The 144179-nt window shown below is 46.2% G+C and overlaps 2 protein-coding genes across 2 annotated transcripts; one reads left to right on the forward strand and one right to left on the reverse strand.

Moving 5' to 3' along the window:
• The first annotated feature begins 36755 nt into the window (after nt 1-36755).
• Nucleotides 36756-93290, forward strand: LOC142591748 (protein disulfide-isomerase TMX3-like). Its single transcript, XM_075703953.1, has 13 exons — nt 36756-36856; nt 36949-37006; nt 37247-37286; nt 37376-37539; nt 41874-41954; nt 44130-44247; nt 47519-47672; nt 54979-55156; nt 61115-61168; nt 70355-70553; nt 73945-74013; nt 89439-89568; nt 92226-93290. Exons 1-13 carry the CDS (start codon nt 36796-36798, stop codon nt 92252-92254), a joined length of 1335 nt encoding a protein of 444 aa, XP_075560068.1. The 5' UTR covers nt 36756-36795; the 3' UTR covers nt 92255-93290.
• Nucleotides 93291-93297: 7 nt separating this feature from the next.
• LOC142559524 (uncharacterized) lies at nt 93298-104646 on the reverse strand. The gene is made up of 3 exons (XM_075671132.1): nt 104598-104646; nt 98522-98740; nt 93298-93540 (listed from the first exon to the last, which is right to left on the reverse strand). The coding sequence occupies exons 1-3, from the start codon at nt 104644-104646 to the stop codon at nt 93335-93337; spliced, it is 474 nt and encodes a 157-aa protein (XP_075527247.1). The 3' UTR covers nt 93298-93334.
• Nucleotides 104647-144179: the final 39533 nt, after the last annotated feature.

Here is a 144179-nt window from a genome sequence, read left to right on the forward strand (position 1 = left end):
CTCCATAGCGCGGGCACGAACTGCCAACTTGAAGAAGTTACGGCTCTGCACTGCTCGAAGGCACGCAGGGGCGAGCCAGGTACCTTATGTAACCTACCTTGACAACAGTTGGCGTTCGGCCTCGGCTCGCAGCCGCGGTCCATTAATGACAGCCACGTGCTCGGTTTTCTGCGGTGAGGTTTGCATGCCATTCTCCTTAATGTAGTCGTGGACGGCGTTGAGGCCTGCCTGCAGGGCAGGTTCTTACTCCCCAGGGGACCCCGAGTTAGTCCACAGGGTCATATCGTCCGCGTCCCCCTTCCCCATAGAGCACCCCTTTTCTGCCGCAAGGCTTCGCCTATTCAATGCAAAAATAAAGACGTTTAAAAAAAGAAGCAACAGTTGGCAGGTTGTAATTTTGACTACGGAGAGCAAAAGTTCATAGAGTCGTTATCGATAATGACGGTAACAACGTTGCAATGTTGAACTTGCGTAACGTACCAAGTATTCCAACCGCTTTGAGGGTATCCATGGTGGACTGTGTGGACACACACATATTGGTAGTGTTACGAGTGTTGAATTGCACTCCTTTAACTTGCCCGGTGCATGTTTTCCAAGGGCATAGAGTAAGGATGTGCCTGCTGAGAGAGTTAAGTTTGTGCGTTACACTGGTTGACAGGTATGCTATTGTGAATTTCCTTAGGGGCAATTTGGTGGTGCATTGCTCACTTGCATTTGTGCTTATGCGGATGCGGAGCGCTCGTTTCAGTCAGCAGTCGAAAAATTGCTAATAACGGAATTTTCATACCCAATCAAATACAAATATTCGAGAAAAACGACATCCACATGCGTAATTAAATACCACATATTTTTTTGTATTTTGCAATAAAATTAAACATAAAGCCATTTTTGAGTGGGTTCGGTAAAAAGGAAAATAAAGTGCTTATTGACATCATTTGAAACACGTAATGCCGTTCTGAGGAGCTCGTAAAGGAGAAACAACTGAAATGTGATCGTACATGACACACCGTCCCTGTGACAGTAATGAAAAGCAGGAAGAGTACGTCATTAAATATATATATAGAATGCTGTGGCTGTCGAATAAGCAAAGTGTAATACTTAAGCACCGCGCATCATCTTGAAGGGATGAACACGATGAGATTGTCTACATAATAAATTGATTTGCCTTATTTGAGAAAACAGGACTTCGTAAGCTGCCTAAAGGCGAGGCATCCTTACTTGAATGACCAGAAATTATTGAACAGAACTTAGCTACTCCATGCATTTGTTGAGAAACTGGGAGTCTCTGCTCAGCAACCGCTGCTCCCGCACGGCCGAAACGTTCGGAACGCTTCGATAAGTGTTGTTATTCCTTATAACTGAACCGAACCGAATGTTCGGCAACTTGGAATAGTAAATTCTCGAATCAAAGAATTGAATAACAAATGCTATTCGATTCTTATTCAATGTTTCGGGGGCCTTTCCCACCCTTAAAATTACCCCGGAAACGGGTCCTTCCTGATGGATGCCGCTTGGCTCTAAATTCATGCATAGACAAATAAAATGAACATTCTATACAGCTGAACAATAACTATATTGGACAGTCACTCCGATCATTTCCATGCGAAAGACAGTATTCCAGGTGGATATTTTTTAAAAGAAAAATCTAAAAACAACTTGGCAGTTTGGCTGAAGCGCAAGCAAATCTGCTACTGCCGGCACTTCATTCCGGCATTTCAGCTCACGTGCAACACCTAATGTTTCGGGAAGGGCCGCTCACAGTGTGAAATGAGGTGTCACGTCGTCTCTAGTTTTTGTTTGACTGCGAACTCATGGACGAGTGGTAGCGCGCTTTTTGTGAGAGCGACGCTCAGGCGGAGCAATTGCCGGCACAGACTGCCAGGCTAGCACCAACACTAGCACAGCCGCCACCGAAGCGCAAAGCATTTGCGCAGTGCATCACGTAGAGGTGAGCCGTGAACAAGGGAGACGAAAGTTTTGCGGAAAGAAAAAAAGAAATTGCGAAATGAGGAAGAAACCAATCTCTACGAGTAACACACCGGATAAATGTATTTCACAGGGCGCAAACACACACACACACACACACACACGCACGCAAGCACGCACGCACGCACACACACACACGCAAGCACGCACGCACGCACACACACGCACGCAAGCACGCACGCACACACACGCACGCACGCAAGCACGCACACGCACATGATAGGCAAACAGGCCAACTAAACCCGATGTACGAAACTCCTGGACATGCGGACGGTCTAGGCACCTTCGCGACGCCGTCGCGTCCAGTTGCACTCTGCAGAATTTGGGCTTAACCTTGCGGGCATATACCGGAAATAAGAAGAGGCCTGACTTCCGCCATCGCTTCGAACGGCGACTCTTCGGCCGAAAAGCCTAATAAGGCGTCTTTTATAAGTAAAACAGTGGTGCTAAGCGTAATTCTTGCTTGCTGGCTCCTCAAATAACTCACAACAGGGAGTTGGCCAGGAAGCCGACAGTAAGTGCGAACAAGAAGCTAAAATCCATAAAAATGTGTAAAAGTGAAAGTCGCCCAAATAATGAAGAAATGCACCAATTACATAAAGAAGAAGAAAAAAAACTACCGATAGTGAAGTGCAACGTATGGATTTCACGAGGAAAACATAACTGTAGACATTAAAATAACTTTCATAACAATAATGAATTTTGAAAAGAATCAAATTATTAATTTCAGAAAGTTAACTCGGCAATATTCTTGCGTCACAAAAATGCCTATACAAATGATCCCGTGGCTGAAGCTTAGCGCAGTGGCTCCGAAAGAGAGCACATCTGGTAAACTTAAGAGAAAAAACAACCACTTGACGGTACGGAATGTTTATCTTTTTGTCGTGGTGTTAAACCAACGGCAGCTTCGACAAGGAACTTTTAACGGACTAATGTTTAGTGCATATGTGATATTTAGGGAAAGGCGCTAGACAGAACCTATGTAAATGAAAATTTGTCGGTAGCATATGGTAGGCGCAATTTTGTGAGAGAAACTTCACATTGACATGTGGAGCGCCATTTACCGGAGCAAGGAAAAAGCAGACGGAGAAAGTTTGACGATGGTAAAACATACGACGCTGCAGTCTTGGAAAGGAGAATATTTTATAACTGACCACTGTGATCTAAAAAGAAGTCGGCAGGACAGGGATGACAGAGCCAAAATAATCGCTGCGGCGAGCGGCCAGCTTCCCAAGACTGCATGCAAGTGAAGCTTAAAGCAGCAGCTAATTATCATCTTAGAAGAAACAACGCTTTGATTCACTCAAAGCAAAAGTTATCAAGTAGAATAAAAACAGCCTGCTAGTTGCCAACATGTGGCTTAAAAAGTGCAGTGCCGGCGTTCCAAATGCCCACTTTGTCAACGGTCGCTTTCTGCTGGCCAAGCGAGTGCCGAAAGCACGAAAAGCGCCTGCGTCTCTCTCTCTCTCTCTCTCTCTCACTCACTCACTCACTCTCTGCATTTTTTCTAAACAGCACCGCGCTTTACATTTTTCCGCACCAGTCATCAGTCTGCTTTTTTTTTTTTCCTTTTTTTCTTATTTCAGGCGGCAATACTTGTATAAGCGCTGATTTCCTTGTACACGTCTGTGCCAGCTAGCTGTCGCTAGCCGTACAAGTTTATATATTTGGTCGAGGCCTAGCCAACATCAGCCGAACTCCGCACATTACCAGGCGTTCGTGCTCTTCTTTCATTCTCGTGGGTACACCGGAAGCTCGCCAAATAAGCTGTTGCACATCGTTGCAACTGGAGCAGTAGCATAAAATGGTCGTTTCCCCGAGGTGCGCAGGCTGGCGCAGTCTTTGGTATCCCCCCCCCCCCTTTTCTTTCCTTCGCTCGGTTGCCCCAGTTCAACGCCGGACTCACTTCTTCCGTGCTTCGTGATAAGAGTCATTGGCGTTCCGTTTCGCGATAGCTGGCCGAAAACGGCTCTCTAACACTCGAGAGTAACGAGACTTTTTTTTTCCTGCTTCGCGTTCAGTCCGCGCCTTGCTTGCCCCTAACAGCAACGCTCAACCCCCCCCCCCCCACACACACACACACTTTGCCCCCCGAGCGGCGCCGTGTAGCGCTTCAGATGACGCGGCAGGAAACGCAAGAAGCATGGAAAATGCGCGGGTGGAGTAGTGTGCTGGTTCGCTTCCCTTTTATCTTTATTGACATTGTCGTCAGTTAGAAGGCCAGAAAATCGGAAGCAGTCGTTTACGGTTTGCGCGAAATTGGCAGCGGTGGTGGTGCCCCAGGCGTTCTGAGGAAGCTTGCGCGTATACCTCCTAATGGAGACGCTTCGACAAAAAGCGTTGCACCCTGCGTCGACTACGCAAGAAAACAAGAGAGGGCTACTAGGATGGCCAGCGCAGCTAGCACGGGAGTAATGAGCGAACAGAGAAGTGAGCAGTGGAAGCTGTGGAACCTTCAGCAATAGAGTCGACGCGGGCTGGCCGAAAGATAAGGCGCGCCGTTGCCCGTCGCCAGATATGCGCATGGTTCAAGGGCCTGAAGTCTGGTTAAGTGCAACGTTAGTCAGCGGTGAACGCTCGGTCGAGCAAAGAGTTCAGATTTCAAAACAGCACCTACGTGCCAAGGCACAGAGCAAGAACGGAGAGCGAATCGCGCTGTTTTGACTCTGCAGGGTAACTGCCGTTGCCCTTGTTACTTCAAGCGCAGTAAATACCTTTGAGAATAGCTTCGGTGTTCCTTCGATGTTGTTTTGGAATACCGGAGTAAGGCGCCCCGTAAAGCATATGCGCACTTCGCTTGTCTCTCTATTTGGTGGCTGTGGTGCAACGCACTAGACTATCGTGAAATATGTGCAAATGAGAACCAGTAGGAAATGTCTTGCACGTACTGACCCGCAATGATCGGGCCTTTTTTGCCTGGCACTCGAGGTAACAGTGGGACGCAAGCCATTCACCAACCTCATCGCTAAAACACCTGAAACTCACGTCCTCGTCGCCTACACAGCGAGTTCGTCCCCGCACTCTGATGAGGGTGGAATGCGACAATGTACGCGTGTGCTCACTACTATCTCACTTCACTCTGACGAAGCCCAGGCTGTCAAAAATAATACGCAGCCCTCAAATACAGCGCCATCTGTGGCTCAGGTGCTCAGCTTCCAGGCATAAGCATGGGCGAATCGATATTCGAGTGTAGGATGTGGATGAACGGCGAGATGTGAATTGTTGCTGCATTTTGGGAGCCCCACGAAAGCGGTTGGCTGCTGAAAGGGTTCAAGCTGGACATTATTTATCTCACCGCTGTCATTACGATATTTGGACACGAAAACAAGTGTGAGAGAAAGTTGGGAATAAACGCACATCGCAAAAGGATGGAACAGGTGGACGAACTGGTGTATACGGGGTGATCATATTTATGTTTTACGGAATTTTTAAGAATCACTTGTGGAAGATAGCATAATTCTTGTGGTTGAGTTGGATTATTCGAAGAGGCGGACATTACTAGCACGAGAAATTGAAACACATATTGAATTAACGAAAATTCACTAATCTTCTTAATTAATGACTTTACGGTCCATACTGGAATTTACGAATTGTAGCGGGTGTGTTTGCAAGACGTATCCACTTGAAATGAATTTCCAGGATGACACCAGTTTCGAGATATTACTTCCCAAATTTGTGGGACGATATACACGGGCGTTCCAGTTACTTTCGTGCTTTAATGTATAAAAGACCGTTTTGTTAAAGAAAGTAATGGGACCAACAGTGCATTATTTTCATGGGGAGTTTGATGGCGCATATCTCCAGACCCCAGTTAACTGAAGCTGTGGTTTCAGTTAACTCAAATACCTTGCTTGCGAATGCGACACAGCCGTTGTGGTCAAAAGCGGTCGAAAACAAAGTATCGGCTTCATTTCGTTGATCTAACGCGCTGGCAAAGCAGTTAATGGTAAAAAAAAATTATTTTTTTCGGAACACAGCTGAACGACGAACGTGATCATCATCATCATCATCATCATCATCGTCGTCGTCGTTGTCGTCGTTATTGTTGTTATTATTATTATTATTATTATTATTATTATTATTATTATTATTATTATTATTATTATTATTATTCGATATGAAAACACACATTTACTATGGACAGAGAAGGAAAAAGGGTGGGAGCAGGCTGGTTGCTACCGAGAGGGGCACAATGCCTGCCTATATTCTTCGGAAAGGAGGGGATAGAAACAGCTAAGCTGAAGATAGGAAGTAGGGTAGTTAAGAGGAAAGAAAGAATAATATGACAGGTCGCAAACACTGAAGGAACGGCAAAGAACAGAGTGCATTTAAAAATGATTTTAGGCGCAAAAAATAAGACACGGACAGGCTTATTCTGTTGTCTGCTGTCGAATAAGCCTGTAAGTGTCTTTTATTATGTTGTCCGTGTCTTATTTCTTGCGCCTAAAACAATTTCTAAAGGCCATGTGCCAACTAGCCCGACAGCAGCCGTTACTAAACAGCGTGCAACAGTATAGGAACAGAAAAATAAACACGCAGGGCACACTGATCACAAAGGAATGTTAAATAATACAAAACTACAAAAACATACAAATAAAGTTTTGTCTTTCGTAAAGAAAAAGTGTTGTACAAACGTGAAGTCAAGCTACTTTCTTGTAGAAAAGTAAGAAGGGAGCGATGAGCTTGGTCGTGTCGAGAAGCACAACTACTCAAATACAGTCAATCATCTAGGGTCGTATACACTTATTTTCGTGTCCAAACACCGTGATGATAGTGGTGAAATAAAATCCGGCTCAAACATTGGCCTCACCACTTTCGTGGGGCTCGCAGAAAGGTGAATCACAAGGCTTTAGTACACTAGATACGCAAGTGCACAATTAAGTATAAAAATAGAAAACTGAGCGAGTTGGCAGTCGTAAGCCTGGGGGGGGGGGGGGGGGGGGGGGCATGGATAAGCCATGGGGGGCATGGGGGCACAGTGCGCATGGATTTCGATAGGGTGCTTTCGAATTTTCAAATGATTTTTTTCACGTGTTTTTGTGACGTGTTTTAGCTATGTGCTGTTAGTTTTCTTTCTTCATGTATTTCCTAATAAAAGCCAGTTGAAAGTTTGCGCATGTCCTGTGTACTTGTCTTTAGTCCAACTGTGGGCGACGCACTAACTTCGGCATGAACGATTATGTACGCACCCTATAGTACGAGTGCTTATTATTACTGGAGGTTCTCTAAAAGAAGCATAGTAATATCAGTCATGCTTGACGCGTACCCATCTGTTTGTTCTCTAAATCACAACTTTGTGTTCGATCACATCCAGTGAAGCTACGGATTCAGACATAACATAACTAAAAAAAAAATGTAATCGCGATGCAGTTTTAATTGCTGCGAGCCTACTATAATGTGGCTAGATGTGCAAGTGCTTTCACTATCCGGTCGCGTAAGAAAGACGGCCCTGGTAAGCGCAGAGCGTTCTCGGAAGGGACTCCTCGCGTGCTTACAGAGGAAGCGCAGCCACGCGAGCGCGACAGCCCAACAAACGGGGAGCTCTTGGACGCTAATGATCTTCGTGCTTGGGCACACGCAGCGAAGCAATTGCGGTCTACCAACGACGACTAATGTGCACCCTTCTAAATGCGCACCCTCGCGCGCACTTGGGAAGTCGCTATGCTGACCATTCAACCGAAAAAGTGGTGAGCTATCGTCACCGAAGCGGCAAATCGAAGAAAAACGCTTCAAACGCGGAGAGCCGCGCGCATCGATTGTCTCGCCACGATAAGGCCACACTTGCTTCCCAACGCGGCTCTCAGTTTCAGCCCGTTGTGTTCACAGACTCAATTCGAAGAGTGCCGCGGAATGAGCGCTAAGAATGAGACGCGGGCTCTTCGTTACGCTCCGGATCCTGAACCCGCTCGTGAAGGCGCGGGTATGCGTGGGGAATGACTCGAATGGCGGCATGCGTTTCCCGGCTCCCGTGTGCATGCTGATAGCCTCGCTGGAACAAGAACATGGTGCATACTGAGTATGGCGTAATGCGCTCTCCCGTTTTCATTTCGCCTATGCTGCATATTCCCGCGTATAAGAGACACGATCATTCGTCTGCATAATTATTTAAACTTGTCCATATTTTTTATCGATCCTCCAGTTCGTGAATGTAGCGCATGATGCGCCGTAGCAGATGCGACAGTTTCGACACTGCGTACTATAGATACGTGTCCACTATACGTTATTTTTCGCAATTATTTTATAACTGCAGCATCGCCAGCAGATGGGATCCGTTCGACATGTATGAGCAAATGCACGTTCGATCCAACCGTTGAGGCGGATCTGCGCCTACAAACGCTGATGATGTTTCCGCGCCAGCTGCAGCCAACTGCCGCTTTGTTATTGCGAACGTTTACTTTCTGCCGCCGCGACGTATGCAAGACGACAGTGTGCCAGCGAACGTCGTAGTTAGAGATTTACGCCCATCCATCCGGATCTTGCACACGCAGCATGCACTCGCAATGGTCGTGGTGGATGCGCAGCTATTGCACTATATTTCGTGTAATGGGCACGGAAGGAAGCGACATTAAATGACACGCCGCGGAGGAGTTGTGTGTTTACGCGCCATGGAGGTTACTGTATATATAGCCCCTAGAACGGCGTCCTCTCTATTCTTTAATGAGATCGCAGAACTTGCTCGCAGTAACGCATTGTCCTTCTCACGATATACCAGCTCCGGTATGGCATCTCCATGTGCGCCGCCGCTCAAGTACAGGGCCGCATCAGTGGTGCTTCACGCGTTCGATGGGGACACCAGACGGCTGCCGATGGCTCCCCGAGCCCATACTCAAGCGGCGCGTCTCCAGCCAGCGGGCGCCACATCGAAAGTGGGCGGAGGGAGGCCACTGTCTGCTCCGCTCAATCAGCTGCTGGCCGTTCGCGATTCTCCCCCACCGCCTTTTTTTTTTCTTCTTCTTTTCCTTAGATTGTATTATTTTGTCCACGCAGTTTGCACTGAAGCGAAGCCAGTGCATTTGATGTATCCGTGGCGCCAGAAAGATTCGCTGATCTTCGACCTTCCATAAGTTCCGTTTCAGAGGCGGGCTCATTCGTGAATGCGTTCTGTATATTATTCGGTTATCCACACAGCGCACGCGCGCACACACACACACACACACACACACGCACGCACATGCGAATGGCCGCAAAGAAAATCTAAAAAAACACGAAGAGACGCCAACGCCTTGCGGCGCTGCAAAACGTCACCTCGCGGTGACAATGCGATTTGTCCGTTACTTTTCCTTTTCCACGAACGCGCGCGCACGTTCCCCAACTAGAACGGCGGGGAACCCAGCGAGCAAGTCCCGACGAAAGACCGTCGTGGCGGCGCCATGAGCATTGCGCACCGTAACGACCGAAACGCTGCCCAGTGGCTGCTGTTGCTGCGGCACGCGTGCGCTCCGGAAAACGCGTTCGTGTCCCGCCGCTGCGCTTGTCGGCGGCCGCTCCCCTGAGGATGCCGGTGGCACGCCACCGTGGACGAGGCTGTGTGCTGCGTAGGGGTCCGTGGTGTTTTGCTGGCAACCATTGGAGACCGTGGCGCGTAGTAGCGCGAGTGCGCGGTCTGCGCAGCTCGCTGTAGAGCAGGTGTTCTGTGAGCGGGCGGCCAGCCAGTTCATTTGAGTTAGCAACCGTTATAGCACAGGAGTCCGACGTATCAGCGTCTAACTCCATCGCCGGTCTTTTCCGCATACATCTCTTGTTTCCCACGACGGCCGCATTTCGATGGGGGCGAAATGCGAAAACACCCGTGCGCTTAGATTTAGGCGCACGTTAAAGAACCCCAGGTGGTCAAAATTTCCGGAGTCCTCCACTACGGCGTGCCTCATAATCAGAAAGTGGTTTTGGCACGTAAAACCCCAAATATTATTATTATTATTCTCTTGTTTCCCCCGCCATGTTGATTCATTTGACTAGGTGTCCTTTCTCCCTTTTGCTCGCCCGATATGTACGAGTATGCGGCACAACGCTAGTCCAGCGAATCGCCCTTGCCCGGCCGTTTAGAAACGCTGTATTCCACAGCCAGACGCCAAAGAAATCGCCAAAGGACAAAGAAATGTGGACAGCCCGTGTTTTATCTCTGCGCCGTCAGGAACGTGCCACGCGCTGAAAAGGTCCATTTCAGATTTTTTTTCCCTTTCTTTTTGTTTTCTGCTCACGCATTCACGAACGCTATTGCGACAGGCGCGCCGACGCTGTGCGTGCGCGCTCTTGTCTAAACGAGATGGTGGTCGATCAATGCCGAGAGAAACGCGTTTTTGGCCGCCTCGACGGGAGTCGCGTTTGTTTAGGCGCCCCATTACTGTCATCTCGACGGGTCGGTTGACGTGAATGTTTAGCGACTAAATCGCAGGGAGCGGTCCCGTCGCGTCACATAAATCGTCGCAACCGTGCAGCTACGTGGTGGCGTTGGCGATGCGCTGGAAGACGTCCTTCCCCGTCCTGAGCCACTGTTGGCGCGACGTGCATGCAGGCGACACGTGACGTGCGCGTGTCGCAAGGCTCTCGGCGGAGGCGCGACCGCGGGGGCGCAACTCTGCAACACTCTTGCGGCGCGCAGTGGCGAGTGAAGACGACCTTCGAGAAGGAATTGTCGTTCCTATAGCGAACGACAGTTTTCAATCCATGTCTCTTCTAATGAAGTGCGGCGCTGCCACTGGTCCTTTTGCGCTACGGAAGATGTAGCTGCTTGAAATGCTTGCGGTTCTTTAGGCTAGGACGGCTAAATCGCCTCGGAGCACGGGAGCGACGTGGATATAAATATACGTGTGCGTCGGGCACTGTGTCTTCGTTTCGTATTTAAATGGTTGCGATTTTGAGCGAGAGACTACTGAAAATTAGGGTCACTTACTCGTTAACAGAGCGGCTGGGGTCCTCGTCCTTGACTGGTTTGCCTAAGATAAACCGAATCCAAAGCAAGTGAAGGACACATGAACTGTAAGGCGATATTAGGCAAGTAGAAAAAAGACAAAAACTTAGTTACGTGGGTTTTTTTGCGTCTCTACATCTTCCAGCCATTCGTAGACCTGCTGTATGCCACGAACGACGTTTCGCGTATTAATATCGCCTTACGGGTCACGTGTTCTTAACTTTCTTTGAGTTCGCTTTATTTTGGGCCACCCTATAGGTATAACGCCTGCGATTTGAAGTGAGCGATCAGCTTTTAGAACGGCCAGAGCGATGGCGGATTTCAAGTTGGTGCCGCGACTTTCTGCGCGCTTCATGTCCAATATACAGGGGTGTGCGGATATTGAACAATGAGGTACAAATCGAACAGACTTTTTTTTTCTTACATAATATTAAATTACATAGGTTCGCGTTTTTTTTTTTTTTAGGTGGCACCGAATGCTCCTTTTTGCATGGGTAAACAAAATGCATTCACAAAATGCATTCACAAAATGTGCCGGAAAAAAACACTGAAGACAGTCAGAGTGCATGAATACATTCAAAGTTTTGCACACGAGTTCAAGAAGCCTGAGGTGATGCAACACGAACACGCGCAAAAATGCATAAACACATCCAGTTACATAAATCACATGGTTATTTGTACAACGTTATTACCGAGCTTTTTATGATGCAAAGTGGGTATAGTACGCTCCCTGGGCGGCTGACTACAATCGCCGCGGTAGTCCAGTGGCGCTGGCGTTCCGCTGCTGAGCTCGAGGTCACGGGTTCGATCCTGATCGCGGCGGCCGCATCTCGATGGATGTATAAGGCAAAAACGCTCGTGCACTTAGATGTAGGTGCATGTTAAGGAGCCATCTCCTCTAAATGGTCAAAATTACGCCGCAGTAGCCCCCCCCCCCCCCGAACGGCGTGCCGCATAATCAGATAGTGCTTTTTCGCGCGTGAAACCACGGAGTTTATCATATATATATATATATATATATATATATATATATATATATATATATATATATATATATATATATATATATATATATATATATTCAATGCTGAAAGCTCCTAAACAATAATAATAAGGAAATAATAAGTAGGAAAGACATGCTCACGAAAGGCGCGCAACAACTGCCACTGTACCAGATTTAGTCCTTATCCTCAATTTATTTATTTATTTATTTATTTATTTAATACCCACAGCGCCACAAAGGCATTAAAGTGGGGGAGGGGGGTTACAAACCACAAAATGAAGATAAAGATAAAGCAGGTTTCAGTTCACAGCAATTCACAGAATGCAATTCTCATTGCATTCTTGATCGTATTTGATTCGACAATTCACTATTCTAAATGGTCAACTATAAGAGGGGAAAACATTTATTGGAGTCTAGAAGGATAAACACTGATGAAAGCGGCGACTGTTCTGAACGATCTTGCTGCAGGAAAGCCGTGGTTGTTGTGCAGAACGCCAGTTCCTGAGCGATGTCGTGGAGCAGAAAACCTTTGCTTAATACTTTACATTAATTCAACATGTATGCCTCGGCCTTTGACATCCCCACGAATTTGTTGTCTCGATTCAGCAAGACAACTTATTATTTGGTCAATATTACACCACATGTTTCACCTCTTTTAACCCTGTGTGCGATGCTAGTAGTATTACACTTAGTTCCTCCTATGAACAAAACAGTCTATGCAGTTCTTTTGCTTCAATAACGCCATTGTCGTGGTGCGCCAGATAAGATCCCCTTTCATTTTTTCTCATTTATACGAGGCTTTCAGCTGACCGGACTTATGGTTGCGAATGGCAATACATGTAATAAATTATGTATATAAGCCTTCTTTTACCAAATGGGCTGCAGGAAACCTTTGTATTTCATTTTGTTCAGAAATTAGAAACATTCGCTATTCGATTCGATGTTCTAAAGACGTTCTCTTCGAATCTTCGCCTTTGATTAGAAAATTTACCTATCGAACGTTCCTAACAATTTACGATATTCAGTGATGAATGGACGTTGGTTACCTCTGATTTGATGACGCTGTCAGTAGAAATAACGGGGACAAAGAGAATTATTTGTATCGTCTTGCCTTTCTCTCATTTGCATATCTCTCTCTCTCTGTATCGCACTTCCACAGATGATAAAGCTACGAAATTCTAGGTGAAAATGCTAGTTCATTCTAATGCGATATAACAGTAGGTAAAACGAAAAACTGAAACTACTGGAAAAGGTAAGCCTGAATAAATGTTGTATATGATACGTAAGACATGTAGTTGTGAGTCTTAAAGTCGACAGAAATTCGTCTTAACATAAGAACTTAATTGACAGGTTTCTGGAGGTGGTGCAGTGCTAATGCTTCTTTTGTTGTTGTAAATCTTCTGAAAGAAAAGAAAATTATTAAAATGGACATCGATTAACCCAAACACTAACGCATTGTTGCGTTTCGCCTGCGACACGCGGTTTTGCCGGCGCGACTGCGGCGGGGCGGCAGACATTTTGGCCCGTCCGGCGTCGCCGCAACGCTCCCCGCCAGGCGTTTCCAGGCGTTTCCAGGCATGTTCCGATGCCACGTGTCTTCATGTGCGTGTGTGAGTGTATGTGCCATTGTGCCCGAACCAGGCGATGCGACAGCAGGGGTCACCCTCTCCTTCCAGTCATTGTGCCCGAACCAGGCGATGCGACAGCAGGGGTCACCCTCTCCTCCCAGTCTTTGTGCCCGACCGGCGGCGCTACGACAGTGTGCGTCACCATTAGCCCATTGTACAATCACGTGCTCGTCTATTGAGGGGTTCCTTCTTGCCCTCAACTGCGAGAGTATAAAAACAGCTGCCCCCGGACGCCAAAAGGAGGGCTCCGATTTCTTCTGTTGAGTAAAGTGCTCTCCCGTCTCTCTTCTTCGGTCAACCTGACCGCCAACTCTTTGCGATGTTAAAATAAACAAGTTGTTTTGTTGTTACCAGTCGACTCATGCTTTGCCGGGACCTTCGGATGCTTCCAGTTGTACCCCAGGCCGCCAGGCCAACGCTACCCTTGGGGCTTGCGACCCAGGTACAACCACGGGCGTCAGCGCCGAGTTCCCAACAACCGATGCCATCGGTGGGATCCAAACAACTGTCTGCCAGCGGGGAGATCGCGACAACGGAGGCCAGCAGCGAAGAGATGCAGTTGACTGTATGCTGAGCAGCTCATCGACGATCCGGGAGCAGTGCAACGAGCCCTGTGTGATGACTGGTTGCCTGCAGCGGAACGACTGCGCGGAACTCTTGGCTGCGAGGTTTGGTGAGTGCGGGACTTTCTTCTTCTGAGTTTTGCCAGGCTTTTGTTAGCGTCAGAAACAGAGCTGGTAATTGTGGTTGTCGTTGCTGCCGGGTTAGTTTGCGGCAAGACAATAATAGGCAGTAGAGAAAGCAGCATTCAGAGCAGCCATGGATTTGAAGTCGTTGCGCAAACCGAAATTGTTGGAGCTTGCAAGAGAGTTGGGTCTGGATGTCTCAGACAAACTAAGAAAACCTGAACTGCTAAAGGCTATTCTTGAGTTAGAGGCTGAGGATGACGAGCTGTCGGAATGCCTTGAGACCATTGAGGAGAGGGAGACTGCAAAAAGACAGGAGCGCGAACTTAAAGAGCAAAAAGAAAAAGAAGAGCGCGAACTTAAAGAACAGAAAGAAAAAGAAGAGCGTGAACGTAAAGAACAGAAAGAGCGAGAGCAACAAGAGCGTGACCGTCAACACGCTTTGGAAATGAAGCGTCTTGAGGTAGAGATGGAACGCGCTCGTAATGGAAGTCAGGCACACGGTGCAGGAGAACGCGTATTGTTCAAAATGACTGACCTGATGCGGCCGTTTAAGCTTGGAGAGGACATTGGTTTGTTCCTGGTTAACTTTGAGCGAACGTGCGAGAAGCAGGGGTTCTCTCGGGAAACGTGGCCACAGCGCTTGCTCACTTTGTTACCCGGCGAGGCGGCCGACGTAGTCGCTCGCTTGGATAGAGAGGAGGCAGAGGATTTCGACAAAGTAAAATCGAGTCTGCTAAAAAAGTACCGGCTGTCTGCGGAGGCGTTCCGTCGGAAGTTTCGGGAAAATGAGAAAGGCAGAAGTGAGTCATATACAGAGTTTGCGTATAGGCTTATGTCAAACATGCAGGAGTGGCTCAAAGAAGAGAAAGCGTTTGGTGACCACGAGAAAGTTCTGCAGTGCTTCGGGCTAGAACAGTTTTATAGTCGGTTACCGGAGAACGTGCGATACTGGGTCTTGGATAGGCCAGACGTTTGTACGGTGGCTAAAGCCGCTGAGCTAGCCGAGGAGTTTGTGACGCGTCGGGCTCGCGGAGCTAAGGACGGTCAAAAGGGTGAATTTGGCTTGAAGTTTGAGAGGCCGAAGTTCACACCCATGAGAGCAAAGGGGAACACGCGTAGTGCGGATGCGAGTGGAAGCAGTGCGACCGAACCTAAGGAGACGGCGGCAGCCGAAGCCGAACGCAGAAAGCGGTTCGAGATGAGGCAAGCGCGCGTTTGTTATACGTGCCAGAAGCCGGGTCACTTTTCGGCGCAGTGTCCGGAAACAACACCAAAAGTTGTGTTTTTTTCAATAGGCAGCACTGACGAGAACATGAAGCTTCTCGAGCCTTACATGCGAGACCTCCTCGTGAACGGGAAAGAGTGCCGAGTGCTTCGCGATTCCGCAGCTACGATGGATGTAGTTCACCCGTCTTACGTAGAACCCCATATGTTCACGGGCGAGTGCGCATGGATCAAGCAAGCCGTGGAAGCTCATAGCGTGTGTCTGCCAGTAGCAAAGGTGCTTATTGAAGGACCTTTCGGAGCGCTTGAGACGGAGGCGGCAGTGTCATCTATGCTGCCACCCCAGTACCCGTACCTATTTTCAAACAGGTCCGATCACCTCCTGCGCGAGAAGGGGCTTTTGTTTGGTGAAGCTAGTGTTCAGGCCTTAACCAGATCGAAGGTTCGGGAGCTCGCTGCAAAGGCGGTAGTTGCGGGGCCGACGTTATCAAACAACGAAAAAGGGTCAGAGGCGCAGCAAGCTGATATTCAGAGCACGCCCGAACTGAATAAACTTGAGTCTGTAACGTTAAAGGCGCCAGATACTGGAGAGGAAACGCCCGACACGGGAAAGTTAGAAGAGCTATCTACTGATTTGCTCATCGCGCCTACGTCAGACGGACTTAATAGGTTGCTAAAAGTCAGCCGGTCGGCTTTGATAGCCGAGCAAAAAAAGGATGGCAGCCTGGAAAACGTGCGCTGCAATGTCAAAGAAGGTATCGCCAGGAAAACTGCGCGTTTTGTGGAAAGAGGTGGAGTCCTGTACCGGAAGTATCTAGACCGCCGAGGAGTGGAGTTCGATCAGCTGATCGTGCCTCAATGCTATCGTCAGGATCTGTTGCGCTTGTCACACGGGGGTTCGTGGTCCGGACACCTAGGAGTTAAGAAAACTAAGGACCGTCTCTTGCAAGAGTACTATTGGCCAGGGTGTTTTCGGGACGCAGACCATTTCGTGAGGACATGTGACACTTGTCAGCGGGTGGGCAAACCAGGGGACAAATCAAGGGCGCCGTTGAAATTGGTACCTATCATAACGGAGCCTTTTAGACGGCTCGTTATTGATACAGTGGGACCTCTGCCGGTAACAGCCACGGGGTACAGACACATTTTGACTGTGATCTGCCCAGCGACAAAGTTCCCTGAAGCAGTGCCGCTTAAAGAACTCAGCTCAGTTGAGATAGTTAATGCACTACTGTCCATATTTGCGCGAGTTGGTTTCCCTGCGGAAATCCAATCAGATCAGGGCACAGTGTTTACTAGCGCTTTGACGACAACTTTTCTCGAAAGGTGTGGGGTAAAGCTGTTACACAGCTCAGTGTACCACCCACAGTCGAATTCCGTTGAGAAGCTCCACTCCGTCATGAAGCGCGTGTTGAGAGCGTTGTGTTTTGAACATCGAACTGACTGGGAGCTGTGTCTGCCTGGGGTGATGTTTGCTTTAAGGACCGCGCCGCATGCGGCTACGGGGTTTTCGCCAGCTGAACTGGTGTACGGTCGTTCGCTTCGATCTCCGCTTCGCATGCTTCGAGAATCGTGGGAAGGTAGGGGCGACGACCCAGTCGTGGTGGAGTACGTACTTAAGCTCCTCGAACGCTTAAGAAGGGCACAGGAGTTGTCAGGTGAAGCAATGACAAAGGCCCAGCAGAGGGCCAAGGTTTATTATGATCGGACAGCCAGGGCCCGTCGTTTTGAGGTGGGCGATGAGGTCATGATATTGCGCACATCGCTAAACAACAAACTAGACGTGCAGTGGGAGGGCCCAGCACGAATTGTTCAGAAACTGTCGGACGTTAACTACGTGGTAAGTCTGCCAGGAAAGCGGAAAGCACAGCAAGTTTACCACTGTAATCTGCTCAAACCTTATAGACAAAGGGAAGCAGTGGTGTGCATGATGGTAAACGTTCCTGAAGAGCTTCCGGTCGAGCTTCCGGGACTAGGCTCAGTGACGAACAGGGAAGACACCGGTCAAGTCATTAGTGACCTTATCAGTAAAGCACCGCTGTCGCCCGAGCAGAAAACCGAACTACACCAGCTATTACAAGAGTTTCAAGGTCTGTTCTCTGAGAGGCCTGGTAGGACTTCTGTACTTACTCATGATATAGAACTTACCTCCCCAGAGCCAGTACGATCCAAGGCGTATCGGGTGTCACCCCGCCAGAGCGATATTATGGAGGCTGAGGTAAAGAAAATGCTACAGCTCGGTGTTATTGAGGCAGGTGAGAGTGATTATACCTCCCCTTTGATTTTAGTTGAGGTACCGGGCAAGGAACCTCGTCCTTGCGTCGACTACCGCAGGCTTAATTCCATCACTAAGGATCAAATTTATCCGATCCCTAACATCGAGGAGCGCCTTGAGAAAGTTAGTAGCGCTCAGTTTATTTCCACCCTAGATCTTGTCAGGGGTTATTGGCAGGTTCCACTTACAGAAGAGGCTAGTAGGTATGCGGCGTTCATTTCACCAATGGGAACATTCCGTCCTAAAGTGTTGAGTTTTGGTTTGAAGAACGCGCCATACTGTTTTTCAAGCCTCATGGATAAAGTGTTGCGGGGACAGCAAGAATTCGCTTTACCGTATCTAGACGACGTAGCGATATTCTCCGCATCCTGGTCTGAGCATATGGCACACTTGCGGGCAGTGCTAACCCGCCTGCGCGAAGCGGGCTTGACAGTCAAGGCTCCTAAGTGCCAGTTAGCACAGGCCGAGGTTGTCTACCTCGGTCACGTGATTGGTCAGGGTCGTCGCCGCCCCTCTGAAATAAAAGTGGCCGCTGTGCGAGACTTTCCGCAACCGCGCACCAAGACCGATATTCGGTCGTTCTTGGGTGTCGCCGGCTACTATCAGAGGTACATCCCTAGGTACTCTGATATCGCGGCTCCCCTGACGGATGCTCTAAGAAAGACAGAGCCTCAAACAGTCGTCTGGGACGAGACAAAGGAAAGAGCTTTTAGCGCCCTAAAGAGTGCCCTAACAAACCAGCCTGTGCTACGATCGCCAGACTATACAAAAGGGTTCGTTGTTCAGTGCGATGCTAGTGAGCGAGGCATGGGCGTTGTACTGTGCCAACGGGAAAATGGAGAAGTAGAACACCCCGTCCTGTATGCTAGTCGTAAGCTGACCAGTCGTGAGCAGGCGTATAGCGCCACCGAGAAAGAGTGTGCGTGTCTCGTGTGGGCCGTTCAGAAATTGTCATGCTATCTAGCCGGCTCGAGGTTTATCATTGAGACGGATCACTGCCCTCTCCAATGGCTGCAGACCATCTCTCCCAAAAATGGCCGCCTCCTGCGCTGGAGCCTCGCTTTACAACAATATTCCTTTGAGGTGCGTTACAAAAAGGGGAGTCTCAACGGTAACGCCGATGGCTTAAGTCGAAGCCCCTAACGTTGGAATCAGCCTCAAAATTGTTGGTTACTGATGTTTTTCTTCCTGAGGCAGGATTTTTTTAAACATATTGCTTTTGTTTAGTGTTTCAAAGTGATGATATGCTTTCTAGTGCAATTTTCCAATTTGTGGACGCGTTCTGAGTGATGCTAGACTACTGTAGGGAACTAGGCAGTGGTATAAAAAGGGGAAAGAGCCTGGCAGGGCTTAGTGAGGGTTGTGCCGTGCTTGCTGACTGAGCGGTTGAGTTTCAGCGTAGTTCTAACGCTTGCCGGGAACGAGAACAACAATGTGAACTCTCCCGAAGTCACTTTGCAGTGTCCCGTGCGAACCTGAACGAGAGAACGAGGCCTTCTCTGTGCGCTGCGCTCAAGAAACGTCGAGGGACGCCCGACTTCGGTTATGAGCATCATCGAGCGACATCCCTCCGGACAGCGGATGCAGTCCCCTGTCCATCGGGATCTCCTTCCCCCGGCGGGGCGGTCTGTTGCGTTTCGCCTGCGACACGCGGTTTTGCCGGCGCGACTGCGGCGGGGCGGCAGACATTTTGGCCCGTTCGGCGTCGCCGCAACGCTCCCCGCCAGGCGTTTCCAGGCGTTTCCAGGCATGTTCCGATGCCACGTGTCTTCATGTGCGTGTGTGAGTGTATGTGCCATTGTGCCCGAACCAGGCGATGCGACAGCAGGGGTCACCCTCTCCTTCCAGTCATTGTGCCCGAACCAGGCGATGCGACAGCAGGGGTCACCCTCTCCTCCCAGTCTTTGTGCCCGACCGGCGGCGCTACGACAGTGTGCGTCACCATTAGCCCATTGTACAATCACGTGCTCGTCTATTGAGGGGTTCCTTCTTGCCCTCAACTGCGAGAGTATAAAAACAGCTGCCCCCGGACGCCAAAAGGAGGGCTCCGATTTCTTCTGTTGAGTAAAGTGCTCTCCCGTCTCTCTTCTTCGGTCAACCTGACCGCCAACTCTTTGCGATGTTAAAATAAACAAGTTGTTTTGTTGTTACCAGTCGACTCATGCTTTGCCGGGACCTTCGGATGCTTCCAGTTGTACCCCAGGCCGCCAGGCCAACGCTACCCTTGGGGCTTGCGACCCAGGTACAACCACGGGCGTCAGCGCCGAGTTCCCAACAACCGATGCCATCGGTGGGATCCAAACAACTGTCTGCCAGCGGGGAGATCGCGACAACGGAGGCCAGCAGCGAAGAGATGCAGTTGACTGTATGCTGAGCAGCTCATCGACGATCCGGGAGCAGTGCAACGAGCCCTGTGTGATGACTGGTTGCCTGCAGCGGAACGACTGCGCGGAACTCTTGGCTGCGAGGTTTGGTGAGTGCGGGACTTTCTTCTTCTGAGTTTTGCCAGGCTTTTGTTAGCGTCAGAAACAGAGCTGGTAATTGTGGTTGTCGTTGCTGCCGGGTTAGTTTGCGGCAAGACAATAATGGGCAGTAGAGAAAGCAGCATTCAGAGCAGCCATGGATTTGAAGTCGTTGCGCAAACCGAAATTGTTGGAGCTTGCAAGAGAGTTGGGTCTGGATGTCTCAGACAAACTAAGAAAACCTGAACTGCTAAAGGCTATTCTTGAGTTAGAGGCTGAGGATGACGAGCTGTCGGAATGCCTTGAGACCATTGAGGAGAGGGAGACTGCAAAAAGACAGGAGCGCGAACTTAAAGAGCAAAAAGAAAAAGAAGAGCGCGAACTTAAAGAACAGAAAGAAAAAGAAGAGCGTGAACGTAAAGAACAGAAAGAGCGAGAGCAACAAGAGCGTGACCGTCAACACGCTTTGGAAATGAAGCGTCTTGAGGTAGAGATGGAACGCGCTCGTAATGGAAGTCAGGCACACGGTGCAGGAGAACGCGTATTGTTCAAAATGACTGACCTGATGCGGCCGTTTAAGCTTGGAGAGGACATTGGTTTGTTCCTGGTTAACTTTGAGCGAACGTGCGAGAAGCAGGGGTTCTCTCGGGAAACGTGGCCACAGCGCTTGCTCACTTTGTTACCCGGCGAGGCGGCCGACGTAGTCGCTCGCTTGGATAGAGAGGAGGCAGAGGATTTCGACAAAGTAAAATCGAGTCTGCTAAAAAAGTACCGGCTGTCTGCGGAGGCGTTCCGTCGGAAGTTTCGGGAAAATGAGAAAGGCAGAAGTGAGTCATATACAGAGTTTGCGTATAGGCTTATGTCAAACATGCAGGAGTGGCTCAAAGAAGAGAAAGCGTTTGGTGACCACGAGAAAGTTCTGCAGTGCTTCGGGCTAGAACAGTTTTATAGTCGGTTACCGGAGAACGTGCGATACTGGGTCTTGGATAGGCCAGACGTTTGTACGGTGGCTAAAGCCGCTGAGCTAGCCGAGGAGTTTGTGACGCGTCGGGCTCGCGGAGCTAAGGACGGTCAAAAGGGTGAATTTGGCTTGAAGTTTGAGAGGCCGAAGTTCACACCCATGAGAGCAAAGGGGAACACGCGTAGTGTGGATGCGAGTGGAAGCAGTGCGACCGAACCTAAGGAGACGGCGGCAGCCGAAGCCGAACGCAGAAAGCGGTTCGAGATGAGGCAAGCGCGCGTTTGTTATACGTGCCAGAAGCCGGGTCACTTTTCGGCGCAGTGTCCGGAAACAACACCAAAAGTTGTGTTTTTTTCAATAGGCAGCACTGACGAGAACATGAAGCTTCTCGAGCCTTACATGCGAGACCTCCTCGTGAACGGGAAAGAGTGCCGAGTGCTTCGCGATTCCGCAGCTACGATGGATGTAGTTCACCCGTCTTACGTAGAACCCCATATGTTCACGGGCGAGTGCGCATGGATCAAGCAAGCCGTGGAAGCTCATAGCGTGTGTCTGCCAGTAGCAAAGGTGCTTATTGAAGGACCTTTCGGAGCGCTTGAGACGGAGGCGGCAGTGTCATCTATGCTGCCACCCCAGTACCCGTACCTATTTTCAAACAGGTCCGATCACCTCCTGCGCGAGAAGGGGCTTTTGTTTGGTGAAGCTAGTGTTCAGGCCTTAACCAGATCGAAGGTTCGGGAGCTCGCTGCAAAGGCGGTAGTTGCGGGGCCGACGTTATCAAACAACGAAAAAGGGTCAGAGGCGCAGCAAGCTGATATTCAGAGCACGCCCGAACTGAATAAACTTGAGTCTGTAACGTTAAAGGCGCCAGATACTGGAGAGGAAACGCCCGACACGGGAAAGTTAGAAGAGCTATCTACTGATTTGCTCATCGCGCCTACGTCAGACGGACTTAATAGGTTGCTAAAAGTCAGCCGGTCGGCTTTGATAGCCGAGCAAAAAAAGGATGGCAGCCTGGAAAACGTGCGCTGCAATGTCAAAGAAGGTATCGCCAGGAAAACTGCGCGTTTTGTGGAAAGAGGTGGAGTCCTGTACCGGAAGTATCTAGACCGCCGAGGAGTGGAGTTCGATCAGCTGATCGTGCCTCAATGCTATCGTCAGGATCTGTTGCGCTTGTCACACGGGGGTTCGTGGTCCGGACACCTAGGAGTTAAGAAAACTAAGGACCGTCTCTTGCAAGAGTACTATTGGCCAGGGTGTTTTCGGGACGCAGACCATTTCGTGAGGACATGTGACACTTGTCAGCGGGTGGGCAAACCAGGGGACAAATCAAGGGCGCCGTTGAAATTGGTACCTATCATAACGGAGCCTTTTAGACGGCTCGTTATTGATACAGTGGGACCTCTGCCGGTAACAGCCACGGGGTACAGACACATTTTGACTGTGATCTGCCCAGCGACAAAGTTCCCTGAAGCAGTGCCGCTTAAAGAACTCAGCTCAGTTGAGATAGTTAATGCACTACTGTCCATATTTGCGCGAGTTGGTTTCCCTGCGGAAATCCAATCAGATCAGGGCACAGTGTTTACTAGCGCTTTGACGACAACTTTTCTCGAAAGGTGTGGGGTAAAGCTGTTACACAGCTCAGTGTACCACCCACAGTCGAATTCCGTTGAGAAGCTCCACTCCGTCATGAAGCGCGTGTTGAGAGCGTTGTGTTTTGAACATCGAACTGACTGGGAGCTGTGTCTGCCTGGGGTGATGTTTGCTTTAAGGACCGCGCCGCATGCGGCTACGGGGTTTTCGCCAGCTGAACTGGTGTACGGTCGTTCGCTTCGATCTCCGCTTCGCATGCTTCGAGAATCGTGGGAAGGTAGGGGCGACGACCCAGTCGTGGTGGAGTACGTACTTAAGCTCCTCGAACGCTTAAGAAGGGCACAGGAGTTGTCAGGTGAAGCAATGACAAAGGCCCAGCAGAGGGCCAAGGTTTATTATGATCGGACAGCCAGGGCCCGTCGTTTTGAGGTGGGCGATGAGGTCATGATATTGCGCACATCGCTAAACAACAAACTAGACGTGCAGTGGGAGGGCCCAGCACGAATTGTTCAGAAACTGTCGGACGTTAACTACGTGGTAAGTCTGCCAGGAAAGCGGAAAGCACAGCAAGTTTACCACTGTAATCTGCTCAAACCTTATAGACAAAGGGAAGCAGTGGTGTGCATGATGGTAAACGTTCCTGAAGAGCTTCCGGTCGAGCTTCCGGGACTAGGCTCAGTGACGAACAGGGAAGACACCGGTCAAGTCATTAGTGACCTTATCAGTAAAGCACCGCTGTCGCCCGAGCAGAAAACCGAACTACACCAGCTATTACAAGAGTTTCAAGGTCTGTTCTCTGAGAGGCCTGGTAGGACTTCTGTACTTACTCATGATATAGAACTTACCTCCCCAGAGCCAGTACGATCCAAGGCGTATCGGGTGTCACCCCGCCAGAGCGATATTATGGAGGCTGAGGTAAAGAAAATGCTACAGCTCGGTGTTATTGAGGCAGGTGAGAGTGATTATACCTCCCCTTTGATTTTAGTTGAGGTACCGGGCAAGGAACCTCGTCCTTGCGTCGACTACCGCAGGCTTAATTCCATCACTAAGGATCAAATTTATCCGATCCCTAACATCGAGGAGCGCCTTGAGAAAGTTAGTAGCGCTCAGTTTATTTCCACCCTAGATCTTGTCAGGGGTTATTGGCAGGTTCCACTTACAGAAGAGGCTAGTAGGTATGCGGCGTTCATTTCACCAATGGGAACATTCCGTCCTAAAGTGTTGAGTTTTGGTTTGAAGAACGCGCCATACTGTTTTTCAAGCCTCATGGATAAAGTGTTGCGGGGACAGCAAGAATTCGCTTTACCGTATCTAGACGACGTAGCGATATTCTCCGCATCCTGGTCTGAGCATATGGCACACTTGCGGGCAGTGCTAACCCGCCTGCGCGAAGCGGGCTTGACAGTCAAGGCTCCTAAGTGCCAGTTAGCACAGGCCGAGGTTGTCTACCTCGGTCACGTGATTGGTCAGGGTCGTCGCCGCCCCTCTGAAATAAAAGTGGCCGCTGTGCGAGACTTTCCGCAACCGCGCACCAAGACCGATATTCGGTCGTTCTTGGGTGTCGCCGGCTACTATCAGAGGTACATCCCTAGGTACTCTGATATCGCGGCTCCCCTGACGGATGCTCTAAGAAAGACAGAGCCTCAAACAGTCGTCTGGGACGAGACAAAGGAAAGAGCTTTTAGCGCCCTAAAGAGTGCCCTAACAAACCAGCCTGTGCTACGATCGCCAGACTATACAAAAGGGTTCGTTGTTCAGTGCGATGCTAGTGAGCGAGGCATGGGCGTTGTACTGTGCCAACGGGAAAATGGAGAAGTAGAACACCCCGTCCTGTATGCTAGTCGTAAGCTGACCAGTCGTGAGCAGGCGTATAGCGCCACCGAGAAAGAGTGTGCGTGTCTCGTGTGGGCCGTTCAGAAATTGTCATGCTATCTAGCCGGCTCGAGGTTTATCATTGAGACGGATCACTGCCCTCTCCAATGGCTGCAGACCATCTCTCCCAAAAATGGCCGCCTCCTGCGCTGGAGCCTCGCTTTACAACAATATTCCTTTGAGGTGCGTTACAAAAAGGGGAGTCTCAACGGTAACGCCGATGGCTTAAGTCGAAGCCCCTAACGTAGGAATCAGCCTCAAAATTGTTGGTTACTGATGTTTTTCTTCCTGAGGCAGGATTTTTTTAAACATATTGCTTTTGTTTAGTGTTTCAAAGTGATGATATGCTTTCTAGTGCAATTTTCCAATTTGTGGACGCGTTCTGAGTGATGCTAGACTACTGTAGGGAACTAGGCAGTGGTATAAAAAGGGGAAAGAGCCTGGCAGGGCTTAGTGAGGGTTGTGCCGTGCTTGCTGACTGAGCGGTTGAGTTTCAGCGTAGTTCTAACGCTTGCCGGGAACGAGAACAACAATGTGAACTCTCCCGAAGTCACTTTGCAGTGTCCCGTGCGAACCTGAACGAGAGAACGAGGCCTTCTCTGTGCGCTGCGCTCAAGAAACGTCGAGGGACGCCCGACTTCGGTTATGAGCATCATCGAGCGACATCCCTCCGGACAGCGGATGCAGTCCCCTGTCCATCGGGATCTCCTTCCCCCGGCGGGGCGGTCTGTTGCGTTTCGCCTGCGACACGCGGTTTTGCCGGCGCGACTGCGGCGGGGCGGCAGACATTTTGGCCCGTTCGGCGTCGCCGCAACGCTCCCCGCCAGGCGTTTCCAGGCGTTTCCAGGCATGTTCCGATGCCACGTGTCTTCATGTGCGTGTGTGAGTGTATGTGCCATTGTGCCCGAACCAGGCGATGCGACAGCAGGGGTCACCCTCTCCTCCCAGTCTTTGTGCCCGACCGGCGGCGCTACGACAGTGTGCGTCACCATTAGCCCATTGTACAATCACGTGCTCGTCTATTGAGGGGTTCCTTCTTGCCCTCAACTGCGAGAGTATAAAAACAGCTGCCCCCGGACGCCAAAAGGAGGGCTCCGATTTCTTCTGTTGAGTAAAGTGCTCTCCCGTCTCTCTTCTTCGGTCAACCTGACCGCCAACTCTTTGCGATGTTAAAATAAACAAGTTGTTTTGTTGTTACCAGTCGACTCATGCTTTGCCGGGACCTTCGGATGCTTCCAGTTGTACCCCAGGCCGCCAGGCCAACGCTACCCTTGGGGCTTGCGACCCAGGTACAACCACGGGCGTCAGCGCCGAGTTCCCAACAACCGATGCCATCGGTGGGATCCAAACAACTGTCTGCCAGCGGGGAGATCGCGACAACGGAGGCCAGCAGCGAAGAGATGCAGTTGACTGTATGCTGAGCAGCTCATCGACGATCCGGGAGCAGTGCAACGAGCCCTGTGTGATGACTGGTTGCCTGCAGCGGAACGACTGCGCGGAACTCTTGGCTGCGAGGTTTGGTGAGTGCGGGACTTTCTTCTTCTGAGTTTTGCCAGGCTTTTGTTAGCGTCAGAAACAGAGCTGGTAATTGTGGTTGTCGTTGCTGCCGGGTTAGTTTGCGGCAAGACAATAATGGGCAGTAGAGAAAGCAGCATTCAGAGCAGCCATGGATTTGAAGTCGTTGCGCAAACCGAAATTGTTGGAGCTTGCAAGAGAGTTGGGTCTGGATGTCTCAGACAAACTAAGAAAACCTGAACTGCTAAAGGCTATTCTTGAGTTAGAGGCTGAGGATGACGAGCTGTCGGAATGCCTTGAGACCATTGAGGAGAGGGAGACTGCAAAAAGACAGGAGCGCGAACTTAAAGAGCAAAAAGAAAAAGAAGAGCGCGAACTTAAAGAACAGAAAGAAAAAGAAGAGCGTGAACGTAAAGAACAGAAAGAGCGAGAGCAACAAGAGCGTGACCGTCAACACGCTTTGGAAATGAAGCGTCTTGAGGTAGAGATGGAACGCGCTCGTAATGGAAGTCAGGCACACAGTGCAGGAGAACGCGTATTGTTCAAAATGACTGACCTGATGCGGCCGTTTAAGCTTGGAGAGGACATTGGTTTGTTCCTGGTTAACTTTGAGCGAACGTGCGAGAAGCAGGGGTTCTCTCGGGAAACGTGGCCACAGCGCTTGCTCACTTTGTTACCCGGCGAGGCGGCCGACGTAGTCGCTCGCTTGGATAGAGAGGAGGCAGAGGATTTCGACAAAGTAAAATCGAGTCTGCTAAAAAAGTACCGGCTGTCTGCGGAGGCGTTCCGTCGGAAGTTTCGGGAAAATGAGAAAGGCAGAAGTGAGTCATATACAGAGTTTGCGTATAGGCTTATGTCAAACATGCAGGAGTGGCTCAAAGAAGAGAAAGCGTTTGGTGACCACGAGAAAGTTCTGCAGTGCTTCGGGCTAGAACAGTTTTATAGTCGGTTACCGGAGAACGTGCGATACTGGGTCTTGGATAGGCCAGACGTTTGTACGGTGGCTAAAGCCGCTGAGCTAGCCGAGGAGTTTGTGACGCGTCGGGCTCGCGGAGCTAAGGACGGTCAAAAGGGTGAATTTGGCTTGAAGTTTGAGAGGCCGAAGTTCACACCCATGAGAGCAAAGGGGAACACGCGTAGTGCGGATGCGAGTGGAAGCAGTGCGACCGAACCTAAGGAGACGGCGGCAGCCGAAGCCGAACGCAGAAAGCGGTTCGAGATGAGGCAAGCGCGCGTTTGTTATACGTGCCAGAAGCCGGGTCACTTTTCGGCGCAGTGTCCGGAAACAACACCAAAAGTTGTGTTTTTTTCAATAGGCAGCACTGACGAGAACATGAAGCTTCTCGAGCCTTACATGCGAGACCTCCTCGTGAACGGGAAAGAGTGCCGAGTGCTTCGCGATTCCGCAGCTACGATGGATGTAGTTCACCCGTCTTACGTAGAACCCCATATGTTCACGGGCGAGTGCGCATGGATCAAGCAAGCCGTGGAAGCTCATAGCGTGTGTCTGCCAGTAGCAAAGGTGCTTATTGAAGGACCTTTCGGAGCGCTTGAGACGGAGGCGGCAGTGTCATCTATGCTGCCACCCCAGTACCCGTACCTATTTTCAAACAGGTCCGATCACCTCCTGCGCGAGAAGGGGCTTTTGTTTGGTGAAGCTAGTGTTCAGGCCTTAACCAGATCGAAGGTTCGGGAGCTCGCTGCAAAGGCGGTAGTTGCGGGGCCGACGTTATCAAACAACGAAAAAGGGTCAGAGGCGCAGCAAGCTGATATTCAGAGCACGCCCGAACTGAATAAACTTGAGTCTGTAACGTTAAAGGCGCCAGATACTGGAGAGGAAACGCCCGACACGGGAAAGTTAGAAGAGCTATCTACTGATTTGCTCATCGCGCCTACGTCAGACGGACTTAATAGGTTGCTAAAAGTCAGCCGGTCGGCTTTGATAGCCGAGCAAAAAAAGGATGGCAGCCTGGAAAACGTGCGCTGCAATGTCAAAGAAGGTATCGCCAGGAAAACTGCGCGTTTTGTGGAAAGAGGTGGAGTCCTGTACCGGAAGTATCTAGACCGCCGAGGAGTGGAGTTCGATCAGCTGATCGTGCCTCAATGCTATCGTCAGGATCTGTTGCGCTTGTCACACGGGGGTTCGTGGTCCGGACACCTAGGAGTTAAGAAAACTAAGGACCGTCTCTTGCAAGAGTACTATTGGCCAGGGTGTTTTCGGGACGCAGACCATTTCGTGAGGACATGTGACACTTGTCAGCGGGTGGGCAAACCAGGGGACAAATCAAGGGCGCCGTTGAAATTGGTACCTATCATAACGGAGCCTTTTAGACGGCTCGTTATTGATACAGTGGGACCTCTGCCGGTAACAGCCACGGGGTACAGACACATTTTGACTGTGATCTGCCCAGCGACAAAGTTCCCTGAAGCAGTGCCGCTTAAAGAACTCAGCTCAGTTGAGATAGTTAATGCACTACTGTCCATATTTGCGCGAGTTGGTTTCCCTGCGGAAATCCAATCAGATCAGGGCACAGTGTTTACTAGCGCTTTGACGACAACTTTTCTCGAAAGGTGTGGGGTAAAGCTGTTACACAGCTCAGTGTACCACCCACAGTCGAATTCCGTTGAGAAGCTCCACTCCGTCATGAAGCGCGTGTTGAGAGCGTTGTGTTTTGAACATCGAACTGACTGGGAGCTGTGTCTGCCTGGGGTGATGTTTGCTTTAAGGACCGCGCCGCATGCGGCTACGGGGTTTTCGCCAGCTGAACTGGTGTACGGTCGTTCGCTTCGATCTCCGCTTCGCATGCTTCGAGAATCGTGGGAAGGTAGGGGCGACGACCCAGTCGTGGTGGAGTACGTACTTAAGCTCCTCGAACGCTTAAGAAGGGCACAGGAGTTGTCAGGTGAAGCAATGACAAAGGCCCAGCAGAGGGCCAAGGTTTATTATGATCGGACAGCCAGGGCCCGTCGTTTTGAGGTGGGCGATGAGGTCATGATATTGCGCACATCGCTAAACAACAAACTAGACGTGCAGTGGGAGGGCCCAGCACGAATTGTTCAGAAACTGTCGGACGTTAACTACGTGGTAAGTCTGCCAGGAAAGCGGAAAGCACAGCAAGTTTACCACTGTAATCTGCTCAAACCTTATAGACAAAGGGAAGCAGTGGTGTGCATGATGGTAAACGTTCCTGAAGAGCTTCCGGTCGAGCTTCCGGGACTAGGCTCAGTGACGAACAGGGAAGACACCGGTCAAGTCATTAGTGACCTTATCAGTAAAGCACCGCTGTCGCCCGAGCAGAAAACCGAACTACACCAGCTATTACAAGAGTTTCAAGGTCTGTTCTCTGAGAGGCCTGGTAGGACTTCTGTACTTACTCATGATATAGAACTTACCTCCCCAGAGCCAGTACGATCCAAGGCGTATCGGGTGTCACCCCGCCAGAGCGATATTATGGAGGCTGAGGTAAAGAAAATGCTACAGCTCGGTGTTATTGAGGCAGGTGAGAGTGATTATACCTCCCCTTTGATTTTAGTTGAGGTACCGGGCAAGGAACCTCGTCCTTGCGTCGACTACCGCAGGCTTAATTCCATCACTAAGGATCAAATTTATCCGATCCCTAACATCGAGGAGCGCCTTGAGAAAGTTAGTAGCGCTCAGTTTATTTCCACCCTAGATCTTGTCAGGGGTTATTGGCAGGTTCCACTTACAGAAGAGGCTAGTAGGTATGCGGCGTTCATTTCACCAATGGGAACATTCCGTCCTAAAGTGTTGAGTTTTGGTTTGAAGAACGCGCCATACTGTTTTTCAAGCCTCATGGATAAAGTGTTGCGGGGACAGCAAGAATTCGCTTTACCGTATCTAGACGACGTAGCGATATTCTCCGCATCCTGGTCTGAGCATATGGCACACTTGCGGGCAGTGCTAACCCGCCTGCGCGAAGCGGGCTTGACAGTCAAGGCTCCTAAGTGCCAGTTAGCACAGGCCGAGGTTGTCTACCTCGGTCACGTGATTGGTCAGGGTCGTCGCCGCCCCTCTGAAATAAAAGTGGCCGCTGTGCGAGACTTTCCGCAACCGCGCACCAAGACCGATATTCGGTCGTTCTTGGGTGTCGCCGGCTACTATCAGAGGTACATCCCTAGGTACTCTGATATCGCGGCTCCCCTGACGGATGCTCTAAGAAAGACAGAGCCTCAAACAGTCGTCTGGGACGAGACAAAGGAAAGAGCTTTTAGCGCCCTAAAGAGTGCCCTAACAAACCAGCCTGTGCTACGATCGCCAGACTATACAAAAGGGTTCGTTGTTCAGTGCGATGCTAGTGAGCGAGGCATGGGCGTTGTACTGTGCCAACGGGAAAATGGAGAAGTAGAACACCCCGTCCTGTATGCTAGTCGTAAGCTGACCAGTCGTGAGCAGGCGTATAGCGCCACCGAGAAAGAGTGTGCGTGTCTCGTGTGGGCCGTTCAGAAATTGTCATGCTATCTAGCCGGCTCGAGGTTTATCATTGAGACGGATCACTGCCCTCTCCAATGGCTGCAGACCATCTCTCCCAAAAATGGCCGCCTCCTGCGCTGGAGCCTCGCTTTACAACAATATTCCTTTGAGGTGCGTTACAAAAAGGGGAGTCTCAACGGTAACGCCGATGGCTTAAGTCGAAGCCCCTAACGTAGGAATCAGCCTCAAAATTGTTGGTTACTGATGTTTTTCTTCCTGAGGCAGGATTTTTTTAAACATATTGCTTTTGTTTAGTGTTTCAAAGTGATGATATGCTTTCTAGTGCAATTTTCCAATTTGTGGACGCGTTCTGAGTGATGCTAGACTACTGTAGGGAACTAGGCAGTGGTATAAAAAGGGGAAAGAGCCTGGCAGGGCTTAGTGAGGGTTGTGCCGTGCTTGCTGACTGAGCGGTTGAGTTTCAGCGTAGTTCTAACGCTTGCCGGGAACGAGAACAACAATGTGAACTCTCCCGAAGTCACTTTGCAGTGTCCCGTGCGAACCTGAACGAGAGAACGAGGCCTTCTCTGTGCGCTGCGCTCAAGAAACGTCGAGGGACGCCCGACTTCGGTTATGAGCATCATCGAGCGACATCCCTCCGGACAGCGGATGCAGTCCCCTGTCCATCGGGATCTCCTTCCCCCGGCGGGGCGGTCTGTTGCGTTTCGCCTGCGACACGCGGTTTTGCCGGCGCGACTGCGGCGGGGCGGCAGACATTTTGGCCCGTTCGGCGTCGCCGCAACGCTCCCCGCCAGGCGTTTCCAGGCGTTTCCAGGCATGTTCCGATGCCACGTGTCTTCATGTGCGTGTGTGAGTGTATGTGCCATTGTGCCCGAACCAGGCGATGCGACAGCAGGGGTCACCCTCTCCTTCCAGTCATTGTGCCCGAACCAGGCGATGCGACAGCAGGGGTCACCCTCTCCTCCCAGTCTTTGTGCCCGACCGGCGGCGCTACGACAGTGTGCGTCACCATTAGCCCATTGTACAATCACGTGCTCGTCTATTGAGGGGTTCCTTCTTGCCCTCAACTGCGAGAGTATAAAAACAGCTGCCCCCGGACGCCAAAAGGAGGGCTCCGATTTCTTCTGTTGAGTAAAGTGCTCTCCCGTCTCTCTTCTTCGGTCAACCTGACCGCCAACTCTTTGCGATGTTAAAATAAACAAGTTGTTTTGTTGTTACCAGTCGACTCATGCTTTGCCGGGACCTTCGGATGCTTCCAGTTGTACCCCAGGCCGCCAGGCCAACGCTACCCTTGGGGCTTGCGACCCAGGTACAACCACGGGCGTCAGCGCCGAGTTCCCAACAACCGATGCCATCGGTGGGATCCAAACAGCATGTAGGGTGGTGACAAAGAAAATATCACTGTGCCGCCGGTTTAAGCCTATAACCCATAACATTGGCATGCCGCGTGCGATGCTATATCAACTGAGTTACGGTGAAGGCTGCCTCTATCTCTCCATTTTCTTGAGCCCTATGCGAGCGCTTACTCGCGAACATGGCGGTGGATGTGGAACCTTCTTTCAACTGCAGTCGTCACGTAGTAGGTGAATTTAGGAGCTTCCTACGAAGTCCGTAAGGCTGCCAGAGTCGAGGTCCTCACTGTGCAATGAGCGAGAAGAAGCAGAGGAACCTAGGGGCTCGACGTCTTTACTAGCCAGCATAATAACCAATAGAAAACGAAGCCAAGGAAATCATAGGGAAAATTAGGCACTTTTTATTGAACTGTATCAATAATTACAGAATCTCGGTTACATTTACGATGAACTTCATATTGCTGCTAAAGGAAAAGGGAAATGAAGTAAAAGACAAATTTGCCACCGGTGGGAGCCGCACCCATGGCTTTCTAGGTCGCTTTTCAATGCATGCATAATTCCCAATAGAGAGCACGGAGGGACAGCCGTAACCCGTTGCAAAGTTGGTATGTCATGAGAAGGTCGTAGGTTTGACTCAAACCGGCGGTAAAGCTGTCTCATCTACCATATCCATTCTGCTTTACTAAGAATATAAAGTTTATCGTAAACATAACCCCCGTATTCAGTTAATCCGACTGTGCAATCAAAACAGTTAATTTCGCCTATCCTTTCCTTGGTTTCATTGTCATTTAGCTTGTGACAGTTGCTGATGCCGGGTCCCTCGGTTCCCCTTATTCATATACATATATTATGTGCAGTATACATAGCATATTATGTATAGTGCGCATATATATTTATGTATATACTATACTTCGTCCAGTTCCTAATTGTTCTGAGTCACAAGTTGCTAGCTGCGACAACATGGGAAATTCAGCTACGACAAGAACATACTACCTCAGAATCATAACTTACAAAACAAAACCAGACAAGGACGAAAAAATAAGCGCGCTTTCCATTTATAAACGCACAAGGTGCTCATTACGTCCGTTTCTTTTCTAAGTCCACCTTCATGCCCTTTATTCGTCACCATGCAGGGAAAGTTTGTTCCAGAACACATAAACGTATTACACGTGATGGAGTCTGCACTGCCAAGTAAAATTATAAGAACGCACGAAACAAGAAAAAAAGAAAGCTTTATTGCCTTCGCTAGAGGGATTCGAATCGTTTATGTGACACAAACCAGTCACAGCAGGCCTTGCGTTTCTTTTTAAAGCGAAGTTTTATTTGCCTACATCCCCGCGAGGTTTGGCGTGGCAGGGTTTCTCGAGTAAACTGGGCTGATCCCGGAGGCCGTGTAGTAGTAAACTGCGCAGATTCCAGAGACTGCGTAATCAAAGGTGGTGACTTCGCGGACCGATCCTGACACCACGGCACGATATGTGTCCTCGTAAAAATGTGGTTTTTAACGCGAGCCGATCCTGGTAATGTTATCGTCGCGCGGCAATTTTGCGTGCATTTGCGGGCTTCTTTCACGCTCGGAAAAACATTTTTATGTAGCACGCATTGAGCAACAGAAAGCTGTATCGGGAGTTTTTCATGTCGCTCTACAATTTTCTCATTGACACTTTTAATCTAATTATAATATTCCTGAAGGTGGTCAATTAATTAAGACTAATTATTTGATTAGGCGGAATGCAAAAACTAATCTGCATATCTCCAAGCGACAGCAAACAACATTTACCTTGGTTCTGTCCCGCTACGTGGCATTTGCGTATTCTTAAAGTCGTGGTGCATGATAGTTGGGACACCCTGTATTCGATACGTATACCGCTGGCCGGAAGCAAGCCGGAAGTGCCCGCGCAGTGCGGTGAACTCGCCGTTCAGAGACCAGCGCCAAATTAGTATTAGCAATAATCGAAGCGAGTTGGAAACGAGGCCGCATCGACCTGCCAGGTGGGCAGTAAAACCGCCGCACGCTGCGCTGTACTCCCCGCGGCCCGCCCGGTGTGTGTTCGCAGTCGCGCGGTGCTCGGTATCAGAGGGGGTGGCTCGATGGCTGCGACGAGCAAAGGGCCGTCCACGAACAAGCGCTGGGCGCGTGCAACGAATGCGGACTCGAGGTTGGGCAGTTTGGCCAGAACGGGTCGAATATCACTTTCTTGGCCATATAATGAGACACGTGCGTGACGAAGTTGCACGCGTCGCGATGCAGAGCAATCGGGAAGAAGAATTAAAGTGAACATGGAAAAAAATAAAGAAAAAAAAAGCAAACTAAAAAATGAAATATACTGTTTAAAGAGATCGTTGTTCAGCGTGATATTGACACTGATTCCGGCAGACTTGAAACGCAGAGGGACAGTTTCATACATCGTATCTCGTAGCCATTTTTTAAACAGGTTTGCCCGCGTTAGCTGGGACACGGAGCATTTGAATGCGTGGGAATTGCGACTCATTGCCAGGAAGTAGGACGGTGGCTAATGTATGTACCTGACACTTTGACTTTAATATTTTAGTGAACTCTGGTGGCAAGCCTCCTCAACCAATACACATCAGAGGACTCAGGTGTTCGTCAGATAGTTGAGCCCTGCAACTCGACTTTCCATTTTTCATTCTGGAGAAAGTTTTTTTAACAAAAGCAGGTAGTGCAACAATTGACATGTACCCGCGGGCAAATTGCTTTAAGTTTCAAAACTGTTTGGAACCTACTAATTTAAATAGATTGGTTAAAATGTATTCTTTGTACATGTACTACAAGGTGTCATTTGACTGCAGCCCAATTGCCTCTAATTGAAGGCAATCGGACAGTGTACCCACAAAGCACCTAAATGGATTTGGGAACATTTGTAGTTTCTCCTTCCTGGTATCAAGGTCCGACGATCGCTCACAATACTGTGTGCAGATCGCCGAGAATTTTTGTCGCAAATAAGGACCGAAGTGCCGTATTAGTAACCGCACTAATCCTTAAACAGCAGCGAAATGCTCCCATTTTGATTTTGCACCAGCTTCTAAGAAAACTGCAGTTTTGCCTTGAAGCCTTTCATGTACATGTACAGGTGTAGGTCACGAACGATGTGCGCCTGTCCTTGCAGCTTTCCATTGAGCTTATTAATGGGATCTGTGAAATCGACGCTAGATAGACTAGATCGCATCCGACAGGTGGACTCGCCAGACTGTAATTGGTGCAAAGCACCTGAGACAGTGAAGCCCATATATTTAACCCTTGTCCCCAGTATATGACTGTGAACGGCAGGCATTCATCTCATCGTTAGCGCCAATAACAACAGGCCGTTCAGTTAAGAAGTGTTACTAGGCCCTTGGCCTGACGTATTATAAACGAAACGAGCCAACAACGCTCTCTTGGAATATTTGGTCAACACAGGCCTCGATCCAAGCCTGTGAATGGTCCCTTCGAACACGAATATGTATATAATCGCGCCCTGCTGCCTTTCCGCATCATAATTTCTATTTACTCATCTTGCGCCATACTTGCAGGACGAGGTAAAATTCCAAAATTTATGCCCCAGGCATCACATTAAGGACTTTTTCTCAATTCTGATAATGAGGACAGCCTCCCCCGCTCTCGCCCCGTGTAAAGCACAGTGCTGACGGTGTACCTGGGTGAGTTTTGCAAATGGCGACCACTGCAGAGCACACGCCGGTGGCCAAGCACATAATTGACCCAGCAATCCCGAGAACTCGGTGTCCGTTGAGCCGCTTTGCAACAGTGATAGGCCAATCTCTTTAGCGATTTGCACATTTGGGTGCAATATGTGGCCACTTACTTCAGAGCACGCTCGCGTGTGTTACGTCACTGTAAACGCAATAAAAGCTTGGGCAAAACGAGACACAAAACAGCAGATGCCTTCATAAGCGCATTATCTGGCTGTAAAAATATAAACAGAAAATATTTTATGATTACGCGTATTTTGGATTTGCTTTGCAAATAGCAACGTGGAAACGCAATGTTGTCCTGATCTCCGATTTGTGGAAGGAATGAGAGAAGTGCGGCTATTTTTAGCGGGAAAGAATTTTTGGAAAAAAAGTAATGTTACGTGTGTTATGAGAATGCGCGTTTTCATGCTGAATTTGTCGAAGCCAAATCTTGGAATGCGGGCCGCATGACGCTCTCCGTATGAAGAAACGAATCTTTATGACATGCACATAAAAAGTAAACCAATAAAAAGAAAATAAATAAAGCAGCCGCAACTATATTTGTATTCGTTTTGTTCTTGCACACTTAAAATGTCTGCAGCAACATCCGGCTCTGAATTTCACTTCAGCTTTCACCATAGCTCTGCAAATAGTATTTTATATGATATCTGGCTTGAGCGAGAAAGTTATGGTGCCTGTGGCAAAATGCTCCTTAGCTCCCTTTGCTGGCGCGTGTAGCCGGAGCGCTGCTATGATACCGTATCCTGTTGAATGATATGGTGTTATACTGGTAATTGGTGTGATGAAGACCTTTCCAAAGCGCTTACACAGCACTCATCGTCGTTGGGATGAATGTGAAAAACTTATTTCACACACTTGCTCGTAATTATGACAATGACACCGATTTCAGAACAAATGAAGATTATATTTGACCTTTCTTCCAAAACTAACGATAATATTAATTCATATTTTACTTCTGGCTTTCACGAAGGCGTCGATATTAGTGGGAAATACATTTGCTTGTGCATACGGCTGAAAGAAAATTCAATTCTTGGCGCCTCTTTCTTTATACTCGTAGTGCCATCTGACGAGCACTTCCTGAACTCATAGGGAAGTAGCGAAATATAACGCACGGCATGCTGACGGTTTCAATGGCCGCTGTGCGGTGAAGGCGACGTTCGTTTATGGTGCTTAATGTAACGATAGTAATGTATCATTCTCAATTACTCGTGTCGCTAATAATTGGTAAGCGAGTTACGATTACATAGTACAATATTAGTGTGCTAATTTTGTACAACAGTGACAAGTAAATGTTTGTAAATCATCTATCCTCATAGGTGTGCTGCTATGTGTGCGGGTTGCCTATGCGAGCAAAGTTTTGGAATTGAGTGACAGGTAGTGCGCCTCTTTTTTCCTCTTGAATGTTGTTCTGGATGTTGGCGCGAAATGTAGCGGATGCATGAAATGCCGTTCGTGATACTCGCTCATCAGTTACTCTTACAAATCTGCTGTTCTCGCAAAGTGCTCGTATTTCTACATATTGAGTTCGTTTTTTCCTTGTTGGACGTTCGCCTTGAGGCGGCAAGGAAATAAAGAAACGCACTAATTACATTATGTTCGGTTTGTTTTTGTCAGGTTTCTCGACGTGCGGCACGAAGGGTCGTGGCTTGTCAAGGTAATTGTGTTTACGTTGGGGGAGTTGACCAATGTTTGTTTACTATTGACATGTGTGTTGTTAACGCCGACTTTCTTTTTACCGCGTAGTTTTATGCACCATGGTGTGGCCACTGCAAAATGCTGGAACCGATTTGGAGCCAGGTGGCTCAAAGCCTTGCAGATACGGACATTCGTGTCAGCCGCGTAGACTGTACGCGGTTTACCTCTGTGGCAATGGAGTACAGCGTCAAAGGTTTTCCCACAGTACTATTGTGAGTTCCTTACGTTATTGTCGCATTGTGGTAATAAAATCGTGTGACACGAGTTGAGGCCACCGTGAACCTGTCTGCATCTGATGTAAAACAAGCGGTCTTGGGGATCTGTATAGGATAGTTTTCGTTTGCTATTGGCATTTGCCTGGTATTTCAATCACGTATCTTGGAATTCGATCACAAGTAATTAGCATGCGCACGTGGTGTGAACTTGTCGTATTCGCCTATATTTAATGCCCTGACCCGTATGCATGTGTTTCTCACTTAGTGCTCTCGATATGGTCTCATGACTGAGACCATATTGTTATCCAGACCTCTTATCCAGACCAGTTATGACTGACTGACTGGCAGGAAGTACTGTTCACCTAATTGAAACTTTTAAAGCAGTCATGGCGTTGCCGGCTCTTCCCACGCGGGCGAGTGTTGCATGTACAGCGCGAGTACAGTGCACTGGACGTGATAGGCGTTTTCGTTTAGTTGTGAACCGAGTTTTATGGCTCGTTTTGCTCTTGCTTCTTTCCGGCAACATTGAGCTCAACCCTGGGCCTTTTGATAAAGGCGAAATGGATTTCTTGAAGAAACTACAGGATAGTATTATGAATAAGTTAGAAAACATTGATGCCAGGATAACTAGTCATGATGCCAAAATGGCTGAAATGGACAGCAAGCTTGACAAAACCCAAGACCAGATAGGAAACGTTATGAAGCTAGTACAACAACAAGCAACTGTAATTAGGGATCTAAGTCATCAAGCATAGAATTCTGCAAAAGAAAAATGTAGACCTCGAAAACAGAAGCCGTATATCGAACCTCGTGTTTTACGGGATAGATGACAATGATCGGTCCGAAACGTGGGAACAATCTGAAGCCTTGGTTAAGGGTATCTGCGCTACAAATTTGGGAATCGAACTGCAGTTGGTTCAAAGGGCACATCGGGTTGGTCGCTTTTATGAACGAAAAAAAAGACCTATAATTGTAAATTTTTCATCCGATAAAGAAAAAATGGCCGTTTTGAAGAATGCAAGCAAGTTCAAGGGCTCCTCTTACAGTGTAGAACAGGACTTTTCATTTGAAACTCGAGCAGTGCGAAAGAAACTATGGGAATACGGCAAAGTAAAGAAGGCGGATAAGAAAAACCACGTTAAGTTGAAGGACGATAAACTGATCATAAATGGCAGAGCGTTTACATGGGACGATGAGAAGGAAGAAGTTATTGCCCTGTCAAAACGGTGACACACAAATGATATTTGCTCTATTTATCGTGATTTAGTTATTGCGGTGGTAAATTGCCGTAGCATAGTCAGCAAGATAGATGAGTTTGCCGGATTGGTTGAGTCATTAAAGGCAGATATAGTGTTTGGTACTGAATCCTGGCTAAACCCATCCATTACTGATAGCGAGGTGTTCCCCTGCAACTATACTGCTTATCGCAACGACAGACTGGGTCATGGCGGTGGTGTTTTTATATTAGTTCATTCGTCCCTTTCGTCTTTGATGTTGAACATCGGTCATGACTCGGTCGAGTCGGTTTGGTGCACAGTTACACTGGCTAATAATCTTTCTTTTGTCACTGGAGCGTTTTATCGATCACCAAGCATGGATTTCAGTGTTTTGGAAATGCTGTACGTACAATATCGTTTCGGAGGTATCTGGCCAAATAATACTGCTTGCGGGTGATTTTAACTTGCCCGACCTAAATTGGGAAAACGGTATATGCGAGTTAATGAATGCAAACCGTACTAATCTAGAAATGAGGAACCTGGTTGATAGCTTTGGCTTTTTTCAGTATGTCCTCGAACCCACACGAATTAATAGTACCCTAGATCTTCTCCTTTGTAATTCGCCAAATTTAGTTGGTACTGTTGATATCATTCCAGGTATCAGTGATCATCGGGTTGTGGTTGCAGAGATCAAAACGAAAGTACAGCGCATAAAAAAGTGCATCAGCAGAAGAGTTTTCTTCTTTGAAAAGGGCGATTATTCATCAATTTCTGATAAACTTCTTGATTTTCTTCCTGTTTTTGAATGCTTTGCGGAGGAACATGAAGTAGAATTTTTATGGAGCACATTTAAACAAAAGCTGTTTGACCTTACAGAGAAGTTCGTACCAAGTATTGAATCGGCTAGACTCCAAAAGCGTAAAAAACCATGGATCACCTTTCGTGTATTGAGGTTAATTAAAAAACGAAGGCATGTGTTTCAAAGATATAAAAGAACAAAAACACACGCGTGTTTTAAAAGGTTGCAAGAATTAACACGCGAATACAAAGACCTGTCAAAAAGCAAAAGAACACTATCTTAAATGATTAAATGACAAAATAAAAACAAATCCTAAACCGTTCTGGCAATATTTGAAGGGATGTGGGTCTGATCCTGTTGGAATAAATGAAATTATTTACAATGAACGCATTCTTTCTGACGATGCAGAAAAAGTGACATGCCTAAACGGATATTTCCAATCAGTCTTTCTTTCTCAATGTGCATGCAGCCCAAAATCATCCAATAGCAACGTTCCTCTTATGAAACCAATCGAACTCAGTGTTAGCGGCATTGAATCTCTGCTAAAGAACCTTGATGAAAGTAAGGCTATCAGTCCTGACGGTATCTCTCAGAGAATTTTAAAACAGTGTTCTCACGCCATCTCGCTTTACCTTTATTTAATATTTCACAAGTACTGGTCAGATCCCACAGGACTGGAAAATTGCAAATGTAGTTCCTATTCACAAAGCGGGCTCTAAAAAAGAAGTTACTAATTATAGGCCTATCTTACTTACTTCGATTTCGTGCAAGATCATGGAACACATAATATATAAGGCTATCATGGAACATCTAACGGACAACACATTGCTTACAAACAGACAACACGGATTTCGCAAGGGGTTTTCATGTGCGACACAACTGATTGAATTTTATGATGACCTGGCGTCTGTAGTTGATATGGGTGGACAAATAGACTGCATATTTCTGGACTACTGCAAAGCATTTGATACTGTTTGCCATTCTTTACTACTTCATAAACTTCGAATGTTAAGTATAGATTCTAGTGTTTTTAGCTGGATAAAAAACTATTTGTCAAATCGCCGTCAACGTGTGGTCCTAAATGGTACTAATTCAGATTATCTTGAGGTAACATCAGGCGTCCCGCAAGGATCTGTTCTGGGGCCTCTTCTTTTTCTTATATATATTAATGGTATTAACTTAGGTATTGACTAACATGCGGCTCTTCGCAGATGACTGTATTGTGTATAGAAAAATCGATAATGAAGATGATGTTCTCAAACTGCAGGCCGACCTAGATCGTATTTGCGAATGGTGCTCAAAGTGGAAAATGAATTTGAATACCGGAAAGTGTGTCCATGTGCGGTTTACTAAGAAGAAAAAAGTAATCGATGCCAGCTATAGTCTAATGAATAATATATGAAGTAATAAATCCAAGACTAAATATTCGGGCGTGATGCTGTCGGGTGACTGCTCTTGGCGGGCACACGTGGGCTATGTAGTTGGCAAAGCGGCAGTTGCTTTGAATTACATTCAAATAAATTTAAAATGCGCAAATTCTAACCTTAGAAGCATGGCGTACCTAACTTGTATACGACCTATTTTGGAATATGCTTGTACCCTATGGGACCCGTCACAGATATGTCTTATAAACAAACTAGAAAAAATACAAAATAGAGCAGCCAGGTTTGTCTCGGGTAGGTACGGGAGGAAGTACAGTTGCACAGCAATGAAAAGAGAGCTCAACTGGGAGTCCCTGTCGTCTCGTCGAAAGAAGCTGCGGCTAAAGCTTCTGTATGAAATCTATCACAACGAAACTGGAATTGATAGGGAAATGTACATAAAACCACCAAACTATATATCGGCACGCACTGACCGCCAGTGCAAAATTAGAGAATACCGGGCTAGGATGGGCCTGTATGCCAATTTTTTTTGTAATAACTATCACGCAGTGGAATAGACTGTCATGTGAACAGGTGTGCAGTGAGAATCAAGATGTATTCTTTTCATGCTTGTAACCCCCCTGCTGTAACGCTTTCGGGCTAAGTGGGGATATGTCTGAATAAAGAATAAAGTATAAAGACATGCTGACGAGCTGATTCCTATGGTGACATTTTCTGCAGGCTAAAATGCGGCTTTCTTGATATTTGTTAAGGACATGTGATTTAAGAATGCAGCAGTTGTGTAATTACAGCAGTTCTTTTTGTTTGAATACCATATCTTTTGATAAGTATTTTGATTTCATGCATTTTACATTTAACTCTTCAAAATGGCCCAATTATTTTTATATATGTACTGGGCTTTGTGGTGCCTTTTTTCAATCGTATTCTTTTCAGTATCAAAGGGGACAAGACCGTTGAATACAAGGGAGATCGAAACAGGGAGGAACTTGCAGAGTTTGGACGTAGAATGGACGGGTCAGTGTTTTTTCTTCTCTTGGTTGTTTATTACTTGATGTCATATACTAATGACCAATTAGTGCTTAACTGTAGAAATTGTCATTTTCAATTCCTGTGCTACCATTCAGGATGTCATTTCTTTTCTAGTAGATTAGCTTAAGAGCTTTTGTTAGTTTACTGATCTAACGTGTTACAGATGATGAAGTGATGAATAAAACAACTTAGATATTTAATAAATTATGACATTTTCTGGCATTGACATTGTTCATGGCAGTGTGCCATGGTTTTACTAGAGCAGTGAAGTCAAATAGAATGGAGGCTCTTTTTTTCCTTCATTGGATCACATTTTCTGAAATAATTGAACTTTCAACTCAAGCTTGAAAGACTCACACCATGTGTGAAGCTTATTATGTGTAGCCATATTTTTAATGTGGCATGTATAAAGATGAGCGTCTCTTCTGTGAAAGATTTTCTGCTGCTTCTCTGCTGTGGCATCATTCTTTCAGTTCTAACGTAATCCCCCCTCCCCCCATTCCCCCATCAAAGTGTTTGTCTGCGCTATTTAAATAAATTACTGAGATGCTTAATCAGTGCTGTCACTGGCTCTAAGAAAAAGAGGAGGAAGAGCTGCAGTTACCTGCTTTGTATTAACATATTGTGTACAATACGTAAAAGTTTGACCACCATAGCATGTTTCTTCAGTGACTCTCTGATTATTAAAAATAGGGTATTCAAGGTGGCACGTTGTAGTTGCAGAATTGAAATTGCCTTCAAAACAGGACCTTTTGCTAGAAACTCTGATCCGTGCACCAGTTTAGAGAAATACACACTCAAAATGTGCAGCAAAATGCATTGCTGTTCCAGTTAATATATTTCTGCAGTATAGAAAAGTGTTCACTGGAACAGCATTACATTTCACGGCACATTTTGAGCTCATATTTCTGAAAGCTGATGCTAGGCACAAATGTATGCCTTGACTGCTGGCTGCCTTCAATTCTGGAATTAGAGCACGTCGCCTAAAGTCATTAAGATGTTATTGGTGAAATTTTGTTATAATCATAGTGGCAATTATTCTACTAATTTTGACGTCTGCCGCTACAGTGAAGCTTGGTCACTAAAGTTCTATCTTGAATCTTCAATGTTTAATATTAGACACGGCCACCACAGAAACCTGTGGTATAGCATACACTGAGAATTCCTGCTCATTTCAAGCTATCGCCTTGGTTTTCCAGTGCATACTTTAGGCATGTGATCCGATTGGAGGTTCAAATGGTTTCAAAGTAACAAAACTAAATTTTGTTAACACCGCTTCGAAAAATACACTTCCTAGAAAACTGTCACTGCCTTGAATTTGTAAATTATTGCTCTGGCATGACACTTGAATGTTACTTTGTAGGAACTTTAGTGTCACGCTTCTGGGTGGGCTACACAAAGTGGATGGACACGAGACAATACATACAAATAAACAGTCAAAACTTATATTGCAAAAAAATAATCCAAATAATGGCAAGAAATATGACAGAACAGCAAACAAACCGTTAACAGAAAACAAAACATCCAATGTCTAATATGACAGAACAGCAGGACAGAGCGTATTAAGAAACAGTGCGAGAATTGAGCGGTGGGCTCACAGTTTAAATGTCCATCTCCGATGCGATGTGGCTATGTCGGTTGGCCAGTGCAGTTTGGCGCTGTGGCTCCTGTGGACGGTAGAGGATTGGTTGATCATAATTATTGTTGGCAGTGGCAGCAGCGACCGGTGCCTGGCCTCACACAAAGTCGCGGGCAGGCTTCGCTCCTGCAGGTCTCTCAGTGCCCGTATGATTCGAAGTCGGACATGTCTCTCCTCCAACTGCCATCCTCGGACCCACCATCGTCCAACACCCGGATGGGGTGCAGTGTTTCCTTCTTTCGCATATTTCTCCACCAGACACCCTGTGCCAAAGCACCTGTATTTTGGTCTGTCTTTCGAGGTTTGGCTGCTGCTTTGCGAGGCAGTATTCGGTGTCCTGCAGGGAAGTAACCCAGTCACTTCACTCTACAAGATTTCATTGTGAAAGATGTGCAGCTTGCCAGCTTTGTACATATGATGCATAGGTGAAGCTTGTAACTTAGCATTAAGAGTATTATACTGGAAAATATTTCTCTTGTTCCACTACAAGTTAATTCTTGTTTGATTGCCTTGCTGATCAGACCACCAATTCATGACTTGACGGCATGCGATGACTTCAAGGTAATGCGGGACCGGCACAAAGTCTTCTTTATCTACACTGATGGAGAAAAAGGAAAAGGTGACTCCAACACGCTAAAGGTATGTCACTGTTTGTGAATACTATATAAATTGAACTTAGTCAGAGAAGCCTTTACTAAAGTTGAAAGCGAAATAATATCTGTTCCTCGTTGTATGTTTTTATGATAAGTAGTAACTGCCAGTTGTCTTGGACAAGCCTACAGGATTTGTGCTTATGTGTTTTCAATCTGTTCTTAAAATTAGTTGCAAATGTGAGGTTTAAAATTTAGGTGATAAGGTTGAGAAAAAAGAAACCTTGCATGTTTGAGTTACACAAGTGCATGTTTGAATTACCTAACTCTTTGAATGCTGGGGATTTCGGGCATTTCTGCCTGCTGTGGGCTTTTCTCAACTTGAATCAAATTCAATTTCTGTAGAAGTAACGCGTTAACAGGTGGTAAATTGAAATAGTATTTATTGAACATACATTGGTGAACATGTCATAAAATTTCTTTATCCTAATAATAAAAAACAATTTATGATTATGGTAATAACCTTAAGGAGCATAATTAGTTTATTAGGAAGGAAGCATTGAATGTGGATTATTTTATGAACAGAATCCTGCAACTCGGAGGGCACAAGGACTTCTTGAATTTAGACTTGAATTTAGACTCCACTAAAAAAAACGCACAGGCTTCATGTGTAGGTCTGCCTTGTTGGAATTTTAGAGAGTTGTGCCATTCGATAAGCAGCTACTCATGTTACTCATAAAGAATCATAGCTTTTTCATGGCACACAAAAAGTGTCACGAAATATTACTTTTAGTGAACTTCTCTACAGATGTTGTGACCATGTCATGATCGTGAATTATCTCTGGGAAAGGAAGGGAGTGTATGGAAATTGTTGCATGGCTAAACTTGGCCATGGCTAAGGCAGTGCACAAGCTGTGTCCTCAAGTGCCTCGTGCCCCCTATATCTGCAAGTTAATTGTGTAATTCTTGTATTTCATTTCATTCTGTGCTTGCCACATTTGTATTCACTACTCATTACCTGCACTTTGCTTACTCCTATATGTACCACTTTTTGTGAGCTTCATAAAGGAGATGCCCCTGGTTTTTAACCTTGGGACTTCCTAAAGCAATGAAATGCATGTCGCAGTTGTCTCGCGGAAATGTAATAAATTTAAATTCTATATGAAACAGTAAAATCATGGCACCTTTAATCGTGTTCTTGTTATTCTTATTTTTTGGCCCTTCAATTTAATTTTCAATTTTAGCATTCAGGCTTGATTCGATAGCTCAGTGGATCAGGTGTTCTGCGGTTGAGTGCGAGATTGTGTTAGATTCCCAGCTGTTTTAGCCTTAGTCAGATTTTTGTAGAACAACAATGCTAGAATGCTTGTGTACAACAATTTCCGGGCATATTAAAGAACCCCCAGGTAGTGACAATTAGTCTCGAGTCCTTTGTGTGGCATTCCTCAAAGCCCCAAGAGTAGATTTATTACATTGAAATAAATCAGTACCAGTATTCAGTATCGTTTATTTTACCGTTACCATTTATTCAAGTGTAGTTGGCAGATTGCAACAAGAAAAGCAAAGGGCAGGATAATATTTTGGAAACCTTTTTTTTTTTCATCACAGGATACTGTCATTATATTTTCTAGCAGTCTTCTTTTTTTCATGTTAAAATGGTTTTGCTCTAAATTGGCTTAGAGAGGAATGTGGATGTATGCACTTCAAATCTGGCAGTGAGGCTTGTTTATATCTTTGGCTATCTATATATTCACTTGCAATGTTTATACTTTTGCATCATGATAAGGAAATTTACAGAAGAATAAAAATGGGTTGGAGTGCACGTGGCAGACATTACCAGCTCCTGACTGGAAGCTTACCATTATTAAAAAGGAAGCTGTACAATCAGTGCGTTATACAAGTGCTAACATATGGGGCAGGAACTTGGAGATTGACAAAGAAGCTTGAGAGCAAGTTAAAGACTGTGCAAAGAGCTATGGAACAAACAATGTTAGGCATAACGTTAAGAGACAGAGAGTGGTGTCGATCAGAGAGCAAATGTGGATAGCCGACATTCTAATTGATATTAAGAGAAAAAAATGGAACTGGACAGGCATGTAATGCTTAGGTTAGATAACCGGTAGGCCATTAGGGTTTCAGAAGGGGTGGCAAGAGAAGGGAAGCGCAGTTGGGGACGGCAGATGAGTAAGGGGGGTGATGAAATTAAGAAATTTGCAGGTGCTAGGTGGAGTCTGTTGGCATACGACAGGGGTAATTGGAGATTGCAGGCAGAAGCCTTCGCCCTGCAGTCGACATAAAATAGGCTGATTGTGATGATATTGTACAACTTTACTTCGTGTTCCTTTGCAGGTGCTGTCAGGCTTTATCAATAGGAAGCATACAAACTTGCTTGGCCGTCAGTCACGAAATTTAGTGCTGTTTGACAAATTATTTCAAAATTTCAGCATTAAAGGAAATTGCAAGAAAGCGAGCTCACGAAAAACATTACATTTGCACTTAATTTGAACACTGTGTGGGAATTGAGCTGCCAAGACACACATGACATGTTGCTTATTGCACCATAAACGTCAACAGCCTAGCGATTGCTGTGTTGATGGCATAACATATTAATAAAATTTTGACAATGCCATTTTCTTTGTTGACGTATGTCGAGCAGCTGACATGCTTATGGTAGGTGCAGTGTTGTGCTTCATGTAGATCCTGAAGTACAGTGTTTCGAAAATGGATTTTGATAATATTTTTGTTATTCAAGCGATTTTGTACAGTGCAGAGAAAGGAAAATAAATACTGAAGTTGATTAAGATTACCAGAGCAAAATATTTTATTTCCAGAAATGTTATCAGTGAATTGCTCTGGGTTATTTCTGTAAAGTATTACGCATGAAGCTTGAAATCAAAGGTCTCTATATCCCAGAATGTCCTGTATTTCCCGAGTTTTGCCCTCACAATGCTAGGGAACTAGCATGATTGCTGCGACTTCCCAATTTTCTTTAATAGAATCCCTATTAATGATGACGGTAATGTGTGTGAGAAATGACACTGTCATCTTCACATTTTAGAGCATCCACTTTGCTGAATTTTCATGTTTAAATATAATTTAAAATATTGTGCTGGGATGCAATGACATGAATGTGGGTGGCAAGGTTCTGTGACTTGCCCTGCTCTTCATATTTTGCCAGTGTTGAATCTGAGGAATATTTTATGTTGAGAGTACATATCCAGTAGTATGGGGGCATATGTAGTATAGGCTTGATACAGCATTATTATGTGTGTTGTAGGGTTGAAGGGAACTTCTGAGTGAGTTTCTTCATTGCACTTCAGGAAAATTTTACAAAAATGGCAGAAGAGTTCCAGCCAGTGAACTACTTTTTCACAGTACCGTCTTCGTGTATTAGTCAGCTGGGGGAAAATATGACTCCACCAGCAACACCTGCTGTTTATGTGGTCAAGGACAACACTGGCTTTCTATATGATGGTGAGTGCAGAGCAACGGATTGTGTCAGCCGAATGTGCAATATTTGTCAGAAGCTTTGAAGCCATGCTGCAAAAAGTGGTGGTCCAACTGCGCTATTATTGCCATTTTGCTACAATTCTACTTTCTTGTGCCTGGTTGAACCCATTCAAGTGTCATTTACGCCAACTGCACCAAAGTGTAGTATTGTCGTCTGCTTACGCGGCAGTGGAATGTTTTCAGTAAAGGTGTGTAAATGTTCATATATATACAAGTTAAATGGTGAACATTTGAATAATTATGTTCGCGAAACAATTATCTGCTATATCATTTTTCAAATCAGTCGGCTCTCGTTACAACAGACCCTAATAATCCAACAAAAAAACGTCCGTTTTATCCGAAGTCTGTAATATCCAAAACGCCTCTTTCCGAAACTTTGGTCGCGATGTCTGACAACGTTATTGCAAAGAGTGAGTGATGAACATCCAAAGTAAAAAACAAACAACAAAAATGTCGCAGTTTCGCCCGAAAGACTAAGCATCGATTGCAATAGCAAATTAGTAGACATCTGTGCGAAGTAAGAATAGTAGTTTTACCTCGCTCAATGACCGCGAAAAGTCGCTGTCATAACGTTAGTGAGGAAGCATGGTAGCAGCAGTGAGTGAATTAACGTAGCTTTGTGCTATCTCTCGCTTCAACGCAAACTAAACGTTGATAACAGAGCGCATACGAAGCTACCGGTGCTGGGCGTACCTTGTCCACATCGCAGATCACCTTTAATATGCGGCCCCCGTGTGGGCGAGCAATTTGTCCACATCGCAGATCGCTTTCAAGATGCGGCGACCGCGCAACCGCTCCATAAACAGCAGCCGCTGGAGTAGAACCCCAGTCTCCCTTGCCTCCCCCAGTGCCTCGCACGCAAAAAAAGATGGCGCGTTTCTGCCCCGCCTCCCTCTCTCAGGCGTGTGGTATTGAACCACGATCTTGGCCGACCTTTGCAAGTCAGTTGTCAGCCCGTGTTTTCGCGGCAAAAGTATGTTCTATGCGACCAGTTTTTTTTTAAATTGCCTTTTGTTTCATCTGCTGTAGACGATAGTTCGTTGTAGTGCGGTCCGTTAAAAGCGAATTTCATTGCATTAATAAAGTAGGTCGAACAAACAAAGGTTGAAAAATGGTCCGCTACAGTATATCCAAAAGTCTTTTGTATGTGGGTCCGTTGTAATGAGCTTAGACTGTATTCATTGTAACTTCTTCAGTGAAACAATGTTCATCTAGATTGACAACAGAGATTTAAACAAAGCAAAGCAGTTTGTATATAAAACACGCGATAGCATGTCTGAAGATAGGGCCGATACGCCATCGGAAGGCACGTAGGTTGTATACAATATTCGTGTTCATGCATACAGTTTGGAACTTTGTGTCAACATGCAGTCTTAAGCATACAAACTTCTCTGTGTGGTTGCAATAGTTGCCGGCTGGTTGCCTGTGGACCTGAACGGCGCTTCAAGCGCTGTCAAAAACCTGTGTGCGGGATCTCGGAACTGATCACAAATTCACCACTTGTGCAACATATAAGCGGCACGCTGTCTGTGACGGCTTGTGGACCATTTCACATTGGCCTACAAAAAATTTTTGTCACTGGCACACTGCCTTGGCTGTTAGACCTAATTGGTACTGTTTCGTTGGGTCACTCGGGTGGCAGCGATCAAAGTTGCTGTTTGCGAATAGACTAGTCAATTCAGCATCAGAAGCCGCATGAAAATCGGAAAGCTGACAATCGCCTCGTAATGAAAGCGAGTTTACGGCATAGTATGAATGTTGTTCATAGCCATATTGCCATCTTTGCAATGCACCGTATAGCGGCATCTCGGTCTCTTGTAGCTTCGAGCATCTTTATTGGCTGCAATACACATTTTGTGTATTGTGGTAAGGCATATCAAAGCATCTGTCATTTGGAATGCACAGAAGACATTTGCTGTCACATTTTGTCTTATGCCTGATGGCTCAAATTTGTCTAACACAGTTCTAATTTTTATCTGTCTTATGCCTGGCCGCATAGCATTGTTCTTGCTAGCCTACAAAATTTTATGTAATTGCTTACAAAAGTTTCTTCTCTACGAAAATGGGCAAACTAGCTTAATTGGCAGCTGCCAACTGTTGGCCTTGCGTGTTACCTTACTGTTGAGCAGCATTTACTGAGTGTGCTGTAATAACAAGCTACGGCTAATGGCGACATTAATACTACTGTACTGCTCCACGTTTTTCAAAAAGTTCAATTTTTCTGCTCCAAAAGGCTATTGTGGCTGCTCCTAAACTGCTCCAGAGGTGTTTCTTTCGTGCCTCAAAAATTGCTCCAAATCCTAAACTGGCTGGACCACCACTGTGTAAATTACCATATCTTTCTCTGGCCTTTGTTGCAGTGCATCTGTAGCACTATAGCACACATGGTATTCTGGAGATTGAGAGTGAGCAGCTGTGCCCTTCTGTAGTGATACGTATAAGTTCTACAGGTGCCCTATCAAAGGCCCAGAAACATGCAGTGACTCCAAGTTCTTTAAAAATGCTGCATATGGGGTCCTAATCAAAAAAGCATTAAGGAATGCATCTCTATGTAGTGGACTGTTATGTGATTGCCGTTTATGTTGGTCCATGATACATATGGTTCTTTAAGGTGTGGTAACTAGGTGCACCACTGGAAGCGATGCTAGAAGATCTTTAACTGTTTTCGCTATTGATTGGTTGTAAAATGTATGACTGGTAGTTTCATTGTTTTGAAAGCAATGTGGGAATGGGACAAGGATGAAGCTCAAGCTTCAACACCTTGTGTGTGCTTACTTTTTATGCCTTGAGCTTCTTCCTCATTCTTTTCTTGCACTGATTTGATGATGTTTCTCAGTACTTCAGGGAAGAGAGATTTGTGGCTGAATTTTTAGTGCTCAGGAGAGAAGCTAGAGAGCAATAGGAATTGACATGTCTGTTACAAATTACATATTAATTGTGTGTGCATTTTATGCTGTTTTGGTCTGTCATTTATTCTTTAGGGCCATGAGTTTCATCTGTATACTGGTCTTAGTCTGTATGAAGTTCTGGCTCTGAAGTCCCAGGGGTTGTCACTCTTAAAGAGTGCAATCTGCAGGGTGAAACCAATGCATCTTAATTGCAGTATTATTGCAACTGTCAGACTAACATTTCTGTGTCCGTTAATAAAGGAATTCCTTATGATTAATTAAATGTTACTCCATTTTTAGTGCCATGTTGGTGCAAGCAAGCTTTAAACGGGTCCTGAACCACCCCTTGGGCTTTGTGAAAAAACATAGTCTGCAGATAGCCTACACTGTATGAACTTCTCTGCCAAGTTTTGCAGTTGTGTATGGCATGCGCAGCTAACAAGCGGAGTGCAAAGTCACCTTTTTCTCAAACGCTTTTTCGTCAGCAGAAGCCTGCTCCTCACCCTTTCTGGATGCTTTATTTCGTAATATAGCAGATTCCCATACATGGCTGCTATTGGCCAATAGCTGACGTCAATCAAGAAGGGTGTTTGCATCAGTGCGTTTCTTCCTACTGTAACTGTGTATAGCGATGAAATTTAATAAACAGGCTGAAGTAAGTGAAAATCTGCTTTCAAAGTTCGATAAGAATTACGTACTTCCATTAGAAGCCGACTATCGTCTTCTCACGCTCAGCCTCGACCGACTGTGTAGGAATTAAACTTGGGCCACCCAGTTTATTGATGTTGTAGCCATGGGGTCTCGCTAATCTTGACTGCTTTTGAATGCTCAACTAGCCTCGAACTATGGGAAACTTAAGGTCAGACCACATGCATATTGCCAGCGCGCACTGACTCCTGGCTATTCCTGGTTATACACTTTGGCAGGCTTATTGTTAGGACTTAAAAATGCGCCAGTTGGATGTGCCTACTATCTTTCGGTCAAGCTGGTGAAGGACAAAGCTGGTTCACACCACGTAGAATGGCCAGATCAGTATATGAGCGCCAGCACACACTCAGGCCCCGTTGTTCACAAAGCAAACACTGCTGCTACAGTTGGGTGTAGTTGCGATCTGCTACGTAGCGTAGATACTGTGATCGCCGCGGGGTGCCGCAACGAGTCCACTGGTTAAGCGCACTGTGGCTCGCTGAGGTCAACCATGCTTGGCTTATGTTTGGTGTGTCGTAGGCATCAAAATCAATTGGAAGTAGTGGCATCTACGTTAACATCCATAATCAAACTTGAACTGATCGCCATGGTGACCGTCATTAGGCGGAGCGTTGCGGGCATGCCCTGCTCCACCATAGCCTTTGCAGTGCAAAGCATTGAAGGAGGAGTAGAAGCACCGCGAAGGATTTGTCTGATTGCCAATTCAGCATAACTCCATTTATACTGAATGCGTTGAAGCACTTTTTTGTGGCAAAGTATTTCTGAAATTGCCTATTTCAACTTCAGATGCATTTCTCCAGTTCGATCAAAAGTGGTTCGGGCCCATTTAAGATCATCATTGAAAACATGACACCCAATTCTCAACTGTATCTTTGTTTTGGTTGTTCTTTTCTGCAAAGAATGCCTGGCGAGTTTTTAAAAATAGATTCAGACAGCAGGCTTGCTTGCTATATCAGCTCTGTTCTCAAAAGTGTGGTTAAAGAAGAAAGCCGGTTATTGATTTCTTCAAGCAGAACTACAGAAGTGGGAGTGTGTTAGTTATATTGGTGACTGCTGTAGTACTTGTATAAGCCATTGCTTTAATGTGAAGCTGTATATATCGCGAGATGGTTTTTAACAGCTTGTCTGTCATGGCGCCTTTGTCATTATTCTGAAGAATGCCATTTAAGGCTTAATGGGATTGAAACAGCCTCCACCGTCATCGGTGCCTTCTTGTTTTGGCAAGGATGCCTGGCTGCATAAAGAGTTTAAAACATTCATTTGGGCTTGTTTTGAGAGCAGTGCTATTGTGGCATGCAAGTTTGTTGTCTGGTGGTTTTTGTTGTTAGATTAAAAAAAGAAAGAGCTACATGAATGGTAGCATTATGTAAACTGTTAAAGTTAATTTGACGGTTTTAGTGATATACTTACTTTCCTGCACAATCATGTACTTCTAAATTTATATTTAAAAGTCAGGAAATTAATTTCTTGCTAGAAAATAATTGGGAAGGATGCAGAAAATGCCTTGCATAATGTGACTCAAAATCACTGCATTGGTTTAAGATGATGAGCAAAACGTGAACAAGGTGAATGCAGGAGCCGCGATGTACGCTTTCCTCGCCACAGTGTATATAGGTGGCATTCTTCTAAAGGGGAGAGGGTGTGAGGCGGGAGGGTGCGGAAACGAGGGAAGGTGTGTTAGCGTGTCGAATTGAGAGTAGCACAAGGTCAAAGCCAGGGCCACCCCTCACCCCCCACCCGGTCTTTCAACCCACATGTGTTAGCCGGCGTGTCAAGGGCGTCCGACACGCCGGCTGAAAAAGGGGGGGGGGGATGGAAAGGAAAAAAAAAAGAAAAGAAAAAAGAAGTCGGGGGGGGGGGATACGCCGAGCAATCCAACTAAGTGTTGTTGCCTATAGCTTGAAGTGTAGCATAGTGAATAGATTCTAAAGCTCCCTTTGAAACGTTTATGCCTATTGGTTGCAATGTCTTGAACTTATGGATAAGGTATGATTCTCTGTATTTTCTTTCTCGTTCAGAACGGAAATTTGACTGTAAGATGTAGAGTTTAAGTTCATCGAAGTTATGACCTGGTTGGTTGAAATGCTCGGCGACGGCTTTGGGAAGCTTTTTAGCTGTGCCGCGCGGTGTCCGTTTAATATGACGTTCATTGATTGCCCTGTTTCCCTGATATATTGTTTCTTACAGAAGGAACATTCAAACATACAAATCACATCCGAACTTGTACAAGTGAAGCTAGATTTGACTTCATGTGTATAACTATTGCGGTGCTTTTAATTTTAATGTCGCTTTGAAGGTGCCTGCAGGTTTTGCACCTAGGGCGACAACATGCTTTTATTACGGGGGAATGCTGTTGGCTGACTTTTGCGTGTACTAACATGTCTTTAAAGTTCCTGTTTCGGCGATAGGTAACCTGTTTACGTTTTTTTAAACCCGTTTATGATAGTAACCCGTAACACGTTTTGCTCATCGTCTTGAATTTCCATCTCCCGCATTCCCCGTCTTTGCATTGGTTTAATTAACTCTTTCCCTGCCATGGGGAAAATAGGTGTTTTTTGTAGGTTATGCCATATTATTTTTTTCTGAAGGAACTACTGTACTTAATATTTTATGTAATACATAAACAAAAGTCATATTGAATGCACTTTTCACACATGCAAGTTTTTTTAATGAGGTATATGTCATAAAAAAGATATAAATTATCAAAATCAAGATTCTGGAATAAAATTGAACAAAGTTTGTAAAGAGACGCTTGTATCTGCAAAGAAAAAATGTAACAAAAATTATGATATATACAATATGTATTGCCGTCTAATAGGCACTATCTCCAAAAAAAAAATAAAAAATCAGTGTTTTTCATTGAACAGGTGTTCCACTACAAAAAATTAAGTGCAAGCACTGCATTTTTGCGTGCCAGGCTGCGGCCACCAATGTTTCGGGCTGGCTTGCGTTGTTGTCGCTCTGAGTCTAATGCTAATGAAAAGGTAGCATCCTCAGACTCACTGCTGCTCAATCCATGGATAAAATTAGCCGCAAACACAATGGAATTGCGAGATCTGCGATCTTCCGAAGCACGCGCGCCGCTCCCGGAGGCGGCCATTTTTGCTTTCTGCTTTGACGATCGCCAAACTTTAGAGTGCATTGAAAAATTAATGCCTTGTAGGGAAAAAGTGAACTGCTTAGAAAACAAAAATATAGTTCTCCTTCACATTCGATAGCGCAGTGTGTCCGTGAGTGGCGCAGAAAGCCTCAAAATTGGCATTTCAAACCATAGTTAGCGGGCTAACAATGCCGAATGGGCGCGGTACTGAAAGAGTTAACCCACATAGCTTGCACCAGTTTCTTAAATGGCTCAACTCTTGTTTTGTGCAACTCTGACCTCCGTAGAGGCTGCCTTTATTCTTGGAAGTGTTGCTTTTCCCCATATTTGCACTATGCAGTAACTTTTGCAGGCATTTGTAATTACGCGTGCCATTCTGTAGGAACGAAAAATTTCGATGTAATGTGTATTCATACATATTTATTATGGAAACTTGCTATGTTACAGTAAACCCAATTGTGGGTGACATTTTCTTTTATTGAAATTATGTCATTGCAGTTACGCAGTGTGATTATTCCCTGTTCCTTTTGTCATGTAAATGACTTGTAGGTAATAACATTTTTTTCTTTTACAGAAAACAGTGCTTTAGAACAAAACATGACATTTCTTGACTGGATGAATAGAGAAAGGTTTCCAACATTCCAAAAAATAACTTATGGCAATTTTCACCAAATACTGAAGACAGGAAAAAAGATAGTGACTGCAGTTCTGGAGGAGAACCAGATTGGGAAAGTTACCATGCGTATGCAAGAGTAAGTGGCTTTAACTTATTCCCTTACTTTGACTAGACTGAGCGAGGATAAAACCTGTCCAGTGCAGTCCACTTATAACCATATCGAGAAAAACGAAAAATACGACCTTTGTAACCGATGATCGCTATAGCTGGACTGCCGTAAAAGAAAAGCTTCTGAAAGTAGGTTTGTAGCTCCGAACCCGAATTCACCACTTCCACTAAAGAATAGATGTAGAAACCAGGCTGTGAAAAACAAAACTTTATTTCCAGCACCAAAGATAGTGTCAAGCAATAGTCTCTCTATATTGAAGTACAGTCAAACCCATTTATAACAATATTCAAGTGCCACGAAAATTCCATCATTATAACCAATAATTGTTATAACCAGGTTGCGTGAAAAAGTCAAAATAGGGGGATGGCAGAGCTGATGTGAGGAAACTATAATAGCAGGGAGGTCAGTGCCCCTCCCCAGCACCTTCCTCCATCCAGCTGCTGATTGTGTTCACTCGTTTAACTGCTTCCTGGGAGCTCCGATCGCGTGTAACAAGCCCCGGCTGTCGGTGTTGAATAATGGCACTGCTATAACAACTGCAAGGAGGGGACACGGATGGCACGCGATATGTGAGCACCGCCGAGGCATCACCATGGTGGCCCCAAAAGGTGCCTCTTAAAACTTGCCAGAAGGCTGCCACAGCAGCCTGTCAGCTTGAGAAAACCAGAAGGAACGCTGAGGCGAGATCGTCACAAGCATCTTGCCATGCACTTCTCATTGGCTTGCACGAGAAAATCCTATGTCCATCAGCCTTTGCATGCTTTATGTGAAGCTTGCCTACATCCTCCAAGGCATCCAGGTGCTCCGCCTAGTGCAGTGGAAAGTTCCTTGCAAAGACGAAGCCCCGGAGGGACTGAATCATCTGCCGGGCCTTCTGCGAGGACAACGTTAAGGCAGCCTGCTCTACCACGTCATCGCTGCCGTCTTCGCTGTCGCTATCTGATGCAAGCACGTTCACGAAGATCGCGTCATCGGTTAGAAGCACTTAGTTTCCAAATCAATAGCCGTGCACTTTCTTTTCACCGGCAACATCGCGCATTGCCGATGATTAGCGGGCGGATCAGCCATCTTCCATTTCGGCGGCGAGTCAAACCAACTGTTGGTCAAACGAGGCTGAGAAATCGCATGGCCAGGAACGATTTCGACGCAACCAACAAAGATGAATGCGAGCAATTAAGCTGTTTGCGGAACTGTGCTGAACGAGGAGCCAGCGAGCAACATTCGAGCAACCTGCGAGCAGGGCAGTTGACGCGATCTATTCGTGTTTCGGAGGGTGGGACGGCTTATAGCTATGGCCGCAGCCCATTCGTGTTCGGAGGGGTGGAAGGGCAATGGGAGAGAGGCGCACGGCGGCTGTTGGAGCAGCGGCCTATCTTGCAGCAGCTCAAATTTTTTTCTTATTTTTTTTTCAAGGGTTTCGCATTTCACTACCTTTGGGCTCGGACAACAGATTTTATCGTTATAACTTGTAATGCTGCATCGGGGCATTGTAGTAAGCCGGTTATTTCACCATGAAACACATACAAAAGTTGACGGCACAGCAGCTTCTCATTGTTATAACCAATATATTGTTAAAACTGGTATCGCTCTAAGTGGGTTCGACTGTAGTCTGAAATCTGCACTTACTTTCGCGGCAGTTTCAGCTTCACAACTGCGGTGTGCATCGCTTCCAGCTGCTGCGTGCACACTTACGATAATCCTTTAGAATGCATAAAATCAGTTAACGAGTTGAGCGACGACAGTGTGCTTTGTGTGGCATCGAGATCGGGGTCAAAGAGCCACTGTCAATCTTGTTGTCACTGTTGCTGCTGCTGTCGCCACCGTCGTACAATGTTGCCGTCTGTCGTGACAGCACATTTTCGGCGATCGCCTCGTTAGTGATCTCATCGCAGAACGAGGCAGCACTATCTCCAGTCAAAAACACCTCCATCAACACACCACCTGTGTCACCAGTACCGTTGGCTCACAGAGCTCAGTTATGTCTGCGGCTTCCATTGTGTTGGTCTCGCTATCAGGCAAGTGTGTTTGGGGGGTGGGGGTGTTTCTCCTGGCACATAAAGCCCGCCTTATTGAAGCAGTTTGGTATGGTGGACTGCTTCAGTTCATACCACGCACCATAGACGAAGCACTCGGCCTTCAAAAGACTGATCTTCATGTTAGGGGACCTGTGTACATGGCCTGACGTGCCAGGAGCTGAGTGGTCATTGACCAAGATTATCCACTCTATTATGCACCGCCAATACAAAGCTTTAAAATTGGCTATCACGCCGGTGTCCAACAGCTACAGGCGTGCCGTCATATTGGGAGGCACAAACATCAACTCCACAGATGTTAGCTTCGGGCTAACGCTGTGTGCACTACATTTGTCGATTCGCAACACTACTTTTCTCCCTTGGCTTTCAATTATGCTGTCTAACTCGACTAGCCATTCCTTGAACAGGTCACAGGTCATCCACGCCTTCTTATTGCTACGATAGCAGACCAGGATGTGCTGATTCTTGAAACATGTTGGTTCTTTGATCTCCTGATCACAAAAGGCTTAAGGTGACTGCTCCTGTCAGTGGTAACACACAGCAACACAGTCACACTAAGTTTCGAGTGCTTCCTGCCGGGGCATGGATCTACTTTAATAGTGTGTGTCTTCAACAGCAACATTTGAAGAAAAAAAAGAGCAGTTTTGTCACATTTGTCTATGTCTTCTGTTGTGGAGCTTGCCAGCACGCCAGGCAGCTTTGTCAGTAGCCACTGCTGCTTCGCCCATGTAGCCAGAGACACTCTTCCCCTGCTATGTTGTTATAAATGATGCCGTGCCAATCTTTAAACTGCTGGATCCTGCATTCTCAAGGTTTAAAATTTGGCCGTCCCAGAAGAAAAGTGAAGTTTTTTGCGTTGGCAACAAGTATTGGCCCACTGATAGGCACATTATGCACGCGGGTTGTGATACAGCTGGTAAAGCAACTCTTCGACATTGCGTAGAAAGGTTCCCCAACCATTTCCTGCTGATCGCCATGACCACTAATAGTTCCTGCCTTCACAATCTTGGTGCTCCCGGTTTTCAGGATGGTTGATATCGTCAACTGAGTGAGCTCATATTTCTTCACGAGGGCACTCAGCTTGAAGCTGCGTTGAGAGTCCTGCTAAATTTGCATCTTCGTGTCAAGCGACACAGCTTTGCTCTTTGTCGGTGCCATCTTCAAGCTGAGCTGCAGTGATGTTCTGTACCTTGCAGAAGAATTCCCATTCCTATACACCAAAATTCTTTATTTGTGACAATTTTCCCTGCATTGTTCCAAAACTGTCCCTCTAAGTGTCCCTGCACATACACACACACAGGTTAAGTGCAACATAGGTTAGTAAGGTCTTGGCAACTGTAGGTAAAGACATGTTTAGGAACATTATATGGTTTATTTTACATCTCAGTTGGACAGCAATATATTGAGATCTCAAATTTCTAATGTACAACTTTGTAATGTCATTGCTCGACATATCTTCCGTATAATCGGAGCTAAAGCATCAAACCAACTAGCACTGCTGGCTCGCAGCATTTTAGCGATTCTGACTAGGTCACGTTATTGAATACTAATGTAGCAAACTGCAGTCCCCATTTTGCACCCAACAGTACATCACCTTTTCAAGAACAAAGGTTATTAGAGATTTAAGCTAGCCGACTCGAAGTTTGGCCTGTGTACTTAAAAGGGTTTGCTGTGGGTTGGCAAAGTGATGGCTTGCTCAATGGCACAATTCTGATATTTACTTTATCAATCTTAAGATTTCCTGCAATGTCTTAAAGATTCCCTTTATCTCTTTCATCCAAAATTGTGGCCCAAAATTTCCACCAAAAAGGAAAATTCCCTGCACGGAACATCACTAATGGGCTGTCCGCTGCTTCGGTGGCTTCAACTGTGAAGCTACTTTCAGGCTTGCTGAGAAAGAGACTGAGTGGGGGGACGGGCACCACTGCACTGCTTTGCTTTACCCCCCCCTCTTCTCTCTCCCTCACTCTTTTGGTGCCATTGTGAGTGACGTGCAAAAACTTGAAGCAGCTGGTGCCATCTTGTGGTGTGCTGTGCCAACTCGTGATGCTCTCTCGTGCACAAGTGGTACGGGCAGAATGTGCTGCGCGGTAATGGTGGCAGATACGAACTCGCATAGGTACACTTACCACCCTTTCTGGGCATTGTTCGTTTCAGGGGAACTAAGCAACGCAAATGTCACCATTATTCTGCATGGAAAACGCCATCCAGATGGCATAATTTTAATTGTTATATCCGATATGTGGTGAATAACTTACATTTATACATACCATATTTATTCGGATCTAGGCCGATAGCTTTCTTCAAATAATTAGATACCAAACCTTATGGTCGACTTAGATTTGAGGATTTAAAAAAAACGCACCAGTTTATAATTGAAAATGATAAATATGGTGCATAGCTAGTGCCATCTAGAAAAGTCGGTATCGCAGCCGTTATTAACCCCCGCCAGTTGCCAACTGAAGTACACTAGCGGCATCGCTATTTTGACCTGTGTCGTATTGGCATGTGGCGTAGCCCATAGCGTGGCGTCGTCGTTATGGCACCAAACAGGCGATGCCACTGTAGTGCCACCATAGAGAAAGGGTTGTGCCGCTTTCAAACGAAGAGTTGTGCTAGCCGCAGAGGCATCGTCAAATGTTCAAGCCTGGCGGGACTTAAGCATCGATGAGAAAAGTGTCCGTGGTTGGAGGGGGTAACAGGGGACACTTCTTGCGCGTGCCGCAACAAGGAGATAAGTGATATGGAAAATAAGGGCGCGATAACAGAAAGGAGCTGTTCACTGAGATTGCAGTGTTTCGATGCGTCCGAGCCATGCTGCACTGTCTGCGCATGCATGGGCGCGCGGACGCGAGATTGCGCGCGTCCGCATGAGGGCGTGTGGTCGGGGCTATAGCGACGAGGCTAGCAGCGATGATAATGTGGAGTGAGCTTGGCGTGTTCATATTAAATAAATGCTGTTTTCATTTTTTGAACACTGTCCTCACTTTTTTGTTCGGCCTACATTCGCGGTAAGTTTTAAATTTTTTCTGGCTTCAGACATTCGGGGGTTCGGCTTAGAATAGGGGCCGGCCTAGACTTGAGTAAATACGGTATATGGCTTTTTTTTCCCCCCATAGACCTAATGCATATAATGACACACTTATGTCGATCCATCGCTATAACCAATATATCATTATATGTGGTATTGTTAGAAGTGGGCTGCACTGTATTATAATTATTGTCATGCTTAATGATTCACGGTATTGTAGTTTTTGCTTGTCTCATGAATGCTTTTCTGATATCACCTTAGTGTGTACTGTAGTGACCACTGTTGAATGCTTACTATGAACTTTTCTTTCTGCACAGTACAGGATGTCGCTTTTCCTAAACCTTTGTATTTTGTGACAGTGATTCCTCAAAGTGTTCTTGTGATAAACTGGAGGAAAATAAAAGTCACAACTTTTGATACTGCCTTGCCTATGCTGAGACTTCATTCAGAATCTCTTTCAGTTTTTTTTTCTGTTGTCATTTTTCATAGTGTATAGAGCCTGATTTGCTCGCAAAGAACAGGTACTTCACAGTGAATATAACAAAAAAGTAACCATGTGGTTGGGCATTGCATGTATTCCGTGTGGTGTCATACACTGACCATGGTGACTGTTAGATTACTAATGTCTAGGTATGATTTAGGCGAGTACATGGAGCTAGTAAAATGCATGATAAAGTGCTGGAACATCAAGCTGCAGTTTTTTTCAGAATTATCAAGATAGGGTCTTGCACCCAGCTGTCTTGCAGCAGGTGTGCATAGTATTTGGGCTGTCCTGTGCTTTTATGTAACTAGTGACATTGCAGCAAAGAAACATTGTTCTTGATCATACCCAATACATTTTCTATGTATCTTTTGTTTCAGATTCAAAGACATGCTCGAAGCAATTGCTTTGAATACACGGGAGTTATTCCATGAGTAAGTTATAATAGAGTGAAAAATATTTTAATTAGGGATGTGCAAATATTTGAAAGGTTCGAAAATTATCGAATATTATATTTTTATTATTCATATTCAATTCAAAAAATGCATATTCAAATCAAATCAAATATATTTCTGGCTGTGCAGGAGCAAACACAGTTTTTAGCATTTGTTTCTGTCTAATCTAAGAATATTGGGGTGATTTTTTCCTGAATTTTACGATGATCTCGTTCAGCCGGCAAAATTTTGCCTGTAAAGCACACTTAACCACTAAACAGCTCAACTATGCGGAAAGTCAGCCTCTCACTAGCAAGGGGCACGGGTTTGCGGACAGCGAGGGTGCACTTTGTTGTTGTAGTCTTTTTCTTGCAGTGCCACCCGCAATTCTGAACTTATTGCTTGACCACAAGTGCGATGAGTGACCACTGGCACAGGGTCAAATGCCTCGGATCTTATGGGCATTTGATGCGGTATAATAAGGCACAGGCTGGCGAGGACAGCTAGTGGGAATTACTTAATTTTCCATATTAACATGAGCCAAATACACAATTTTTTAGTATAACGGCTTACTGGTCTAGTTTTTTAACATTGACAGTGTAATTGTAGTTTTCCAAAATAAGAGTTTAACCCAACTTGTTAATAAATGCATGTTCATATCATTATTCGATATGATATTCAAAGCTAAGTACAGTTAAACCTCGATATAAAGAAGTCGGTAAAATTGGAATTTTCCTTCGTTATATAGAAATTTTGTTGTATTGGAATTCGACCCTTTGTACAAACAAGTACAGTCGCTGATCGATTTTTCTTACGTGGAAAGGGGCCACAGAATTTTCTGAATTATCGGGCAATTGAAGAAAGCAAATTTGAATGAGAAAACAATTCATTTTGATAAATTTGGGAGTCCGCAACGAATGATATGGTTTCATGCCATGTAACATCAACAATATTTTCACATCGGTGGTACGAATTAAGTGAATCCGGCCACACTTTCATGTGCACTCTGTCCCTGCGGCTGATAGTGTCACCTGTAGGTACGACGCTGTCAGGAAATTGCTGGCAGTGGGGAGTGAATGCTTCGTCTGCCTCTCGCCCCAACACATCACTGAAACTCGAAATTACGCAACCTCCAATACTAAATGCCTGGGAAGACATTTACATGGTGCCTCGCCATCTTGGCACGCCCACTGTTTGCACACGCGGCAGATTACCTCAAAAGCAGGGTACGCAGCTGCGTATGCGCTCAGCCGTACTTAGAGCCATGCGCAGCCATGGGACGCGTGCCAGAAACCGAGATGCACGCCAACATGCCCCCCACTCTGCCCCCTCACGCGCGCTTGATTGAGTACTGCGAGCTCGCTCCCCTCTCTCTCTCTTTCCCTTTGCTCACGTGTGAAGGTGTCGCTTGTAAAGCCACCATCTTTCTTGTCTCACACTCGCACACTTCCACTCACACCTAAAGCACACCGTGCATGGGGCGTGATAGGATCTTATCGCACTTGGACTTCATACGAAACATGATGCGGCTCTTGTCGCTGGTTGCTCTTGTGGCGTCCCAGGTTGATTCGAGAGTTGCATTTGCTTGCAGCTGCTTGTAATTCGATCATTTGACCATCTGCATCCGCGGAAGTTGCCAGTTATTGTCTCGGTATTCCTTCACGGGAGCAGTGAAATTTTGTTATAAAATCCCAACAAACACACTTCATTATATTGAGGTTTTAAAAATACACATGGTGTTCTATGGACAAGAGGTTATGAAAAGTTAAATACTTCGTTATATTAAGGTTCGTTATATCAAGTTTTAACTGTATTCATATTAGATTCATATTGGAGAATTTCGATGTTCGTACATGCCTAATTCTAATATACATTGCATGTGCAGCAACCTCTGTTATAATTTTTTATAAAATGTGGGTGGAGTGAGAAAGGACCATTAGTTCTAATCAACCGGTGCAGGACCAGTGGTCAATATTAACGTGCATTATTTGCATCCGAATGGTTGTGCCTAGCAACCCATTAATTACTAACATGCTACTTCGCTCTCTTTCTTGGGTTCATTGTCATAGGGAAAGAACACTTTACTGCTTCTGTAGTATGGCACTTTCAATGATCATTGACACAATTCTTGATTCAATGACAGTGACACTATTCAAGGACACTTGATTCTAGCCAGTGAGTGCTGGCTGACTTATTTCGTTGCAGCTTGTAACTAAACTGTCACCTGGCGTGGTTGCTTAGTGGCTAAAGTGTTGCGCTGCTAAGCATGAGGTCGCAGGATGAAATCCCGGCTATGGCGGTCACATTTTGATGGGGGTGGAATACAAAGACACCCGTGTACTTCAATGCATGTTGAAGAACCCCAGGTTGTCAAAATTAAGCTAGTGTCCCCCACTACAGCGTGCCTCATAATAAATCACATCATGGCTTTGGCATGTAAAACCCCATAATTTAATTTTAATTGAAACTGTCACTGCCTAGTAAGCAACTAATTGCTAATCAAAAAGAAAACTGTATCAATAAGCCGTGAACTTAGTGCTCATTGACCGTAGGTACACTACCATTCTCAATTGCAATCAAACCCAGTGCTGCTTGATTCATCAGGTTGCAAGCCACTGGGTGGATTCTCAATCATCATTGCCATTGTCTCCACCATACTCTTTCAACAACTAATTCTTGTGTGAAAAGGGAATGTAGAACAGCAGAAGTTGTATAAATGTTAGGGAACTTCGCAGTAGTGAATGCCGTGTTAAAAGTAGGAGTTTGTGAATGCCGAGCACTAGATTTTGAATGAAATATCGAATCGAATCAAGAAAAAGAAGCTGAATATCGAATCTCAGAAAATTTAACGACAAACTTCTATGCTTCTAAATTTTGGGCAAAAACATAGTGCTGCACATGCTCAGGAGGCTAATCACATTACTTGAAGACCAACTGCAACGAAATTTCATTTGGGCTAAATTGACTATAAATGCCAAGCGTATACTCTCAAAGTAATCTTGTCAAAGCCGCAGGGTAGTAACTGCCTAATTTCGTTATTAGCAGCTATTAAATAACGCCTATGCAGATGACGCATGTATCTGGCGGCAAAGCGGTAGCAATGTGGATATGGCGAATATTGAAGAACCATACGCAACTGTTGATCTCTCAATTGCGCCGTGTTGCATTTAGGCAGCCAGGCACATTACCCGCTCCCTGTTATTCTCCCTGTTGTGCTCATGATTTGAGATGTTGCAAGAATGCTGATGTGTTGCGTGGCCGTTGGGTGCTCGAATACATACTCTGAACATGAGCAGTGGCTGTGCAGTACACAACGCTGAGTAGAGGAAGGCCGAACACATCTTTCCTGTCCCAGCTTTCAGAGCGAAAGCGTGCACAGCAGTGCACCAGGCAAGTGCATCGTGGACCAGCCAACACGCACAAAGCATGTAAGCTGTAGTTGACGAAGCTGCACAAGCTACATTTCAACAACACAGTCACCTGCCGATCAAGATCTGCTTGGCAAACACTTTCTCGGGGTGACTAAGTACTACAGTTCGAGGTGGCTCGAGGTGGCGCGATAATCAAAATGGCGGCAGTGGTAGCTTCGATTAATGCTGTTTCGGACCAGCAGTCATGGCAAAAAGTCTGGAAAGTCATACGGCAAAGGTTTTTTGCATCTGAAATTTCAGACATTCTTATACATTGACTCTATGGGATACATGGCGGCGCCGTGACACTAACAGAAGTAATCGGTGATGCGCACCTGCACATGCCTGTGCACAAAATTCCGCCATGGTTTTTCTATTTTTTTTTCTTTGCGCATGGCGTTGAAGAATTCCTCCTAAGCTCTTCCTCTATGGTGGGGTTAGAGGAATGCTGGTCGAAGGCGCCACCGTGTGATTTAGCATGCTGCTGAGAGCATTATCGGAGTGCAGTAGGTTCGAATTAACCATCACAAATGCTTGTGCGTTCAAATTACCAGGCCTTTTCACCCGTTTGAATACATATAACTTTGTTGGAACTGCAGCAACAGTTCAAATGAACTGAAAGTTTGAATTAAGCATGTTCGAATTAACAAAATTTGACTATATGCTGCAATGACGCACGAAAACCAAAGGTAACTCTTATAGTTAAGCTGTATTCAAGGGCGATATTCTCGAGCAATCATTTCCGGTAGTGCATCATCTTCAAGATATTTCATGCGTCTCTACATCGGATGTGTCGAAGTAGATAGACAATATCCTTTCTGACACAGTGCCAGAAATGAGCAGGAACCACATGCTGCATTTGTCACGAAGGAGAATGCGATGCGGCAACAAGCCATGCAGGAATCCAATGCCGCCATATTGAAATGGGCGAAGCTTTATCATGGCCGCAGTCTGGCCTGTCTGGCTGTGAGTTTATGCACCTTTAGCACCAACCCCTCCTAGCCCCTCTAGCCCGGCCGTGCCAAGCCTCAGCTACTTATCATCCTTTACTACAGATGGCAGTAGTTGTCTGATCGATCTGATTGGTCACTGAGTTCGGTGCTTCCAGCATGCCATGCTGAAGTCTGATACGTCGTGCAGGAGACGCTAAGATGGCTAAAATTTTGCCCTGTGTTTTAAACTTTACCCGGAGCAGCGTGGTGATCAGTTCTTGCCGTGGCGCTGGCGAATAAATGCACAGCGAGCGAGCGCTTCATTGTTTGTTGAAATGAACCTGAACAGCTTGCTGCTGGTCAGCCATGCTAGCATGCGATGGACCCTGTTACATCTGCTCTGGCGTGCAATAGAACATGTTCTATTTCAGCGCCAGCCACACTGGACTAGAGCGTCCAATTTTCGTCAATGTAGCATAACTGCGCCATGCGTGGATTGCGTCTGCGTTAAGCTGGACTATACCGTACCTTTAACTTGGCCACCAAAATGCACTTTTCTTCGAGGGGAAGCAGAATGCATCGAGGCCCTGCTGTTGATTGTAAACAATCAGATAGAGAAAACCGGCTGGACTTGGAGAATACTCCACATTAAAAAACATCACGGGCGTGCGACAGCGCTGTCACAGCACACGAAACAGCTAACACAGTATAGTAACTCTGTGGCTAGCATACGGAACAAGCAAGGAAAGCTGACAGCAAAGGCACCAGTTCTCCACGTTCTTCACTGTACGTCACTTCTGCCTGGCGATAATGGTGGCGTATTTTTAAGTTTGAGTTTGAAAAACATCTATTTTTACGAGTTCTTTGTGATGCATTGACCTGTATCTCAAACGTAATATTTTGCACAGAGGTTATTGCATGTATAAATTGTCTGAAACTGGGCTTTCTACATGGTCAAAAATTTCGGTGCAGTTGGCCTTTAAAAAGAACCCTGCTAGCTATGAGAAATTTAAGTATATATGAATCTAGATGCATAGTATGCTGTACTCTTATTAAAGAGAACACCAAATTAGTAGGCCTTGTTGGGCCTTGGGGTAGCATTTAGGCAAGGAATCCTTCAGGCACAGGGGGGAGTATGTCTGGGAGTATGAGTGAAAGGTAAGGGGTTTATTTTACATAATTTACATATTGAGACAAGTAGTCAGATTCTAGTTGGAACACACATCTGCAGACATCAGGACACGTCACCATACACCAAAGGTGTCTGCTTTTTAAAGCAGTTCTTCTTCCCTAGTTCCCCACACAAGGGAATTCGATGACCTTGTTGTGGCCAATCAGAGGGGTTGTACTGTCCACAGAACACGGCCTCTTATATCCAGACTTCGAAGCAAGGACAAGGAAATCTGGAAACGGGTGTTCATGCTCCTTCTACGAAAGTTGTTGACCTGGTTTCCTGCTCTCCGTGACAGTCATTTTGTCAGGGTCAGGAGACTGGTCTTCACTCTTGTTACCACTTCCATGGGGAACGGCGGATGTTTTTGCTTCTAAGTGAGCTTCTTTATTTGTGCGTCAGTCTGTCAGGCCCCATTGGCAGGTCACTGATGAAGCCTCGGGGGAAGCACCCAAAGAATGCGCACTGCCAATTTGGGGCGCTTGTTTGCCTGTTGGAGTCTGTGTCGGGCACTGTCGCCATCTGGGCGGCGCTGATGAAAGGGGCTGCCTAGGGGGAAATGTCCAAGGAATGCTCATTGCCGATTGGAGGCGTAACAGCCTGCACTGATAACAACTCAGTTTGTATAAGACGATCTGGAAAATATCTTTTATCGATGGAATATCTGTCAAATAGAATTGAGTGCTTTTTCCCTCCGAAGCTGAAGAAATAGCGAAGTTGTCCTAAATACCAAAGGGGTTTTCAGTTCTATAGTGGACCATACTGTGCTTAATTGCAATTTGCTGTTCCTAAGAAAGATTGCTTTCTAGTTTTCCTCCAGGAAATGGGAAGTTTTTCTTTCTATATTTATGACAGGTGCTTTCTTTTGGTTATCATCAGCTTGTTGTAAGACCAATCTGTGCGACAGAAAAAAATTGGGAATGCATATCCCGTCATTCGGCACCGCTCCGCACGGTCATTGGCGCCACACGGGTCGACCGCGGTAGGCGCCGACAATAAAGAGTTCTTAAATCGGGGAGGCCCACGGCAATTTCATGTGACATTGCATCGTGCGGTGGTCGCAATGCTTTTGCATTCATCCACATAGGGATAACTAAGTGCCCTTTCAAGTTTAGAGTGCACCTCTTAGTAGGTGTCCGTTACTGCGGCGAGCGTCGGCGTGCCTCGGCATTGTAGCTCGACGTAACCGAGCTAACGAGCACAGCGAGTGATGAAAGCGAATGCGGAACGCCGTGGGGGATGCAAGATGCGAGGAGGAAAACGGAGAGTAGGGTACAGCGGAACCATGAGGCGAAATGGGGAGGAGGGTATAGTGAAAGCGTGAGAAGAAAAGCGGAGTGTGGCGACAATGGCTATGAGATGGCACCAGAGTAACGGCCACCGTCTGGGAGGTCTGTCAGCGGCTACTGCTGTGAATTGCGCGCACGTCACCCACGCATCACCCACACACTAGCTCTTGCAATCTCCAGATTAGCGAGGCAGTCGCACCGCACTTCGCTCCATTTGCAACTTGCCACATGAGACAGACTGTCCGCACCAGCCATTATATAGCGAAATGAAAACACATCTTAGAGCTATGCTCAAATTTCGCATTAGGGAGCGTAATTGCGGTGAATTTTGCGTTTGCTTCTATCTACCGTTTGTGTAAATGCATCTGCAGCTGGGGGTCAGCACGCTGCCACATATTTTCGGGCCCACCATGTAAATCCAAAGCTAGTCTTGTGACAGGTCGCTTCAAGCTACAGAAAGAAACTGTTGTGCGCCTGCGAACGGCGGTCAGAACGGGGGGCCACCGTACGGTATTTCACAAAGATTGCCGCCATGAACATGCAACGGTCATCCTGTGCACTTGCTTTTGTCGGCTTTCTCAGGGTCGTGCGACCACTGTGAATAGATCTGCGTTGATTCAGTGACCGTAACTTTAGTCGCCAACATCCGAGAACGAATCTCCAATTAGGCCTAATGTGCTAGACAGTGTGGCCAATAGTGTGGCCAGGACAAAAATTCTCCACCAGCCATTGTGATAATGGGCCGCAAACTGTTGGGGAAAGCTTGTCACTAATATGTTCCTATGGGTGCCTTATCACTGATCGGTCACGAAATCATGCGTATGGGTTAGAGTGACGGCCGTTGAAGGGCCATTTGGGTTTGTGGTCGACCAGCTGGCAACTGCCATGAGCACATGTGCCAAGTTCGTCTTTGTGGTCGCATGTGAGTAGAGAGCTCTCACTGTGTGAACCTGCATGCATGAACACTGAACTCGCGTATTTGATGCGATCAGCGTGCCTTCCAGTGGCTAATCAGACCAATATTCGAACATGCTTTCGTGCTTTCCATACGCACTGCTGTTGTTCCCTCTGTTCACATCGCGTTAATCATTTTGAACGCTATCGTCAACCTGGGTGAAACTTGTACTAATAGAGATCGCATGCCGTGAGAATGATGCGCACATCAAGGCACCGACCGTGGCCGGGTGATTCACCGAAGGTATCAATACTGTATTTGAAAAATCAAATATTCGAAATATAGAATGTTACATATTTGATTCATGAATTCGAATTCGAATAAAGATCGAGTGTTCGAGTATTTGCACAACCCTAGTTAAAAGCAATATCAAGTAGGTCAAGGGTGCACAGCTGTTTGGTATTGGCCAAGAAAAAAGTATAGCCAAGAATTTGATTCATACATATTGAAGCAATGTTCTTGTCCATAATTATTTATATAAGGTATTCCAGATTTGTTGTACTGTATTTTTTTTATAAAGCTTCATTTACACTGACTGCTTTTTACATTTTTCAAAATGCATAGTGAAGGGCAACTTCCTACTTTGGGTATCCTTAGTGCCAGCTGCATAATATTGGGCCACCTTTACTATTTAAAGATGTTACCAGGTAGTAAATTGGGTTTTTCATTTTTGTCACTTGGTGAGTTTGTTATGCTCTGAGCTGTTCACATGTGATGGCACTCATGTCACGCATGCTGCTACATCGAGGAAATCAGGCTTGTAGGGGAGAGTTAGTACGCAACAGTTCACATGTGATGGTGCTGATGTGAGTGCTCATGGTACATCATTCCACTCGTGTCTAGTTTGCAGACATTTATTTATAGGTGGCTGTAATACAGTGGCGATGCCTCTGCATAAATGCTGGAAATTGTTGAGGCCCAATGAATCCGATGCAGATTCTTCACACCTGTCTACCGATATCGAGAAAGTTAGAGCATTCTGTGCTGCTGCAAGAGAATTGAGGAGAAATGTATTGAAAGCGTCGCCTAGAACTTGCAGTGGCAGCACATGCTGATTGTGCTTAAAATTCGAGTGACAATCAGCTTCACTTAGGCATTTATAGTCCTTGCGGGATCAGAGTTCAGCATGTGTTTACTTCACTGACGTGTTTTCGAGCTTTCCATGGAGAAGCAAGTGTCAGATTTTTTGCTGCATTTCGGGTCACATTGAGTCTTCTTGTGATGTGCATGTGCTTACTCAGTACTGTAGCTAATGCAGTAAAACTTCACTTTAACGAAAGTTGTCGGGGAAGACAGAATTACTTTGTTATATCCATTACTTTGTTATGTCCATTATTGCATGTACTGTACTATGAATCTCTATGGGGATTTCAAAGGGAATTTCTCATACTTAGTTATTCATCTTTCGCTGTGTATGGTGGCTTCACAGGCACTTCGTATTTGGCTGGGTTGGGACGCCTGAGATTGCCAATTCTGTGGCCATGATGCACTTGCCAGTCCCTAGTCTCCTGGTGATTCAGCCTGAGACATACCAGTACTACTTGCCCGAGGGCCACTCACGCGAGCAGCCCCCGTCACCACAGGCAGTGCTGGAGCTGCTGAATACCATTATGGATGGCTCTGCTGTGGTACGTCTGCCTTGCATGTGCCCCATGGCTTTTCCATTTTGTGGCTCTCCACTGACCAGAAATTCAAAAGCCTGCACTTATTTATAGTACCTTTACAAAACCTTTTGAATACTTAGTACTGTATTTACTCATTTGTAACACGCACCCATTTTCCATGACCAAAAAAAAAAAAAAAAATGAAAACCTCAATTGTAATGCACACCCGTGCACATTACCGTGCACCTCGTGCTTTCATATAGAAATACTATCTTCTGTCATTTAGAAAAAGCAGATTTATTCCCAATACACTAAAGTTGCGATGAATAACACAAATGGAAGCGGCGTATGTTGCCGCCAAGATTTTTCACTACGCCGGTACGAGTCGCGTGGGGCAATAGATATCACTCGTCATCGCTATCAGACAACCCCTTATCGCTATCAACAGACCAAATATTTCATCCCCGGCGCCGTCCATGGCATTCGAAATCCCGCACTTTCTAAAGGCCTTGTTGACCATGGCAGACGGGTTCATGCACCATGTATGTTTCACCCATCCAGCAAAGTCCTGCAGCGAGGGACACTTCATTTTATTGGCGGATGTCAATTCGTGGCAGCTACTGACAAGCCATTTGGTGTAGAGCACCCGAAATCTATCTTTCACTGGCTTGTTCAGACAAATATAGAGCGGCTGGAGCTGCAATGTCATGCCACCCGGTATCACGACAAAGTCGGTGTTGCATGCAGCCAGCTTGTCCTTGATGCACTGGTCAAGGTGGCACCTGAACGCGTTGAGCACAAGCTTCCCACGCAGACCCAAACTGCCGCAAGGTCTCTTCTGCCAAACATTATCAATCCAGTCAGCAGCCAAGTCTGTGGTCATCCAACCTTTTTCATTTGTGCGCACAATCGCACCACTTGGAAACACAATTCCTTTCGGGAGCGTCTTCCGTCTGAAGATAAGATATGGGGGCAGCTTGTGCCCATCCGCAGTGCAACAAAGCATTGCGGTGACTCTAGTTTTTTCGTGGCCGAAAGACAAAATGCGCACTTGCTTCGCCCCCTTCTTTTCAACGGTTGTGGTGGCAGGCATGTCAAAGTAGAGCGGTGTCTGATCGGCATTTCCAATCTGTCCAAAGTGGTAGCCGTTTCTAAGGCGCAACTTCGAAATGTACCGCTGAAAACTGTGCAATTTCTCTTCATACTCTTTGGGCAATTTTTGGCATATCTCTGCCTGCCTTCAAAGAGAAAGGCCTTGTCTTTCCATAAAATTTGATAGCCAGCACCTGTTCACTTTGAAGTCACTCCACATTCGCCCTTTCTGTAGGGCTAATTGCATCGTCCGTACTTTGAGCAGATCGGTCGTCACAGGCAGCTGTGCCGCTCGCTGCTCTTGCACGTATTCCGCGAGCAGCTCTTCTATTTCGGCAAAGTGGCCCTGCTTCGGTCCACTGAAACCCTTCCTTGTTGCTTTGCTGGTGAAAATATTCTCCTTCTGTTTGCACCAGACCCACAAGCAAGTTTCGGGAACTCCAAATGCCCGTGATGGCGGCCCGATTTCCGTCCGTCTCCGCGCACATGATAGCTTTCTTTTTAAATGCGGCATCACGGTAGACTCTGCGTGTCTTCGCATTCGGCGCTTCCGTGCTGATTGAATAAATGCAGAAAACGGGAAGACAGGCGGTAGACTAGGTTACACCAGTGCCTGGTTACACGTACAACGTGGAGGTATGCACATGGAGGAAGCTACGGCAGCTAGGCTAGAAGCGCGTACGAGGCGGCCATTTTTCGAATGCCGATGGCGATATGGTAACGCGGATTTAGGGCCATACTCGATTCCAACGCGCACGCAATTTTCGGATCCGTTTTATCGGAAAAAGGTACCCATTAGATTCGAGTAAATACGGTACTTAATCTTTTTTCAAGGAAATTGGTAAACTTGCTTGAACCTAAATATTCGTACATGGAGGATATGAAATAGGTAATGAGTGAACTGCAATATTTCTCCAGGCTTCTTTGTCAAAACCATGCCTGGCAGCATTTTGTGTAGGTGTGTGCCTAGTATAGCAAACTTCCGTTAATTCAACTCCAGTTAATTTGATGTTTCAGTTGATTCAGTCATGAGCAATGGGTACCAGCGCCTATAATGGGCCGAAACTTTCATTATTTCAAACCTGAAGTTGGCCCTCACTGGTTGATAGCACTTGACTGGTCAGCATGGATGTGCCTGACCGTTATTGTGACCCCCCCCCCTCCCCCTCCCACAATCTTCTGTTTTCTTGGCGCTAGGAAACAGTAGATTCATCGAAGACATGCCATCTCCCACTTAAGATGTCGATTTTCAGCCTCCCTTTGGCAGAGTTTGAAGTGCAAACAGCAGCTGCTAATGAATGATTACGTATTTATCCTATTCTAACATGCACCTTCTTTCTAAGGAGGTGGGTCCAAAAATTGCCTGCATGGTATTAATTGGATGCGAAAGCAATTTGCTGTGTTGGCAACAGCATACTGTTGTAGTGTTGTAGTCAACGTCATCACCATTGTCGCAAAATGACACACCACTTTCATTATGAGAGCTCATTCAAAATGGAGCTATTTTATGTCGTAAGCTAACAGCAACAAAGGCGCGTCACATATTTTTGTCATGTCAATGTGTCCCTCGTTATGTAAAATACACTCGAATCCAGCAACATTGATGCCTTCAGGTAGAATGTGTGGGTTTATTGACCGGTTGCCTTCACCCAAAAGATCACGTTCTCGTGACGCCTGCTGCAGAAAGGGTGTTCCACATCCGCCGCCAAGGTCTGTGAGTGGGGGCACTGGCTAACACTCCCAGGATTCTACTAGGAAACATAAATACCCAAGAAAGTTGATGGAGAAACGGCGCCGCAGTAGCTCAACTGGTAGAGCATCGCACGCGAAATGCGAAGGTTGTGGGTTTGGTCCCCACCTGCGGCAAGTTGTTTTTTCATCCACTTTCATTTCCATTAGTTTATTGTTTCTTTATTTCATTTATTAAGCACGAGTAATTTCCCCTATGTTGTCCTTGGTGTCAGTGTTTGTTGGCTTCTTATGATATGACTAAGTAACATTGCAGCAGTGCTTTCAAGTCCAGTATAATATTAAAATTGGCAAGGCACCATAATGTGAATTTTCTTTTAATCCTGGCTACCAACACAGTGCAGATGAAAAAGGATGTCAATTGCTACGTGAATTTTATGTCATCATTTAGCGAAACCACTGGAGGCTTCTTGGCTGACAGAAATCTGGGGTGATTGCCTGTGATGCATACAAAAATAGCAGTGGTGACATGGCTAGCACTGCAAAATAATCGTCACACACAAATGTTTTGACACCCATAAACAGTAGAGCTTAATTTTTTTTGTCTCTCTCTCTTTCCGTTTTGTTTTGACAGCCATATGGTGGAGACAGCTTTCCTTATAGGCTGTACCGTGCATACTTTGAAGCCAAGACTGCATTAGCGGTGAGTATGTGCTGAGTATTATGTTGTATTCTCATGTAGTATATCATATACTTACACTGCATTGTGAGCAGCACTATAAAATACCCAAGTACACAAATTACATCTGAGCATAACATACAAAGTGTATTGGTGATTAGTGTTTGTCATAACAAATGATTGCCAGCTTGTGGCACTGCCTTGTATATAGCTTAAGCATTCTACTTTAATTCTTTTTTCTTATTTCTTGCAATGTATAGTTGGTCCCCGATATATCGAACTCGGACATATAGATTATTGTCTATATGAACAGTTATGAAATCCCCTTGAAAATCCCATGCAAAAGTATAGCGATGTACTATGCGTACACCGAACTCCCATTCACTGCCACATTCTATATACCGTAGAACCCACTTATAACAGTATTCAATTGCCACGAAAGTTCCATTGTTATAGCCAATAGTAATTGTTGTAACCGGGTTACATAAAAAAAAAGGAGAATGGGGGATGACAGAGCTGTTCTGAGAAAACTATAATGGCGAGGGGGCCAGTGCCCCTCCCCAACACCTTCCTCTATCCGCCTGCTGATTGTGCTGACTCATTTAACTATTTAACTCTGCTTCCTCTGCCTTCTGATGGCGTGTAACAAGTCACCGCCACAACTGCTATAACAACTGCAAAGAGGGGTCAGGTGCAGCAAGGGATAAGTGAGTTCCGCTGAGGCATCGCTTTGGTGGCCCCACAAGGGGCCTTTTAAAAAATGCGAGAAGGTTGCTGCAGCAGCCTCTTAGCTTGAGAAATCCAGATGAAACGCTGGGGTGAGGTCGCCACAAGCATCTTGCCACAAACTTCTCACTAGCTTGCACGAGGAAACCCCATGTCCGTCCGCCTTGCTTGCTTTGTATGAAGCTTGCTGACATCCTTCTCCAAGTCATCCAGGTGCTCCTCTTAGTGCAACTGAAGATCTTTCACAAAAATGAAGCCCTGAAGGTACTGAACCATATGCAGGGCCTCCTGTGAGGACAACGTTGAGGCAACCTGCTCTGCCGCGTCATTGCTGCTGTGGTTGCTATCCACTGCAAGCATGTTCGTGACGATCGCCTCATCGGTTAGAAGTTCGGATGTTTCTAATGCATTGTTTGCATGTAGAAACTCGTTGAGTCCTGAAGCATTCTCGTCGACTGCAGACCAAAGTTCAGGCATGACTTCACCGGTGGGAGCTTCTCAGGCTTCGTATAAGTCACTGCTGCCCTGGAAAAAGTAGGCTTTTCTAAAACAGTTCGGCACCATAGAAGCGCTTACTTTGGGCCACGCATCAAAGACACTGCACGGCCGTCAATAGTTTGATCTTCAAGTCTGCTTGCTCTGTACTTGTCCATGGGGCCACGTCAATCAAAAAGACTTAACTTGTTCAGTGCACGGTGGTAATACATGATCTTAAAATTGGTGATCACGCAAGCGTCCATGGTCTACAAGCCTGCTGCCATGTTCGGTGACAGGAAAAAAACTTCCACGTTTGAGAGTGTAGACATGGAGTGGTGGGCACCACAATTATCTAGGATGAGCACCATCTTCCTCTTAGATTGCTCAATACGTTGATTAAACTCCAAGAGCCACTCATGAAAAAGTTCTCGCATCATCCATGCCTTGCGGTTGTGACGGTAGCGTACCAGTATACTGGTAGCTCTGCAGAAGGAGCTGGGATTTTTTTATTTCCCAATGACAAATGCAGAGCACTTGTTGCTCCCGTCCATGTCTGGCGCACAAAAACGCAGTGAGGTGCAGCTTGCTGTTTTTGCCGCCTTTACGCATGTCTACTTTCATTCTTACAAAAGTTTACACCCTTTGGGGCTTATCTTGTCCCTCAATAATAATCGTAATCTGGCTTGCTTGTGTTTCCTTTCTTGAAGATTGAGCACTCACTTTTTTCCTGTCAAAAATGCTGTGTCACGCTGATAATGCGCAAGCTGTTACTGACTTGAAAGTACTGGGCTCACAGCATTAAAGAAAGGAAATGTGGGCAAGACAGACCCAAAGGGTGTAAACTTTTTTAAGAGTTGAGTGCATGCATCTTGGGCAGCAATATCTGGAAGAATAGTCCTGTTTTGTTGCCATTAGATGTGTCGGTGTCAATGTAGTTATTAAGAATGTGGGGCAGTGTTTCCTCCACCCACTTATGCTTCATCTCCACATCAAACGAAGTGGTGACGGCTTTGTAAATAACGCTGTGCCTCTCTTTGAAGCACTGTACCCAGCCGCCACCTGGCTTGAAGTCCACATTGTTGATGAGTGACCAGAATTACCCTGGCGATAGGCAAGTTCATGGTACGAGCGCCGAAAAACCACTCGTAGGGGGCCTATTCCACCTCCTTATAGGCACCTTGTCGAATGTGTTTGCGCCCGTTGTCTACTGAGCAGTTTTCTTTGTCTAACTTCTCTGCCGAACGAATCATTGTTAGCACTGTCAGTTGCGATAGTCCGTATGTCTTCATCAAGTCACACGCTTCTTTATTGTCTATGTAGTCCTTCACGATACTGCACATAGTTTCCAAATCTATAGCAGTGCACTTTCTTTTCACTGGCAAAGTCCTGCACTGCCAGTGATCAGCGGGGCGAATCAGCCATCTTCCGTTTCGGCGGTGAATGAAACAAGGCGGAGAAACCGCGTGGCTAGGAACGACTTTGATGCAACCAACAAACACGTAAAAAAAACATAAAATTATCAGTGTATCAAACTATCTTACAATCCCCTTCGAGTTTGACACAGTAGACTTCGTTTGTTTTGAATCCGGTTAATTCGATAGTTCAGTTAATTCGATCCTGACCGAGGGTCCTGACCGGCACCCATATGGGCTGAAACTTCCGTTATTTCGATTTCAAAATTGACCTTCGCCAAATAATTCGAGCTTAACTGGTCAGCATCACCGCAATACAGATGTATTATGCCGTGGAGCATATTTAATTTATTGTGGGGGAACATGCCAAGAATGGAAAAGGGCCACCGTCACGAGACAAAGTATGCATTTCTTAATTATACTGGAGTGCACGCACCGTCTCTGGTCACAGTACGAGCACCTAAACGCCTAATAAGCATACTGGCAGCCATTCAGAGCTGTTTCAAGCCCTCGTTTATCCCGCTGTGTGTGTCTAGTATATGAGACCGTTAAACGGACCTAGTACGCATTTATTAATTATACAAGTGCATACACACCGTGCACAGTGAAGCAGAGAAAACCCATCTTGCGTTTTGAGAAAGCTCGCGAAAAGGAAGTTCGTAAGATGAAAAAGCTCCGAATGTCGAGAGGATGTTTAAACCCAACAAAAGAGCGGCCATCTATATAAAAAGTGGAAGGCCTGCCAGGAAACTTTTTAGGCATCTCAGTACTCTTACTGTGACTGGAGATGGCGCATGTGCGTGTGTAAATTAAGGAACATGTTGCTATGTCCAATATCAGTAGCACCTTTCTCCTCATAGTATGCTTCACCGCATAACAAATATGTATTGTGGCGAAGCTAGCTTTAATAGCAAATACTGCTAAGTGCAACCGTATGTTTTCTGTCTTTTGTTTAATTCGATCCGTGGAATAATTTGACCAGCTTTGTCGGTTCCGTCAGGATAGAATTAATGAAATACAAGTGTATGTCCGGGATAGACTGTATATGTCTATTCACAAATTATGTATTCACAGAATATGTTAATCACTTGTGGCATTTACTCAAATTCAGCCTTTTGTAAGTGCCATGACTGCTTTGACACCCATTGCTTACTGTTCTGATTTCACTCTCTCATAACTCAGCTTTTTTTGGAAAGCAGGAGCAGCGAGTCTGGTGATACTCTGTCTTAAAGGGTCCCTCACCAGGTCTGGCTATTTTGAGTTGACAAGTGCCATGCATACAATGCACGCTAATGATTGTGTCTGCTAAGTATTACATCACTACGCGCTATGGAAAGAGCTGAAATTTCAAACCCAATGCCGTTTACCCTTCTCCTGGGCACCACGCTCCACGCCGGATATATAGGTTTGATGCATATGTGCAAGTGCGACTGTGTACATGTGTCTGTGCTGTGATGTCGCTCATAATGACATATGACTTTGAAAATTATTCAAGGCAACATCTGTTTTTGTGTAACCTGATGCTTCAGTAGACGAATTAAAGTTAAGAGAAATAATAAAACACAGAAACTATATGTCTGCGTGTTCTTGTTTTACTTTGCACCGAAGCAAGAGAGATGTACAGTAAAAGCTCATTATAACGAAATGGGATATGACGAAGCAATCGGGATTTCCCGTGAAATTCCAATAGATGCCCATGTATTGAAAACGTCATTTTAACGAAGCTAAAATTTTCTCACAGTGGGTATAACGAACCTTTGTTTAGAGCGCAGCTCTTTGGCACCCGTTCCTGCGTTTCGCGGTGCCGTTGTGCTTCGCCATAACCACCTACGTAGCCGGGGCCAGTGTGCTGATCTAGCTGCGCACGCTCCTGGCACCATCTCTCACGCACGGCGCGAGCCTTGCTCCCTGTGCTCCACCTCCAATGACATCCATGTGCGGCGGCAGTCAGAGCACCAGCTCAGTGGCAGCTGATCTCGATGATGTGCTGCTGCCCAAGCTGAAATGCATAGCCGCCACCGTTCGCCACTGCGTGTACCCCTTCCCCCCTCCTCTCCTCCGGGGTGGCGACCGCACAAGAACTCTCAGTGTTCTCCGGTTGTCGAAGCGCCGGCTCGGTATCAGCACGGTGCGCGCTTCCCAAGCCGAAACGCAAAGCCACCTTCAGTTGACTTGCTAGCAGCGTCAGCTGTGTCAGTCAGTCGCTGCCATCTGTTCGCCGTGCACGCTGTCGACGATTTTGAGCACCAAAAAAGCTGTCACCAGTGCTGTTGCGCGTGGCTTAAAAGGCAACAGAAAGAAGCTGCGAGCCTCCGCTTTCGAAGCTGTAGAGGAGGCGGTCTTCAAGTGGTTTTTGGATGCAAGAGCAAGGGGCACTCCTGTGAGTGAGGCCCTGTTGCGGCGCAAAGCGAGGTACTTCACATGAATCATGGGGCACGATGATTTTGTGGTGAGTGTCGGCTGGCTGCAGCGTTTCTAGGAGCGCCACGACATCGTCGGCAGGGCTGTCAGCAGTGAAGCACAGTCTGTTGACTGCAAAGCTGCAGTGGCGTGGGTGGAGACAAACGTTGGACAGCTGCTAGAAAAATACAGTACCAAGGATTTGTTCAGCACGGATGAGACAGCCCTGTTCTATCAGATACTGCCGCAAAGAACCTTGGCCCTCAAAGGTGAATGCTGCCAGGGCGGTAAGCAGAGCAAGGTCCGTGTAACCGTGTTGCTTTGTGCCAACATGGATGGGTCGGAAAAGGTGCCAGCCCTCGTGGTTGGCAAAAGTGCGTCATCACGATGCTTCAAGGGCAAACGAAAGCTCCAAGTGAGTTATGTGACCAACTGTAAGGCTTGGATGACGAGATAAATTTTCGCACAATGCCTGTGGGAGTGGTACGAGCGGTTGGGCAAGCTGAACCGGAAGATATGTCTCATACTGGACAACTGCATGGCCCACCACACTGCCGCTGTGCTGAAAAACATAGAGCTATGCTTCTTGCTGCCAAACTGCACTGCAGTTGTGCAACACCTCGACCAAGGAGTTATCATAAACTTTAAATCAGGCTACCCCAAGCGTGTGATAGACCGCATTCTTCTCAATATGAGCCACAATTGTATGTGGCGATCGAGATGCTACAGGCTGCTTGGATGGCTGTACCGGCAAGCACGATCGCCAATTGCTTCCGGCTTGCCTCATTTGGCATCAGCAGCGGTGGTCGCAGCGAATATTTTGGTGCTGCTGCCAATAGGGGGGGGGAGGTGAGGGTGTCACGGGCGACCACGCCCTAGCATCGTGACGCTTTCCTTGACGCCGGCGTTGTGTCCAACTGCAACACCTTCTGCACATACATCAATGTCGGTGCTGACGCGGTGACAACCGAAGAGCTAACGGAGGCGGAAATTGTGCACGCGGTGACGGGGGTGCCTAATGACGACAGTGATCAATGTATCGATGACAGCCCGGAGCCTAATATTGGCAAACCAGACATACCGACGCCCGCACAAGCGCTAGATGCGGCTGCTGCGCCGCTTCTTTAGTGCTCACGATGACGGCGAGGGCGGACTCGAAATAGCAGCTGCAGCTGAAAAAGCCATCATTTTCCTGAAGGAGATGCAGCAAAACTCTATCAAGGACTTTTTTTCTACAAAGTGAGCCGCCAGCTGGTGTGCTGTTGATCGATCAGTGATGAGCCGTTTGGCGTGAATCACGGAGCAAGAAACATTTAGGAGTGGAAACTCCGCTGTTTGCGACGACCAGAAACGGTCACAAGCCCGCGGAGCCGTTATCGTGCTGGCGGCCTGGAAAGAAATTACCGCCGTTGAGAGCGCGCCGAAGCCGCCTGCCCGGGTGGTGCTGCATTTTTTTTTTCGCTGCTGCTTCTACGACGTGCCGCATGGCGCCACCACTGTATATGGCCCCGTCGGTGCATACAACAATTGTGACCTTATCTGGTCGCCCGTGCTCGATCGCGCTGACGGGAGTTTCACCTCCTAAATGTCTTACTCCGGGGCGTGAATAAAGTAGCAATTCCTTGCTGTCATTTATTCGCTTGTTTTTTTCCATGCGACGGCCGTTTTCTTTTTCGCGTGGTGGGCTGCAGTGAGATTTGGTGGTGAGTACATCCTCTCTTGCTTACTAATTGTGGATAGAAATGGATAGCGGCTATAACGAACTAATGGTTATAATGAAGTAATTATGACCCCCCCCCCCTTCAACTTCATTATAACGAGGTTTTACTGTAGTTCTGTTTTGTCTGCTTGTTCCCACGTCGTGCAGTCACGCTCGCAGACGCTGAAACTGTCATTTTATGCCGTTTTCCAGCACGTAATCATGCTCTATGATCTGATCAGTGTTCATTTAGTGTTGACTTATATCGCTAGTCAGGTGTTCTTATACCGCTAGTCAGGTGCGCAAGATAGTTTGCTGCGCTAAACTTGCACGATTGACGTTGGTGTCCGGCTGTGAGCGTGGCACCCATGAGAGAAGGGCAAGCTGCATTTGGATTGAAATTTAAGCTCTTCCCGCTGTGCATAGGGATGTGATACTTCACAGACACGATCGTTAGCATACATTGTATGCACTGTGTTTGTCAGGTCAAAATGGCCAGACCTGATAAGGAGCCGAAGGTTTACATTCTGGTACTGATACTTTCTCGACCGAACTCAAAACAGTTGACTGTCGGTCAACTCTGCAACTTCAATGCCTTTATGCTTCATTTAGCCTTGAAACCTCTTTTCCAGTTCCTCAAGCTGTGTCACTCACATGCACTTGTGCAACAGAAAGCGTTTTCTAATATAAATACAAACAGTGGTGTCAATCTTGGCATAGTATTCCTGCGAGTCTGAGAATTGTGTGATACATTCTGAATGTAATTGTGCCACTAGTTTCTTTTTTAATTTCCTTCCACTGTGCAAATGTAGTGCAGCAGTTGTTAAAAATATAAAAGTTTCAGATTTCGATTCATAAAAGATATAAATATATTCGAAGGAACTGCCACTATGTCGCAGCACATCCAAAGTGATTTTGTGTTGTTTATTGGGCTCTTTATCCATGTCGATACAGTAGACTTTCAGTAATACAACTACGGTTATTTCGATCCTGAAATTGGCCCTTGCTGGCTGATTTGAACTTGCCTAGTCAGCAAACACATGCTTGGCCCCAATGGGGATCCTGATGACTGCAGCATCTGTCTTGGCAATGCTAGGGGGACAGCGAATACATCGAAGACACATTATTATCTGCCAACTACATAGATTTTCGGCCAGCCTTTGACAGCTTTTCAAAGCGAGAATGGCAGTTTACAATTGGTAATTATACTGATTCTAGCACGTACCTTTTCAGGATGTCTACCAACCGGGAAAACCGGAAATTCTCGGCAATTTTCAATGGTCTGGAAATACTCGCGGAAAACTCAGGGAATTTCTGCTTCTATCAGGGAAAACTAGCTGTTACTGAAAGGGAACGAAAGTCGCACTAATGTTCGCTCGAGTAACAGAGGAATCTTAACGAATCAACTTTGATGCCATGTCATCGGCTGGAGGAGTTTGCAGTGTACAGTCGACGCCCGATTTTTTGGGACATGCCCGATAATTCTCTATGGCTTCGCGGCGGCATCACCATGTACCCCATGGAGTCAGTGTATAATAAGAATGTCTGAAATTTCGGATGCTTCGCCGTCTGATTTTCCGGACTTTACGCCATGACCGCAGGTCCTAAATGGCATTAATCGAAGCCACCACAGCCACCAATTTGATTAATTCACCTCATCGAACCGGTGCTCTCGCACGCAGGTTCGCTGGCAGCCATAGCCACCACCGTGGCAACGCTAGGCCTAGCTGATACGACGTTTGCTATTAAGCTTCTTACTGTTTGGTGCCATGCATTTCTTTAAATAAATTTGCCGCTGTCAGCAATGGCACCGACTCCACCTTTGTAATACCCGCGATTGGCGTCAAAGCTAGGAAAGCATGGCGCATTGCTTAATGCCAGTTCCCGAAAGTCAAATTTGCCTCAATACAGGAATGTTACGCGGTGAAGCATACATGAAGTATTGCGGTGAAGCTTAACAAGTGTGTGAAGGGGCAATTGTCATGGGATCCAATGTGTACTCCTTAATTATACACGCGTGCACACGCCGTCTCCTGTCACAGTGCAAGCACCGATATGCCTAATAAGTGTACTGGCAGGCCTTCAGAGCTTTTTCGGATATGCCTGTGGCGATTTGAGCCCATAAGTGCAGTAAAAGACATGCATTCATTTTTTGGGCGTTTTCACGGCCCCTAGGGAGTCCAAAAAATTGGACGTTGACTGTACAACAGACCAAGAGGATGCTTCAAATGGTCCGTGGGGTTAATGTGCAGCGGAAGGAGGGCGAGAACGCAAAGGACCGACACATTGAGGAATGAACGTAAAAGGAAGTGTGTTGTCGCTTCTTTGAAGGAGCTCGAGCTCAAGAAACAAAGTGTTGGCTGACGCCAATATGCAGGTGTCCCTCATTCAAACCAAAATAAACTCTTTAAAGCATTGAAACGCAACACTGAGGCATTGTGCATGGGCTAAGAATATGTCAGGACAGTTGAGGTTGACTTTCCAGCTGCTGAGAGAGAATCTCACATTTGACAAAGTTGGGCCTCGTACCAATGAGCTTGCTATCAGTTATTAGAAATAACTCATATTCGAAAATATTTGCTTTTGTATGCATCTCTTTTTATTTGTATTTGAACATGTTCGACTTGATTTGCAATGGGCTTTACCATTTTTTTGAAGATATTTTATTTGCTGTGCATTTTACTAACCTGTCCCTTCTGTTTTCTTTTTGAATAAAATAAACACTACTCCTTAGTATTCAAACTGGATTAAGTCATTTTTTTTTTTAAATGTGTGTAGTCTTGACATAAAACAAACTTCTGTGTCACTCGCCAGTTTTGCAAAGGCACTCGGGGAATTCGGAAATGTCAACTTGGTAGACACCCTGCTTATTTTCCAAGAAAATCTGTCTAAAAGAATGCCTGCACATGACAATAGGATATGAAAAAAATCTTTGTTTGTGGTATTAGCAATAGCCTGCCATCAAAGCCAGTGTCAATCGCAGTATGGCAGCAGGTTTTCACATAGTATGGTGATGATGCGCCACTTTCAAGCCTTACTTATGAAAGCCTGTTTAAAAGAGAAGTTCCTTTACATGCTAAGCTAGTGACAACCAAGTTGCGTCACATGTTTTTGGCATTCCGGAAACTCTTATGCATTACAGGATGAACTGACGAAGTGGTTAGTCTAGGTGTCGGCCACCATCTCATTCACAGTGTTTGTCGAGTTGTGTAAAGGGCTCCTCACCAGGCCACATAGCAAATTTCTGTTATGCACTGGAAGTGGTTACATGCCTTCTAGGGAGCGTCCTGCTGCAAGAATTTTTCAAATTGGTTCATTAATATCCGAGATAGAAATATTTTGGTGCCGTGAACCAATGATTTCAGGAGGCGAAGGCCATTGCCAAGAAAGATGCTCTCTGCACTTGCCCCGTCTAGCTTCCACAAGTGAAATTTTCTCCCTGAGTTCTCCCATACCGGAGTGTGAGGATCGCAGGACGCATACATCACGGGCCCCGCCCTTATCTTTTTTCCTCGCTTTCTTGCTGCGCAGCGCACTTCTGCTGATGGTGTCATGCGCGAGCTGCTGCGTTTGTGTCGTTTCGCGCAGCACACAATTTTGCGCGTTGTGCACGAGAACACCTGACTAGCGGTATAAGTCATTGCTACGCAAATACCAAGACAGACACAAGGAGTTCATAGAGCATGATTGCAGGCTAGAATATCGTAGAAAATGACATACTTTCGTTGTCTGCATGCACGGCTACACAACATGGGAACAAGCAGATAAAACGTAAGTACATCTCTCTTGCTGCGGTGCGTAGTAAAACAAGGAACACGCAGACATACAGCTTATGTGTTTTATTATTTCTCTAAACTTTAATTCGTCTACTAAAGCATCAGGTTACTCAAATAACAGACGTTGCCTTGAATAATTTTTGAAGGCACGTGTCACTATGAGTAACATCACAGCAGTGCGAAGTACATAGGCGCACCTGTGTGTTATACATCGACTCTCCAGTTGGGAACGTGGCACCCACGAGGAGAACTGCAAAGGGCGTTTGGTTTGAAACTTCAGCTCTTTCCGCAATGCCTAGAGATGTAATACTTAGCAGACAGGATCATTAGCGCGCTTTTTATGCATGGCTCTTGTCAGTTCAAAACGGTGAGACCTGGTGAGGGGCCCTTTAACCCTTTATTGACGAGTGTTGTCTGTAGGCAACATACCAAAAAAAGATTTTTTTTCTTGCCGCATTTAAGTATTGAGTACGAAGTTTCCAGCTAAATGTCTTCGGCCAACAATGAATGGCAGGCAGCAAGCATCATTTGTTGGTTTAGAGCAGGAACACTGGACGAGGAAGCAGAAGTTTGGCACGCGACTCACTGTCTTGTGCAAGCAAGTTCAGAGGAGACAAGCCGATGCAACATATGCAGCTGCAGTGGTGTCACACTTGTGATGTAAAGCAAATGAAATTATGATGAGAGCTGTATATACAAATTGAAAATGAAGCCTTAGGCAGCTTGGAGTGAAGCCCACTTCCAGTTTTCTGCCTAGGATTTTCCCTCTATTGCTGAAAAATTTCTACAAAATATCTTTATTCTTTTGGTTGATTATGCTTATTCTTGATGTGTTTTGCATATTTAGATAGAAGAATAAAAATGTTCCCGGTATTTATATGTATTGTCATTAAAGGGTTAATGAAGGCAGAATCTTGAACACTGGACCATGCGGAGGACGAGAAAGCAGTCAGAGATTAAGTTCGGACTTCATCTAATTTCTGATTTCCAGAATCGGAGGTATGCTACATAAGAAAAGCTGGTAAAATAAAATTGGGTACATGTTAGATTTGTGTGCACATTGTTTTATACTGAGCCTATAAAAACTGAGTATGCGTTGCATTTGGAGGTGCGTTAAAATTGTAAATACTACCAATGAAGCAGTAATATGTTACGTTGCTTTTATTACCTCTTTCTTTATTAAAATCTGCCGAATAATTTGATCGATTTCATCTTCCCTTCAAGGTACAATTTAAGGAAGTTGGCTGTATTATTTGCCAGAGCAGATAATACATTCCAGAATTACGCTGTATGCTTCAGTGAGCTCTTCTCCCCAAAGTGCGTTTTTCCCCCCAGAACTCGAAGGAAAGTGACAATTTGTTTCTTTCAAAGAAAATTTTGTTTAGATGGAGTGCGCATTGTCAGCATATCACAGTTTTAAAAAAATTGGCAGTCACTTTAGCATACGCTAAAGAGAATGACGGCGAAAGACTGCATGCTCATGAGACATTCATTGAATTATTTGACGTTCTCATTCAAATGCGTTGTTACTTCCTATTGTTTTCACCCACCAAAGGTCATGGGTTCAAGTGCGTTAATTAACTTTTTATCTTAAATAACTGTGCCTTAATTAACACCACAGCTCGTGCTGATGCTTCTTCTTTGCCTTGGCTTCACACTTTCTTATAAAGAAATTGATGGCCTAATTCACCTGAATTAACAGTGATGGTGATGGGTTCAACCATCAAAGGTGTGGCACCGTCAATTCTGGTGCCATTGAAATTTGGTCCCGCCAAAGGTCAAGGGTTCGACTCCCACCAGAGGTAGTGAGTTAGAGTGCTTTAATTAACTCTATCTTATTTAACCGTGCCTTAATTCACCTTAGTAACACCGAAGTTTATGGGTTACACTCCCCCAGTGGTCATGGGTTCAACTCCCACCAAAGGTCATGGGTTCGAGTGCCTTAATTAACTTTGCCTTCATTAACACCAAAGGTGGTGGGTTTGACCATCAATGGCGGCACCATCAATATTGGTACTATTGAATTTTGGTCCCACCAAAGGTTGTGGGTTCGACTCCCCCCAATGTTCTTGGGTTCAACTCCCACCAAAGGTTACGTGTTCAAGTGCCTTAATTACTTGTGACTTAATTAACTTTGCCTTCATTAACACCAAAGATGGTGGGTTCGACCATCAATTTTGGTGCCATTGAATTTTGGTCCCACCAAAAGGTGTGGGTTTGAGTGCCTTAATTGACTTTGCCTCAACGCCAAAGGTCGGGGGTTCCACTACACGAATGGTCGTGGGTAGCACCATCAACTTTGGTGCCATTGAATTTTGGTACCGCAACGTCGGACGGTCGATTTTTCAATAATGCCAGACAACGACTTTTTCTACCCATGAGCCACTTAAGGCTTTTGCCTTAAAAATGCAGTTGCACTTGCACCTGAAAGTGGAGCATTGTTAGCTATAGCATAGACAGCTACATAAAGTAAGGTTCATAGTTTTATTGCTTGTATAAATTGCAGTAAACATTTGCTTCCTAATTAAGTTAACAAGCATGGTGTCACGCATACACACACAGGCAAATATGAACAGATCTCGCTCGACGACCGCAAGCACTTGCTGACATAGCACTGGCGTGATGTTGAGTGGAAGCAGAGGGAAGAGACTGCTTCATGCTGCCTCTCACTTCAATGTGTTTTTGAAACTTGAGATTATGTGACCTCCAGCACTAAACATAAGACAGCGCATATGAAGTCGCCAGCCATCCCTGCTCACCTAGATTTTTCACCCACCAGAAATTACTTTCAATATAGCGTGCCTGGGCTGCATATGCACTCGACCACGCAGGCAGTCATGCACAGCCACAGCCGGGCTAGAGGAAGGGAGCACTCACCTGTCTCCCCAGGGGGCGCTTTCCACATCACTCTTTCTGCTCATCTCAGTAGTAGAATTATGTTGAATTCCAATGGCAGATCCAGATCAAGTTTTTCTGCTCTGTATGGAGCAATCCTATTCGAATGGCAGAATGGGAGCGTGAGCTGTGTGTTCCAATGGCAGATTGGGACCAGCCGCTGATCCCGGATTGCTCCGTGGAGCAAAAATATTTGCTCCGCCGAAATCGGCAGATTTGACCGGAAGTCCTCGTGACGTATTTCCTTCACCCGCCTCTGCTTCCTGTCATGGTCGCCTGTTTCCGGTCGCGGGCAGCTATGGACGACATGGGAAACATGGACGCTGCTTCGCGCTCCTAGACAGCTCCGACTCAGACAGTACAATTTCCAAGTCGAGTGATGATTCTTCTGACACGGACAGTGAAATGGGGTGGTGGGTTGCGCTTCCAAGCGCTTGTTCCTCTCTCTATTCTAGCGCCCTCTCACTTGATTTTCCTGTACTAAGTGCTCCTGCGGGAGCGCACGCATTCCCTTCGCAGATATGGTGTGAGCAGATGAGAGCGATCTCAGTCGGAGCGACGCGCTCCGTTCGTGATCCGGCCGAGCGCTCGCGATCTACCATTGGAATTCAACATTAGTATGCAGTCATGCTACGTGGAATTTGAATTTTTAACAGCATTTAAGTGGGATGTCATAAATATTAGTTGTGCTTACATGTTATTTCTATGCCGCGAGGAGTGATACCATGAAGCTGTCTGAATAATCAAGCAGGTCCGAAATATTCATGTCCAAATTATCTGTCAGGGACTGTATTCAAAGTTGCTTCTTTTAATCATTTCCAGCTAAATGAAAATATGTAATAATTTTGAATGGACGACATGGCTGTCCATCCTTATAGCTAATGCTCGTCAGCATTATTTTTTATACACTGCCCCATTCTTCTACTCTGCTTGCATGTTTGTAATCATTAAAAAAATATGTTACATGATTTTTTGCGTATGTCATGGTTGCATGCCTAGATTTCACAGTGGCCATCAGCCATGTCATGCTGAATATGCTAATTGTCAGATTACTAAGCATTCACTTGGCTCACTCAGTCCTTGGGAAGGAGACCACCTGAAAATACTAAGTGCTGGTGACTTCCCTTTGTAATGAAATAGTTCAGTTATCCAGTTGAGAGGGACAGATTTCAGTGGTAGGGGGATGGCCCCATTCATTCTTCAGGGGCCGTATTCTCAGTCACTTTCAGGGTTACCTTAAATTTTGCATGTAGTGACATTTGGCACAGCATCTTACTGGAGTGATGAGCATTCTGCTCACTGGCTCAGTCAGTTTGTGCTTGCTGAAAGTGATTGACCTAGAATACAGCCCCTGCTTTCTTTATGTAATAGCACCCCACCTTGGGTTTTGCTGCTATAGCAGTTACAAGCTGGAGAAATGGGTCTGTGAGTGTAATATATGTAACACAGCCATGTCATAACAGTACCTCCATAGTGGATGCAGATTGAGTGTGGAGGTGGGCATTGCCACCCACACCAAGGCTCATGATGCTTGGGTGGTCGGTTCATCTCACTGTCTGTTAAATAATGCATGTAGACAAAAAAAAAAATACGGCAACGCATTCTCTTTTAAGCATCCACCAAGTCTGCCACTATGGCCAAAGACTGCTGAGGTATATGTTTCAAGAAAGAAAAATTCACTTCATCAAGATGCACTGCATGAGGTGCGCAGAAAGACTGTTACATCTCATATTCTCCTGCTCTGTCTCTTCTCGCCTACTCAGCATGTGTGTTCTGTTGAAGAGTTCCTGGACTTGCCCTTTTTGTGTTTGCTGTATGCCCTGGTTGCATGTCATTAGCTCATCAACTTCTAGCCGCACATTTAAGCCACTAGGAGCTGCTTAGATCTGCAAATATTTTTTGTATATTGATTCACACTATAAGCGAACTTGCACATTTCAAGTAACCTTACAATCTGCTCATGAATTAGAGATATTTTTCTTAGTGGGAAACATTTGGGGATTGACAGGATTTGCTGTGTGCTGTTCACTTTTTGAAATGCGCAACATCTTTTACCTTTCCTAGGGAATGTGGCGAGGAAACCCTGTCTTAACTGCCGTCCTGTTTGGACTCCCATTGGGCTTCCTGAGCATTATCTGTTATACCACATGTTGCTGTGATGTCCTTGAAGCATCTGATGATGATGATGAAGCAGGCAAGTAATTTTTTCCGATGTAGTAGCACTACGTGTAACCCACATTTTATCTCTTGCTTTGCGTCTCATACACAAATCATCATAATAAGGCTTTCAAGGCTGCGAACAAATCTTATGCAGTAATAAAAAACAGTTTATGTATATGTGAGCAAGATCTCTCACATTAACTTGCCTTAAAGCGAAGCTTTCCTTGTGAACCCTCCCGTACTTTCCTGACCTTGGCTGCGGCTACGGTCTTGCAAATAGCTCTCGCACAGGACAGCACTACCATCTTTACTACCCTTACAGGTGTCCTGGCTGCTGGCGTTGCTTTTTACATAGCTATGTAATGATAAAACAAATGTTACCTAAGTGTCCTCTTCGCTACAAATATATGTCATCAAGAGCACAATTTCTATTTAATAGAGCAAACCTCATTATGCCTACTATCCGAAGGTTTTGGGTTTGGCACATCTGCTTGGTCAGTCTTTCACCAAATAAAGTGCAATTTACTGTTTCACTATCTCCAGAATCAGCCCACTTAGTTGCAAAGGGGCCTAATTCCAGAGATAGTATAAGGCATGATCATGGGGGTCACATGGTGGGGGCCTCAGCGTCTTGCCGTCATCACTGGCAGGCAGGTGATCACTATGGTGCAAAACCATAATGTCTCATGAAAGCTTTGCTTCTCATGTTCCGATGTGTGGGTTGGATCTGGAACTAAATGCTATTCTAATAACTGGTGGTGTGCAACCACTGATGTTAAGTGTGAAAGTTGCATTTGTATTCATAGAAAACACAGGGAATGCAGGAGATGAAAATTCAAGGTGTGAGCAAAACGAGAACAAAGTGAAAGCAGGAGCCAACGTTTCGGCAAGTGGAGTTGTCTATTTTAAGGCCTTGAGAAGACAAGTCCACTTGTCGAAACGTTGGCTCCTGCTTTCACCTTGTTCTCATGTTGCTCAGCGATTTGTATTCATAGGGTATTCAAACGCCTTTGCTATGGTGCATTTCAAATGTTTTTACTTTAATTGTTAAGTCAGTTCACAAGCATTACTTTGTAAATTTTTTAAATTGCAGTTTGGTCGTTATTTACGATTATGTATTGAGCATAGCATGGTGCTAATGTGCACAAGAAACACTTGTTATTGAAGGCAGATATCTAAAGAGTTGTTGGCTGAATATTCTGTTAGACGATACACTAGCCATTCTAGGCCTCTGGAATCAGATATAATGTGTTCGTGATTTTGATCTCAGGTTATTAAAAATTAGAAATTACAGGGCTCGTATTATGTAACGATTCTTTTCAGTTTACATTTCTTTGCCCTTCATCATTGGTGTCCGCATTAAGCCATGCTCTTGCTATCACAGATATTAGTCACTCAGCTGGACATATGATAAGAAATAAATAGAAGAGACTAGAATAGGAAGAAAAGAATCCTTACATATATGGTTCCAGGCAAAATGAAAATCTTTACTGACAAAGCTTTATAGCAGCGGCAGACGTAAGGATCACTAAAAAATTTTACTAATACCTTTAATTATTATTCTTATGGGGCATGTCGTAATCGTAATATTGCCAGTACTCGAAAGTGTAACCTTGTGCTAGCACTTAGCAGCTATTGTGAGTAGTACGGACACAAATCTTGCCATGCATTACTGCTCCAGTTAATACTTTTCTGTACTGCATTTTTTCACTGTGCAGAAAAATATTACCAACTGGAACAGCATTGCGTTTTGCTGCAGGTTTTTACTTATTTCACGAAACTGGCGCGAAGCACGGAATTTCTAGCAGTTATCAAGGTTATGCCATAGCACAGTCACTCAGTCCACAACCACTCTGTCAAAACACACAAAGTGTGGACTGCCACTTTGCGCTGTCGTCAGTGAACAAGTGCATGGAAGCGGGTTTTACAGTTGTCACGGCATTTCTCGCTGAGGGTGCAGCATAATGATCTGGGACGGCCGCACTAGCTGCCACTGGGTTAGTCTCAAACATGGGCAAGCATTCAAGCAAGTTCAGCATTGAGAGTTCCTTTCTCTTCATGCGCGCCATAACCTTTATGTTAATCAACCCCTTAAGTGTCATGAGAAATTGAGTAAAATTGATCAAGTGCCTACTTTTTTATAACCTGCATTTATTTATTTTGCTTTATTTCCCTTAAAAGGATATGATACCAAGAATGCCTGTAGCGCTTTTACAGATTTTGTTGAAAAAGAAAAATAGCAAGGTCTGTATTATTTATGTGTCAGAATTACAAGGTAGTGGAACCTTTGTCATGACGAGTTAAGTTGTCATCGTCAGTTAAGGTGATAAAACGGAAAAAAAGATGCTGCTTAACCGTGAACTTGGTTTTAGTGCCGCAAAGCTTTGATGTGTCGTGTGCAACAAATGCCAGGAAGTGCGAGCGGAGGAAAGGCTTGGCATCCTTTTCTGCTGTTCAGCGCTCACAAGCATCAAAATCAAGGTTCATTTGTAGTTTAACTGCGAACGTTCAGTGGGATAAGGATAGGCTTGAAGCATTGCATATTACAGAAAAACAATAAAGGTATTTTTGGCTCACACATATACTTTCAGACCTACTATTCCCTGCATCTGAATCACGCAGTTTATGTGTGTCATGTTGTAATGTTCAACCATGCATTTTAATCGTGTGTTTAATTTTGTCTTGTTGCAGATGAGGCAAGTCATGAGAAGAAGGAGTGAGAAACACAACTGAGCCGTCATTATGTTGGGAAGAAAGAAAGCAAAAGGCATACCTGTTATGCCAATCCTAATAACCAACAAGCAGTGGACACCGCCAGATCACTGCCTGCAGTCAACGTCTCACATTTTAGTTCTCTTGTCAGCCATGGAAATGGAGGCAGGTCAACTTTATATGTAAATGGAGCATGCAGTCAACTAGTAGAGCTGCAGTATGTGCAGGGGCACGGAGGAAGAATAATTCTTGCTCCATGTGCAGCAGTCAAGCTGCAGCATCGATGCTGTTCCGACGCTGCTTAGGATGGAAAAAATTGTGGAGGGCTTTGAGCTTGCATTGTTTTATGAAGGAAGGATTAATGTGACAGAGGTTTTTTGCTAAGCTGTACCTGTTTAGGGACCCAAGTATATATGATTGGTACCTTTGCTATGCTCAGGCAGCTGTGTTTCAGCAGGCTTGAGTGGACTAATGACAATTTTACAAGTAGCCATGAACTGGCTGGAACTTGTACATAGTGCATTGTTTATATTGTTTTGAAGAATGCCTCAATGTCTGGGTTATTTCATGCCAAGCCTTCTTGTTTTGAGGGGTGTGTGGTTTGTCTATTGTATTATACAACTTCTAGGAGCATGACATATTTTAAAGCAATTCACATCTCTTTTTGTAAAATTTTTACTTGTATTAGCTGCCACTGCCTTGTTTTGTTAGCATATCAAATGCATCCATCCAGCAGAGAAGCTAAATGTTTTAAAATCCTTGAAGACCTACTTAATGTGCACATTTGTTTTACATAGTATTGTGAACATGTAAGAGTGCCAGCATATTGTTTAGCATATTAAGCAGGATACTAGAGCTGGTTGTGGGGATTGATAAAAGACAGTTGACTCTACTGCCTGAATAGCTCTGTGCCATCATCAATGTACACAATCCCACCATTTTTACATGTTGATGCTTGCCTTTGTCTTCTGAAAGAAATGAATGCCAGCAATGTCTCTATCTGAACTTAATGTATTTGTCTCATAAAACACTTTGTCAAATTTAGCTGTGCATTTCCATTTTTGCTGCAGTGTGTTCGAGGAACTATTCTACTTAATGAGCCCTGGGAGTGCCTTGCTAATGAGAGGGTCATGCTTCATCCTCTTGAAGTATCTCATCAGGTTTTTATGCTTCTTCTGTGTCTTCTCAAAGTAACGATCCCACAGGCCCGCCTTGTAGACGGCGTGCAGCAGTACCATGAGGTGAACATCGGCTGCTGACACATAGATAGAAAACAGCCAGGTCTGTGTTGCATCTGCAAGTGATAAGAAAAAGAATTGTCCCGGACTGGTCAATAAGCAGGACACAAGTTGGTAGGTCATCGTATCGCTGCCATAGTTGATCCAGAATGAATGTGGTTAATAAACTTGCAGTATAGGTATCAAGTAATGGGCTCTGTCAACTGCTGGCAGGTTTTTGGTTAGCCATACTAAAATAAAAAAATTGTGCCTTCAATCCCCATCCGCCACATGCACCGAGCTCTTGTGCTTTAGTCTCTGAAAGACCATAAACAAGCTTCGACATATAAAGTGAACAAATGCAATATGGATTGAGCATCTACTCGTGGTCAGTCAGACCAAACACAATGCAACACTGGAATCCCAAAAATAAGCTCACACTCGCTTATCTATTGCACCATCAATGGCGTCACTGTAGTTAGTCTCTTACCAATGCCCACCTGACAGGTGGGGGTAGAGTTAGGCAAGTTTACTTCTGTTTCCATGAACAGTTATTGTGACTCAAGTGAACTCTAGAATCAGGGCATCTTCTTGCAATCTTGGCCTCTTCCAAGCCCAAATGACCCAACTCGGCCGCTTTTTCATACAGTTTAAGGGACACTAAAGACCAGCACTAAATCAATGTAGACTTGAAAGTGTTCTTCACAACTATATTCATTTGTAGGGAAAAGGTTGTTTATTTGTTAATAATAGACGAGACGAGGACCAAACTGCTCTTTCTTGAATTTACTGGCAAAAGCTTGGGGCTATTTCATTGGCGTGATGTCACGAATTTTTAAGGTATTTTCTCGTATATGGGTGGCGCAGAAGAAGCTCTAGCTAGGTAGAGTATCTTGCTCCTTTGAAGTGCCCATGTTTTCTTTACTGGTAAACAATTACAGAAACCCCAACCAGACGCTGTCAAAACCCCTGATATCACACCGGTGTGGGAGCTTCAGGCTTCACGGCAGTGTCACCCCCATTTTTCGTTTATTGCATCTTTTATGGCTTACCAAGCCTCCGTCATGGTTAAAGTCGCTTTTTTGCTATTGCAGAGGGGTAAATTACTACACGTCTTTAGTGTCCCTTTAATGAGAGAGCAAGCTTTGGAACCATTGGTGTACTTATGGGGGGGGGGCAAAAGGGGCATTTCCCCCTTGTCGGAAGTGGAGGGGCAATGTATGCCATTTGCGCCTCCACTTTTGAAAGTGGGCAATTTTGGCTGCACGCTGGAACATCCAACAAGAAGACAACAGCTGAGACCAAATTTTTTTTGTGAATTCATTAGCCATGTAAGTAATGCTTTTATTTATTACCCATCCCCTGTTCGGGCTGTGAGGATTGTCTTTTGTACCTTGCAGCAAAAAGCTGCAGCAGGCGACGAACAGGGTGCACCATACATGCTGGCATTGCGGGGAAAGCTGGTGCTGGGCAGTTCTTGCCATAACAAATTTCACATTGCACTTCTTGCAACATGCCCACTTTTTTGGGACCGCATAATTGTATTTGAAAATTAGCCAGCTATGCTTAACCTAAGGGCGAGGGATTCTAAAGTATTATAATCAGCTGCAACCAATGATGGTGTGCCTTGCGGCATGAAATTGTTGGATTATCAAACACCGGAATTATTAAATCTATGTATAGGTGATCATTTTTAAGTTTTGTGGAATAAAAAAAAATAACCTGTGGAAGATAGCATAATTCCTATCCTTGAGCTGGATTATTCGACTCGGCGGACATTACTCGCAGGAGAAATCGGAACACACATCTAATTAACAAATGCACTAATATGAATTTCCAGGAGGACACCAGCTTCGAGAGTGTTTCCCAAAGTGTGGGACGAAATGAGTGTTCCAGTTACTTTTGTGCTCCAATGCATAAAAGAGGATTTTGTTAGAAAAGTAAATGGAACAACAGTGCGTTTTTACGGCCAGTTTGAGGACTCATACAGTCGAACACGCCTATAAAATATTCAAATGCCACGAAAATGCCATCGTTATAACCGATAGTGTTATAACCGGGTTGCATGAAAAAAATCAAAATAGGAGGATGGTAGCGCTGATGTGAGAAAACTATAATGGCGGGGAGGCCAGTGTCCCCACCACCTTCCTCCATCCAGCTGCTGATTGTGTTCACTCGTTTCACTGCTTCCTGGGCGCTCCGATCGCGTGTAACAAGCCGCGGCTGACGGCGTTAAAGAATGGCATTACTATAACTGCGAAGATGTGTTACGGGTGGCAAGGGATATGCGAGCAGCGCCGAGGCATCGCCTTGTTGGCCCAAAAAGGGGCTTTTTAAAAATTTCGAGAAGGCTGCCGCGGCAGCCTGACAGTTTGAGCAATCCAGAAGAAACGCTGAGGAGAGATCGCCACAAGCATCTCGCCACTTCTCAGTGGCTTGCACGAGAACAGCCTATGTCCGTCGACCTTCCACACTATACGCGACGCTTGCCGACATTTTTCTCCAAGGCATCCAAGTGCTCCACGTAGGGGAGCGGAAGGTTCCTCGCGGAAACGAAGCCCTGGAGGGACTGAATCATCTACCGGGCCTCCTGTGAGGACAACACTGAGGCAGCCTGCCTTACCGCGTCATCGCTGCCGTCATCGCCGTCGCTATCTGATGTAAGCACGTTCACGACGATCGTCTCATCAGTTAGAAGCGTTTCCAAGTGTATAGCAGCGCGCTTTCTTTTCACGGGCAATGTCGTGCATTGCCGATGATCAGCGGGCAGATCAGCCATCTTCCGTTTCGACAGTATGGACTATTTTTAGTGTAATCGCACTGCGAAACTTTCACGTACTTGCTTTAAATGTAGCATTGTAACTAATGGCTGAACCCTCGTTTCCCCCCTCTATTTTTGTTTGTCATACGAGGCTCCCAGTTTCTCCACTGTCTTCAGTGAACTAAACAAGGCACCTTGTTCATACTTGGGAAACATAGGAGAACGGTATGTGTAACGTGTTGGCAACGTTTGAAACAGGTGGATTAAATGCGCCTTTTTACAAAGATTGCGTATGCAATTTCACCGGGGCGTTATGAGTGTGCTTTACGAGCGGCGTAAAACTTATATTGCCCTGGCATAACTACAATTACAACCGAGGTCAAATTTTGCGAACATAGGGGGAACGCTACGCCAAGTTTGTGTGCGATGTGAAATGCGTGTTGGTGAAGTACTGCTGTTGGAAAAAAAAAATTTGAAAAACATTTAACGGAACCTTAAGCAAGTGTTCGAAAATTTCAAGCTGCCGTTATAAGCTGCATTTCCCAAATTTTCAAGAGAACAATGCATTTCACAAACATTTTATTTAAAAAGGAAGGGGTGCAGCTTAAGTAAAATGTGCGCAAGACCGAATCCCAGGTACGGCGGCCACATTTCAATGGGAGTGAAATGCGAAAACACCCGTGCACTTGGATTTAGGCGCACTTTAACGAACCCCAGGTGGTCCGAATTTCCGGAGTCCCCCACTGCAGCGTGCCTCACAGTCAGATCGTGGTTTTGGCAAGATAACCCCATAGTTTTAATTTTCTTAAAGTAGAATGTGTGATGATTCTTTAACGTTTCTGGCTTACTATAAACATTACGAATAATTATTGAACCTTCACTTTTGGAGGTGTCTTAATGCGTGACACTTACATTGGGTTCACCTGGTGTCCTTAGTGAACTAAACGAGGCTTTATTGTTGACAGTAAGGACGACATAACAGGTGATGTGTAGGCCAAATTTCAGTGGGTGGTTAATTGTGGCTGTGGTAATAAATTACATATGCGTATGCTCTAAAGTGTTATGAGTGTCTAATGAACGGGACAGAATTTAACCTGTTGCCTGGAAGAACTACAAATGCCACCAAGATCAAATTTAGTGAAAATAGGTGGAACGCTATGAATATCTGCGAAGTTAAATGAATGGGATCTAACACAGGTTCTGCAAAAAAAAAAAAAAAGTCATGTTTTAGACCGTGTGATATGGCCGCTATCAGCTATGCTTCCCATTGTCCTTACATAGCTGTAGCTTACAACATGTTTATATTTCGTGAAAATGGGAGGGTTAATCATGGTAAGTGTCATGTCTTGCAAAATTTTTGCGTTCCTGGACCAGTTAGAAGCGTTACAAATAATTCGTGTCAAGCCCTGCGAGACGAAAGCAGTGACATGAAATCACCGCGGCTTACTCGGGAGCATCCCTATTAGATTCTATGACAGTCTGTCAAGGTAGCATGACGTCATGGGTTGAAGTGCACAGGCCTTGCACTATCTAGGCGTTGGCTTGACTCGTGTCGCTCTTTCAACCCAGCCCACTAGAAACCAGCTTCGAACACGACGAAGCAACTAGGCTCAACTCTAGGTTCAACTCCTCTATCTCATGTAAACGCTGCTATGGCATTGGCTAGGCACTCCATGCAAGCGCAACCAACTGATAAGCAGCATGCAAATGATAAGCCAAGTAGAATGTTGTTGCCGCTTCCTGAAATTATTAATACGAATAATTAAAAAATGCATTAGAAATATCTCAATATACAAGCGTCACTGCTGCATTGGCTTTGCCTGCAGTTATTAAATGCAAGTTTCCGTGGTCGTCTTTGGCGGTATAAGCCAGTGTTTTGGTCTCTTTCTTTTATAATCGTACGTCTAAGTTCACTTCAGGACGAAGGCGTCTCCCAGAGGTTCAACTACCCCATTCTGTGCTAGGCGATTTCATGCCTGCCAAATTTCTTCATCTCATGAGTCAGCCTAATCCTTTGCCACCCTCAACTGCATTTCCCTACCCACGGCATCGCGTGTTACTCCATCCATTGTGTTACTTTAACAGACCATCGGATATCTATTGTACACATTGCATCAGCTCCTCATATGTGGTTAATCCCAACTACACTATCGTACCCACGTTTGTTGTCTTGCCATAATGATTCCATCTCTTAAATTCCTTTCAGTCACCTTTATAGCTGCGTTTACCTCTGCGACTTTACTCGAGTATACTCGAGTGTTGGAGCACCGTGCGCCACTGCTGGCTTTTTAACCCACCGGGCGTGGTGCTGCCGGAGATCTTCCTGGAGTTGATCAAGTCCTCCATGCTGTCCATGACCTTCTCGACCTCCTCAAGCTCCTTGTTGACGGCGCTTTCTGACTGAGCGAGGCCCAGGAAGGCTTCGTACGCGCGCTGCTTTTCCACGTACGAGCTCACGTAGTCCGGGTTGCGCTCCATCAGCTCGATGATCTGTGCCTTGCCCTGCTTAACCAACGCTGCGCACCCGCGCTCGATGTTACTGTTACCGCCATTTTTGCAAGACGGGAGTGTTTTTGGGAAGACTGCCAGAAAATCCTGAACATAGAGCGCTCAAGATAAAAACGCTATTACGGAAAAACCGGACAGTCGCGAACGACGGACGTCAGGAAACAGGGGCGCGATCGGAGATCGTTGTTCGACACGCGCGTTCACTTTCACCTACTGAACGCAAAATCAACGTGCGCGTCGAACAACGAACTCCGATCACGCCCCACATTAGGTGTTCTAATTTTCTCGCTAATTAAATACACTAATTAATCTAATTAGCACACTTATGTGGCTACTGACTAGGTATTCTCGTACCAGTTTTCAAATAGCACGAAAAGTCATTGTCCTAGGCCCTGCGACAGGAGAGAGTTCCTCACTTTCCTGCTGTGATACTGAAACTGGGCGCTTGAGGGGTGCAGGCAACCACGTGCACAACTTGAAAAAGGGGTTACCAGCGAAACAAAGGGCGCGCTCACAAGGAAAAGGCGTTAGACACGGACGGCTTTTCCTTGTGTGCGCGTCCTTTGTGTTTCGCTGGTAACCCCTTTTTCAAGTTCATCATGCACCAACTGGCCCAAGAGCTTGCGCTAATGCACGTGCACAAGAAACGTCAGCTGTTGACGTCTTGAGGTGGTTACGGTTCGTGGCGCGCCCTGCGTGCCCTTGGCTTCACTCCAACATCGGCACTGCAGAACATTAGGAATCACCTCTCGATGTTAACGTAAATGGTCACAAATGGAACTATCATCACTTTTTCAGGAACTGCAGGCAAACGCGAAAAAATAAAATGAAGGACCAACTACGGTTGCTTTCCAAGAATGCGTTCAGCATGCTTTGGGAGGTGGTTATTTGTGGCACTAGTTTGCACTATGTGTTATGGGATGGCGCTCCCCTTGCCATCGGGCCTTACCCGTACGCGGGAGACAACCGGTACTTGGAGCGCCACTTCCTCAAGGAGATCAGTTCGGAAATCCGTGCAGCGCCTGCGACCAGAGGCGCAGCGTCTCAACGGCAGCGTCTCACAACGCAAGCTGTCGCGAAGGGTGATTGCGTACCGCTGTGTTAGACTGTGCTATCTTCTATGCTAAACGCATTAAAAAGAACAAATGGCTTTCATTTTTATTATTAAAAAAACAAAAGCCATGATATCACGCGTGGCCAAGCAAAGCTCTTGGCAAGCGCGACCAAACAGCTAGTGCGCTAAGCTTCGTTTTGGCGCATCGATGACGGGTGAGGGAAGCGTCCGCCACGAGCCGTAATGACCACGTCGAAATAAGAAATATGGTTCTGCGTGGCACATACTGGGAGATATCGGCAGACGCCGACAGCTGACGTTTCTCGTGCGCGTGTTTTCCTGCGCTCCTCGAGCCCTCGGTTTCCGTTTCTCAAAGCGTTATCGTTCTGCAGGGCCTAGCTATAGGAGGACTTCTCGCGCCATTTGAAAACCGATATGAGATCACCTTATCAGTAGCTACACTTTTCACATTGACGGTAGCCACGTAACTGCGCTAATTAAATAAATTATTGTATTCATGTAATTAGTGAGAAAATGAGAACACACAGCCTGGTTTCTGACCTTCGCCTGTTCTAAAATATCGCACATTTACCTTGAGTGCTCTATTACCAGGAATTTTTGGCAGTCTTCGCGATAACGCCCATTACTGCGTTGGTAACATAAGCGGGCACAATTTACTATTCGATCGTGCATCGACGCGGCGCACGAGCCTTTGTGAGAGCGCGTAAGCCTCTAAGCATGGTGTAAGCTGACGATTAGTCGTGGAAAACGAAGGGCAAACTTCTATTTTTAGTTTAGAACCCTAAGGGGACGTACTTTCACGCATCGGGCCATTTTAGCTGTCGGGATGGTTATTAGACTTTGGAATGTACATAGTCCTCCTGCACTGACAATAGTCATCGAAAGACGCTGTCAAAATCCTTGCCCGTCACAATTAAGCGGAAATTTTAAGGTGGCGTCGGTCTCGCATTTCTCATTTTTATCGTAATTTCTGGCTTCTCAAGCTTCCGCTCGCGGTAAGGCTGACCTGTCTGGTGGTCCAAAACTGTAACCTATCATACTTGCATTACATAATATTCCTTTAGCGTCCTTTTAAACATCACTATAGCGGCAACCAACTATAGTAACTATTCCTGACGCATTTCAGCGTCTGCGTCGACCGACCTGAATTAAGACGGGAAATGAGTTATGCTAGAATTCCTCGCATCGATGTGCACCCCAGATCGGCCGTAACTATGGTTTGCCTGTAGGGAAAAGCCACCGTTACGTGACAGCGAGGCTCATATTGCAAGCTGATGTGGTGCACGAAAAATGGAGCCGCTTTAATGTACAGGTGTTTGTTGTTGTATAGCCGTCGACCATGTCTTGCTGAAAGCACCGATTGTCATGTTATTACGTTTTTTGAGAGAGAAACCACCTGGGGACACAGTGCGCTGATGGCTTCTTTTCCGCCGTGGAGCAGTATTGGCGGCGAGGAGTTACAGAGTCGCCATCTATCGGAAGCGCCTCGCTGGCGCAGTATGAGGGATCACGTGGCGCGCTCCTCATAGGTTTTGCTGTCAGCGCTCACTGAAAACACCACGCGCGAGCTCTCCCGGACATTTCTGTAAGTGCTTTCGAAACGAGAGAAGTTTCTTACTGTCTAAATAATAAACTTGGGCAAACTGAAAGCACACAATCGTTTACAGACGCTATCTCTACCGAATACGTACAGTGAACGCCACTGTGCGCGGTCGCCGCGATGGAGTCTCCCGAACCGGCTTCTTGCGTGAAAGGTAGGTAAACGCTGAGATCAAACTATGTGAAATATGTTCTTATAGTGTTTGTATAACTAAGTGGAGTGTAATAGAACGAAGCCTCAATGCAGCGATCGCGCAGATTCGCAGCGACCGACTGCGCGTCTGCATGCTTGTCCGCGCACTGTTTCGCTTTCTCCGCGCGCGTTTTCGCACCGTGCCATGAGCTTCAGGCCGCAGAATATAAGCATTTGACAGTATACAAGCAACCATTGTTGCGTGGGCGCTATCAGAGCTGTTCAAAAATAATTTCATTGTAGAGACTTCGATGCCTACGGGGACTGTGATGTGCCGTCGCGACGATTCAATCTTTTCTTTCTTCTAAATTCTTTGACCTTTTAATATTATTTCTCGAGTTGCGTCGCACTGTATGTTTATCGGTGTTCTCAGCGTGCAATTTCCCGCTGCTCCTTTTTTGTAATCCAGTGCATTAATTCATAACACAAACATGACCATATGCCATGCTTTTTTTTAAATGTGCTTCTTACCGCTGCCTTTCCACTCCACTGAACTTGCCAGTATCTATAGCATCGACAAGTTCATAGACCAAACCGTCATGACATTAGTCGGGCAGCGGACTCGGGCGAGCGTCTCAGTGCGCGTTTTCAGAACATCGCAGACCGGGCGCCGTAGCAGAAATCTACCTCGCGTCTGTGCTTGCTGCATGCCCGAGTTGTAGCCGATGACTGTTTGCTGGTTTTATGTTTCGCGAGCCAAGCTTCACGCAGCTCCTTGTCCTGCGGCTACGTGTGAATAAGGCTGACACCGGCCTCCGTTACGTGCGTCCGGCCCTGCGGCACCGAGCAGTAGCCAACCATGTTGCGCGCCTTCAAGGGCAGCCACTACCTATTGTAGTGCTTTCAAGCGTTGTAAAGGAGACACTCGAAGCGGGAAAATTTCGCCACTAAATGAGAACCGCAGCGTACGAGGGAATTTAAACTCGTTTTCAGCTCGCTTCGGCGCGCCCGAAGCTGCCGACGCGGCCGCTATGTCCACGTGATCCCTCCTAGCACGTCACGCCGACGGTGGCGCCAGCTTTTCCAGTGGTGGAGCTCGAGGCCAATAGTTCAAGGCCAGAATAACGTAGCGATGCCATTCCAATTATTTTCCTTCTCGCGCTTCGTCAACGGTCAAAGTGGCGCTCCGCCTGTATACATTATCACTAGGGTCGGCCAATCGCGAGCGGTGGATGACCAGGAAGGAATGGAATCGTGCGAAACAGTTACGGTATAGTGCTTAAGTTACGGTGTCCGCGGTGCGAGATGACTCCTCCAGTGTTGCCAGTTCTACATGTTTGCATGGATAATTCTAGATTTCTTGCGGATAGAAGTGTACGAAAAGTATTTGCAATCTCAAGATTTTTGTGTTGTTTGTACCAAGTTATAATTATATAGTGACTTTCTGAGTAGCTCTGTACAGAAACGTTTGTAGCAATCGCATTATTGTTTCCAGCTTCAGCTGAATGTACGTTCTCCTGTTAAGAATATAGGCCAAACAATGGGCAGTTGTAGGTGCGTTTCTAAAACATAGCATCGGATTGCAATATTGCACCCTTGAGAGCTCTGTATTTTTATTGATATTTCTACAAACGTTCAGCTTGTCATATCAAGAAGTAGCGCTATTCGCCGCAGCTCATATATGAGGGCAGCGATGCGATAATCTTTCCCGCGTTCTTCCCGGGAAATTCCTGTACGCATTCCTTTTCGCAAAATAAAGAAAATCGAATTCTCGGGTTTTAAGTGCCAAACCCACGATATGATTATGAGGCACGCCGTAGTGAGGGACTCCGGATTAATTTTTACCATCTGGGGTTCTTTAACGTGCACCCAATGCACGGGCGTTTTTGCATTCGTTTTCCTGCGTGGCTTCCAAAGGCGCCGTCTGGCACTCTGCGCTTCACACAGGAATCGACTAGTTTTTCGCACATGTGCTGGCTATTTGTGCCGGCTCCATGCGCGTGACGTGCAAGCGTGACACGTGTGATGTATTCACGCTGCACATGATGGGCCGAGTCCTCCCTCGAGAAGGACACGCTAGGTTTAGTTTGCATTTTCAGCTTTTTATCGCCAGACGTAGGTGTACCAATACTTTGCAGACACGATCACCATCGCATGGTCTACGCACTACGCTTGTCTGTTTGCAATGCGCAAACCTAGTAGGAGGTGGGAGCCTTTGAGCGCCCCTCCCTCCCGCCGCCACCCTCCACTCTCCCCCCACCCCTCCTTTTTCTTGTCAACTCACTTTACAGGAGCCAAGTCTTCCAAAGATGCCATATACGTACGCTGCAAAAATTAGCTAACTAGCTCTTCCATTTCCCACGGCTGGGAGAGCCTGGGAGTACAGTTCCAACATGAGCAAAATAAATAAATAAATAAACATCAAAATTTTCCTCGATGGAAAGGTGCCTTTACCCGCCACGGTGGCTTAGTGGATGCGTTCTAGGACGCAGGTCGCAACCGCTTGATTCCTGTGCAGTTGGGGACGTTACACCTCATAACTTAGTTGCAAAGTGCCTCTCGTTTTCTTCAAAAAACAAAAAGTGTATCAGACGATGAAATGTGGATTCATATGACAGCTACCTCAAGCACAAACAAGACAAATGGGCCACGGGAACATGGAGACTCGTTGAACGGTTAACGAATAAGGGAAGCCTCAGCCCGACGCCGACATGTCGAAACGTCTGCTCAAGGCCGAGGCTTCCATTGTTCGCCCCGCCGTTGATATATGTCAGGCACATTACTTTAGGTTTATATTCAAATCATGTTATTCTTGGTAGTATAGTCATTTGTACAAAGGAATCCTTTTTTTTTTATGGACGATAATATTCAAGCCAGTATAACTTCAACATTTCTACTCAGCCTAATGAGGATATACATTAATGAAAGGTTGGTTTACTAGATTTCATGCCAAATTTCAGCTGCTGTGAGCACTTGAATACTAATTAGGTATCTCCCATAAATGTGGACAACCCTGGGCATAATAGTACATGCTTGCAGCGCGTAGGGTGCGACTCACCGGCCTTCTTCTTCTGCTCGTCGTCTGTCATGCTGGAGGAGACGGCCATTTCTGGGTGAAACAGGGTGCCGTACACGATCAACGGGATGTTGATTTTTCCGAGTTCCTTGACTAGGCTTTCCACCAAATTGCCGAGGTCGGTCCCTTTGTCGGGGAACAATTTTCCTACCGGATCTGCCGCGGCACATGGGAAGAGAGCGCTGCGTTTTCTTGTTTATGTATATTTGACTATTTAAGCAATTACTTTAGCTGGGGACATGCTGAAATTGCTGGATTGTGGTCGGTTAATCGTTTTTCAAGGTACTCTACTTTGCAGTAATCCCTACACTATTGCACCCGTTTCAGGTATATTGGTCCACAACAGGTACGTACGCAGGATATTTTTTAGGGGTGGGGGGGGGGGGGCACCCCAAGGTAACTTTCCTATGCAAATGAAGGGGAGGATACTTTTACTAGTACAAATGTGAATAATGCCCACCATTCGCCATAAAGACGCGTAAACCCGTAATAGACAATAGAAATAATGTGTATCTCACAGGTGCGCCTGTGCGATACACCTCTTCTTGGAAAACAAAGAACCACATCAAATGGACTCGTGCATGAAAGATGCGCAGGAAGAACCTTGCCAAGAACAAGTTAACCAGAAAAAGTGCAAAATAAAGATTTCTAGTAGCGTTCTGTGATTGATCTCTGGAAGAATTATTACGAAATGTATACTTGCGGAACAACCACACTTCTTTTGGATCCTTCTTTTACTGTTCTACCAAATGCCAAAACCGACTCCAGTTGTTAATTGGGAAGTTGCGCAACGATGCCTGGTCACCAGTCCCGTACAACCGCGTATAGCGCAGGACGCTCCGGTTCTAGACGTACTGCGCCCACCACGGAAGGTTAGAAAAACACCCCCATTAGCACAGCAGGGAAGTGGCTACTTCAGGGGCTGAATTGATAACTGTAGAGGAGTGATTCAAAACACACGGAATCATTCTCCACTTCCGGCAGCGTTTTCTCTGCTTCCTTTTTAAATAAAAAGATGTTGATCCATAAATATTTTCACAAACAATTTTCGCTTTTCCTCCCTGTTTGGCTGTTGCCTTGGATTTCTCCCTTAGTGGATCGCTTAATTTCTCATCTTTTTGCGACTCTTGTTTCCAGTTGCCAATTTCGCACGAAACGTGCTGTACAATTAGGGAAAACAAGACGAGGTAAGGGGTGACAGTCATATTGCTTATGGGTTGAACGGTTAATGCAGGGTCTGATGATGGACGCTGTCTCGCAATCTACTATTTTCCACCTTATCTAACCCATATCGCGGGATATATGGTTCCGAGGATCTGCCAGCGCCGCGGAGAGCCATTACTCAAAGAAATAATCAAGCAAAAGGAAAAGTTAAACGCAACTGGCATTTTCTCCGGCCGCAACTCATTCCAGAAACATACACACCAGCTCACTATGAACCGAGTTTCTTTCCTGGCCCCTGTACCAGTCTAAACAAAGAAGGTTGGACTAACGAACCAACATCGATACGCGTGATCGTTGAATAGATGGTGAGATAAAAATTGTGTTGGGAACTATATATAAAATAAAATATTATAATTAAAACAGTAAACTACGCCCTGCCTGCTGCAATAGATGGGGACATAAAATTTTGTTGGGTAATAAAAATTAATGAGAAATAAAAATAATTAAAACAAAAACTAAGCCCTGCCTGCTGCACCTAAGTATTGCAGGCTGCCAAATTAGAAAGATAAATAAAAGGACCGTAGTCAATTAATTTTGTATTGTAAAAAAAATGGGGGGTGGAGTCTACCACCAGGGAAACGACGGCCAAGGGAACGCATGGCTACGGTATTTATTGAAGAATGATGCATAAATTACAATGATACATAATACCAAGTGATAATGTCCTGAATAGATGGGGACATAAAGATTGTGTTGGGCAATAAAAATTAATGAAAAATAAAAAGAATTAAAATAAAGACTAAGCCCTGCCTGCTGCACCTAAGTATTGCAGGCTGTTAACTGAATTCATCTTGAGTTAATCGCACGGGCACGGAATCGATGAGAAAACTGGCCTACACACCCCAGGAGATGCCAATAGCTACCGCCATCCAAAAGGAGTGAAAAACTTGACAACCATTCGACTCTGTGAAGACGGAATGGCAGCGAAAGCTGACGACAGTCTAAGCTCTCAAACGAAAAGCAAAGTGTTTCACCTCCGCTGCGGGTCGGCCTGAAGATAGTGTAATATCGGGCCGACCCGCGGCGGAGGTGAAGAAGGCATTAAGCCCCCCCCCCCCCCCATACGTGGGCCGCTCCCGAAGTTAGTGCAACATCGAGCCGACCCTCGGCGGAGGTGAAGCAGACGTACTACCCATACGCACTACTACCCATAGTACTACTACCCATAGTACTACCCATAGTACTACTACCCATAGCACTAGCCATACGTAGGCCGATCCCGAATATATTGCAATACCGCGCCGACCCTCGGCGGAAGTGAAGCAGGCGTTAAGCACCCCTCCATACGTGAGCCGCTTCCGAAGATAGTGCTGCAACACCGGGCCGACCTTGGCGGAGGTGAAGCAGGCATTAAGAACTCCCCATACGTAGGCCGATCCCGAAGATATTGCAATACCGGGCCCACCCGCGGCGGAGGTGAAGCACGCCTTAAGCGCTCCCCATACGTGGGTCCATTCTGAAGGTAGTGCAATTACGGGCCGAACCGTGGTGGAGGTGAAGCAGGCGTTAAGCACTACCCATACGTAAGCCCATCCCGAAGATTCCGAAGCGCGCGTTATAAGTTCCCGAGTCCACAGGCGTATGTGCCATTGATCTTGGACCCCTTTTGCACGATCACCAGGATCGGCCCACATAATGGTTTTTTTCTGTCAACGGACGTCGAAAAAAACTGCGGAAGTTAGACATACACTGCTTTCGCTGTAAAAGGCAGCAGAATGTTGACCGCCAAGTATATTGCTTTGTCGGCGCTTTAGAAATGTGTGTGAGGAGTGGTGGCGTGGGCGGATAGGGGGGAGGGGGTATGCCAGTTAAATTCGGGGGGGGGGGGGAGGTGGCGGGCCCCCCAGGCCTCCCCCCCCCCTGGGTACATGCCTGGTCCACGAAGTATCTGCCATGAAATGCACTGGTATTCTACATAGTTTTGTCCCGAGTTGCGTATCAGGAAATCTTTTTTGGACAAGTCGAATGCCGCAATGTTTCGCCGCAAGCTTGCTGATGGATATCTTGGAATTGGTGTTGCTTTCGGGACATGGCATAGCTCTTGGTGGCTGCATGTTTTTTACAGTAATTATTTTTCAAGCGAAGCTTGTATTGTCTCACTCGTGTCGGCGTCGGTGATGGTGTTACCATACGAAAAAACCCAAGCCGCGCGAAAATGAAAATTGTTTGTCGGGTTGCGAGACCACCACGCTAACCGATTAAGCCACTGTAGTCTCGTCATAGGCGCCCTTTAAAGCGGGGTTTTATATTCATAAAGAAGTAGATCGACGCAGCGCAAGGCGCGAGCCAATCACAGGAGTCCCCTTCCTCCGGAAGAGGGAAAGGGTGTGTTCTCTTGTCTCGCGCCCGCCGTTTCCCGCCAGTTCAGGCCCGGCAGTCAGATGTAGAGGCCGCGTTCGGTTCGTTCTGCCGAAGAGCAGAACGTTGAAGGAACGGCAGCGGGCTGCGCGTCGTGCGCTCGGCCGAAGAACAGGCGGCGTTTGATGAACACCGCCGGGCACTCGCCCGAGAAAGGGCTCGTCGTCGACGTGCCAACCCCGCCGTGAGGGAGAGCGAAGCCGAGGCGTTACGGCAACGAAGAGCCGCGGATTCCGAGCTTCGCTTGCACCCCTCTTCACAGTAGTAGAAGGGCGGTCAATTTTTTGAAAAGGTCTCTTGGTAAATATTAGTTAAGAACTAATAAATGACTATGAATGCCCGTCGGTGCGAATAATATGTCTCCGGAAAAATAACCTCTTTATCTAAGTCAGTTGCTAAGAATAAACCGAAGTTTTCGTTAATACAACGCAAGGTATGCCACCTTCCCCCTTACCGCCATTTTTCGGAAAACAATATATAAATAAAGTAGTGGGGCTAGAACAAAAAGCCAAGAAAAGTAAAGTCAAGACAGAGCCACTCTTCTGCTTCTCGTGCTGCGATTCTTCTGCTGTATTAGAGTGTCATACTAAGTGGTGGTTTATTTAAGAAAGAAGAAGGAAGCAAATAGCTTTTCGTGGCAATGTAACTGTCTAACTTTGCCTGTTGACATCCGAACGGCGACTAGCAGAGGGGGGGTACAAAGTGCGCTGCCAACGTTCCTTCCAACAATCGGAATGTGCCAGCGTTACATTTAAAGCCACTAGCGTGCACGCGAACGCCGTGGATACTGCGATCTGCCTGAGACTTGCCGCAGTGGAGGAAGCCTGAGAGCATGCACCGATTTGCTGACGCGCACACTAATCGGTGAGATAGTGCGCGCGGTGGACTTAAGCCTGTTTCACATGATGCGATTTTCGTCACGCCGGAATTGCGATTTCCGTTGTTTGCGACGAAAATCGCAGTGCCGACCCTCCGATTTTCGGCTGCGCCTGGTTAGTCGCACCGTCGCAGCGGTCGCTGCGATTTTCCGTCGAAATTGCGCGGAGAGCCATTTCGCCGGTTTGTTTTGGAAAATGGCGTGTCGCTCAACAAGTGCAATGTGCAGAGACGTGGGTTGCCGAATTCGGTACGTACGCGAAGGGAGAATAAAAAACTTGTACCGCAGATTCCACTCTCATATTTATATGCGTTCGCTGACACGCTATGCAGCAAGTAAAGTGCATTTTCACGTTTGCTTCGTACGCCTTTGCGAGCTGGGTGTTCGATCCCCACGAGAGGACATGGCTTTTTGGGGTCTTCACAATTTTCTTTTGTTGAGTAGAATACAAAAATCGTGCGTACGGAGCACCTTAAGTAACCTGAACCTCGGCAAGTGCAAATGACAAGGCAGTAAAGTACCTGAAGTTTTAACGTTGTGCTGAACGCGGTACTGTTGCATTTCCTTGTCGGTTTCCAAGCGTGACATTCCCGATGCATCTGGAAAGTTATCTTACCTCACTTATTAAATTTGACATGGCAAACGTGCAGGCTATCGTAATAAATTTTCTGCGATAGCATTAACTCCATGGCTTGAATAAACAGCGCCGTCAATTTGTTTTCGAATACTTAATGCACGTTAAGTTCCATCTCTTCTCTGGAGAATTTTTTTTCCTGCACTGAAACCAATAAACCTTGAATATATTGCGGACTTTGTACCCTTGCTGCACATGTATTAACATTTGCTTTGAACGGTAGTTAACTCTACAGTTAGTGAATTATTGGCTTGCTTAGTGGCACAGTAACAACACAGCCTCTTGCACTGTCATGTAAAACTCGTGCAACAATGCGAAAAGCAGGCAAACAGCCTGTTCTTGTGTAGACGAAACGGTAGAAGACGACACGTTAAAGTAAATCAAAACTGTGCAGTGAAGTCAGCCAGTTGCATCCCTTTCTGTGAATCTTTTAAGCATAAACGGTTCTTGCATGTCCACAGCTAATCAAGTGTGCAGAAACTTCCATGTTTTACAAGTTTATAATAACAGTTCTTAATAAATTTGTGATCACATTTATTAGTGTGTAAGCCCTTATAACGATATCATCTGTGATGACTACTTTCATAAGTAATGAAGTACCATGCTACTTGCAAGAGCATATAATCCTGGGATTTTAAAAGAAATTTCTGCATTTCAACTATACACAATGTGAACTTTATTCAATTAAGGACCACAAACTGTTCTTCTTTTTTTTTTTGCAATGACACACTTACTGCAAATTTTACCTACATACAGGCAAGAAAAAAAATCTGTAGACAAAGAAATTGTTCAATTTATTCGCCTATCACTGTGGCTATAGCATTCTTCTGCTAACACAAGATGAGGGGTTGAATTGCCAGCCGTGGCAGTCACATTTCTATGGGAGTCATAGGTAAAAAAAAAGCTCTTGCGCTTTAATTAAGTTCATCATTATTTATTGAACCCTTAAACCTTGCAAGACTACTGCATAAGGGGGCATGCATATGCAAAATATAGTAAGCACTACTAACACCAATCGAAAGCAAAGGGCACAATTTTATAACAACCATCTTTCCTGATGTTTCGAGTGTGTAAACATTCATTGCACCAATATCTATTGTTCAACAGCACTGCACAAATAAGCATGGTCAAGTATAGTAAACACTCTGTCAGGTAACTGGTTCTACAGATGTATAAATGTCAAAAGACATGAATGCTCATACTAGATGTGACTGGGCCATAATCAGCAGTAACTTTATTAGAGGGCGTTGCGTAATACCACTTATGAAAGAATGAAAAGAGTGAAGAGGCTTTAATAAAGTACCTCATGCTACTCTAATAGAAGGAACGATGAGCAAAAGAATTGGTGTTACAGCACGTAAGGTAAAGCGTAACTTTTTGAAAGACAGAAAACTTCAGGTGAGGGTTGGTAAATTTAGCCCACCCACACCAACAGCACAGGCATACTACAAGAAGTACTACAGTCTATTGAGTACTACAGTCTATGGGAAAGCTATCTTATACAGAAATCAAGAATGATGCAATAATCTCTCAACAACATGGCCGACTTTCTTAGCCAGTCTGGCCTCTCATTTTCTGATAAGTCAGCTTACATCGACATCAGTAATAAGACCAGAATCAAGAAGTGCCCCAGATTGCACATTGTGCTTCACATAGCTGGACAAATATATCCGCAAGTCAACAGCCCCAAATCCTTGGCTAAAGTAAGACCAAGATGGCAGAGCCAGCATGTGGGCGAAATAATTATGCCATGCCTGGAAACAAATTCTATACCCAGTGAAACGAATAATCTCAAAATTATGGGGGGTGGACGAGCGGATACTATGGAAAATCGCAGATGCTGTACATGTGTCTAAGGCATTGTATGGTATGAATTATAAGCAGCGCACAAAAAAGGCAACTCATCGAATACAGGCGTCGGGCACTGACAGGTCTTTCCAACTTTACCATGCTTGAAGACCTCTACAAGAAAGAGCAAACGAACAAGCACCTAGACAGAGTATAATTGCAGTCTGCGGCCCAAATTCTTTGCCTCAAAACCTCAGAACCTGGTTGCAAGATACTATGCCAGCTAGCATGTGAGATGCAAAGATGACTACCACTCCCTTCAGAAACACAACCTCAGGAGCACCTGAACTTGAAAGATATCAGGCCCATACCGTGCGATATGGCGGTAAACCATTAGGACAGTAGACTATATGGAATTGCCAAACACACAGAAGACGTCCCTAATCATGACACAAACATCAGGCACATATAGTACACTGATGTGGCAATAACAGTGTAACAGTAGTATGATACTACATAAAATTAAATACCATACAACCAGAAAAGCTTAACTGAGAGCAATAAAAGTAGCACTTGCAGTGCAAATTTGCAGACTACAACATCCTGCATGCCTGTATGAATACACCAGAAACTGTCGGGGCCTACACATCACACAAGGTTGTCAGGAAAATTGGGAGATTGACATGTGACTTGCAAGCACATGGCCAAGAAATTAAATTACACGATACATAGCCATGCAGATATTCCAGGACACAAGTGGGCTCATGAGCCCAAGATAAGAAATGAAAACTGGATGAGTTCGCATGGATTCATTATTAACCACAGCAAAAAAAAAAAAAAAAGACAACGGACAAAATCAAAGCACTCTGTACATTCACTTCGTTCTTGTTTATTGTCTTTCTCTTGCACTGTAATTAATGAATCCATGAGGCTGCACAAGAGAACAATGCCCCTGCCCAAGGCCCTGATTTCACATCCAAATCTATAGCACTCACACACATGCACGCATAAATGTTGCAAGGGCGCATAGCATGAAGCAGTATCAACAGGATGACAATAGAGAGGGATGAGAGCTAACTTCCAACTAAGATTTATTGTAAAAATGAGGCAATGTGTACAGTTTACCAAAAAAAAAAGACAGCAAGAAGGTAAGATAAAAGGTAAGAAGGTAAAAGTTGGTGTTTGATGCAACCAAACATAAATAAAAGTGTTACAGAAAGAAAACACAGATAAAAATTCCAAGTGTAGGAAAAATCAAATCACTACAATCACCAATCATGCATGCCAGCAACTTTCAAAGAACACTGCTATTTTTCCAATAGACGGACTGGCAGCTTGCTTATGCAAGCACAATCTTCCAGTTCCATGCCGTTGGAAAAAAAAACAAACTTTTTATTGGAAGGTAGTCGCATGCACAGTTGGTGATCACAAGGCTTTTTTTTCCCTCGACTTGTATATTTATTTGTATTTTCTCTCTTTCCTGTTTTTGATTGTTTGGTTTCATTAGGCACTGGTTTTTATCAGGCTTTCTTGCTGTACTTCTTTCTGGTAGCCTTTATAAATCACTGCATTCTCACAATAAACCCTTTATTTAGAAGTTAGCATGCCCTGTTCTCACGGCTTCACACTGTACGCTCTTGCAACATTGCCCAAATAAAAAATTATATAAGGTACACAGAAGCATCATAAAGGCCATTAAAGTGGCGTGTTGCAGTCTAAAGAATAAAGAATAGCCTGGCTGCAAACAGCACCAGAGAACACATAGGACGAACAAGAAAGCCGAGATGATCTAACAACCAAAAGTTTAATGTACACGCCGAGTAAATGCTAGCTGACAAGCAATAAACCGAACACGCACAAAAAGGAGAAGCAAAAATTAATGTGTGTTTCCTGACAGGAAATGTGTCCATTTCTAACAGAGGCCATGCTGACTAGATTCTCCCAGCGTATTTAGATCTACAGCTTCCATAATGTCTCTTGGCAGCCGATCTGTACAGAATGCTACCTTAATAAAGGGAAAATGAGACATCCACCAAAACGTAGCTAAGTACTACAAAGGAAACCCATACGGGTTCCTCGAAAGAAAAGCTTCGCAGTTGAAGAAAAGCTTCGCAGGACGAATTTTTCTTCAACTGCGGAGCTTTTCTTTCGAGGAACCCGTATGGGTTTCCCTTGTAGCACTTAGCTACGTTTGGGTATTTTCCCTTTATTAATGACTTCTCTCCACCTTGCGGGTTTCCGCAGAATTATTATGTCAAACTCTTGCCTTCGCTTCTGAGTTGTTGATAAATTCGACTTCTGCCGCCATCTGCTAGCCGCCTGGTTAGCTCAGATGGTAGCGCGGCTGCCCCGGAAAGGTGGTGGTCTCGGGTTCGAGTCCCGGACCAGGAAGAATTTTTCTTCAACTGCGAAGCTTTTCTTTCAAAGAAACCGTATGGGTTTCCTTTGCAGCACTTATCTACGTTTGGGGGGATGTCTCATTTTCCCTTTATTAATTACTTCTCTCCACCTTGCGGGTTTCCGAAGAATCATTTCGTCGGAATGCTAGCTTCTTCCTTTACAATGCACGCTCAGATGTCGAGGATGCATTGCAGAGGAAGAAGCTACCATTCTTTGCAGATCGGCTGCCTAGAGAAATTATGGAAGCTGTATATGTAGATACTCTGGGAGAATCTTGTGTGAGCATGGTCTCTGTTACACTTTCAGAGATGGATGCGTTTCCTGTTGGGATCTGTATGGGCAGACATCAGTTCTTCCTTATCCTTTTTGTGTAACTTCGATTTATTGCTTGTCAACCAGCATTTACTCGGCATGTTCAATAAACTTTCATTTGTTAGTGCGCCTTATGATAGTCATCGTCTCTAGCAGAAGGGTGTTCATTCTTTTTACAGCCAAGCTGTATATGCCTAGGCGAAACACTCGTGGTCCAACCACAGAAATTCTACTGCAGGGGTATGAGCCATTGCATTCGTCATACGTGACAGATGGACAAATTTCTCGTTGGGTAGACATAGAAATGCCTATGAATTTAAAACATATATATTTATCTATGTATTACTGCATAGAAACAACACAGAGGGGGACAGGATTAAGATAAGATCATGATGACATAATTAACTTGCAGCAAAGGTGTGGTGGGCCATTAGCTACACCGATAATGACGTAGTTTCTCTCGCAGCACAATGCGCGTGTAGCAGTCTCTCTCCGACTTCGCAATAGGTTCAAAAATGTGTCCCGGTATTTAATTAAATGAAATGTGCGGCATGGTGTGTCACTTGGTAACTACAGTGCTTAACCGAGTCATAAATACTATGATTAACGCATTACCAAACACAAATGCGTAACGTAGTTCAGAAACCCACTGGATTAATACAATGAACCACCCATTGCACCCTCCATAATGGTGATTATGCGAAGCGCGATGTGTGGCATTTCAAATAAACAATGTGATGGTTTGCTTCAGGGTTGCTTCAACCTTGCAGCCTGCGAGGTTGAAGCAACCATGAAAGTCGCACCAGTCACATTGTTGAAATCGCAATCATGTGTAATGGGCCCTCTAAAAATCGCATTGCGACGCGTGCGACTGCACCGATTTTCGTCGTTCCAGTCGCAGCATGTGAAACAACCTTAACACTAGAGCTCCCGAATTTCGCGCACGCTGTGCGGAAGGCATATTCGTTCCGCATTTTGCCCGGGCGGCGCTGCTATATGCACTCTGTGCTGTAACGTTCAGTTCAGACATCCTTCGGCTAAGTGAATACCACTTGCCAGCGACTGAGCGCATTAAGATGTTCAATTGGGCTAGTTGGTATGTTTCCATTCTGCCCCGCAGGGGTGTCGGCGTGAGCAGGCGTTTGGTGTATTGTGACACGGACCCGTGCACATGGGAGTTGGACCCTATACTGTGTGTAGCCGCGTCCGGGGAAAAGGCGATCTTGGGGGTTGAGCCGATGCTGAATTCTTGGACTTTTATTCAAAACTTCGGCTTTCTCGCTTACTTTCAAGCTTTCCTGTTTTCGTTTATTCCTAGTTTTCCAGTGTGACATAATCAACCTAGATTAGGTCGTATTGCGTTTTAGTTGTGTCGCACAGGTGGCGTTTGCAGGACTTGTCCTTCACAGGTTCTGCAGCGTACCCTAGTAGGGCTCCATGGTAGGTGGCTGGCGCTGCTACCGATACAGGAATTTCTTTCGTTATGACTTTATCTTTCCCGCACTTCCTGATCGCCCCACAAGAAGTACTTAATTTTTTGGGCAAACAGAAAACTTTCTACGGTACCCTGTAATCTATAGTGAGACACTGGAAAAGAGAGTGAGAATCATCTCTCCTTTTCTGGTTGCCAAGTGCTTGAAAGAGACCGTATAAGCATAGGATATAAAGCTGCGAAGTTGGCCAGCGGTTATCTCCTCTCGGAGCTCCGCGATAAGCAGTACCAGGATGAACTAAAGATTCTGCTATAATTTGGAGACGTCCAAGTGAGTGTGAACCCGCACTGCAGAATGAGCGCCATCCGCGGTGTCATCTCAGATGATGACTTGACGGGACTGACTGAGACCGAACTATCAGAAGGCTGGAGTGAGCAGGACGTCAAAAATGTAACACGAATCAAATTTAGGCGCGATGGCAAGGGAATGCCAACCAAACATATTTTCCTCAAAATTCGTTTCAAGTGTGTGGCCCGAGGACATCGTAGCAGGCTATGTAAAGATCCAGGTCAGGCCATATATTCCAAACCCTCTCAGGTGCTTTTAATGCCCGATATTCGGCCATAGCTTACGGAACTGCCACGTCCGACTGACATCAGCAAAACGCAGTGTGTATAAACATCCAGCTGAATTTTGCGAAAACGATCTACATTGTGTGAACTGTGATGGAGGAGCACACCGTTTACTCGAGGTCCTGCCCAACATGGAAAAGAGAAAGAAATCCTCGAAATTAAAGTCAAAGAACATATATTATTCCAGGAAGCACGCAGGCGGGTGTCCCACCTGCCGAAAAACAGTTTTGCCAAAGTGACGCGTCACGGGGCAGCGCCATAACTGCTTCCGGCGGCTGTCCGGCCCACTCGCAGTGAGCCGGCGGCATCGCCAACCGCCCCCTTGGCGGCTGCAGCCAGCGCTGCTCCACACCACAGAAAAAACCATTAACCTCTGTATTAGTGACATCCAGCGTTTCGTCTCTTAAGACGAAGCCTTCAAGATGAACACACTTTCCCAAAGAGTGGGTGTCCAGCGCTCCGCCAGAGGCGATGGATGTAATTCCTGCGCATACGGTGTGGCCAGCGCCGAAGGAACGGGCGAGTCTCAGGACGGCGCGAAAAGAGACAAATCTCAAATCACGGGGCCGGGAAAGGGCTTTGGGAGCTAAGTTTCATGGATCACGCAGCATAAAGCTTGTTCAAAACGGAGACACAAATTCTCCAGTGGAATGTGAGAAGTCTTCTCGAGAATCTTGATGAGGTGAAGGAACAGTTACACAAATTTACTCTAAAGGTGCTGTATGTTCAAGAACCACATTTAAAGCCTACACACAAAAACTTTCTCTGGCAATATGCGGTATTTCACAAAGACCGTGACGAGGCTTACGCTTCATCCGAAGGTGTAGCAATAATTATGGACAAGTCTGTAGCTTGTCATCATTTACCCCTACAGATGTCCCTGGATCTAGTTTCAGTAGAAGCAATTCTTTTTGATGCGAACGCATCATATGGCCCATTGAGCGAAAAAGCCGGCGCCTGTAGCAGCGAAACGGCACCTAAATTATCCGTTGGCTGCGACGCCACGTCACGTGCATGCCTCGACGGAGCAGAGCGGGCGAAAAAGAACATCTGCTGCCGCGTCATCCTGAGGAGAGAGGGCATGGCCGCGACACCACATCACACTCGCTCTCGGAAGCCTGTGTTATCTGCGCATTCCTTGTCCGCGTAAGCTCTCGCCTACGTTCTAACTATGCCTCGGTAATCGCTACAAAGAAATTAGACAGTTTTATTACTGCGCCATGACGATACGTATGCAGCAGGCAAGTGCTTTGCGGTACGTAAGAGCGCGTGTCGCGTTATGGCTTTTAGTACTGCGAAATGGCTACGCACGTAGAGGGCGAGCGTTAGACGCCGGGCGCGTCGGAGCGCATTGGCCGCGTCCGCCAGTACGTCGAACCGTAGTTCGAACTAGACACTGTTGATCTCGCTAACGTGATGTAACGTGTGGGCGCGTTCCTGCTTCGTCGAACTATATTTTGTCCTTTAAGAGACTACTTTTAATACCGATGAAATGCACGAGTCATATCGAGAAAAATACAAACCGAGTACTTGCTTTCTGAGGCTGGCACGGTCATTTGCGACGAACTGCGCCAAAAGCAGGTCGAGCCTTTCGCGCAACAGAACACACGTACTGAACACTTTCTCGAAAACAAAGTTCCTATTTTTGCTACGCATTCCCACCGCGCAGGATCCGGGAGTGGATTCTGCGCGTTCACTTCACGCAGCAAAGCCAAATCGTAGGCCATTGAAAAGTACAGCCTTCCGCTGGTCGCCTTTGACGCTGCCATTTTGAGATACTCTTTTGTCTCGCGCTCTCCCGAACAAATGAGAACCACGAGCCGCTTTCGTCACGCCGGGCTTGGCAATGGAAATTTCTGTCCAAGTAGCATGATGTCATAAAGCAGAGTGCGCAGGCCTGCTGCCGAGGAGCTGGTTTAGCGCAGTAACACACTCGGCTTCTGCGTGCGTGGTACGCACGCAAGAATCGGATGCGTGCGTACGCAGTGGCCGCGTACGCATGACGTACCGTTCGTGTTGCGTTTTGCACATGCGCACTTTGCAGAACGTAGCGATCTGACGTACGCAACGCCGTTGCGTACGCTACGTACGCAGTACTAAAGCTGTCTATTAACGCAATAAAGAAATTTCAAAGGAAAAACGTTGGAGATAGAGTTTCCAATCTACTGCCTCACACTCAGAAGCCGAGTGTGTTACTCACTGCGCTAAACCAGCTCATCCTAGGCAGCAGGCCTGTGCACTCTGCTTTATGACATCATGCTACTTGGACCTAAACTTCCATTGCGAAGCCCGGCGTGACGAAAGCGGCGACGTTAAGATCACCGCATCTTATTCGGGAGCGTCCCCATAGATTCTATGGCAGTCGGGCAAGGTAGCATGGCGTCACGGATGGAAGTGCACCGGCCTTGTGCTATCCAGGCAGCGTTGACCAAACGTCTCAACACGGTCACTTGCCCACGGGGAGTTCTTAACTCGAAGGACCTCTACGCGACGTTTAATTGGCCGTTAATGCTTCCGAATGCACAACTCATAAGAAGTGCTTAGGTGTCCTCGCATTTTATTAATATATTGGTTACTATCTGCTCTTTATATATTTTTCCTAATTATACGCTTAGTAGGACAGATTTCTGTGACCTGATTGACCAGCTTCCACAGCCCTACGTTCTAGTCGGGGATTTCGACGCTCACAACACTCCTTGTGGAGACTACCGTTGCTACGCGAGAGGTTTCATTATAGAAAACTGATTTATAAACTCCAGCTCGTGTCTCTTTCATAAGAAAAGTCAACTTATTACAATCTCCATTATAATGCGTACTAACCTATTGAATTATCGCTTGGATCTTCTGCACTTCTTCCCGACATAGTATGGAATGTTATCGCCAATCTTTTTGGGATTGGCCATTTTCCTATAATACTAAGCCTGATAAATCAACGTGACTCTTCTCCACATGCCCGTCGATGGAAGCTGGCCTCAGCCGATTGGGATAATTTTAAGGAATTTACTTACTAATCACGGGATATCATACGCGATTTTAGCATAGATGACGGCGTGGCATATTTCACCGCTTTTATTATGACGCAGCAGAAAAGTTCATGCCACAAACTATAACGGCCATTCATGTAAGACGTGTTCCTTGGTGGAACGAATACTGCAGAGATGCGCGAAAGTGACAAAATAAGGCATGGGGCAGACTCTGTCGATGCTCTAATGGGCAAAATCTCTTCAAAATTAAACAGATTAAATCCCAGGGGAGCAGGACGCAATACAAATGAAGAGGGCCAGCTGGGAGAGGTTTCTCTCGGGAATTAATACCTATACATAGGAAACAAAAGTGTGAAATAGCTCACAAGGCTAAATGGGCAATCAACGCACTCTTTGCCTCAGGTAAATGACGAAGGAAATAGCTTGGAAGACCAGGCTGACGCTTGTGGGGAGAACTGAGCGCACATCTCTAGCTCAATAATTGCTCATAGTCATTCTTTAAACACGAAGAACAAATAGAACGCGTTCCATTAGATCGTAAGGGCAAACATATCGAACCCTACAATCACCCGTTTGTCCTTTGCCGAGTTCAGACCCTCCTTAAACAAATATCAGAGCTCTCCACCGGGACCTGAAACTAATTTACGGTATGGTCAAAAACCTCCACACAGATACCCAAATGATTCTACTCACACTTTTTATAGTATATGGGTGGGTATACCTTCCATCTACATGGAGAAAAGCCATTGTCGTTCCGGTTCTGATGCAGGGGAAAGACCCCTCTTCAGTGACAAGCTATCGCCCGATGGCGCTCACAAGTTGCCTGTGCAAGCTATTTAAAAAAAAAATATTGATTGCCGTCGCTTAAATTTTCTGAAATCAAACAAATTGCTCGATCCTTATCAGTGTAACGTTAGAGAAGGCAGGTCAACAAACAACCATCTAGTACACATTGAGGCAAATATCCGTAACGCTTTTGTCCATAAGCAGTTTTTCAGTCCGTATTCCTCAACATTGAATAGGCGTACGACACGACGTGGTGCTTTGGAATATTGCGGAACCTGTCAGAGATAGGTATTCGGGGAAGCAATGCTTAGCGTTGTAGAAAGCCGCCTTTATAATTGTACTTTCTGAGATAGAATTGACAATGCTCTGTCCTGGCCAAAGGACTTCTTCTTGGGCAAGTTGGTGCTTAAATTTCCTAGGTATACTTGATTGTGGTGCGAAATACAATTCATGAAAAGGAGACAGAAAAAAAGAAGACAGTGAAGCGCTTCACTGTCTTCTTTTTTCTGTCCCCTTTTTACGAAATGGATTGCGCGCCACAATCAAGTATGCCTAGGAAATCTGTGCAGGCCGTTTATCTAGGAAACCGGGGTACCACAGGGTGCATGGAGTACTTCGTTGTACGCTTTTCATTGTAAAGATGATTTTGTTGCATTCACTCACTCCTATGTGCAACATACATGCTTAATCAGCATGCCACAGTATGCTGCATCCCTGGGCACAGAGGCATCCAGGGCAATATGCTCGCTCACGAAACCACCACATCAATAGCAACAAAAGCCACTAACTTCTCTATAGCTGTCCCAGCCATAGACTTTAAACCTTTCCTGCAAAAAAAAAAAAAAAAAAACTTGGGCGCTATTGGCAACGCTTATGGGATACTGAAATATCTAATAAGCTGCATGTCAGAAAACTACGGTTGGAAAATTGGCCCCCATATAAAGATATGACGAACCGACGTCATCATCCGTCGACTTGGAATCGGTCACAGGTATGGAACACACTCGTACCTGTTGACTGGTGACGCGCCACCTATATGTGGTACGTACATGTGTCGCGACGTTAACTGTCCTTCGCGTGTTGCTGGAATGTCATGCGTTAGAGGCTCACAGGAAAAAGACACGTTTACCACTGTCAAAAAGCCCCACTACATCCAGCAATGTTCTTAGGGAGTGACCCACTCTTTGATAGTAAATCAGTCTTGGATTTTTTAAACGGTATAGGTGTACTACATGTTATGCATCCAAGAGATTCATAGCACATCCTCTCTCACTGGAGGCTGCTGATACGACAATACGCTTTTGTAGAGCACATACTTCTAGGTTCTTGTGTTCAAGGGTCCTGTTGAGGCATTATATAGTGATGCTGACACCCATATCTTTTGTCTGTCATCACCTCGGTGTATATCTTTTATGACCAAGCATGTCTCATACCTCACGTGCCATTCTCATAGATGTAATATTTGGTGTTTCAGATGATGTGTGTGTTTTTGAAGATGCTGTGGACCACGAATGTGCTGCCTCTTTTTGATGTATTGACTGTTTTGTATTATTGTCACTTAGTGTTTGTTTTGTTGTGCTGTTTTCGTTTTATTTTGCCCTCTCTAAATGATTACCAGTAGAGGATTGACAATAAATAAATAAATAAATAAATAAATAAATAAATAAATAAATAAATAAATTACCCGTGTGTCATCAGCTCACTGTTTTGCGTTCTTTTTTTTGCGCTGTTTTCAGTATGGAACTGAGATCGCGAGACAATAAGTGGTCGCGCACCGTGACTGACCCGTACAGTGAAACTGCCTACCTTCACTGCACGGGTGTGTAGGGAGAGATGGGCTCATTACCTGTGGACGGGAATATCTGGTCAATATAGAGCATCATCTGGTCCACGTCCGTGAAGACGCTGTCACCATGCTTGAGCACGGGCAACTCTCCCAAGGGGCTCATGTCGAGAAACCAGGGCTCCATCTGCTCTCCGTGCTGAACATCCATGATTCGAGGCATGAAGCTGATTCCCCTTGTGTACAGGACCAGTAACATCTGCATGAGCATGCATGTGGTTCAACCCACTGGGTGAAGCCGTTATCTTGAGCCCAGATTTATAGAGTAACATGTATTTCGCGCAGTCGACTTGAAGAAGGTGCGCATTGAGCTTATAGCCATCATCCACTGTAAAGGATTTGCGTTCGTTCATTCAGTATGGTTTCAAGGATCAAAACAAGGTATAAAATGGCCTTAGGAGGGGGTTGCTCTACAGCAGTGTTATAAATTTGTTCATGGAAAAGGGCTGTGTATATGCATGAACGCTTTAGGAAGCGCGTTAATTAAAAGTAGGAAGAGAATCTTTCTTTACAAAGCAGCCGTTGCTAGAAGTACAGCGGTCTAAAACTCATCTATACTTCAACTGTCCATGCGTAGAAGAAGAATTTATTTTAGACCCGAGGGCAACACAGAAGGTGGGGAACATGCAGATCTATATGATGCTATGCGATGCTAAAGAATGGGTGTTTTAATACCTAAATGAATTAACAAATATCGCGCCGTAATCTGGATTGATCACTTTCGGAGATTTTACTTCTGTGGACGCTTATTGGCCAAGTCAGAGGGTATATATTGCTGTCTCTCTAATGAGGCATCGTGGCGGATGCCATGTCACGAGAAAGCCAAAAGGTGCTAAAAATTATCTATAGAGAATTCGGCTTCCTGAAATGGGGTGCCTTCGCAATTCTATAAGATAAATCATATATGCCTAAGCTAAGCAAAAGTTGTGAGACGATTGCCAGAAATCCTCCTAGCTTATACGAATCCGCAGACAAGCACTCCTATGCATGGAAGTACTTCCAGCGTGAAAGCGTATACTTATCTGCACTGCTTGGGGATGTTCACAGCTATATCAATCAATGTGTATTCTAAAACAGGCAAAACACTGCGCGTAACACGCTGTAACGTCTGGAAGGCAAAGAACAACACAGCGTTCGTTCCGCGTCACGCTAGGTGTGATGTTATTAAACTCATCAGCGAGGCGTCGATCGGCCCGGTGACATTGGACTGTCTTTTGGCAGCATTCGCGGAATCCAGTTGTATTCGCTTGATGTACTCTGAGACTTGCCTTTTTCGCATCGGCGCAAGAGCGAACACGCCCTTGCGCTTACGACAATAGCGTATCCGTAAAGCACCCTTCAGCACCCTTATATTTTGAGGGTGTTTGAATCAGTGTGATTCTGACATTCACTCGCGCGTGTGTATAGGCGTGCTTGAGACGTTTTCCAGCTTTATCGCGTGCTAGCGGCTTACATTTTTGTATACGCTGCCACCGACTCAAACGTGCAAGCTATCGAGGAAAACAGTTCTAGACAGCGCGGCAAAACCAACGTGACCGGAAGTGTACGGCTTCCCCAATAGCTGGTAGCAGCTCGGTAGCACTCGGTGTCCTCGGCGCATACAGGCCGAAGAGGCAGGCTTGCCTTTCGGGAGCCGATGGTGTTGGGGTAGTAGAAGAGGATGAGCTGCTCGTTGGTGTACGGCATGGCGGCCGGCGGCGGCCGCGGTGGCCCGCTCTCACAGGGCCTGAGCGCTCCGGCGAGGCCGGCCCACGCTGGCCCGTCTTCCTCGTCAACTTCGGGCTCTGGGACACGCCATGCGGGAACCGGGCGCTCCGCTCCACCGTACGCGCCATTGCGGGACGCAGTAAAGGGTCGAACTCGTTCCATTTTCTTCGGCACCCCGCTGATCGTGACGCTATCTTCAATTTATTAATATAATCTTTTTTTTTCTGTCTTGTCACCATTACCTCTTTTTCGGATTCTTTATGTCCTGATTTCTTTTTTCTTTAACGAGGCTTTTCTTCCGTTTAACCACTCTTGTCTACTGCGTATTCCTAGAAGGGTGATTTGAGCGAAATTTCTTCATTTAAATTCTTTTCGTCTTGCTGCTCAACCTTGCATTATTATTCAATGGTTAATTTTGTATTTCCCTTCCTGTATATATTGTAATTACATTTTTTCATACCTTCCGATCATTAGCCTATCCTCTTTAATGGGTACGTGCCGTTCATGGAGGCCAAACAACGACATTTATAACATTTTTTTTTATACGGGACTGGTCTCGCACCTTCACGTATTTGTCATATGTATAGGGAAGATGCGACCACAGAACATTTATATATAAATATCTTGTCGACAATTCAGTTGCTTAAGAACCTGAGAAAAACCATTCCGCCTTCTTGGATTAGATTTAACTGTTAAAAACGTACTATCGGTGGGTGCCTTTACGCTTAGGCATAGCGACGGGAAGATTAGCGCTGCCGTCCAAGATTTTCTTTTGGGATCAATGAGATTTATACTCTGAATAAAAAATTTTAAGCCTCCTTTTCTTTTACCAAAATTGAATTTGAATTATTTTATTCTATGGTTATGGTAAAATATTTATTTTCATAAAGTCATGCAGGCTCTCCAATCTCTATCTTTCGATTGTAACTTACCTATTATAAGATTTTGACCTCTTATACTACCTACCCGATTCTTGGCCAAAACCCTAGAGTAGGTACGTGCCAGTAGGCAACAAGCAGGGTGTCTACCAACCGGGAAAACGGGGAAAACCGGGAATCCTCAGGGATTTTGAATAGTCTGGAAATATTTAAGGAAAACTCAGGAAATTTGTGCTTCTATCAGGGAAAATGAACTGTAATTTTATTGAAAAAGAACGAAAGTCGCAGTAATGCTGGCTGGAGTAACGGAGAGGAATCGTAACGAATCGTCTTTGAAGCCGCGTCCGCTGGAGGAGTTGCCAATTTACAGTCAACGACCGACTTTGCGGACTGTCGATAATTCGGATGGCTTCGCGGCATCACCTAATACCCCATAGAATAAATGTATAAGAACGTCTGGAATTTCGGACGAAAGAACCTTTCGCTGTCCGATTTTCCAGACTTTTTGCCTTGACCGCAGATCCAAAACCGCATTAATCAAAGCCACCACCGCCGCCATTTTGATTACCTCGCCGCCTCGAACCGGCGCTCGCACGGAGATCCACTGGCAGCCGTATCTACCACTTCGGCAACGCTAAGCCTAGCTACTTCGACGTTTGCTATTAAGCTTCTTGCCGTTCTGTGCCGTGTTTTTCATTGATTTCGTCGCTGTCAGCAATGGCACCGACACCGCCTTTGTGGTCCTCGCGATTGGCTTCGAAGCTTGTAAAGCACGGCGCGTTGCATAATGCCGGTTGTTGAAATTCAGCTTCGCCTCCCTACAGCAATGTTACATGATGAAGCACACGCAAAAGTATTGCGTGTGCTGCGTGGCGTGGGAAGGGGAAATTGCCACGGAATGCAGTATGTATTCCTTAATTATACACGCGTGCACCCGCCATCTCCTGTCACAGTACGAGCACCGATACGCCTAATAAGTGTACTGACAGGCCTTCAGAGCCTTTTCGGATGTGCCTGTGGCGATTTGGGCCCTTAAGGGCAGCAAAAGACAGGCATTCATTTTTTCGCGGCTGATAGAGAGTCCGAAAAATCGGACGTTGACTGTACAACTTACCGAGAGGGCGCTTTAAATGGTCCAAGGGGCAAACGCGCGGCGGAAGGAGGGTGAGAATAGAAATGACCGTCGTATTGAGGAATGAACGGGAAAGGAAGCGTGCCGCCGCCGCTTTGAAGGAGTTTGAGCTCAAAAGTGTTGGCTGACGCCGAGATGCAGGTGTCCCTCATCCGAACCTTTAAATCATAAACTCTTTAAAGCAGTGAAGCGCAACACTGCGGTGTTGTGCGCGGGCTGAGAGTACGTCAGGACAGTTGAGGTTGAGTCACCAGCTGCTGCGAGAGAATCTCACTTGTAACAAAGTTCGGGCTTCATACCAATGAGCTTGCTGTCAGTTGATAGAAATAGCTCATATGGGAAAATATTTGCTTCTGTATGCATCTCCTTTTTATTCGTATTTGGGAATGTTCGACTCGTTTTGCAATGGGGTTTACCATGTTTTTCCAGGTCGTTTTATTCACTGTGCACTTTAATAACGTCTCCCTTCTGTTGCGTTTTTGAATAAGCACTACTCCTTACTATTCAAACTGGATTAAGTCGTTTTCTTCCCCGTGCTTGCAGGGGGTGACAGCATCGGGTGACATGGTGTCAGCCCGTGTCGACATAAAACAAAGTTTGCGTCACTCAGCAAATTTTGCAAGGGCCCTCAGGGAAAAGCACTACGCTCGTATTGTGTACTTCCTCTCGTCATTCGTCCGGGTTGCGCTGCCCACCCATAGGAACATGTTCAATCACCAACTCGCCCAGCTTGCCGTGTTAACTCAGGGAAAACCTGGAAAACTCAGAGAATTTGGCAATGTCAACTTGGTAGACACCCTGACAGGGTTTTACATTACATCTACAATTTGCGTGTATACGTGTGTGTTTATCGTTCTTCCTCATCAAAAATGAGCGCTTTGCAAATACCTCTATACGTCAGCTTCGTCTCGGCTTGAGCATTTTAATGCGGCTTTGGGTACAGTCACGAAAATGTCTGCATGCCAGTGGTAACCGTTATTATTATCCTATAGGTTGCCGTTTAACATTTTTAACTCCAAAGTTCTTTTAGGCATAGTTATTTCTTGTCAAAATCTGTAGTGCAAATTATGTCATCGTTAGCATATACATTTAAGCAAGCGAGGAAAGTGTAAAGCGAAATTGGGCGTTATAGCTATTTCATATCCGCGTGCAAATCTCGCTGTCGTTGACGCGGTGCAGCTAGGGCATGCTCAGCACTTGACGATTGGCATATAACGATGCAGAGGACTGATCACACAGCTTACGTTACTGAAATATGCGACGTAGCTTAGCAGAAAAAAAAAGTTAAATCACTTTGAGTACGAAGCTGTTCCGTACAATCGCATAAAACGAAATCGTAAACACAAGTGTGTCCTGTATTTCCCCTACCTCGTGGGTAAGACACGCACGCAAACTTGAGCGACGGATACATTTTACCATTGAAAGAGCAGAAGCGATCGTAGAGTATAAAGGAAAGAGCGGAATGGCTGAAACTAATCCGTCAGTACTGGCTACCTGTCATTTTGGAAGCCGGAGGTCTACACGGAAGGGACTCCTACCAAAGAACAAAGGATCGACGCCAAAGCGCCAGTATACCTACACCCATAGCTTCCTGGGCCTGTATTGCGTAAAGATCATTTTTATTTTCAATTCCGGAAAGATGAACACCCCAGAAGCCTAGAGGACATCGAGGAGTGGACCAAGAACGTGATGGACTTGGTTACCAAGTACACAAAGACCATCCAACTCACTGCGGACAATCCCGAAGTCGACCCACACCTACTTCACCTCTGGGAGGCCAGGCGAGGACTTTTGAAGAGATGGAAGAAGCAGAAGAGAAACCGCAAACTCAAGATCCGCATTGCCGCAGTCTCGCGGCAGGCGGAGGAATATGCTGAAAAACTCGGACGTCAGAACTGGAATCAAGTGTGCGACCAGTTACAGGGAACCCTCAGCAACCGAAAGACCTGGGCCATTCTAAAGACCCTTCTGGCGAAGACGGAATCAAAAACTGTCACGGGGCAACACATACAAAGACTTATACACAACTTCCAGGGAACCGAAGAAGAAGCGCTCGAAGCCATCACCGGGAAATACATCAGAGACGAGCAACAACGGAAGACGCAGCCAGTCATTCACCCGGAGTACCAGGGGGAACCCAATCCGGATTTAGACCAACCTTTCACCAAGTCGGAGATCGTGGCAGCCTTAAGAAATCTCACAAGAAACACGATGCCCGGCAGGGATAAAATTAACAAGACCCTCCGTAACCTGGACGACGGGGCGACGGAGAGTTTACTCAAGTATATCAAAGAAAGCTGGGAGACCAGCAGTATAACGGCTTCCTGGAAGCACGCGGACGTAACGATGATCCCGAAACCCGGCAAGCCCATCAACCTACAGAACCTGCGTCCGATCTCTCTCACGTCATGCGCGGGAAAACTCTTCGAGCACATGGTCCACAATCGTCTCTCGCCCTATCTGGAAGAATGTGGGCACCTGCCGAATACTATGTTCGGTTTCCGGCCTAACCTCTCCACCCAGGACATTCTACTTCAGCTTAAAGAAGAAGTCATCGACGGCCTCAGCACATTCCACAAGAGTGCCATCCTGGCACTCGACGTGAAGGGAGCCTTCGACAACGTCTCACACGAAGCAGTGCTAAACAGCCTACAACACACCAACTGCGGACGGCGGACATACAACTACGTCCGGGACTTCCTGACGGGTAGAACGGCGACCATAGGCCTGGGGAATCTCAGGACCGAGAAGTTCCAAATACCGCAGAAAGGAACCGCCCAGGGGTCGGTGATCTCCCCGTTGCTGTTCAATATAGGGATGAGGGGATTGCCGAACCTCTTGGAGAACATCAGGGGTATCCGTCACGCAATGTATGCAGACGACCTGACCATGTGGACGTGCACGGGATCGGCGGGCGAACAACAAGACGCCCTGCAGGAAGCCATCGACAGGACCGAGCATTACCTACACCGCTGCGGTCTTTCATGCGTGCCGGAAAAGTCGGAGCTCCTGATCCTCAAAAAGAGGACAAGAGGGCGGCCTCCGCAGGAGACACCTGACCCAACGTTGACACCTAATGGAGTCAACATACCCAAGGTGGACACACTTTGTATTCTGGGCCTCACTCTCCAGAAGGACGGTGCCGGTCTCGCCGCCATTAAAAAAGTGCAAGCGACAGTTACCCAAGTCGCGCACTTGGTGCGAAGAGTGACAAACAAAAAGCACGGCCTGAAAGAGCAGGACACAATCAGATTAATACAAGCCCTGATAATCAGCAGAGTTACTTACGGCACCCCGTACCTGGGTCTCAAGAACAGCGAGAGAGACAAATTGAACACCCTAATACGAAAGACCTACAAGGTGGCACTGGGGCTTCCACCGACGACGTCGACGGAGAAGCTACTCAGCCTGGGCATCCACAATACTTGGGAGGAACTAGTAGAGGCCCACAAGACGAGCCAGATAGAGCGACTCAAGCTCAACAGCACGGGTAGGGACACGCTAATAAGACTGGGCTACCCAGTCGAATATGAATCCACAAAACAGCGGGTTCCTCTACCCCTGAGGGAGAAGATCACGGTGGCCAGCATCCCGAGAAACATGCACCCTGAATACCACAGAGAAAGGAGGCGAGCGAGAGTGAAAGCTCTACGTAAGGCCTACGAAGGACCAAAACAAGGAGAAGTCCGATACAACGACGCGGCAAAGTACAAGAACAGAGCGGCCCACGCTATCAGCGTGATCAACGGCCAAGGACAAGAGGTAGCAGCGGCCTCGGTAAGCAGTCCAGACATCGACTGCGCGGAAGAAACGGCGATAGCCCTGGCGGCCACTACGGGCCCGCGAGAGGAAGATCTAACCACAATCATCACCGACTCACAAACAGCATGTAGAAATTACCAGAAAGGCCGCATTTCCAAACAAGCCCTGAGCATCCTCGAAAAACGAGGCAATTTTCCTGAAGTGTACAGGCTCGTCCACTCTTAGGGTGAACACGGCTCACCGTGGCCGCGCTCCGCGGGGCGCCAGTGCGTCCGGCGCGGCGGCGCATCGAAGCGAAGCGGCGCAGGCGCACACGGACCCAGGGGAGGTGCTTCGCGTCGTCTGCTACAGAGCTGGAGCGCGCCGCTTTGGCTTTGCTGTAAAGTACACTTCGCTAGACCCAGGTGACTGAGCGACCGAGGCGGCGTTGCGGGAAGGCGCACTTCACTAACTGGAGCATTTTCCATCTGGTTCGGTCTACAGCTTGTGAACAGCCTGCTTAATCAATATACATTAACAGAAACAAGCTTATCACCACATAAATCACTTAGCATGTTTTTAATAAGTGATGAGGGTAAAAATACAGCCATTTCTTCGCGCTCTTTATTAGGCGGGTGCCATTTTATTTTACTCTCGCAGCACTTGGTGTAGTGCATACCGAGAAACCTATTAGGCGCGCTCTTCTTCGTTAGAGTCATCATGTGATGAGCCTAGCGCGCCATTTCGCGCATGTCTTGATGCTCGAACGAATTTGCCTAATTGACCTAAAGAAGCGACCTAAACCCGCAATAAATTCCACAGAAAGTTAGAGAGTGATTGTTCAATCATGCATCATCATGTTTGCCATCGATTTTACCATTAAGGAGGGCAATAATATTACTTCGACAGCAACTAAGAAGTGACATCTGCTACTTCGCGACTTTCTTATTGACGCGTTAATGTCGCTGGTAGGGGTGCATGGAGCGCTTTACGCGATGTAGGAAAGGGCTCTCCCCTGCATAGCAACTGATTTGGCGGCAGTTTTACTCCCCCTTTTCATCGTTCTACATCATATAAAAAAAAATCATTTTTGTTGTCCAGATTGGTTAAAATCGCCGAAGCGGTGCCGGTCCTGTGACGGCTACCTGACGTGAGAAGTCGCATTCTTATTTAGAGGAATCGTCGGTCAGTTATTTGATTACATTGATTAGGTGGAGTGAAACATGTGGCGCCGTCGTTTATTTGGTTGTTTGTTTTTCTCTCCTTGGAGTCGATGCATTCCGCATGCGAATGCCCTTTCTGTCCGTTTTGAATAGGTAATTGAAGTGGAAAATCTATAATCTACATGTCTCTTTTCTAGCTTAAATTACGTCTTGCCGGGTAATTAAGTCGTCACTCGCTTGTATTTCATTTCAGTACTTCCTCGGAATAGGTCATATGCATATTTTCACTAGCATATAATTGTGCGGTATGCGTCCCGAAGCGGCACATGGCCTCTGCGTTACGCCATATAGGTGGGCATCGGATAAATTTGGAGAAAAGGAGGAATTGATTTCTCTTTTGTTCAAGGGTTAGGGGGGTGGCGAGGCTGAGTGGGTAAAACCCAAATATGAATACGGCACAGGAACCCTTGCCTTGAACAAGCGATGCTGTTGCCGTCGTGGGGAAGTGGCCGGTCCGTGTGTTGGACGAACGTGGTCACGATAATTAAACCGGCGGTCATGAGGCCGGCCCGGTGTCGTCTGCCGATAGCATGCCGGTGGTCGGCCAACGGGCTCGACATTTATCGACTTCGGCGATAAAAACGCTGTAACAGTGCAGGATTTTATTTCTCCGGTGCACTTTCGGAAACTGGCCATGTCGCGGGTACCGGAAAAAGAAAGACGACGCATTGTTGATCTGTGCCTACAAAACTATCCTCAACGCGTTATATCGTAGATGACGAAAAGGCCACTGAAAACAGTGAATCGAATAGTCCAGGCTTACAAGGAGGACGGAAGAATTGCGGATGCTCCCCGTAAAGCCCGGCACACAGTGACCACTGAAGCTGAATACATGACCATTGTTGCGGCGGCTGCTGCAAACCCGACCTTTATCGCTCGGGAAATTAAGAACAGCCTCTGGCTGGGTGACGTCTCTGATACAACTATCAAGCGTCGCCTCTACGCCCTAACCTAATAAAGAGCGCGAAAAAATGACTATTTTTACCCTCATCACTTATAAAAACATGCTAAGTGATTTATGTGGTGATAAGCTTGTTTCTGTTTATGTATATTGATTAAGCAGGCTGTTCACAAGCTGTAGACCGAACCAGCTGGAAAATGCTCCAGTAAGTGAAGTGCACCTTCCCGCAACGCCGCCTCGGTCGCTCAGACACCTGGGTCTAGCGAAGTGTACTTTACAGCAAAGCCAGAGCGGCGCGCTCTAGCTCTGTAGCAGACGACGCGAAGCACCTCCCCTGGGTCCGTGTGCGCCTGTGCCGCTTCGCTTCGATGCGCCGCCGCGCCGGACGCACTGGCGCCCCGCGGAGCGCGGCCACGGTGAGCCGTGTTCACCCTAAGAGTGGACGAGCCTGTACATTGTCTGGGCCCCGGGACACGAGTCCCTGGCGGGTAATGTAGCGGCTAATGCCGCTGCCCGAGATCACATTCTCCGGGCTATCCCACCAGGTTCACGAGCACCGGTAGACCAACAAGATAGCGTCCCGAAAAGATACGCCGATATCCTGAGCCACTACAGACTGGGTAGAAGGATCTATCCACCCCCGCATCCCCAGCTGACAAGAGAAGAGGCGGTGATCTTCCGAAGACTACAGACCGGCACATTCCCGCACGGCACCCTGCTACACGCCATGTATCCTACGAGCTATACACACAAATGCGCCTTCTGCTCTACGCCCAATACCCTCTACCACATAGTCATGGGAATGTCAGAAAAACCCATCGACACCGCCCATCACCGGACCAACCGTCGAGCAGTGGGAGGCCCAGCTGACAAGCTCGAGCCCTGAAGACCAGCATCGCCTGGTGAGCAGGGCCAAGCTATCAGCTCAGGCCCACGGCATCCTGGACTAGGGACGCCGCCCACCTCGGACGATTTTACCGTCGGCTCATTCCAACTAATAAAGTTTATTCCTCCTCCTCCTTACATAATACGGCCCCCAGTCTTCCAAAATCTAGAGTGACGCTAAGCGTTTGATTCACTGCGATAGGCATATTAGGGTCTCTGTAAGGAAAGAATGCTACGAAATTCTTAAAACTGTAGCCCTGGCTCGCAGTTACTACCAAGTATGAACAGTTCACTTCGTGCACCACCAAAAGGCGAATAACACGCACCCGGAGGTGCCAAATTAACATAGGGCAGTTGATCACGCACTTTAGGTTTACCAACATCCCCGAGAAATTAGTTAGATTCGTCATAAAGCATCTGTCGCTTGTCACACTATCATATTCCACTGGGTTCCCGGACATTGCGGCATATGCGGAAATGAAAAATCGGATCTAGTTGCCCGCAGAGGCCTGCATTTGATACATTTCCGGCGAATATATTTTATAAAGTTCGATGCACCAGCAATGGCAAATAAATATGCCCACACGAAAAGGAATCTTATGTGGAGTCTATCGCTTCAACATTATCTCCACTCAATAGACCCCGTCCGAAAGTGTGGCCTTCCTCGTCAGCGTCCCCGTCATCTTGAGACTATACGCGTATATCGTCCGAATTCATCGGAATGCCGCATTCACAAATACCTGTACCGCCTTGAAATGACCACAACCGGTATTGTGATAACTAGGGTGTATTAGAGACGGTGTAACACATTTTGTTGGAATGTCCAGGTTGCAGAAACGAGAGAACTTGTTATTTCGATAGAATGCGCTCCGTTTCCTTTGAACCACTAGGTTTAAGAAGAATACTAGGTCCTATGCCTTCTCCTACGAAGCAGCGTCAAGTTTTAAAATTTATTTTTGTATTACTCGAAGACGTCGGCCTAATTTAGAAGCTCTAGCATGTTTATATGAACATCATCACTTTTGTCGCATCTGTAAATAACATGATCACATATTTCCCTTTCCCGCCCTCCTTCTTGCAGGGCCTTTCTGTCCCCGAACCCCTTCCCTATGCATAGTAGCATGTAGGCGCTTACTTATACGCCTGCGGAATTCTGTATTTTAATGAAGATCTTTATATCTTTCTAATCTCAAAGAAGTAATTTTGGAGTGTACATTAACGAAGCATCAAGTGTTTTCAATACCGTTCATTGTGAAGGCTGAATCTTCAGAGAGCAGTATTTATTTTCAATATGAGTTATTTGTGTTATTGCTATATTATTGTATGAATACGCATATTGTATAGACAGTCTTCAATGATTGACAGTACAAACGCTCTTTATTGTGGGCGATCTCGGTCCCCAGAAATTAAAGGTTAAATAGTATAGGGCAATTTGCAAAAGGAGTTTGCTCGATCCTTCCGAGATCCACCAGCGTCTTTTCACCAATGGAATGCCACGCAAGTAGCGCCGTGTCCTGTCTTTTCTTATGCCTTAACTTGTGTCTCAGTAGTTGGCGCTCTGAATTCAGCCATACTTCTCTCAAGACCACGATGATTAGGCGATGCGCCGCAAATTCCTATTGGACGAGGTGTGCCCGCCGTGGTTGTTTAGTGGCTATGGTGTTGTGCTGCCAAGCACGAGGTCGCGGGATAGAATCACGGCCACGGCGGTCGCATTTCTGTGGGGGCGAAAACACCCGTGTACTTAAGTTTACGTGCACGTAAAGAGGCCCACGTGGTTCAGATTATTCCGGACGCCCCCACTACGACGTATCCCATAATATCATGGTTTTATCGCGCAAAACCCCATAAATTGTTTATATTTTATTTTTAGGGTGTGGTGTTTCGAGTTATGTCTCGTGCGCGTCACATGATGCACGAATTATCGCCCCGATGGCTCCGCGAAGAGGAAGTTGGAAGTGTTCCCCGGTAAAACTAAAATTAAATGCTGTGGTCTTTAGGTAATAAAACCACGATATGTTTATGAGGCACGCCATAGTGGAGACTATGGAATAATTTTGACCATCTGGAATTTTCAACGTGCGCCCAATGCGAGATATACGAACGTCTTTGCTTCCATCCCCACCGAGATGCGGCCTCAACGGCAGCCGGGATCGTACCCGCGACCTCGTGCTCAGCAGCGCAACGTCATAGCCATTGAGACACTGTGGCTGGTAGGATGAGTGCTCGCAACTTGAATGTGGAAGGCGCTATGCAGCGATATCATAGTGTTGTTATATGGGGATTAGTTTTGTTATAATCAAGGGATTATGATACAGTGACGTGTTTTTTTTTCTTTGCGCCCACTCAATGCAAAAGCGTATGCAGTACTGTTTAATTGTTCATTTGAAAGGGTTTGCGGTAAATTGGCTAAACTGGAGAACGCAGGACCCAATAGCCAGGAGATGTGCGTTAACGAGTGGATGGAGAGAGAGCAATTTAGGGATCTTGTCCTGCACTGCTCCGCATTGCGAGCTGACCCGTGATTGGAACGAAGCGATGTTCGATGGAACTTTGAGTGCTTCAAGGGCTCCGCCGCGTTTCAGAGTGTCTGGGGTCGTGCTTAGACAGCCGGCCGTGTCTGTTCGGAGGCAGCATAGATACATGTATATATATACGTTGTCCCACCTAATTTGAGCCAAACCTTAAAGATATGCAAATGCCGAAGCAAGAAAATGTTGTTTACTGACGCTTGGAGATACTCAGATTATTTTTACATTCAGCCTAATCACATAATTAGTCTCAATTAATTAATAAAATTCTCAAACTATTATATTTAGATTAACGATTTAGAACGGCCGTCGCGCGGCAATTTTGCGTGTATTCGTGGGCTTCTTTCACGCTCGGGAAAAGCACTTTTATGTAGCACCTTTTGAGTAACAGAAAGCTGTATCAGGAGTTTATCACGTTTCTCTACAATTTTCTCATTAACCCTTGTCATATAATTATAATAGTTTGAGAAGTTGATTAATTATCTGAGACTAATTATGTGATTAGGCTGAATGTAAAAAATAATCTGGGTATCTTCAATCGACGGCAAACATTACCTTGGTTCTGACCAGCTAGGTGGAATTTGCATATCTTTAATGTTTGGTTCAAGTTAGTTGGGACACCCAGTAGAACTAACAGGGTGTCCATCGCTGCATGTCCACAGCCACAAGAAGCAAGTAATTTTGGCTCACGTTTATGTTTGGTGCACGGAAATGCGGTTCGCACAGGGTTCCGATAGCTTGAACATGGTAGCTGGAGCTATGAACAGAGTAGCGGGAGAACGACGACTAGATTGATCTGCATCGTTCCCGAGCGCATGCGGGGAATCTGCGTGTCCCTGCTTTCGAGTGAGGGCGCTTTTAATTTACCTCTGGGACACTTACCTGAACGGGTTTCCAATTCTTTCATGGTTTTGTAGCTTTTTCTTGAATTGCTGGCGAGATTCTCCGGTTGATTTTCCTTTGATTCTCCTTTTGTGCCCTTTTTCCCCAAAGCGTGTAGATGGTTTTCTGTTTTGGTGCATACCCTCACTCACTCACTCACTCACTCACTCACTCACTCACTCACTCACTCACTCACTCACTCACTCACTCACTCACTCACTCACTCACTCACTCACTCACTCACTCACTCACTCACTCACTCACTCACTCACTCACTCACTCACTGCCATTATAACGTTTGGCTGTGCGGGTTTTTGTGCGCTGTGCGACTGTATGTGCTCTGGAACAGCACCCTGGGCACGCAATCAGGCAAACATTTTTTCAATGAAAGCTGACGCTATCGCCATGAAGGAAAGCTCTCTAATTAAAGGTGCATGGCTGTAGATGGTTATTTGGTTCTTGTATCCAGGACCTTCACTTTTAAGAGCAATCAAGTCGCCGTGGCACCAGAGACACACTTATTAGCACTGTTTCGTCTACTGGTACATTCACATCGCCCCACAATAAGCTAGTCTTTTCTTTGTTCCTCCTCATCAAGCTTCGACAAGAGACGTATTCTAAGCTTTAATCAAATTTATTTACTGCAGTGCGAAGGCCGATAAAACTTGCCAGGTAGAAGTTGCGTTCGTCTGGGAATGAAAGGAAAAAAAATGATGCAACACAAATGAGAGATGTTGAAGGAAAACTGTAGCAGAAGAAAATCAACAGATCATGAGCATTGCTTCGCTGAAAATTTTTGGAGACATTCGAATACACAGGAACAACATAGTTATTTACACGCCCCTGAAGTATTCGATGGTGATGAATCTGGCCATTGAATGAATCCGAGGGTGCATTATGATTATAGGGCACACAGATGCTGCGAAAAAAAGAAAGAAAAAAAACAATCTAATTCACTCAGTCTGGCAGACATGAGGTGCGAACGCGTGTGTAATAATGGCCATAACATTTTTGGTAGCTGCGGCGTCACTGGTGATGTTTACGGGATTGTTAACTTTAATTTACACAATGGCGAGGAGCCTTTGATACTTAGTTTCGTCTACTTAATGGGGCGCAGGCTTCAGCGTATGAGCTTCAAAAACACACACACACACACACACACACACACACACACACACACACACACACACACACACACACACATGTACAGCTGTTTAGAAGTGTTAAAAATATCATGCCATGGACGAGATGTGTCAAATTCATACTTTGAAAAGTAATGACATAATTGGCTGTTATTTTCTTGAATCCTGCTTTTCAGAACATCGATTTTATAAACTCAAATGCAGATCCTGCAACCGAGAACATTCGCCCCACATTAAGTAATTTTCGAGGTATAACGACGCGAAGGCGCGTTGTAGCTGCTAATACAGCTAGCGCTTCTTGCGTGCAGGGCGCTTTTTTTTTTTTGCTCATGATTTATCTGAAGATATCTGCAATCTTATGTACGAATATAGATGTATACTCTTTTCTAAATTCGAAATGTTTGAGAACAAGGCTGCAGGCTTGAATTCAGACTGATTCTGTTTGTTCAATGCGTAGTTCTATCGGATAACCTTCAATTTCCAGACTTTCTGTTATTCAAAAGGACAGACTTATGGGCTAGTTGGTATGGCATCATCTACACTGTAGCGCAAAAGGCACGGAGAATGACAAAAGCCGTGTCCTCGTCTTTTCTGTCGTTGCTTGTGTGCCTTTTGTGCTAGTGTACATTGTTCCGGTTATTGATTTAGTTTCATCTTACAATCCTCCAAATTATTTGTATATTCGCATCAGTTGCTATTCTCTTCAAATGTAGGGTAGCAAATCAGACAAGGTCTAGCTAACCTTCCTGCCTTTCCTTCCTCCCCCCGTGCTCTTTCTGCGACATTCCCACTGAGGATCAGCCAGCCAACCGGCAGACCAACCAGCAATTTGGTGTTAAAATTTTTTGTCACGTTTGTTTGAAATGCATCTTCCCAAGCCTGTATATCGGTATCATTTAAGCGTTTCTTACAATTCGTCGGTCATTGTAGTAGGCGTACCGTCTTATTAGCGTCTAAATGCAATACTGGCGACCCGACAAAAGGCACAAGGGAGATCGGTCATTCATGCAGTGCATAAAACACCCACGGCCCCAGGATTTCTCCATTTGCGTTCTTTTCAATGAACAAATTTGGGATGCTGAAGTAGCATGTTGTAGCATCAGCGGCGTTTGGCGACGTGCGAGATACATTTCTGTTCAAACCTATTAGCGCATAAAGTTGGCATCGATTCATAAACAAAAAAAAAACGCGTGAAAGAAAAAGGACGAATAGGAAACTATAGAGAACACCCACCGAAGCACTTCTCTACTGGTCTTTTGTTTTTCACACTTCCTTTTATCATTGTAAGCCGTCCGCACGCCATGTGTGATTGCAGCAGACTGGGCGCTGAAGTAAGGATTTTTTTCCCTCTTAGCGTTAAGGTAGATTTAAGAAAAAATGCACCTTAAATACATACCGGGAAAAACCTGCGCGTTGCGGTACCAGTGCACTAGCCAACGTAGCCGGGGTAGCCGTAGCCGACGCCGTATGGCCTGTAACCGTAACCGACGCCACCGTAGCCGTAGGGTCTGTAGCCGTAACCATGACCACCGTAGCCGTAGGGCCTGTAGCCGTATGGTCTGTATGCACCATATGCACCATACGGGGAAGCGACACCATAGCCGAGGTTCAGCCCTACGCCGAGGGTAGCGAAGGCTGCTGCTGCGAGCGCCAGCGACAGGATGACGAAGAACTGGAAAAGGAAAAGGAGGAGGGGGAAACAGGAAAATTCGGTGTTGGGTAAAGCGGGCGACCATTGCTGCGCAAACTTGTATGGCCCGCGCAAAAAGGACTGACAAGCGGTTTGACAGGACTGACAGGCGGTCTACGATGTGGAATAATAATAACCTCGTAGCGCGACCGCAACGTAACACGATTGTTTCTCCCGCGCTAGTAATATTTCGGCCACGTCACTACTTACTGGGCAAAAATGAGAGGCAAATACTAATGAGTCCAAGAAGAGAATTTGCAGTTCACACTTGCAGTCATACCCAAGCACGAATGCTCGGCTTGCGTATAAAAACAGGTGTTTACTGGTCGCTGTCGGACAAACCTCTATAAATGCAGCTTAACTGTAAGCTGTGTTCCCCGCCGTTGGATTTAACATGAAGCGAGCGCAAGTCGGGACACTCACCGCTGCTTTCATGGCTGTGTTTGCAGATCCAAGCACTCAGGAAACGGAAAACGGGCCGACTGTTCCACGGGACAGGTTTGAGGAACACGCTTTCTACCGGCGGACTCGGGGCCCTTTTATGCAACCAGGCCCCTCGTAGAGAAAGGAGGAGCCAATATACGTGTCGAGGAATGCCCCCGAAGGGGCAACGAAAGGGGGGGGGGGCGAGAGGGGTCCAAGTGGATCCCCCTGCCCTCCGGCTGGCCGAAGCCGCAGCGCACCGCGTACTGCCGAGTGTTTGCCTGCCCGAACGATCTTTCACAGGGGGCCCCGGGGCCTCCACGCTTCTGCGGCAGCGTCTCCAGGCAGAGCAGAGGCAGCGGCTCGCTTCTTCGGAAGGGCTCGGTTCCGCGCGGTTCCCCTTGCACCTGAGCGGGCCATTTGCGAACCGCTCTCTTTGTCTCCTCCAAGGTCGCCACTTATCAGGCAGCGTCATCCCCGTTCCTGGGACACCGGCGACGTGTGCGCGCACGGCGAAACTGCGAGACTGGTCGTGGTGCGTCCCCGTCCGTCGATTTGCGGGACGACGCGCCCGGCTGAGCTTTCCCGATAAACAAAAAAAGGAGAAAAAAGAAGGAGATAAAAAAAATGGGAGATATAATGGCTTCACGTACGTAGAAAGCTCTTTAGGGAGGCGCCAAGCTGAGCCACTGTGGAAAACGACAGCGGGGAGCACCAAGAACTGTTACCCTCGAAAGCTCTAGCGCGAATACGTTGCAGTGCCTTTAGGCAACAGGTGGCTGGGGGGGGGGGGGGGGGGGGCTGGAGAATAGTTGTGGCGGTGCTAAAGCAGGTTTGTTATTTGTCACATAGTTATTTGTCCTGACAAGTAACACTGCGCGCGGAGGCAGCTGCCCCGCAAGAGACCAGAGAGGCTGCTGAACGTGAAGCAGTCTGAAAGCGCGCAAACAAAGCCTACTGAGGACACGAATACACAGGAAGAAAAAGGGGACGTGTCTTTCGGTCTGCCGCTGGTTTTATTTTTTGTTAGCACGCACCAACTCGCCCAACATGTGCACCGCGGCAGCCTGAATGGTCTAAGCGACAAAGCTCGTATGTCTTCGAGACAAATTCACACTAAAAGCGCAGTAACAAGAACGTGCAGCGGTGTCAATGAGTCAAAGAGGCTGCTGAGGCTATAAGTGAACACCTTCTCCTTTTCCGCAGGTCCTCGATGTCACCCACAGAGCGCACATCCATTCGCCCCTGATTAAGCGCACTGGCCGATGACAGTGTTTTATTCAGGAAACTTTGCGCCTGCAAGAAGCGGCCAGCCAAACAATTCATAGCTGTTCGTCGTGTACCTTGGTCGGCATTATTCACTTAACTATAAGGCAAACTCAACTTTCAAAGTACAGAGTTCTCTCTCGCCGCCGGTTGTTGACGTTTTAAACTTCCCTTTTTTAGATGCTCGAAACTTGTGATCTATAGTCATTTTGTCATAGTGACTGGAAACGTTACGTAGCTGCTGTTCAGACTCAATAGCCTCGCTGTTCGCTCAGTGTTTCTTATGTTGGCATCTGTATGGTTGGCGGATATCGGAGTGTATCAAGTGCTTGCTAGGCTGCAGCTGTGCTTCCACCCTCCCTAGCCCCCACTTTAGCAGTAAAATTTCTGGCTACGTCAGAGGCTGCTCGGCGCGTAACATTGGCAACGCGTTTGCGCTCCAAATTTTTGCCTGCCGCGCGGGACGTGACCGTCTAGACAAAACTCAATTAGCGTCGCTGTTAAGTATGCACTGATAGGCATCGTCTCGTGTTCAACGTCGTCAGCACTCTAGGAGGCGCCTGCCGCGCTACTTATCTTTCCGCCTCGTATCTTCGCCCCTTGCTCACCTTCCCTGTTTCCGCTTTTACTTCGAGCGACGAAAGGGAGCCTAAGCGAGATAATGCGAGGGGTCATTTTTCATTTTATCCCACTTACTCTTTATTGTTTCCCGCGTCGAACTGCGTTGCGCTGGCGATAGTGATTACGCTTGTGGGCGTGAGCCCCATCGCGATTGCACCCGACAGAAAATAAAAGCGAATTTTATTCCATTCTTTCACGAAAGTAAACAAAAAGGATGGGTGTGCTACAAGACATCTGAAAATGTACTGGACGCGGGCCACCACCGGCACTTTCTCACACTGATTTCGCACGTGCCCAATGATCTGGAGGTCTTTTATGAACTGACAACGCGGACGTTCTACGAGGGTATTGCAAGTTAGGTTCCCCTGTGAAAAAAAAAAATCGTGGGGCCGCAACATTCATATGGGGAACGATTACCAGCAAAGCTATGTAGGCTGCATACATTTGCGGCATACATTATGAAACATATATATTAGTGCGCGGCTCTTACGCGCCCGTTCCCGTGGCGAGCGTCGGCGTTGCCGGGGTAACCTACTGAACGAGCACAGCGAAAGATGAAAGAACGAACGCGGAGCGGGAGATGAAAGACATGAGCCGCGAACGGCGGAGACCAATGAGAGCGGCCCCTTCAGTGACGTGCACGCGGGAAACTGGTGTCATGCGGACCCGCCCTACCGCGCGATGCGTACTCGTATCTGGTCTCAGGCGGACCGCTCGTTCCATAGTATCGTCCGCTCGCGTCAGCTCTCGCTAGCGCTTGTTTGGTTTGCTTGGTATGGTCTCGTTCGTGCCATAGAGAAAGATTCAAGAAGAGCGGGCACTCCCATAGAGCCCAGCCCCCGAATTGACTGTAGCGCACTAAGCGGTTTCGGTTTTAGGCGCGCGTGTTTTGAACGCCAGCTGGTACACGCCACGCCGGCTCCGCTGATCGGCGCGACATTTATTTATTTCGCTTCTACTGCTGAACCACGCGCGGCCTTGGCGCGGAATCGTTTTATTGTTTAGTAATGGTGATTGTGAAATATCTTTACAAGCCTCCACCAAATCTGTGCCACGTGCAATTTCATAAAGTAAACGCAAAACATCTTCTGAAATGATGAAATGTTTATTTTGTTCTATATAAATGCTCGTTCCGGGCTTTTTGTGCATTTATCCAAAGTTCTGGCACCAGGTAAGCAGCAGTCGTTGCCGTACGAAGCTCCACCGGATGCCATCAGCTAAAAAAAGTAAAAACAAGCATATATCAGTTTGGTATATTGACCTAAAAGGAATATTGCGTATAGAGGCGAAACGTGCGTAAGTGGTGAATGGGCGGCATTACAGATAAATTCACTTTGACATGGATTTCGTAGCAAATAGACTCCTTCCAAACAATGCCATAAAATATGAAGATCTGATTTTCAAGCATCCCTCCCTTCCCGGGCATTATTTCCTGCACTCTAAGAGCACAAATACACGGGTTACTGCGCGTTTCCAAAACAACTTGGCCTCAGTCGACGCGATGGTACGCCAAATACACAGAGGTGGCTACAACACTGGTTCTCAGCCAGACCATGTTACACGCTCGCAGAACGCCTTCTAGTCGCACTCAAGACAAATTCGTGGGTGCAAAGCCTGTTTTCAGTCGCTCAGAACACAGATTGCCAAGTTCTTCGTTTTTGAGCTCCTCGGCGTTATCTTTTACACGACCTGCCGGCGCAAGCAACACACTCCCGTGTTATCACTCTTGGCAATCGCTCGTCGCGGTTTCGATAAGCGGGAGTATCGAAAAAAGGTATACATATGTTGTTGCAGGGCCATAAAAAGCGTCACAAACTTGTCCCACTAAAATTATGTATACGCCAAACTGTCACCACTGCCAGCTTGCTTTTTTGCTAACTGCTTCACAACCCCAGACGCGGCGAGCATGCCTCAAAAGTATGGCAAAAAGTTACGAAATTAAATACAATAATTTGGGGGTCAGAGAATGCGTCACGAACTTGTCCCAGTAAGATTCAGCACACGCGAAACTGCGGCACACAGCCTAGCTGCTTTCCGCTAACTGCGACACAACGCCAGGCGTGGCGCGCCTATTGACAAGTATCCCCAAAAGTAGCGAAATGCAATAATGTTGGGGGTCAGGGAAAGCGTCGCGAACTTGTCCCAGTAAGATTCAGTACACGCGAAACCTTCACTACGGTTCAGCTGCATTTCGCTAACTGCGTCACCTAGCCGGGTGCTGCAAGCGTGCCCAAAAACCACCGAAATAAGTTACAATAATGTTGGGGCTCATAGAAAGCGTCGCTGCGCCAGAACGGCCGAGCTGTTTTTCGCTAACTGCGTCACTAGTCTCGGTTTTGCATGTGCCGTAAGCCTAAATCTGCTTGAAATGCGTCGCAGACTGTCAAACAAATTTTCTCACCTTGTCGTAGTCCGATAGTTCAGTGGTGCCGTGTCGAAATGCAGAAGGAAAGCAAGAAAACGCCGGAAGCCCAACAAACGGGCTACATCCAAAAGAGACGGGTCGTCGAACAGACGAACTTCACATGCGCAGCCGGCCTCGCTCGTTTCGGTGGCATGCCTGGCGCATGACGCATCATATCGCGCGTCTGGCGTGCCGCTAGCTTGTTGCTAGGTGACGCAAGAAAAATAGGTCGCGAAGTGTAAGTTCATTTATACGGAAAACTTTTTGGTTTTAGCGGGAAAGAATAAAAATAAATAAAACGTTGTCTGTAAGTTCATTTCACATACTTTTTTCGGATGCTCGCGTCAACTAACGGATGGGATTAACACTAGGCGTAACGCGTTTCCTGTTGCCAGTTTTCGCCGAGTGTCCCCTCCTGCTGAATTTCTTTCTGTATGTTCGCACTTGTTTCAATTGTCATGGCTTGCGATTGTTATGTAATCTGATTGTATGCGCGACGCGATTTGGGAAGTACTTTCTGGAAGCCACGCGGCACCAGCGATTACACTGGAACCTTCCAAGATTCAAGAACGAGGGCGTATAAAAGTCACTGCCCCTATTTTTTAAAGTCATATTACGGCTGTAAATGCGAAGTGAACATATCCATTCCCCGCGGTGGACCTTTCTTGGACCGGCCAGGCATTATCTGGCGGTAGCTCCGCAGCAAGCCGCTGCTGTCAGTTGTTGACGGCGGCGGTGCTTCACACGTTCAGGGCGTATGAGCAACAAAGTGCGATTCGTTTTCTATGGAGCAAGGGACGAACGCCCATCGAAATCCACAGAGAAAAGCAGCTCACATATGGGGAAAGGTGTCTCGCTTTGAGAAGT

Source organism: Dermacentor variabilis, chromosome 1 (assembly GCF_050947875.1).
Source record: "Dermacentor variabilis isolate Ectoservices chromosome 1, ASM5094787v1, whole genome shotgun sequence".
In the NCBI taxonomy this organism is placed as follows: Eukaryota; Metazoa; Arthropoda; class Arachnida; order Ixodida; family Ixodidae; genus Dermacentor; species Dermacentor variabilis.

Excerpts from the sequence above, each read along its gene's own strand:
- LOC142591748 (XM_075703953.1), top strand. The coding sequence starts at position 36,796 with ATGGTGCTTAATGTAACGATAGTAATGTATCATTCTCAATTACTCGTG. Across the intron at positions 36,857-36,948 it reads ACTCGTGTCGCTAATAATTG|GTGTGCTGCTATGTGTGCGG; the intron begins GTAAGCGAGTTA and ends CTATCCTCATAG. Across the intron at positions 70,554-73,944 it reads TTATGGATGGCTCTGCTGTG|CCATATGGTGGAGACAGCTT; the intron begins GTACGTCTGCCT and ends TTGTTTTGACAG.
- LOC142559524 (XM_075671132.1), bottom strand. The coding sequence starts at position 104,646 with ATGGCCGTCTCCTCCAGCATGACAGACGACGAGCAGAAGAAGAAGGCC. Across the intron at positions 98,741-104,597 it reads CGAGCAGAAGAAGAAGGCCG|CGTTGGTTAAGCAGGGCAAG; the intron begins GTGAGTCGCACC and ends GCGGGTGCGCAG. Across the intron at positions 93,541-98,521 it reads CTCCGGCAGCACCACGCCCG|ATGCAACACAGACCTGGCTG; the intron begins GTGGGTTAAAAA and ends TATCACTTGCAG.